The sequence below is a fragment of the Bufo bufo genome, chromosome 7, assembly GCF_905171765.1.
Source record: "Bufo bufo chromosome 7, aBufBuf1.1, whole genome shotgun sequence".
Classification (NCBI taxonomy): domain Eukaryota; kingdom Metazoa; phylum Chordata; class Amphibia; order Anura; family Bufonidae; genus Bufo; species Bufo bufo.
Window position 1 is genome coordinate 233,570,199 of NC_053395.1, and position 144,179 is coordinate 233,714,377.

General features: G+C 48.4%; 1 protein-coding gene across 2 annotated transcripts; it reads right to left on the reverse strand.

Moving 5' to 3' along the window:
- Positions 1-5,107: 5,107 nt before the first annotated feature.
- On the reverse strand, positions 5,108-77,663 carry LOC121007719 (protein mono-ADP-ribosyltransferase PARP14-like). Of its 2 annotated transcripts, none has more exons than XM_040439860.1 (17): positions 77,414-77,663; positions 51,954-52,051; positions 50,566-50,626; positions 49,998-50,192; positions 49,450-49,686; positions 42,686-44,949; positions 41,590-41,826; positions 41,275-41,496; positions 25,796-25,871; positions 22,378-22,527; positions 18,028-18,075; positions 17,375-17,554; positions 16,920-17,126; positions 15,024-15,641; positions 12,752-12,894; positions 11,685-11,859; positions 5,108-6,155 (listed from the first exon to the last, which is right to left on the reverse strand). In XM_040439860.1, exons 1-17 carry the CDS (start codon positions 77,652-77,654, stop codon positions 5,872-5,874), a joined length of 5,436 nt encoding a protein of 1,811 aa, XP_040295794.1. In that variant the 5' UTR covers positions 77,655-77,663; the 3' UTR covers positions 5,108-5,871. The 2 variants fall into 2 exon arrangements, with proteins under 2 accessions (XP_040295794.1, XP_040295795.1); XM_040439861.1 differs by lacking the exon at positions 77,414-77,663 and adding an exon at positions 77,312-77,341.
- Between the last annotated feature and the right edge of the window lie 66,516 nt (positions 77,664-144,179).

Consider the following 144,179-nt stretch of genomic DNA (forward strand, 5'->3'; position numbering starts at 1 on the left):
TACTGTCTGTAGTATATATACAGTATACTGTCCTCTGTAGTATATATATACACAGTATACTGTCCTCTGTAGTATATATATACAGTATACTGTCATCTGTAATATATATACAGTATACTGTATACTGTCCTCTGTAGTATATATATACAGTATACTGTCCTCTGTAGTATATATATATATACTGTATACTGTCCTCTGTAGTATATATATATACAGTATACTGTCCTCTGTAGTATATATACAGTATACTGTCCTCTGTAGTATATATATATACAGTATACTGTCCTCTGTAGTATTTATACAGTATGCTGTCCTCTGTAGTATATATACAGTATACTGTCCTCTGTAGTATATATACAGTATACTGTCCTCTGTAGTATATATATATACTGTATACTGTCCTCTGTAGTATATATATATATACAGTATACTGTCCTCTGTAGTATATATACAGTATACTGTCCTCTGTAGTATATATATACAGTATACTGTCCTCTGTAGTATTTATACAGTATGCTGTCCTCTGTAGTATATATACAGTATACTGTCCTCTGTAGTATATATACAGTATACTGTCCTCTGTAGTATATATACTGTATACTGTCCTCTGTAGTATATATATATATACAGTATACTGTCCTCTGTAGTATATATACAGTATACTGTCCTCTTCCATGTCAATTACTTTACACAGTTTAGTGTCATCTGCAAAAATTGATATTTTACTATGCAAGCCTTCTACAAGATCATTAATAAATATATTGAAGAGAATAGGGCCCAATACTGACCCCTGATGTACCCCACTAGTGACAGTGACCCCTCCAGTACTGACCCCTGATGTACCCCACTAGTGACAGTGACCCCTCCAGTACTGACCCCTGAGGTACTCCACTAGTGACAGTGACCCCTCCAGTACTGACCCCTGAGGTACTCCACTAGTGACAGTGACCCCTCCAGTACTGACCCCTGAGGTACCCCACTAGTGACAGTGACCCCTCCAGTACTGACCCCTGAGGTACCCCACTAGTGACAGTGACCCCTCCAGTACTGACCCCTGAGGTACCCCACTAGTGACAGTGACCCCTGAGGTACCCCACTAGTGACAGTGACCCCTCCAGTACTGACCCCTGAGGTACCCCACTAGTGACAGTGACCCCTCCAGTACTGACCCCTGAGGTACTCCACTAGTGACAGTGACCCCTCTAGTACTGACCCCTGAGGTACCCCACTAGTAACAGTTACCCCTCCAGTACTGACCCATGAGGTACCCCACTAGTGACAGTGACCCCTCCAGTACTGACCCCTGAGGTACTCCACTAGTGACAGTGACCCCTCCAGTACTGACCCCTGAGGTACTCCACTAGTGACAGTGACCCCTCCAGTACTGACCCCTGAGGTACCCCACTAGTAACAGTTACCCCTCCAGTACTGACCCCTGAGGTACCCCACTAGTGACAGTGACCCAATCTGAGTGTGTTCCATTAATAACCACCCTCGGTTTTCTATCCCTCAGCCAGTTACTTACCCACTTACAGACGTTTTCTCCCAGTCCGAGCATTCACATTTTATATACTAACCTTTTATGCGGTACAGCGTCAGATGCTTTGGAGAAGTCCAGATATACGACATCTATTGATTCGCCGCTGTCAAGTCTAGAACTTACCTCCTCATAGAAACTGATTAAATTAGTTTGACATGACCGATCCCTCATGAAGGTGGAGGTGAAAGTTGCAAGACAAAGGACTATAAAGACTTTCATCAGACTTATCATGGAACTTATTCTGCTCTTGCCCTTTGGAGAATAACTTGCTTGCATATGCTGCTGGTTCCTACCTGTGACTTCAAGAAGGAAGTGTCTTGAATTTAAATTGATACAACTTAAAGCCTTACATTACAGTTGTTGCATTATACGCATGTTCTCTTTTATGTCTTTCAGGTTTCCAGACATCAAGCACATTGCACTGTTTATTTACATTTGTATAACTACCGTTATGGTATAAATAGTGACAGTTTCAATGCCAGACGGGGAGTATGCGGTTACACAGTTAATATTTACATTAACGTACATGGGAATTTATATTGTTTATTCTTTGAACCATTTCCTATGGATATTTCTATAGTTAGTTATATGCTGCCATCTAGTGGCCTTTTTTTTGGTAATGCACTAGTTTTTCCATGTTCCCTCCCTGAGGTCCATGACACACTTCCTTTGCAATGCTCCACCCTTCTTCTGGAGTACAGCACTTCCTGTGTCATGGATGCCGCTCTAAAGCCTCATGTAACAGGGACACATGTATTCTGCATGGTACGCTAAAGAAAGTGTCATCTTTGACCACATAATACTGAGATCCATTCATTCTGCTGTATCCTGTTGTCTGATGTACAGAATGAAGCAACTTGTGGATGAACACGGTGTTGGTGAGTTCAGCTATCTGATGAGGATTGTCCGCAGTGATTATATCCGCTCATACAGGCCGGGCATAGAGGTCTTACTAGGGGTAGATCGCTATCACAACAATTGGAGTCAGAATATGTGCACTGTGCAACGCCAGCAGTGGCGAGGTCCACATAACTAGCAATACGTAGACCAGTAAGCATGGGCAGGGATGTTATATCTCCATAACTGCCCACTGGGTAAATGTTGCGGTGGCTGGGCCTGAGGAGGACAGCGGTTTGATGCACGTCTTGCCACCACCGAGGATTGCTGAAAGTTTCTCGGTACCTCCTCCTCCTCGACCGCCTCTTCATCCGGTCAGCGCAACACCTTCACCACCAACTTCAGCACAGCCAGGGGGAAACGACAGCAGGCTGTTCTGAAACTCATATGTTTGGGGGAAAGACCCAACAACGTGCAGGAGCTGTGGACGGGCATGGAACAACAGACCGATGAGTGGTTGGTGCTGCTGAGCCTCAAGCCTGGCCTGGTGGTGTGCGATAATGGGCGAAATCTCGTAGCAGCTCTGGGACTAGCCGGTTTGCCGCACATCCATTGCCTGGCACATGTGCTGAATTTGGTGGTGCAGAGGCTCCTAAAAAATTACTCCGATATATCAGAGCTGCTGCAGAAAGTGCGGGCCGTCTGTTTGCGCTTTTGGCGTTCTCACCCTGCTGCTGCTCGCCTGTCTGCGCTACAGCGTAACTTCGGCCTTCCCGCTCACCGCCTCATATGCGACGTGCCCACCAGGTGGAACTCCACCTCGCACATGCTGGACAGACTGTGCGAGCAGCAGCAGGCCATAGTGGAGTTTCAGCTGCAGCACGCATGGGTCAGTCGCTCTGCGGAACAGCAACACTTCACCACCAATGACTGGGCCTCCATGCGAGACCTGTGTGCCCTGTTGCGCTGTTTCGAGTACTCCACCAACATGGCCAGTGCCGATGACGCCGTTATCAGCGTTACAATACCACTTCTATGCCTCCTTGAGAAAACACTTAGGGCGATGATGGAAGAGGATGTGGCCCAGGAGGAGGAGGAGGAAGAGGGATCATTCCCACGGTTATCTGGCCAGTCATTCACAAGTGGCTCCGAGGGTGGGTTCCTGCACCAACAGTGGCCAGGTACCCAACTGTCCAGCCAGGGAACAGTTTTGGAAGATGATGATGAGGAAGAACCATGTTCACAGCAGGGTGGCACCCAGACCAGCTCTTGGCCATCACTGGAGCGTGGATGGGGGGATACAGAGGACACAGATGATACGCCTCCCACAGAGGACAGCTTGTCCTTACCTCTGGGCAGCCTGGCACACATGAGCGACTACATGCTGCAGTGTCTCCACAACGACTGCCGAGTTGCCCACATTCTAACCAGTGCTGATTACTGGGTGGCGAACGCTGGTAGACACGCTGCTGATGGCGTTACCACCTGACAGCGGGGGCTCAGTGGAAGCACGAGGCGGAGACAGTGGAGGAGGAGGAAGTCGCAAACGCAGCTGGGTCACCGCCAGCACCTCAGAAGGCAGGGTTAGCATGGCCGGAATCTGGAAAAGCTTTGCCAGCACGCCACAACAACCAGCACCACCAGCTGATATGGAATGTCTTAGCAGGAGGCAGCATTTCACCAACATGGTGGAGGGGGGGGGGGGGGGGGGGATCACGGCCAGGTGCACCTGCCTCTCCACAGCCAACGTGGACAAGCTTACGTCCATTAAAATGAACCAGGCCTGGATCCCACAGGAGGTATACCAGGCGCACCCAGCCGTCGTTATACCCCAGCGCAGTTTGTGCGTTCTCTTTGCCATCTCCCATTTCCTCTCCCATCCAAATGGGAGAAGATGGGAGAGGAAATTCTTCTGTGGAGTGTCTGTGAAAGTCATGAATGAAAATAATAATTTAGGAGCACCCTTCATCCATCTAACTGATGTAGGAGAGTAAATTCCTCTGTGGAGTGCGTCTTTCGAACACCCCCTTCATCCGTCTTACTGTAGTAGGAGAAACCTTCTTGTAATATATAGTCCCCAGATAGCGGACGTGTGAGATCTAAAATCTAAATGTTTTACCCAGTTGTAACCCAGGACATACAAGCACCAAACGGTCACGCCGTGGCCCTTAGTGACCGGACACAGAATTAACAGACACATGGGGAAAAAAACAAACAGAAAGAGTGTTGGCTTCCTCCCCTGCCTCTTCCACCTACACCGCCACGTCCACCTACACCGCCTCTTCTACCTACACCGCCACGTCCACCGCCTCTTGGTTCAAGATTGTTATTTTTATGTATTTTATGTCGTCATTTCCCTATCCACTTTTGTTTGCAGGGTAATTGTCCTGCTTTTACACCCACTTTGGGGCCTTTTGCAGCCCTCCAGCCCTTTCTATGACTTTTTTTTACAGACATTTTAGTGCCCCAAAGTTCGGGTCCTCTGACTTTAATGCGGTTTGTTGTTCGGGGGTCAAGTTTGGAACCCGAATCATACTTTGAAACAAAGTTTGGCCGAACCGCTCGAACCCGGACTTCCAGCGGTCCGCTCATCCCTAGTTATTAGCTTATAACTTGCAGCTCCTGAGACCCCCAGTGGCGCCATCTGCAGCATTACTAGGGCACATCATGGGAGGTGTATTTTTAGGGGCCCTGCTAGGAGATGCTCTTCACCGAATGACCACACACAGATGGGATGCTGTTCAGAGTTTATTGAGGTATTGCACATATCGTGACAGTGTGTCAGCGCAGAACCGGCCCGGGCTTCTCTGTAAGGCACAAGGCGGCTTTGTCCAGTGTCAATGTAGGACCGGGGACAGTAACATCCTGAGAGGACTGGCATAGATGGTAAGCTCTGGGGACAGTTCTCCCTCCTGTGGGATCAGGGTCTGGCCATTTATATACCGCACCCTCTATGCCATCAGTTGCCCCGCTGTATAGACAATCCTGTCCCGCACTTCTCACAACAAGATCAGCAGCAGTTGCAAAAAACATGGGACCGTCTAGAAGCTGGTGTAGACAGATTTTGGATTCTGTTTATCTCCATACCCAGAATCCTCACAAGAGGGCATCTGGTGTGAACAGTGCGCCATGGCAAATACCACCACAACAGTGCCAGCTACGGAGCCCCCGGCGCAGCTGGCGAGAGCCTCCAGAAGATGGAGTGGTCTGTAAACGGCTCCTGCTGGGACAGTGGGGCTGTTCTACAATGGCAGCCTGTGAAGCCATATTAAGATCAGTCAACAGCAGCTTCTCAGCAGTTCCATGCCGCCGCAGGACAGGAGTAAATGTGGAGCTCACAGCGGGAAGCAGCGTCTAGTTCTTAAATGAAATGTGGTGAAGATCACGGCCAAAGCAACAAGAGACCTTTTGACTCGTGAGACCCCATAGAAATCGATGTGGCAGCGAGGATGGGGCCTCTCCATGATGCCAACCACTTGTATAATGGCCGCCAGTTACTGGAAGGTGATGTGATACTCGGGGTACGCCTGGATGTCATTGAATATGATGAACATGGAAGGGCTAGCCGGGTTGTCGGTGACGCTGTCGTACAGGTCGGTGGGGTTGGCTGGGTTCTTGGCCGGAGGAGCCTTCATATCCTTCTGTCCTGCACAGAAGACCCCAGTAAGGACTCGGGCCAGGTACAAATGCTTGTGACCGTTGGCATCAGGTGGAGAGAAATGGCGGGCAGAGTAAATCGCGTTTACAGCAAAGTACGTTCCATTCCCGTACATCGCGGCTGAGAGGAGGAAAAGCAAGAATTAGGAGGATGCTGCAAAACACGTCACAGACGTGACCGCAGGGGGTGTCCAGAAGCGGGCCAGACCTAGCTGGACACTGGGCTGGTGATCATAGCAGCTAAGCAGAGGGTCAGACCGGGGAGAGGGGGCTTCATAAGAAAGACAGACCTGGTCCCTAAGCCTGTGTGGCCCCTGGCCCCGTTACCTAATCATTCCCCTACTAATAATGCAGTGTGGAGATTCACATTGCCCATGAGAAAGAAGTGTTTGGCTTAAAGGGAGTGCATACCCCAGAGGCTGCCCAAGGGGCGTGCATACCCTAGAGGCTGCCCAAGGGGTGTGCATACCCTAGAGGCTCCCCCAAAGGGAGTACATACCCTAGAGGCTGCCCAAGGGGTGTGCATACCCTAGAGGCTCCCCCAAAGGGAGTACATACCCTAGAGGCTGCCCAAGGAGAGTGCATACCCTAGAGGCTGCCCAAGGGGTGTGCCTACCCTAGAGGATGCCCAAGGGGCGTGCATACCTTAGAGTCTGCCCAAAGGGTGTGCATACCCTAGAGCAGTGATGGTGAACCTTTTACAGACCGAGTGCCCAAACTGCAACTCAAAGCCCACTTATTTATCGCAAAGTGCCAACACGGTAATTTACCCTGAACACTACAGTCCAATATAGTATATCTTCCATGTACTTTATCATTTGGCTATAATAGCCTGCCTGCATACAGTGTGCTGCCTGTGCTGTTCATAGTGCGCCCTGCGCTGGTGAATGGCAGGAACAGTCTAAGGCAGATTGGTACTCCATAGACTTTTTCCAGGGTGTGGGTGCCCACAGAGAGGGCTCTGAGTGCCGCCTCTGGCACCCGTGCCATAGGTTCGCCACCACTGCCCTATAGGATGCCCAAGGGGCGTGCATACCTTAGAGGCTGCCCAAGGAGAGTGCATACCCTAGAGGCTGCCCAAGGGGTGTGCCTACCCTAGAGGCTGCCCAAGGAGAGTGCATACCCTAGAGGCTGCCCAAGGGGTTGCTATGGGATCCACGGAGAGGGGCTAACCTCCATTTATCTGTGTGGCCCCTGCTCACCTGACCTGAAAGGCATAAGGAAGGGGAAAACAAGTGCCTGGCCCCCGATGCCCCAGATGAGTGAGTACAGCCCTGACATTTTTGGAAATATTTTATTATCTCTTTTCATGGGACAACACTGAAGATCTGATCCTGTGATATGGTGTACAGTAGTCAGTGGACGGCTTGTATAACTGTGTAAATTTGGTGTGCCCTCAAAATAACTCAACACGCCGCCATCAATGTCTAAACCGCTTGCAACAAAAGTGAGGACACCCCTAAGTGACAATGGCCAAATTGTGCCCAGAGTGTCCGTATTCTTTGTGGCCCCATTATTTCCCAGCACGGCCTTAACTCTCTTGGACATGGAGGTCACTAGATCTTCACAGGTTCCACTGGGATCCTCTTCCTCCTCCATGACGACATCAAGGAGCTGGTGGATGTTACAGACACCTTCTGTTTGAGGAGGCCCCACAGATGCTCCATAGGGTCTATGTCTGGAGACATGCTTGGTCAGTCCAGCACCTTTACCCTCAGGTTCTTTAGAAAGGCAGTGGTTTTCTTGGAGGTGTTTGGCATCATTATGTTAGAATACTGTCCTGCGGCCCAGTTTCTGATGGTAGGAGATCATGCTCTGCTTCAGTATCTTACAGTAGATGTTGGCATTCATGGTTCCCTCAATGAATTGTAGCCCCCACAGCCAGCAGCACTCATACAGCCCCAAACTCTGACACCCCCACCACCATGCTGGACTGTAGACAGGACACACTGGTCTTTGTGCTCCTCACCTGGTTGCTGCCTCACACGCCTGACACCATCTGAAGTTTATCAGACCACAGGACATGGTTCCAATAATCCATGTCCTAAGTCTGCTTGTCTTCAGCAAACTGCGGCTTTCTTGTGCATCATCTTTAGAAGAGGTTTCCTTCTGGGACGACAGCCATGCAGACCAATGTGATGCAGTGTGCGGCGTATGGTCTGAGCACTGACAGGCGGACCCCCCACCCCTGTAACCTCTGCAGCAATGCTGGCAGCACTCATACAACCTCTGGATATGACGCTGAGCACTGACAGGCTGACCCCCCACCCCTGTAACCTCTGCAGCAATGCTGGCAGCACTCATACAACCTCTGGATATGACGCTGAGCACTGACAGGCTGACCCCCACCCCTGTAACCTCTGCAGCAATGCTGGCAGCACTCATACAACCTCTGGATAGGACGCTGAGCACTGACAGGCTGACCCCCCACCCCTGTAACCTCTGCAGCAATGCTGGCAGCACTCATACAACCTCTGGATATGACGCTGAGCACTGACAGGCTGACCCCCCACCCCTGTAACCTCTGCAGCAATGCTGGCAGCACTCGTACAACCTCTGGATATGACGCTGAGCACTGACAGGCTGACCCCCCACCCCTGTAACCTCTGCAGCAATGCTGGCAGCACTCATACAACCTCTGGATATGACACTGACAGGCTGACCCCCCACCCCTGTAACCTCTGCAGCAATGCTGGCAGCACTCATACAACCTCTGGATATGACGCTGAGCACTGACAGGCTGACCCCCCACCACTGTAACCTCTGCAGCAATGCTGGCAGCACTCATACAACCTCTGGATATGACGCTGAGCACTGACAGGCTGACCCCCCCACCCCTGTAACCTCTGCAGCAATGCTGGCAGCACTCATACAACCTCTGGATATGATGCTGAGCACTGACAGGCTGACCCCCCCCCCCCCCCTTCCACCCCTGTAACCTCTGCAGCAATGCTGGCAGCACTCATACAACCTCTGGATATGACGCTGAGCACTGGCAGGCTGACCCCCCACCACTGTAACCTCTGCAGCAATGCTGGCAGCACTCATACAACCTCTGGATAGGACGCTGAGCACTGACAGGCTGACCCCCCACCCCTGTAACCTCTGCAGCAATGCTGGCAGCACTCATACAACCTCTGGATATGACGCTGAGCACTGACAGGCTGACCCCCACCCCTGTAACCTCTGCAGCAATGCTGGCAGCACTCATACAACCTCTGGATAGGACGCTGAGCACTGACAGGCTGACCCCCCACCCCTGTAACCTCTGCAGCAATGCTGGCAGCACTCATACAACCTCTGGATATGACGCTGAGCACTGACAGGCTGACCCCCCACCCCTGTAACCTCTGCAGCAATGCTGGCAGCACTCGTACAACCTCTGGATATGACGCTGAGCACTGACAGGCTGACCCCCCACCCCTGTAACCTCTGCAGCAATGCTGGCAGCACTCATACAACCTCTGGATATGACACTGACAGGCTGACCCCCCACCCCTGTAACCTCTGCAGCAATGCTGGCAGCACTCATACAACCTCTGGATATGACGCTGAACACTGACAGGCTGACCCCCCACCAGTGTAACCTCTACAGCAATGCTGGCAGCACTCATACAACCTCTGGATATGACGCTGAGCACTGACAGGCTGACCCCCCACCCCTGTAACCTCTGCAGCAATGCTGGCAGCACTCATACAACCTCTGGATATGATGCTGAGCACTGACAGGCTGACGCCCCCACCCCTGTAACCTCTGCAGCAATGCTGGCAGCACTCATACAACCTCTGGATATAATGCTGAGCACTCACAGGCTGACCCCCACCCCTGTAACCTCTGCAGCAATGCTGGCAGCACTCGTACAACCTCTGGATATGACGCTGAGCACTGACAGGCTGACCCCCCACCACTGTAACCTCTGCAGCAATGCTGGCCGCACTCATACAACCTCTAGATATGACGCTGAGCACTGCCAGGCTGACCCCCCACCCCTGTAACCTCTGCAGCAATGCTGGCAGCACTCATACAACCTCTGGATATGACGCAGAGCACTGACAGGCTGACCCCCCACCCCTGTAACCTCTGCAGCAATGCTGGCAGCACTCATACAACCTCTGGATATGACGCTGAGCACTGACAGGCTGACCCCCCACCCCTGTAACCTCTGCAGCAATGCTGGCAGCACTCATACAACCTCTGGATAGGACGCTGAGCACTGACAGGCTGACCTCCCACCCCTGTAATCTCTGCAGCAATGCTGGCAGCACTCATACAGCCTCTGGATATGACGCTGAGCACTGACAGGCTGACCCCCCCACCCCTGTAACCTCTGCAGCAATGCTGGCAGCACTCATACAACCTCTGGATATGACGCTGAGCACTGACAGGCTGACCCCCCCACCCCTTTAACCTCTGCAGCAATGCTGGCAGCACTCATACAACCTCTGGATATGACGCTGAGCACTGACAGGCTGACCCCCCACCCCTGTAACCTCTGCAGCAATGCTGGCAGCACTCATACAACCTCTGGATATGACGCTGAGCACTGACAGGCTGACCCCCCACCCCTGTAACCTCTGCAGCAATGCTGGCAGCACTCATACAACCTCTGGATATGACGCTGAGCACTGACAGGCGGACCCCCCACCCCTGTAACCTCTGCAGCAATGCTGGCAGCACTCATACAACCTCTGGATATGACGCTGAGCACTGACAGGCTGACCCCCCACCCCTGTAACCTCTGCAGCAATGCTGGCAGCACTCATACAGCCTCTGGATATGACGCTGAGCACTGACAGGCTGACCCCCCACCCCTGTAACCTCTGCAGCAATGCTGGCAGCACTCATACAACCTCTGGATATGACGCTGAGCACTGACAGGCGGACCCCCCACCCCTGTAACCTCTGCAGCAATGCTGGCAGCACTCATACAACCTCTGGATATGACGCTGAGCACTGACAGGCTGACCCCCCACCCCTGTAACCTCTGCAGCAATGCTGGCAGCACTCATACAACCTCTGGATATGACGCTGAGCACTGACAGGCTGACCCCCACCCCTGTAACCTCTGCAGCAATGCTGGCAGCACTCATACAACCTCTGGATATGACGCTGAGCTCATGCACTCCGCTTCTCTGGTTGACCATGGTGAGGTCTGTTCTGATGAAACCTGTCTTGTTAAACTGCTGTACGGTCTTGGCCACCGCGCTGCAGCTCAGTGTCAGTGTGTCGGCCATCTTCTTATAGCCTGGGCCATCTTCATGTAGAGCAACAATTCTTTTTTTCAGATCCTCAGATTTCTTGGAGCTGAACTTCCAGTGACCAGTATGAGAGCGTGTGAGAGCGATAACACCAATTATAACCCACCTGCTCCCCATTTACACCTGACACCTCATAACACTAACGAGTCACATGACACCGGGGGGGGGGGGGGGACACCCAATTTACACTGTGATACAAGCCGTACACTGACTACGTTACATTGTATCAAAGGGTCTGATCTTCTGTGTTGACCCATGAGAATAAATGATAAAATATTTTAACAAAAATGTCAGGGGTGTACTTACTTTTGTGAGATACTGTATCTAGCACCTCTGGTAATGGGAGGGAGGGGGGGCTCCGTCGGTGTATTCGGGGGCGTTTGCTCCTCACCGTTTCTTCCTGCATAGCTCCGGTTGAATCCATTGTGATTGATATGTTGTATGGAGTTGATGTCGGTCCCGTGGAAGAGTCGCTTCTCATTGGTCGTAGTCCTGTTCTTGGTGTTTATGCTCCGTAGCCTTATCTGGTAATTCTGCCACAAATCCTTGTTCTGCACCCTCTGGATCTGAGGACGGAAAAAGAAGTAGTGAGACAACAGAAGAGACCGCAGCCGGGGTGACGGGAGCAGCAGCCGGGGCGCCAGGGGGTGACGGGAGCAGCCGGGGTGCCAGGAGCAGCACCCGGGGCGCCAGGGGGTGACGGGAGCAGCAGCCGGGGCGCCAGGAGCAGCACCCGGGGCGCCAGGGGGTGACGGGAGCAGCAGCCGGGGCGCCAGGAGCAGCAGCCGGGGCGCCAGGAGGTGACGGGAGCATCAGCCGGGGCACCAGGAGGTGACGGGAGCATCAGCCGGGGCACCAGGGGGTGACGGGAGCAGCAGCCGGGGCGCCAGGGGGTGACGGGAGCAGCAGCCGGGGCGCCAGGGGGTGACGGGAGCAGCCGGGGTGCCAGGAGCAGCACCCGGGGCGCCAGGGGGTGACGGGAGCAGCAGCCGGGGCGCCAGGAGCAGCACCCGGGGCGCCAGGGGGTGACGGGAGCAGCAGCCGGGGCGCCAGGAGCAGCACCCGGGGCGCCAGGGGGTGACGGGAGCAGCAGCCGGGGCGCCAGGGGGTGACGGGAGCAGCAGCCGGGGCGCCAGGGGGTGACGGGAGCAGCAGCCGGGGCGCCAGGGGGTGACGGGAGCAGCAGCCGGGGCGCCAGGGGGTGACGGGAGCAGCAGCCGGGGCGCCAGGGGGTGACGGGAGCAGCAGCCATGACGTGAAGGGGTGACAGGACAGCAGCAGAGACATGGTGGGGGGGGGGGGGGGGGTAATGATGAAAGCAGCAACATCAAGGGTTCAATAACTGCGTTATAGATGTGTTACTGGATCAGGCAAAGGCATCACAGACAGAGGGGGGGGGGGGTCATTACGAGAGGTCAAGGGGTCAGCGGTGGTCCGCAGCATCGAGCACCTCCTCACCTTCAGTATTATGTTTGAACATGTTTGTCTAAACAGCTGCATAATCTGAATATATTCGGGTGAGGAGGCGGCGAGGTCGACCTCCATCAGCTGGACATTATTCATGGGACACCAGCTGTCCGGTAACTTCACAGAGTGGTCTCCTGTAAGACAACATGTCTGATCACCGTGCATGTGATAACACCGCCACGCATGAACAGATCCCGCAAGGGAGTCCAGGGCGGCCATTAAGAACGTCAAATCTGCATGTTTCTAACAGTCTTTGCTTTTCCAATTCCTCACCATTTCCAGGATCTCTGCTTGATGTCACTGAATCAGTATATGATCAGTGAGTGTGGACCCAGTGCGCCAACCAGGGGCGGACTGGGAACTTAAACTGTCCCTGGAAAATAAAACTACAAGTGGCCCTATGACAGAAGGGGGTCAACACAAGCAGGCGAGGGCAGCACAAGCAGGCGGGGGCAGCACAAGCAGGCGGGGGCAGCACAAGCAGGCGGGGGCAGCACAAGCAGGCAGGGGCAGCACAAGTAGACGGGGGCAGCACAAGCAGGCGGGGGCAGCACAAGCAGGCGGGGGCAGCACAAGCAGGCGGGGGCAGCTCAAGCAGGCGGGGGCAGCTCAAGCAGGCGGGGGCAGCACAAGCAGGCGGGGGCAGCACAAGCAGGCGGGGGCAGCACAAGCAGGCGAGGGCAGCACAAGCAGGCGGGGGCAGCACAAGCAGGCGGGGGCAGCACAAGCAGGCGGGGGCAGCAATACCATAGCACACAATACGGTCCCAGCAGAACCATATAACACAGTGCCACACAGTATATTGCCCCAAAAGCTGTCCCTCTGTGGTGGCCATCAATAGCTGCTGTTTTCTGCCCTCCTCCTCTAGTCATCCTGGATTGATTTATGAAGGCGAGGTGCGGACACAGCAGTTGAATTCAGAGGACATGTGCGGTCGCTGACCTCATTCTCACAGTGTTAATTACCACTAAGTTCTCATTATGTACCCAACCGGTGGCAGAGAGAAGGGCTTGGGCAGCCCCCTGGGCATCGGCCCACCAGGAAATTTCCCTGTATGTTCTAGGGCCAATCCGCCCCTGGCGCCAACTAACCAGTTTAGAGTAGGGCTAACCATAGGGCCTTATTTCAGCGCTTTACAAGGATCTGGACTTCGCTGCAGGTTAGCAACTAGACCACCTCCTCCTGGGATTGTCCCGCTGTAGTTGGCAGCTGACCCACTGGGCTGAGGGACTCTGCATATAGAAAACGCAGGAAAACCGCAAGTAAATTCTAAACAGGCACCGAGGATGGAAGGCTGGGTTAGAGATCTAGGCAGCGCATCCTTAAAGAGTAACTAAACCTTTGCCTAAAATTTTGATAAGACGTCCCTAATGTCCTAATAAAGCTTTTTCTAATATACTTTACTAATGGATTGTGTATTTTTAAAGCCACCATTCCCTGTGCGCTTAAAACTGACATTTCCGTACACCACTGACAGCTCATCGGTGTACGGAGTACGGGCTGTACACACTTTATGAATGGGGCCGCACATTGCTGCTCCTGCCCGGGCCCCCCGCGGGGTACCAACTCCTGGCATAGAACATGGGTGCCCTGTAACAGTGTGCTATGCCCGGATTAGCTAAGCTAAGCGCTGACATGCAGGACTCTTAGCATCCGGCGGGCCCAGGCAGGAGCCGCTCCGCTGATCCTGGCATAATGTAGACACAGGAAAGACGTGCTGGACTGGAGCACAGACACTGGAGACAGACTGGGTTCATTTCAACTCCACATGAACTGAACGTGCAGGAGCAGACAGGAACACAGGCAGGAGATCGCAATAGCACCAGACTATCGAACCTAAAGCTCAGGCACCCTCTCACTGTAAATACCCTGGGACCTTCAGCCCTTGGCTGAGGAAGGATTTGAGAGCATGCAGTGGGCCCTTTAAGATGCATCCTAAAAGAGCATCAGGCAGGAGCATGGAGGCAGCAATATGGTGTGGATGCCGGCGACCAGGCAGTGTCCACGCCTGCAGGGGAGAGCAGGAGGACAACGGGCACGGACTGCAGACTTAACAGTTTATAAAGTAATGATCAAAACTGAGAATTTGTTACAATGTATCAGTGTATACAATCCTCTGGGAGCTATACACATAAGCAGCACAAATTTCCTGTACTGATACATTGTAACAAGACCATCATTTGGATGACTAGGAGAAAGTTCAGGAGAGGTTTCACCCTGCATATCATGTCAGAGAGGTTGTCACAGCCCCGCCCCTTGTTACCATGTTTGATCACTCGTTCAATCGCTATTTGGCTTCCATGTTTGTCCGTGGCCTTCAGGTTTTTCAGGTCTACAGTGATTTTCTGGTTTCGGCTTTGGACAGTGACTTGGGTTTTGTTTGCGCTCTTCGCCTCCTCCAGCTCCAGGTTCGCCATGGCATTGAAGGCGATCATTTTGGCGCCGTGCTGGTATCTCCACTCCACCAGGTTCCCAGTGAGCTCGGCCGCCCGCTCTCTGATTTTCCTCTCCTTTACGGAGCTCACTATCTTCTGGATCTCGTTGGCCACCTCCAGAACGTCCTGCCTGATGCCGGAGATCCGGATGGAAGGGTCGGGCGGTCTGTAGACCACGGAGACCTGGAACTTCCTCTGGAGGGTCAGTATTTTGTCACGGTCGCACTCCTTCAGCTCGGGTATGCAGTCGTCCGTCAGCGTGGTCTCCTTGTACTCTATTTGCTGCTGCAGCCATCGCTTGGTCTCCTCCACTTTCTTCTTATCATCCGAGCAGAGGCTGAAGACCACCGGCTCCGTGTTCTCCAAGAGCTGGAAGCCCGCCATCTTCTGCTCCGGCTTCTTCTGTATCTTTGGCATCAGGAAGGTCGGAACCGGAGGTAAAAGGGCTGAAGACAAGAGAGGAGAAGTCACCGTCTGAGCCACAAGGAACCGGCCGCAAGTGCCCTCCAGCCTTACAGGCTGGGTCCACTCTCTTATTGTAATATATATATATATATAACTCTGCTTGCTGACAGTGAATGGGAACATGCTTGTTTACAATAGAAGGCTGAAAACCTGCACACACCGAGTCCTGGGCTGAGGGTCTGTTACAGTATCCAGTCTGGACAATCCTCTGCGAGATAAGCAGCCTTTACTCCAGACTAATACATTGCAACAAACTCTCAGCACAGCAGAGATACTTGTGCAGCTGACATTCAGTTAACAGAAGACTATCTTCACTGATTTATTATAACAGACCCTTAGCTTCGGGAAGTATGTGGTCAGGGCAAGTTTTCCACCTCTGGATGCAATTAATGTTCTTATTCACTGACATCAAGCAGAAAAATGAAGCTATAAAACACAACGTCTACTAGAAAGTGGCAAACTTCAAGGATGATTAAGCCTCACACGCAGTAGACTGGACGCCGGCGCTTTAAGTCACAGCTGAGGCTCAGCATTGACCTCGTGTCTCCAGACTGTTCCCTATGACAACTCTGCAGGAGCTGCACCCAGTGCTCGGCCTGGAGTCATATCCTGTAGAAGGCACTGTGATATGTGCAAATGGCAGTGTGACCATGAAGTGCCCCCCTTATAGAATATGCCTCTGTACATCACCAATATAATCCCCCTTCCCAATGAACCAACACCACATACAAGTGCGGATTAGAATACCGGAGGCTCGGCTGCTCCCCAGGGCTGAGAAACAATTGCCTCAAACCATAGCATAAAATGTGCAGGACCCCCAGAAGGACCTGCACATGGTCACATGACCTCAGCAGGTCCTCAAGCTGGGGGTAGGCAAAGAGGTTGAGTAGGAAAGTGAGAGTTGCATACAGTAAGTGTGATTGGTTTGGGTTCTGAATTAGTTTAATGGGGTCTGGGTCTACATTAGTTTCGGAGTGCCTAGTCTAGGGACTGTATTGGGGGGTCGGTTCTGTGGTCTTTGTACAGGGAGCATGGTCTAGGACCTGTAACGGTTTAGGAGGTCTTTATTTATTCTGGAGGTCTGCATTTATAATGGAGGCCGGGGATGGCTGCACAGATGAGGGCCTATGGTCTACTTAATCTGCCACAGACCACCAACCTAGTTCCCTCTTTGCAGCACCTTGCTTTACTGCATCACCTGACCTATGCAGCCCCTGAATACTGGGGTCGCCTGGTTTCCACATCCCCCACGCTCTTACCAGTTAATTTATTCAGAAATGATTTGGGCCCAGACAGCGCCGTCCCCTCCTTCTTCTTCATGCTCGCATAGAAGTTGTTCAGCATATGCTGCTGGAACAAAACCACCTTCACGATCCGAATGGACTTCACTGACCCGGAGTTGAAGAAATCTATCACGCCGTCTAGCATGGCATCAGCCACATCACCAGCCGCTAGTCCACCAGCCCCTGGAGAGACAGAAGCAAAACCTCTGCTGTAACCCGAGTCTGTGGCCCCAGGCCCATACCAGAGTCCTATGGAGGCAGAGTACCCCCATAGAGTCTATGGCTCCATACAACCTGGAGGTTCTTGTAACTTTAGAGCTGTAATACCGCCATGTGCATGACACTCCGTTATATGAGGCTTATCCCTCCTCCAGCCTCGGAATGGCACAAGGGCACCTGAACCAAGCACACATCTGCCCTCCATGCCATACCTGTCCCCAGTGCCGGGAAGGCGATACAAGCCGCCTGCTGCTTCTCGCTCTCCTGCAGACAGTCCAAGACAATCTTCTTGATGTCTGCTGGTTGTGATGGCCCACAAACATGAAAGATCCAGCTGCTCCCAACAAGGTTCCCTGCGCTTGTGATGATGTAACCCTTGTGGGGCTGAGAACCTAAAAAACACAGAAAGCAGATTAAGGTGCACGAGTAATCCCTCCATGAGGCTCATTCACAGAAGATGCATGGAGCATCTCTACAGTCATGAGTGTGGTGCTCCTGCCCTATATGAAGTTGATAAGCAGATGTGAGGTCTCCTCCATATTGTAACTTCATCAAAGCCTACAGAAGAGTGTGTATATAGGGTTCTGACCCGTTCCTGCCACCCCCTGAAAACGTGCTTCTCAAAGTACTTGTGAAAAACCATGGTAGTATGCACTAGGAATAACACAATACTCACCGCCTGATCCCTGAAAGACATGAAAACCCATCTGCAGTGCCAATATATCACCTGGCTCTGCCACTGTGTCATGAGGAACCCCCAGCCCATGCAGGGCAGAGAGTGGCTATGCCACAGTGCTGTATGATAATCTGAAGGATAGGAAAGTTATTCTTAAAAGACAAGGTAAATAATATCTTAGAATTGTACCTAATTGAACAACCGGCCCAGCGGCTTCCAGAATGGCCTTCGAGACGCCTGAAAACAACAAGATTGCACAATTATATGCATCGCCAAATCAGGAAGCATCTAATAGAATTTGCTCTAATTATGTAATTTCTCCAGCAACAAAGCATACAGCAACAAAAGGCTTTGTGTGTCTAGTGTGGAGCTTACAGCAGCAGAGGGCTGTGTGTGTGCAGTGTGGAGCTTACAGCAGCAGAGGGCTGTGTGTGTGCAGTGTGGAGCTTACAGCAGCAGAGGGCTGTGTGTGTCCAGTGTGGAGCTTACAGCAGCAGAGGGCTGTGTGTGTCCAGTGTGGAGCTTACAGCAGCAGAGGGCTGTGTGTGTTCAGTGTGGAGCTTACAGCAGCAGAGGGCTGTGTGTGTCCAGTGTGGAGCTTATAGCAGCAGAGGGCTGTGTGTGTTCAGTGTGGAGCTTACAGCAGCAGAGGGCTGTGTGTGTCCAGTGTGGAGCTTATAGCAGCAGAGGGCTGTGTGTGTGCAGTGTGGAGCTTACAGCAGCAGAGGGCTGTGTGTGTTCAGTGTGGAGCTTACAGCAGCAGAGGGCTGTGTGTCCAGTGTGGAGCTTACAGCAGCAGAGGGCTTTATGTGTTCAGTTTGGAGCTTACAGCAATAGAGGCCTTTATGTGTTCGGTGTGGAGCTTACAGCAGCAGAGGGCTGTGTGTGTTCAGCTTACAGCAGCAGAAGGCTGTGTGTGTCCAGTGTGGAGCTTACAGCAGCAGAGGGCTGTGTGTCCAGTGTGGAGCTTACAGCAGCAGAGGGCTGTGTGTCCAGTGTGGAGCTTACAGCAGTAAATGGCTTTGTGTGTCCAGTGTGGAGCTTACAGCAGCAGAGGGGTGTGTGTGTCCAGTGTGGAGCTTACAGCAGTAAATGGCTTTATGTGTTCAGTTTGGAGCTTACAGCAATAGAGGCCTTTATGTGTTCGGTGTGGAGCTTACAGCAGCAGAGGGCTGGGTGTGTTCAGCTTACAGCAGCAGAAGGCTGTGTGTGTCCAGTGTGGAGCTTACAGCAGCAGAGGGCTGTGTGTCCAGTGTGGAGCTTACAGCAGCAGAGGGCTGTGTGTCCAGTGTGGAGCTTACAGCAGTAAAGGGCTTTGTGTCCAGTGTGGAGCTTACAGCAGCAGAGGGCTGTGTGTCCAGTGTGGAGCTTACAGCAGTAAATGGCTTTGTGTGTCCAGTGTGGAGCTTACAGCAGCAGAGGGCTGTGTATGTTCAGTGTGGAGCTTACAGCAGCAGAAGGCTGTGTGTGTGTGTTCAGTGTGGAGCTTACAGCAGCAGAGGGCTGTGTGTCCAGTGTGGAGCTTACAGCAGCAGAGGGCTGTGTGTCCAGTGTGGAGCTTACAGCAGTAAATGGCTTTGTGTGTCCAGTGTGGAGCTTACAGCAGCAGAGGGCTGTTTGTCCAGTGTGGAGCTTACAGCAGCAGAGGGCTGTGTATGTTCAGTGTGGAGCTTACAGCAGCAGAAGGCTGTGTGTGTGTGTTCAGTGTGGAGCTTACAGCAGAAGAGGGCTGTGTGTCCAGTGTGGAGCTTACAGCAGCAGAGGGCTGTGTGTCCAGTGTGGAGCTTACAGCAGCAGAGGGCTGTGTGTCCAGTGTGGAGCTTACAGCAGCAGAGGGCTGTGTGTCCAGTGTGGAGCTTACAGCAGCAGAGGGCTGTTTGTCCAGTGTGGAGCTTACAGCAGCAGAGGGCTTTGTATGTCCAGTGTGGAGCTTACAGCAGCAGAGGGCTGTGTGTGTTCAGTGTGGAGCTTACAGCAGCAGAGGGCTGTGTGTGTGTTCAGTGTGGAGCTTACAGCAGCAGAGGGCTGTGTGTCCAGTGTGGAGCTTACAGCAGCACAGGGCTGTGTGTTCATTGTGGAGCTTACAGCAGCAGAGGGCTGTGTGTGTCCAGTGTGGAGCTTACAGCAGCAGAGGGCTTTATGTGTTCAGTGTGGAGCTTATAGCAGCAGAGGGCTGTGTGTGTTCAGTGTGGAGCTTATAGCAGCAGAGGGCTGTGTGTGTTCAGTGTGGAGCTTACAGCAGCAGAGGGCTGTGTGTTCAGTGTGGAGCTTACAGCAGCAGAGGTCTGTGTGTGTTCAGTGTGGAGCTTACAGCAGCAGAGGGCTGTGTGTGTCAAGTGTGGAGCTTACAGCAGCAGAGGGCTGTGTGTGTCCAGTGTGGAGCTTATAGCAGCAGAGGGCTGTGTGTGTGCAGTGTGGAGCTTACAGCAGCAGAGGGCTGTGTGTGTCCAGTGTGGAGCTTATAGCAGCAGAGGGCTGTGTGTGTGCAGTGTGGAGCTTACAGCAGCAGAGGGCTGTGTGTGTCCAGTGTGGAGCTTACAGCAGCAGAGGGCTGTGTGTGTCCAGTGTGGAGCTTACAGCAGCAGAGGGCTGTGTGTTCAGTGTGGAGCTTACAGCAGCAGAGGGCTGTGTGTGTCAAGTGTGGAGCTTACAGCAGCAGAGGGCTGTGTGTGTCCAGTGTGGAGCTTATAGCAGCAGAGGGCTGTGTGTGTGCAGTGTGGAGCTTACAGCAGCAGAGGGCTGTGTGTGTCCAGTGTGGAGCTTACAGCAGCAGAGGGCTGTGTGTGTCCAGTGTGGAGCTTACAGCAGCAGAGGGCTGTGTGTGTGTTCAGTGTGGAGCTTACAGCAGCAGAGGGCTGTGTGTGTCAAGTGTGGAGCTTACAGCAGCAGAGGGCTGTGTGTGTTCAGTGTGGAGCTTACAGCAGCAGAGGGCTGTGTGTCCAGTGTGGAGCTTATAGCAGCAGAGGGCTGTGTGTGTTCAGTGTGGAGCTTACAGCAGCAGAGGGCTGTGTGTGTTCAGTGTGGAGCTTACAGCAGCAGAGGTCTGTGTGTGTTCAGTGTGGAGCTTACAGCAGCAGAGGGCTGTGTGTGTCAAGTGTGGAGCTTACAGCAGCAGAGGGCTGTGTGTGTCCAGTGTGGAGCTTATAGCAGCAGAGGGCTGTGTGTGTGCAGTGTGGAGCTTACAGCAGCAGAGGGCTGTGTGTGTCCAGTGTGGAGCTTACAGCAGCAGAGGGCTGTGTGTGTCCAGTGTGGAGCTTACAGCAGCAGAGGGCTGTGTGTGTTCAGTGTGGAGCTTACAGCAGCAGAGGGCTGTGTGTGTCCAGTGTGGAGCTTATAGCAGCAGAGGGCTGTGTGTGTGCAGTGTGGAGCTTACAGCAGCAGAGGGCTGTGTGTGTCCAGTGTGGAGCTTACAGCAGCAGAGGGCTGTGTGTGTCCAGTGTGGAGCTTACAGCAGCAGAGGGCTGTGTGTGTGTTCAGTGTGGAGCTTACAGCAGCAGAGGTCTGTGTGTGTTCAGTGTGGAGCTTACAGCAGCAGAGGGCTGTGTGTGTGTCAAGTGTGGAGCTTACAGCAGCAGAGGGCTGTGTGTGTTCAGTGTGGAGCTTACAGCAGCAGAGGGCTTTAGGTGTTCAAAGCTTCTGGATACCTTTACCAATCCTCTGACAGCAAATGTCAGGAAATAAATAGATTCAGGCGTATTCAACATGACTGGTCCACAGTGGTTTCCACAACATAATCTGCTCCCGTGTTTGTCAGCAGACTACTCTCCCCCCCCCCCCCCCACATTGTGTATGGGGGAGTCGGGGGTGGGCGTCTCCACAGCTTCAAGGTTTACGATGAAGGATCTTTCGAAAATCCAATCCACATGTTCTGTAGTTTTTACGCCATGGACAAATCTGTACCACATCTGCATGTTTTAACTAGGGATTTGAAGCAAATTTAGATGCAGATTTGAACACAGAATTACTAATCTGTGCGAAATGATACTACACCCTGAGCCGCCATAGACATTAAAGGGCGTCTGTCAGCAGATCTGTCCCTATGACACCAGCTGACCTGTTCCATGTGCACTTGGCAGATGACGGCATCTGTGTTGGTTCCATGTTCATATGTGCCTGCGTTGCTGAGAAACATGATGTGCTGATGTATGCAAATGTAGGAGCAATAGGGGCGTTTCCATTACACCTAGAGGCTCTGCTTGCCCATCTGTCATCTTCCCAACTCTACCATGAATGCACCCATTTGGGTTGGCAAAAAGCTCATGTCATTTCTATGGTGGGAAACAACAGGATCAAAATCCAACATATCCAATTACTGTGATGGTCACCAGTCACCAGTCACCATTGCATAGTTGGTATCTCCACTGACAGAAGTCTGATGTCTATGGGCAGCAGGTGTCTGGACCCAGAGATGGTTAGAAGGGATCTCTGTAATCCAGGATATCATCTGATGGTGGGAGAAAGACCGCTCTACCTTTTGCGGAGCAGATTTGGGGATATGTAGGTTTGTCATGATATCTTGGAAGCATTTTGGAGGGTCACCTGCGTTAAGAGTGAAATTTTTATTGGAGGAGTTGACGATGACTTCGGCCCTTTCCTTGGTAATGTCTCCGGTCTTGACTTGGAAGGACAGGGATCCGATCCTCATTTCATGGACCCCTGAAGATGGACGAGTAACTGTTCCACACAATACTGCAAGACAGAACAAGGTCAAGGAAGATCTGCCAAAAACATCACTATTTCCAGATATATCCCCACCACTGCGCCCCGAGATGTTAGTTAGAATGCAGAGAGTTTAAAGGGGAACTCCAGCAATTTCCTGACCCTTCTCATGTCTCCCTTTTTACTTGCTGTCTTTTATATTTGTATATCATCTACAGGGAGGAGGACTGCACAGCCACGACCATCCTCTATGGCTAAGCACAGCGGTGGTTGTCACCCTGACCTATGGGGTCCTGGCAGCACAGTATACAGGAGGACTGCACCGCCACGACCATCCTCTATGGCTGAGCACATCGGTGGTTGTCACCCTGACCTGTGGGGTCCTGGCGGCACAGTATGCAGATAGACTGCACAGCCATGACCATGCATTAAGGATGGGCACATCAGTGGTTGTCACCCTGACCTGTGGGGTCCTGGCGGCACAGTATGCAGATAGACTGCACAGCCATGACCATGCATTAAGGATGGGCACATCAGTGGTTGTCACCCTGACCTGTGGGGTCCTGGCGGCACAGTATACAGGAGGACTGCACCGCCACGACCATCCTCTATGGCTGAGCACATCGGTGGTTGTCACCCTGACCTGTGGGGTCCTGGCGGCACAGTATGCAGGAGGACTGCACAGCCACGACCATCCTCTATGGCTGAGCACATCGGTGGTTGTCACCCTGACCTGTGGGGTCCTGGCGGCACAGTATACAGGAGGACTGCACAGCAATGACCATGCACTAAGGATGGGCACATCGGTGGTTGTCACCCTGACCTGTGGGGTCCTGGCGGCACAGTATGCAGATAGACTGCACAGCCATGACCATGCACTAAGGATGGGCACAGCGGTGGTTGTCACCCTGACCTGTGGGGTCCTGGCGGCACAGTAGGCAGGAGGACTGCACCGCCACGACCATCCTCTATGGCTGAGCACATCGGTGGTTGTCACCCTGACCTGTGGGGTCCTGGCAGCACAGTATACAGGAGGACTGCACCGCCACGACCATCCTCTATGGCTGAGCACATCGGTGGTTGTCACCCTGACCTGTGGGGTCCTGGCGGCACAGTAGGCAGGAGGACTGCACAGCCACGATCATCCTCTATGGCTGAGCACAGCGGTGGTTGTCACCCTGACCTATGGGGTCCTGGCAGCACAGTATACAGGAGGACTGCACCGCCACGACCATCCTCTATGGCTGAGCACATCGGTGGTTGTCACCCTGACCTGTGGGGTCCTGGCGGCACAGTATGCAGATAGACTGCACAGCCATGACCATGCACTAAGGATGGGCACAGCGGTGGTTGTCACCCTGACCTGTGGGGTCCTGGCGGCACAGTAGGCAGGAGGACTGCACCGCCACGACCATCCTCTATGGCTGAGCACATCGGTGGTTGTCACCCTGACCTGTGGGGTCCTGGCGGCACAGTATGCAGATAGACTGCACAGCCATGACCATGCACTAAGGATGGGCACATCGGTGGTTGTCACCCTGACCTGTGGGGTCCTGACGGCACAGTATGCAGGAGGACTGCACAGCCACGACCATCCTCTATGGCTGAGCACATCGGTGGTTGTCACCCTGACCTGTGGGGTCCTGGCGGCACAGTATGCAGATAGACTGCACAGCCATGACCATGCATTAAGGATGGGCACATCAGTGGTTGTCACCCTGACCTGTGGGGTCCTGGCGGCACAGTATACAGGAGGACTGCACAGCCACGACCATCCTCTATGGCTGAGCACATCAGTGGTTGTCACCCTGACCTATGGGGTCCTGGCGGCACAGTATGCAGATAGACTGCACAGTCATGACCATGCACTAAGGATGGGCACATCGGTGGTTGTCACCCTGACCTGTGGGGTCCTGGCGGCACAGTATGCAGGAGGACTGCACATGTAACGCCCCGCTATGGGGCATTACCACTCTTTTTGCCCCATCAGTATCTTTAATGGTGCATCCTATTTATTCCCATACCCTGCATACTGTTTATATGTACTGTATGTCCTTGTAATTTACTGTTTAAGTGTAATGTGCCTGGTTCCCCAGCAGCTGGCGGCAATCTTGGCAGAGCTCGTGTCCCTGGAGTGCAACCTTCTGTCCATTCTCAGCCCTCTCTAAAGAGGGAGGTGCTAGTTAGTTAGGGTCAGTCTAACTTACCCCCTGTAAGGGGAAGGCTGTGTGCAAGCCAACAGAGCACCCTCTGCTCTGCTAGGCCAAAGAAGAGAAGTAAAGAGCTTCAAAGCCAGGAGGGAAGATTCCCTGGGGAAAGATAAAGCTAAAGATACAGATTCAGATGAAAACAGAGTCAGACTACAGAAAGCCAAGTTCAAGCAGAAGAGGAAAAGTTCCTATTTAATCCAGTCAGCATAGCAGAACTGAAAGAGCTAAATGTGTTTGCCTGCCAGAAAGTTATGCCAAAACCTGCTGTTGACCAAGACAAAGCTTGAAACTGTTGGAGAAACGTTTATTGAAAGTAAAGTTGTGTTCAAAGTTAATATAAGTCTGGACTCAAGTTATTTCATCCTAATCTTCATCACCTATCCATTTTAATTGCACCGCTGCGGACAACTACGCCTGGGGTTCCAGGATATCCAGGTAGGAGCACCGTGACAAGTGCAAAAGCCACACCTGAAGGACACTATAGGCAACCCTTACACCACTCTGGCATTCCTACACTGGGTTCCACCAATACCTTCTACTTAGGGTGACCTAGTACCTCGTTGCTGAAATGCAACTGGCGTCACAACAAACTTTTAACCCACATCTACAACATCTTAAAGGGTCCCCTGGTTGATGTCTCACCCAGTGGCGTGCTGCACACAGCCATGATCATCCACTAAGGATGGGCACATCGGTGGTTGTCACCCTGACCTGTGGGGTCCTGGCGGCACAGTATGCAGGAGGACTGCACAGCCACGATCATCCACCATCATTGAGCACATCGGCGGTTGTCACCCTGACCTGTGGGGTCCTGGCGGCACAGTATGCGGGAGGACTGCACAGCCACGATCATCCACCATCATTGAGCACATCGGTGGTTGTCACCCTGACCTGTGGGGTCCTGGCGGCACAGTATGCGGGAGGACTGCACAGCCACGATCATCCACCATCATTGAGCACATCGGTGGTTGTCACCCTGACCTGTGGGGTCCTGGCGGCACAGTATGCGGGAGGACTGCACACCCTCTTAGTCACTTCTGCACTAATTAGGTATCCCCAGGAAGCATGCGTCCTCATCAGGAACTCACCCGAGGTGGCACCGGAGCTCTGCTTCTTGCTTGCTGAGCCGTCGTCAGTGTAATTCACCAACTCATTGTTAAACGCCTGAAAACAAATCATAAAATTATAAAAAAATACAAAATCAAGAAGGATAGAGATAAAAAAAATTCACATGGACTGGAGGTTAAAGGTGGATTTACACTGCCTGATAATCGAGCAGATTATTGGGAGCGAACGCTCATTCCTGACAATCTGCCCATCTAAATGTGGCGCCGATATCCTGAAAACGCTCGATAATTGGGTGATCCTGAGATTTGTGCAGACACTCCAACTATTGTTTCTGAGCTGTGGATCGCCACCCAGAAATAGTACAGCTGTACGAGGGATCCCAAAAACAACTGCTCGTCCTCATACTGTGAAGGAGATCACTGCATGTGAATGGGTCTCCTCCACTGAACGAGCAGGTGACAGTCGGGAAGAAACGCTTCACTCCCAACAATCGTCTGTGACATCGGAACGTGTAAAACCGCCTTAAACATTCCTACCCAATGATGTCCTTTCGCTCACTGTCTGTGACCCATAGACGTTAATAAGCCGGAGTCTTCTACATCGGAGGGTAATCTCTAGCAGCAGGCACCTTCCCATCGAGACCTCCGTTAGTCTATGTACAATTACATCACGGGTGTTAAACAAGATAGAGACCCCGGCATAAGGCTCCACAGACATCGACCAAAAGGACGGACCAGACTGCCACTCTCGCTCTGCCTCTCGTATGAGACCTAAGGTGTTTAAGCGTGTCTCCTGCAAGAAAAACACATCGGCCTTGAGGTATCTCAGGTCTTCGTAGACTGCATATCTGGTCCTTCTTACTGATGATCGAGCATGGTGAATACCCCATGTGCTCGAGCGCCATGCCCCATGTGCTCGAGCGCCATGCTCGAGTCTCCACCCCGCACGTTTTTTGGCTGCTATGCAGCCAATAACCGTGCAGGTAAGTACTGCCCTCACTTTAATGCGTAGCCATGTTGCTGCTGGCATTACAGTGATTGGCTGGCCGGAACGCGTCATCATGTGCTATATAGCACCCGATGACACATGTTCGGCTCATTCTTAGTCACGTAGAGCTGTGTTGAGGAAGGGACAGATAGTGTAGGGAGTGATTTAAGATTATTATTACCACCAAAACTTTTCAGAGACCCAAAAGTCCTTTTAATGACTAATGTGTGAAGCAGCAATATTTATTTTTAGCGCATCCTGCGCTAAATAGCGTGCAATAGTTAGGCTGCTGCAGACAGCGACATTAGCTGCGCCACATCTCCAGTGTAAAGTGTGCGCATCCAAAAAATATCAGTATCATCCAGTGTCCTTTTTCCGTAGACGGTGTCCGCTGCACCACATCTCCAGTGTAAAGTGTGCGCATCCAAAAAATATCTGACATACAGTGCACTTTTTCAATAGACGGTGTCCACTTCTGACAGTGACATTACCAGGGCCACATCTGCAGTGTAACGTGTGCTAGAAAAATTTATCTGCGACATCCAGTGTGCTTTTTTGTGTAGACGCTGCGGACAGTGACATTACCGGTGGTACCTCTCCTGTATAACGTTTCCTCATCCCAAATACCTGTGACATTCCCTGTAATTTTTCATTAGCCGCTGGTGACAGCATTGACATTATCTGCGGTATATCTCCTGTGTGACGTTTCCACATCCCAAATACCTTTTTACATTTTTTTGCACATACACTAACAAATGCTACGCTACTGTACGTGTGACAGACTTTCAAGCATATATCATATTTAATATGAAGACGACAAGCAGTGATGCTGATGGTGCACGCAGAGGCTGTGGCCCTGGGCGCAGTGAAACTGTGCCTGCTGCCAGAGCACAAGAAACACTCATCCACGATACCTAGCTTCATGTCCCAGTTTGCAGGGCGGCGCAGGACACCACTCTTGAAGTCAGACCAGTGCGACCAGGTGGTCGGTTGGATTGCAGCAGATAGGGCTTCCAGTCGGTTAAGCACCACCCTGTCTCCCACCAGGTCCAGTCTCAGTAGCCAAGAGTCTTCTCAACCCAATCCTTATCCTGATCCTCCTTCCTCCCATCATGGAGAGTCTGGGCAAACAAGTTATCCCACACTCGGATATTCCGAGGAGCTCTTTTCAGCGCCATTCCTTGATTTGGCCCTCTCACCAAGCAGGCAATTAGTCTCAAGAGGTTGACGAAGAGGATAAGACACAGTTGTCAATCACTGAGGTAGTGGTTAGGTCAACAAGTCAGGAGGATGACCAGGGTGAGGAAGTGGAAGAGGAGGTAGTGGACAATGAAGTCACTGACACAACCTGGGAAGGTGGCAAGCCAAGCGAGGACAGCAGTACAGAGGGGGAGGGATCTGCAGCACCGCAAAAGTCTGGAAGAGGCAGTGGGGTGGCAAAAGGGAGAAGGCGGACCACACCAAACAGGCCCGCAACTGTTCCCCGGAGCACACCCTTGCGGAAATCTCCCTTGCCAAGGGGTAGGTGTTCCGCAGTATGGCGCTTTTTTGAGGAAAGTGCAGACGACAAAAGAATTTTAATTTGCAATCTATGCCATACCAAAATGAGCCGGGGCGTGAAGACTAGCAACCTCATCACCAGCAGCTTGATCCGCCACATGGCATCAAAGCACCGTAATAGGTTGGCCGAACGTCTGGGCCCACAATCAGTGTCTGCGGGTCACACCGCTGCCTCCTCTTCCCGTGTGTTATGTGCTGGCCAATCCCGTGTCGAAGGCGCAGGCCCGGATGCCTCCCGCCCTGCACCCAGACCTTCACAAGCACAATCAGCGACCACATCCAGTTCCGTGTTCCAGCGCAGCGTACAGATGTCCATACCCCAGGCCTTTCAACGAAAGCACAAATACCCAGCCACCCACCCACAGGCCATAGCACTAAATGTGCACCTTTCCAAATTGCTGCCCCTGGAAATGTTGCCATTCAGGCTTGTGGACACAGGCTTTCCGCAGCCTGATGGCGGCCACCATACCTCATTACTCACTCCCCAGCTGCCACTATTTTTTAAGGTGTGCTGTGCCAGCCTTACACCAACATGTGTCCCGTAACATCACCCGTGCCCTGACCAACGCAGTTACTGGGAAGGTCCACTTAACCACAGACACATGGACGAGTACATTCGGCCAGGGACGCTACATTTCCCTGATGGCACACTGGGTGAATGTGGTGGAGCCTGGGAGCGACTCGTACCATGGGATGGCACAGGTGCTACCGACGCCAAGGATTGCAGTCCCTACGTCAATCAGGTTTTCTGTCCAGCACCTACGTTAATGGCTCCAACCCCCACTTCTCCTCCTCCACTTCAACCTCCGAATTATCCACGTGCAGCACCAGTCAGCCATCAGTCGGTAGCTGGAAGCAGTGTAGCACTGCAGTGGGGAAGCGGCAACAGGCCGCGCTGAAGCTGATCTGCTTAGGTGACAAACAGCACACCGCCGCAGAGCTGTGTCAGGGGATAAGAGTCCAGACTGAGCTGTGGCTCTCGCCACTCAACCTACAACCAGGCATGGTTGTGTCTGATAATGGCTGTAACTTGGTGACGGCTTTGGAGCTTGGCAAGCTCACACACATCCCATGCCAAGCCTACATCTTAAACGTAGTCGTTCAGCGGTTTCTCAAAACCCTCCCAAATTTGTTTGAGCTACTGGTGAAGGTGCACCGCGTGTGTGTACATTTCCGCAACTCATTGACCGCTTCCGCCGGTCTGTCAACGATACAGCAGTGCTTGAAATTGCCAGCTCACCTGCTGTTGTGCGACGTGAGCACGCGCTGGAACTCCACGTTCCACATGTTGGCCAGGCTTTGTGAGCAGCAGAGGGCAGTAGTGGAATACCAGCTGCAACATGGTCGTCGCCTTTCCAGTCAGCTTCCGCTCTTCACAAGCGAGGAGTGGGCATGGATGTCTGACCTCTGTGAGGTTTAAAGAAACTTTGAGGAATCAACACAGATGGTGAGCGGCGATAACACTATTATCAGCGTCACCATCCCACTGCTGTGTCTACTCAAACGCTCACTGCTCACAATTAAGGACGAGGCTTTGCATGTGGAAGAGGTGGAAATGGGGGAAGAAGACATTACACAGGGTGATGATAGCCAGACCACCCTCAGTTCGTCTTCTCAGAGCGAATTGGACGATGAAGAGGAGGAGGAGGAGGAGCAGGAGACGGTTGCCTCTGCTACAGATGGTAGTACCCATGGAAGTTGAATTCGATCTGTTCAGCGTTGGTGGGCAGAAGAGGAGGAAGAAGAGGATGAGGAGATTGAGAGTAATCCTCTTGATGACAACAGTGAAGTCTTGTCTGTTGGGACTCTGGCACACATAACTGACTTCATGTTAGGCTGCCTTTCCCGCGACCCGCGCTTTATACGCATTTTAGACAACACGGATTACTGGTTGTTCACTCTTTTCGACCCCCGCTACATAGAGAACTTCTCATCTCTCATTCCTCTGGTGGAGAGAACGAGCAAAACGGTGCAATACCAGAAGATCCTTGTTGGAAAAGTGCTCCAAAAATTTCCACCTGACAACGCGGGCAGCAGAGTCTGTAGTTCCTTGGGCAACCGAGGAGGGGCGACAAGGGGAACACACAGCAGTTCCAACAGAGGCAGGGCAACACTCTCCAAAGCCTGGGACAGTTTCATGACACCCCGCCAGCACCCTCACCCTGATGCGCGGCCTAGTGTCACAAGGAGGGAAAAATTTTGGAAGATGGTGAAGGAGTACATAGCAGACTGTGTCAGCGTCCTCAGTGATACCTCAGTGCCTTACAACTACTGGGTGTCCAAGCTGGAAACGTGGCATGAACTGGCGCTCTACACCTTGGAGGTGCTGGCCTGCCCTGCCCTGCCTCCAGCGTTTTGTCTAAGCGGGTATTTAGTGCTGCTGGGGGGGATTATAACAGATAAGAGTATCCGCCTGTCAACTAAAAATGCTGACAGGTTGACTCTTAAAAAAAATTAACAAGGCCTGGATTGGCCCTGAATTCCTCTGCTCCACCAGAGGAAAGCGGCTGAACATAAAGGCACTTTAAATGTGTTGTTTATAATGTACTGAATACACTGTATTCCCTGCACCCTTTCCACCACAAACGGGGGTATATGGTTGAATGTTCCATTTCTCATTCTCCTTCTCCTCTTCCATCATATCAACATGCTTATTCATCACATATAATGCCCTCGCATATAATGTTTTACAGGGTCAGTTCAGCTGCAGGCCCTCGTATATAATTTTTTAGAGGGTCAGCTCACCAGCAGGCCTGCACCTAAAATCTGTTACAGGGTCAGCTCACCTGCAGGCCCGCGGCTAAAATCTTTTACAGGTGTTGCTGGCCAGCTAAGACCTGTCCTAGGTTGCTAATACAGCTTATATGTTTATACAGCAAAATCTGCCAATAACCTTAATACAGTTGCTATGTTTGTGTGTTAAAGACAAAAGCAGAGTTATTTACAGTGACTTCATATTTGGATGTCATAACTGTTATATATTGTGTTCACAGAAGCAGAAAAGATAATATGCTTTTAAGATTCATTATATAATGTAAGGTAAGCTCAATGACACAGCAGAAACAACAGGAAGCATAGTGTTAATCTGTTGTTGCTGGGATGGAGTCTTGACCAATCACAGCCAGCCTCACACACTGCCTGTGTGGGAAATTTCCCTAGCAGGAGCTGCTAGAATCATTATTCACCAGAGAGAGGAGCTGAACAGACATTCACTCCACTAAGAGCAGTGTTTTATGGAAGCAGAGAGGCCAAAATAGGTATTTAAAACAGTTATATAATGTTCCTACTGTTAATATAGTGATTGGAACTGTATACTGAACCAGTTATGTGTGTTTACTTACAGTACCACCAATTGCAACCTACAAAGTTCACAATCCAAATTAAAATTCCATATTGCAATCCAAATTGCATACAACCATACCAGATCATACTCAACCAATCTGCAAATTGTTACTGCTAACTGCATACTGCAAATTGCGACCAAATTCAGCCAGTGAACTATTAGACCTCAGATATACCTCTCAAAGAGATCATAAAGTGCTTAAATAATTTAAAGTGACAGTACAGATACTGAAGAGAGAAATATATCAACCATTTTATGTTGAATGACAAGATTGAACAGTTGAACCACCATCTTATGCATACCGCCATTTTGTGATATCTTTTCAACACGTGTTTTGTACATGGACTATCTGCTGCGGAGGCGGCAGTGTTATATATGAAGAAAAGTTTATAAGTTTATAAAGAAGTTATTTCAAGCATTTGGTTGCTCTTTAGACCTACTGTTTCCATAGAACAGCGCTAGAGGAATTACAGAGTAATAGACAGTCTGGTTAGACTAAAAAGTCAGAGATATCAAAATTCTTCTAATGCCACAGCGCAAAAGGCACTTCATAGCGCTGCGCCTGCCACAGCAGGGTCAGCTCACCTGCAGGCTCTCACCTAATTATACCTAATAAATAATTTGCGCGCATGCTGCCCTGCTTGGATGTGGTAGCCATAGCTGTTTTTCAGGCTCCCTCTCCGGAATCGAAGCACGATTCCCCCGTTACCCATGGTCACCAGGTTTTGTGCTGAAAATAACATCGAAAGTTGATAGGGCAGACCTCCGAATGGATCGTCGCTGTCACGAGGATGTGCAATCGCCCAGAGGTTATCTAGAGTCACCAAAGCGGCAGCAGGCCCTCACCCTTAATGTTTTAGATGGTCAGATCAGCAGGCCCCTGCTCCCAAATGTTTTTGAGGGTCACCAGCAGGCCATCAATCATAATTTTTCAAGGCTGTGTATGATGCCCTCCGTTATGTGTAATAAAGGGTGTATTGGAGCGCCGGTTCCTTGTAATTTTTGGCAGCCCTTTCCCTTAGTGCATAGGCTTTATGAGTGTAGGAGTCCCACTACCTGAACAATTGTACCACAATGTGAATGAGGCCCTCCTTTATGTGATATACAGGTTGTATCGGAGCGCCTCTTCCTTGTCATTTTTGGCTGAACTTGCACTTTATATACAAGTAAATATACAGGAAAGAATGTTTCCTAACAATTTTTCCTCTAAAATCGATTTTATCTTTTGTGCATATTATTGTCAGTCTGTAAAAGTGGCGTACTACTCGGACAACATGGTTCCCAGCAGTGACCTGGGAGTCCAAGATGAATCCAGACATCCTCCCCATGCTGTTCCTGAACCATTTCGGTGGTGTTTCCATTAATTTCTGACCTTTTTCCTATGAACCAGACGCCCTCCCCTCTTCAGAGCAGGGGGCGCCTGGTTTAATGCTCGGGGTCTCCCATTGACTTCCATTGTGCTCGGTAGACCACCCGAGCATCCCAATGTGTTCTGCCCGAGCACCAGAGCACTTTGGTGCTCGATCAACACTAGTCCTTCTAGCTCTAATGCTATTCACATTACTGGTGAACACTTTAAGATGGAAGTCTGCCATCAGGAAAAGAAGAAATATAACCCCCATCATCATAAATCAGAGTCAGAGTTGTCTTGCTGACTACCAGTATCCCATACAGACTGACTCGGCATGAAGAGGTCTCCTTTTTGTGGGAGTGTAGAGGTCAGAGGAGGAAGAGACCGCAAGGCAGGATTCAAGTACAGCACAGCAGACAAGGAGGCTGAAGGATACACCGGCTTTATTAAAAAACAAAATGTAACTGCCGGAAAATCGGATTAACAGTACAGTACCACCGCACCAGAGGCGCAATGGGTTAATGACAGAAATGGTATGAACAGGTTTACATAAATCAGCAACAATGGTAATGGAATTCTGCATAGAAAACGGAATGAGCTAAACAGCAAACAGACAGCTTACAAGCTACTCTCACTAATAATTATCTATCTAGCCCTGCTACTCAGGGGGGCGCTTCTACAGCGCGCTGACTAGATTCCCTTACTCTATAACCTATCGCAGATTAGCACCGGTGCCACTCACAGTTCTGCAGATTCTCCTTGGTCCAGTACGTGACGGAAGGTGCAGTCTGGCTCCAGGTCCGGTCGCTTGCTTGTCCCAGCATGGTCTCTTTTTCTCTGTGGTTGGATTGCAGCAGATGCAGGTCTTCACCTAGTGCAGCTCTGACAGGAAGAATCTGGCTGTTGTCACTGGTCTCTGAATGGCACAATCTCACTCCTCTGAGACACACTTTGCAGTCTCTGTATTCTGCTCCACAGCTGTCAGGAAGAAGTCACTTCTTACAGTCTCTTGCTGTTATATCTACCAGCAGCCAGTCTCCATCTGTTATATCTCTCAGCAGCCAGTCTCTCTCTCTCTCTCCAGAAAGACTCGGCAACTTCTAGCACAGCCCGGGAAAAAACGTTATCATCTTCTTTCAGCTTGTCCTTTCCCTTATTCCAAGCCACAGCAGCCTCTTGTGGCTGGAGGAGGGTATCACAGCCTGTGTGCAGCATTATCACCCGAGATGTCAGTGCAATGTAATTTGGTGAATATAAGGCTGACTCTTACGGGAGGATCCCCTCCTGGGTCATAATCACATTCCGCCATCATACACCTAAGCTCTCTCCATTTCTGCCTCTCCATCTGACTCGGACGGCACACTGTATCTGTTGGTTGTTCCTGTTACATCAGCCTGTCTGTCCACTCTGATTTTAGTGGGTTTTTGGACAGTGGTCCATGCACCGTCAGGCCTGCGGCTGGTCTTATCTTTTTTCCCCTTTCAAGGCTTTTATTTTCCCCTGTGGTGGGTGCTGGGGCAGGGCAAGTGACAGACACTGGATGCTCAACAGGCTGCTCCACAACCTCCATGTCCCCCTCAGTCTTACCTGCCTGCGGGTGGTCCGGCACAGTACCACTCATGTGTGGGGTCTCTGGTACTGTGTACAATGACCCCGACAATAACACTTCCGCCTCCTGCTCCTCATCTGGGACATCTGCCCCTTCCACCAAGTCCTCATCAGGGAGATCTCTACAGATGTTATGCCACGCTTCAGGACAGTCTCTATGGGGGTGACCGATCAGGTTACACCTTATGTTCTGGCAGGTGGCGCTCACATGGCCGATGTCCCCGCACAGGCTGCACTTCATCATGGTGCAAACACTCGCCACGTGACCCGATTTCCCACACTTAAAGCATAGCCTGGGCTGACCCGCATAGAAACAAACCCATTTCCCCAGCCAATGAAGAAGGAATTAGGAAGGTGATGGGTGATGTTCTGGAGCTGGTGTAATGTAACCAGGACCCCCACCCCCCGGTCCAGATTCCATCCCCATCCCTGGTCTTGGTCAGGTTTGAGTTGAGGTCACAATGCCTCCTGGGACTTGTGGTGTCTGCACTGCCACTTCACTGCTGTCATCAGGTAAGAGTCCACAGTTTTTATTTTGCGCAGTACTTACTGCTGGGACTTGTAGTACCTCACCGGGGGCTGATGCAGAACTTGGCTGTTGTTGCTCAGATGTTCTTTTCTTGCTGGGTGTAATATGGGTATTACGTGGGACCAGTGACGTACTAAGGGGGGGGGGGGGTCCGCCTCAGGTGCCGGCTCTCAGGGGGTGCCAAAATCAATGAGCACTTCTATCAATATAGATAGAAGCGCTCATTGCTGGAGCGCTGGGAGCTAGGTCCTGTCACTCACCACTCAGCTCCCCGCGCTCCTCCCCCTCCTTCAGGCCGGCGGCGTACAGAATGGTGAAGCAGGCAGACCTCCCCACTCCACCATTCAGCCTGCGGGCACAGATCGCACTGCCGACCTGTGTGGGCGGAGCCGGAAATCTGTCGGGCCAGAAATCTGCATAAGCTCTGCCCACACCGTGCTGCAGAGCGATCTGTCTCTGTAGGGAAGAGGACTGTGAGCTTCAGGAACGGGACAAGGTGAGTAGTTACTGCGTTTTATTTTTTATAGTTTTTTAATACAGAGGGCTTTATTACTATGGAGGGGGCACAGAGGGCATTACTAATGTGAAGGGGGCACAATGGGCATTTCTACTATTGAGGGGGCACAGAGGGCATTATTACTGTGAAGGGGCACAGTGGGCATTATTACTGTGAAGGGGGAACAGTGGGGATTTCTACTATGGAGGGGGCACAGAGGGCATTACTAGCACAGTGGGCATTACTACTATTAAGGGGGCACAATGGGCATTATTACTATAAAGGGGGCATAGTGGGCATTACTACTATAAAGGGGGCACAATGGGGATTACTACTGTGAAGGGGGCACAATGGGGATTACTACTGTGAAGGGGGCACAATGGGGATTACTACTGTGAAGGGGCACAATGGGGATTAATACTGTGAAGGGGGCACAATGTTTTTAAAGTATTGGCGGGGGGAATGCCAGAGAAAGGACCTGCCCCGGGTGCCAAACACCCTAGGCATGCCACTGAGTGGGACTGCAGGGTTTCAGACCTAGATGTTGATGTAGTCTCAGAGTTCTTGTCTTTCTCAAACCTCTGCTGGTTCCTGTATGTGTAACACCCCAGGGTTGGGTTACTACATGTCTCCACCCCGCTACTATCTTATAAGAGCCTTTACCTTGTCATCTGATATGATTTTGCTTATGTCTTCACAACTGTGCATTTAAAACTATGTTAAATGTAAATTTCCTTGTAATTTTCCATGTTCACCAGCAGATGGCAGCAATGCGTTGGTAAGGTATCCGTTACAGTTTACGTCTAGGCTGGAGGAATGGATTATTCCAGCTTAGCTCCCCCTCTGTGGAGGCGTGGACGGTTTCCACATCCTGCACTTGGGTGGCGAAGGAAGTTAGAGTCAGTGTGCCAGCCACCCCTGTTGGGGAAGGCTGTGTGATAGCCTTCAGGAGTCCCCATGCATAGGGAAGAAAGCCAGGATCTTGTCTCGGCTGAGACATTGATCACCTCCCCAGCCTGAGAACCCTCAGTCTCGGCTGGATGAAAAAAGCAGACAATCTCCAGAGTTCCAGGACGAAAGCATTCCCTGAGAGCCTATCTGTGAGTAAAGTCCAGATACCTAGGAGAAGCCATGTTCCTCCTCAGCTAGTCAGTCCCCACGAAGCAGAAGATAAAGAGAAGTGCAGAAGCTAAATTCCTGCCACAGTATAGAGCTACAAAGCAGACGTCTTGTCCTGCGAGCTCCTGATTTATAGTGAAGATTCATTCCTGCCAACCATTGCCAAAACCTGCTGGGACCAAAGACCAAAGCTGTATTCTGCTTGGATGAAAGTTATCTTCAGTAAAGCCAAGTTTGAATTTCACCTAAAGGTCTGGACATCAATTTCTGCAGCAAAATCCCTCTTTTACTCCTACTATCACTACACTCAATTTATTGCAAGTGAGCCAGGAGTCCAGCCGTACCCAGGTAGGAGACACAGTTATCACCACCATACAGAGACATTATAGGCAATCACACCACTCTGGCATTCCTAACCTGGGACGTGCGTTATAACACCTTGGGATGGCCCTGTGATAGTACCCTGCGATTGGCGTCACAAACAAATTATAAACTATTATCTACCCATATCCTGACCCACTTCATAAGTGGCGCCAGTGTACCCGTTCCTGGTCACTGCATATGTCTCTCCCACTGGTCCCATTTTCTCCAAGACAGAGTCAATCTCCTGCACGTTGTCAGCAAGTTCCTTGGCCGGCGAGTCCAGCTTCTTGTCCAGTAAGGCCAGCTTCCCTGGGTTTGCATCCTTCAGTTTGTCTGTTTTTGTAGGTACAGTTTATGTTTCTTCAGTGTCTCCATTCTTCTCACCAGTGCTGGGATCTGATCAGCCAGGTGGAGCTCAGGTGATTGCTCTGGAGGCCTCTGATTGCCGCTGGGGAGTTTTGCAGGCTGTTTGTTTGCAGTACAGGTTCCTGTAGGTACATTCTCTCTATTCTTTCCTGGCAGGAGACTCTGCATTTTTGGTACAGAACCTTGGGCTCCCTGGAGTGTTGTGGCTGCTGTCGCTGCTCTTGGGTCACAATCTCCTGATGGGTGACTGGGTCCCGGATGTGTAGCAGAGACGGCACTGGTAGCACCTTGAGGTCTTCCTCCATTACCGCTTTTGATCTCCTTCACAGCTTGCATGCCTCCAGACCTTCTGCGCTCAGATTCTATCACCACACGCTGCTGCAGATTCTCTTGGATGGTTTGCTTTTCCAGAGGTGTCCTCCTCTGCCTGCCTGGGGTGGAGGTGGATTGTCCACCTGAGGCCGGTGGTAATGGAGATTGTCTCACCTCCTGCACACTCTGCATGGTCCTTCCTTCTGGACTCTCCAACAGTCTGGTCTTGCACACAGGTGACCCTTCATTCACACTGGCAGGTGGTTTCACCGGGCACTTCTTGCTTCTTCTGGTCTTACACTAGAACCGGTACTGCTGACATACTTCCCATACGTAGAAACTTTGGGATTTACATCCCCTGACTGAGTTGTCTGGGAATTTTCCAAAGTTTTTTTTTTTAAGTACTAAAAACACAAAAAAAAAAAAAACTATAAATCACTGTAATCGTACTGACCCGAAGGGAACAGATCAGTTTTCTCTCATAGGGAACGCCTTAAAACTGACCAGAAGGGCTTGTTCACACGACCGTGCCAAATTGCGGATCCACAAAACACGGAAGCCGCCCGTGTGCCTTCCGCAATTTTCAGAACGGAACGGACGGCCCTTTATAGAAATGCCTATTCTTGTCCGCAAAACGGACAAGAATAGGACCAGACTCATAATTTTTGCGGGGCCACGGAACGGAGCAACAGATGTGGACAGCACACGGAGCGCTGTCTGCATCTTTTGCAGCTCGATTGAAGTGAATAGGTCCGCACCCGAGCCGCAAAAAATGCGTCTCAGATGCGGAACCAAACCACGGTTGTGTGAATGATCCCTAAAACAGTGCTATTCGGTGCAGTGAAGACGTGTTATGAAGGAATCAGGCAGACTTCCGTTATGTCTCTAACCCCAGATGGTGAGTTATGGTGGCTGCTTAGGTTGCAGTTGATGTCACTCAGAGGTTTACTAGCTGATGAAGTCTCTCTCCTAATTCCTTTTCACTAGGTGTCCATTATGTAATGCAGGCTTTCCTGTACTGTACAGGTGTCTTGACTGGTTATCCCCTCACCTTGCAGCAGTGTCCGTAAAGCTGTATTTTGCTGATCAATTTGCGGTCTTGACACACTGATGCTTTCTTGAAGCTGTGTTCTTAACCGCTTGTTCACACATTGCGGTCCGCAAAGCACAGGCACAGACGGTGGCCCAGCCGCCTGGGGATCGTGGACCCATTCACTTGAATAGGTCCGCGATCCCTCTGTTCCGCAAAAAGATAGAACATGCTCTATCTTTTCGCGGTGTGGAGGCATGGAACGGAACCCCAGAAAGCACTCCGTAGTGTTCTGTTCCGTGCTTCCGTTCCGCATCTCCGGATTTGTGGACCCATTGAAGTGAATGGGTCCGCATCCGTGATGCGGAATGCACATGGAGCGGTGCCTGTGCATTACGGATCCGCAAATGCGGTCCGCAATACGGCAACGGGCAGAACACGTTCGTGTGAATGAGCCCTAATTCTGAAGGTCTCTTCAGAGTGTTGGTCTCACAGGAGAATTGGATATGGTTCCTAGGAGAAGGAGCTCTGACATGTCCTTCGTCACTCTCTGCTGTCTGCACTAGAACACCCCCTTCTGGCGGGAAGCAGGACCAAACCACTCCTACTAAGAGGGGAGGAACAGGATGGTTAAGGCCCCTTTACACAGGCGTCATGTGTTTGGCCCGGATAAGATGCGGGTGCGTTGTGGAAAAATGCGCGATTTTTCTGCGCAAGTTCAAAACATTGTAATGCGTTTTGCACGCGCGTGAGAAAAATCAGCATGTTTGGTACCCAAACCCGAACTTCTTTACAGAAGTTCGGGTTTGGGATCGGTGTTCTGTAGATTCTATTATTTTCCCTTATAACATGGTTATAAGGAAAAACAATAGCATTCTTAATACAGAATGCATAGTACAATAGGGCCGGAGGGGTTAAATAAATAAATAAATAAATCTCACCTTAATCCACTTGTTCGCGCAGCCGGCTTCTCTTCTATCTTCTGCTTTGAGGAATAGGACCTTTGATGACATCACTGCGCTCATCACATGGTCCATCACATGATCTTTTACCACTGTGATGGATCATGTGACGGACCATGTGATGAGCGCAGTGATGTCATCAAAGGTCCTTTTCCTGTGCACAGCAAAGAAGAAGACAGAAGAGATGCCGGCTGCGTGATCAAGTGGATTAAAGGGCTTCTGTCACCCCACTAAACTCATATTTTTTTGGGGGGTACTTATAATCCCTATATTGCGATATATCTATACATTATGTTATTATCCATTTTCGTTCAGTAGATAATGCAAAAAACGTACTTTTATGATATGCAAATTACCTTTCTACCAGCAAGTAGGGCGTCTAACCCCCTCCTCCTGTTGATTGACAGGGCCAGCAGCGATCTCCTCCTCCGGCTGGCTATGTCTGCATTTCAAAAATCGCGCGCCTGTCTTGAATTCGGCGCAGGCGCTCTGAGAGAAGGAGGCTCGCCTCCTCAGCACTCCCTCAGTGCGCCTGCACCGATGATGTCTTCTCTTTCGGTGACGTCAGCGGCGCAGGCGCACTGAGGGAGTGCTGAGGAGGCGAACCTCCTTCTCTCAGCGCGCCTGCGCCGAATTCAAGACAGGTGCGCGATTTTTGAAATGCAGACATAGCCAGCCGGAGGAGGAGATCGCGGCCGGCCCTGTCAGTCAACAGGAGGAGGGGGCGGTTTTTTGCGGCTACTACCAGCAAGTAGACGCCCTACTTGCTGGTAGAAAGGTAATTTGCATATCATAAAAGTACGTTTTTTGCATCATCTACAGAACGAAAATGGATAATAACATAATGTATAGATATATCGCAATATAGGGATTATAAGTACCCCCCAAAAAAATATGAGTTTAGTGGGGTGACAGAAGCCCTTTAAGGGGAGTTTAAATATTTATTTTTTTTAACCCCTCCATCCCCATTGTACCTTGCATTCTGTATTCAGAATGCTATTATTTTCCCTTATAACCATGTTATAAGGGAAAATAATAATGATCGGGTCCCCATCCCGATCGTCTCCTAGCAACTGTGCGTGAAAATCGCACCGCATCCGCACTTGCTTTCGGATGCTTGCGATTTTCACGCAACCCCATTCACTTCTATGGGGCCTTTTCAACGTGAAAAACGCACAAAGATGAGCATGCTGCGATTTTCACGCAACGCACAAATGATGCGTGAAAATCACTGCTCATCTGCACAGCCCCATAGAAATGAATGGGTCAGGATTCATTGTGGGTGCAATGCGCCCGTGTGAAAGGGGCCTAAGCCCGCTCCTGCCAACCATACCTTCTCCAGGTTGCAATGCATGACCGATACATTAAGATACATATTATTCTCAGATCCCCGCAGGTGCGGGTACTACACAGCCACATCATCACACACTCCTCACCGCTGTACATCACTAGAGAAGGTTAAAGCATTATTACCTGGATGGAGTTTTTGTCACTCGGGTGAAGAACAATTTCCACTTCTTGAAGACTTTGAGGTTTATTTTTGGAGCTGAACTGGAAGATGGCGTCCAGCATCGCGGCTGCGACTAGAGGTTTGGGGAAGGCCAGGGTGCCGGTGCCTAGGGCTGGGATGGACAGGGACTTCATACTCTGCTGGTCTGTCCACATCAAGCAATGCTGGATAATGTCCTGCAATATCTGCTACCAGGATGAGAAGGTGATTAATAATAAGGACCAGTCCTCGGACAGATAAGATTAACTCTTTACTGCTCAGAGGAGAAGCAGAATTACCGTCTCTGAAGCTCCTTGTCCATTGTCCCATTGTGGAGCCACCACATGAAGGACATGCTGGCAGCCGAGATTGCAGCCATCTGTTGGAATCACTGTGCCAGGGGGCGCCTGAGCCCCCAGATTGTTATTTGTCAACAGCTGCTGTAGACCAGCGCCTGCGCGGTTGTATATGGCCTGGGAGACGTTACCCGTGGTAAGATCCAGATCACTCCCCACAGTGTTCACCATCACATCTGTCTGCAACATGGAGACACCCATCAGACATCTCTCATAGAAAGAGCTTGGAATCTTGAAAATGAAGAACTGACACAAATCTGTAAGGCCGCACTCCGACCAGCGAGTTCAATGTGAGAAACAGGCGGTGTGCGAGAGTCCTGACCGGACCCCTGCTCCTCTGACAGGACGGCATTAGGTCAGAACCATGGAGACTATCCGAGGTCTAGCAGAGACACACAGCATTACAAATCATTATAATGTCAGAGGAGCAGAGGTCGGGTGGGGAATTACTCTCCCAATGAGTCTGGCCTTAGAAGGTTGCAGAAGGTCTCATTGATGAAGACTGATTCACATGGACAAGGCGGGTGAACGCTGGCCATCTGACTGCTGTCTTTCCTGACCTGGCTTCATACACATGCATGTGTCCCCACTAGACGGTCACCTCCTCCAGACCCTTCTGTGGACAGATTATGTCACAAAGAACAAAAGGATTGGCCATGGTTAGATTCTGCTGCCCGATTCTTATGTCGTGGGAGAGTCAAGTGAGCCCCATTCACATTAGATGGTCAGCAGGTATTTGTGTATGGCCAGCTTTACGAGCTGTAGATTAGCTGCCATGAATGTATTTGTATGACGAGTCTTTCCCTGGAAGAGCCCAAAAAATTGCGTGTCCCCTGGGGCCCCAAATACTAATATAGTGTCACCTATTTCTGAAATCTTTGCTCTCCTGGATTTATAACCTGAAGCTCCTGGACCCACTACCGACTCTGTACCGGAGCCCACGCTGTATAACTCTTGTGGCGGGGTATTTGGCCCCGGTGTGGCCGCCACCTCTGCACCCCCTATACGTACACCCCTGTGTATAAGCTGCAGTACGTACTATGGCATCTTCTATTTTCTTCTGTACCAGCCGGATGATCAGCCCCTCCGTGGTCTGCACTTCCTTGTCTTCCTGGCTCATTGTAACTTGTGGCGTCTCACTTCCTTCTGATCTGATGGGAGTCTGGGGCCCTGTCATTGCAGGGGCCCCACTGGTCTTTTGGTCTCCAAATCTGGTTCTTAGCACCTCAGAAAAAATTTGAATAGTCTGGGCGTTCATATCCACAATATGTATTCGCCGCACACTGCTCGTGCTCCCATGCTTCTCCACATAATCTTCTATGGCGGCCAGTATATTTTTAGCGCATTTTTCTAGAGGGAATCCATATATTCCAGAGCTGATGGCGGGGATGGCGATGGAGCTGTGGCCATTTTCTGCAGCTAGCTCCAAACTTGTGGTTATTGCTCTCTGTAGAAGTTGCTCACATCCCTTATGGGGCTGAGAATCCCAGCGGGGCCCCGCTGTATGTATGACCTGTTTGCATTGCAGGTTTCCAGCATCAGTAATGACCGACTCCCCAATGGACAACCTTCCCTTCTTCCTGATTATAATCTTACAATCATCTTGAAGTTTAGGTCCTGCAGCTTTCAGCAAGGCCAGGCCCAGACCCCCGGAGAGCTGCAGATCGTCATTAGCAGCATTAACAATAACGTCCGCCTTGTGCCTACACAGGTCATCCTGATACAGTGCAAGGGCCACCCCGCGCTGCAGCTTCACTTCATATCGGGCATTATCTGGTTGTTTGTTGTCCTCACCCGTCTCCAGGAGGATGACACAGTTGAATTCCGTCTTTGCTGTAGAGGTGTGAGTCTTGTCATGTTTCTTACAGAAGTTCTTAGCGCCTGATTTATCGATGCGCAGAGAATCACAATATAATGAGGACAGAAGACTGCGGAGCTGAGCGGCTGCATCCTCAGCCTGGATCCTTGGGGCGAAGAAGGACACATTGTTCTCATTCATCTCAACCTTTGCCTTCGTCTTAATCTCTTGCCACTTCTGATGCTTTGTCTCCTCAATGAACTGCAGCATGACCCTGGAGCTGATGGGGACCCTCACTTCCATCACCGTCTTATTGTTCAGAAATTCATGGATTTCTTTGTAGCTCTTGTGTACACTGGAGGCCAATCCTGCGACCACCACATCGTTCTCTGCTCCGGGAGGGAACTCCTCGATTATGACCGTGCACATCTCAGAACAGTGGGACTGGAGAAGATGTGATTGGAGACTTTTCCATTCTGGACTTTGTAGAACATTTTTGTCCTCAATTAGAATTCGCTGACAAATTAATTCTCGGCCAATTTGCTCTTCTGCGTCGGTCAAGTCTTTCTTTGTGTGACCGGTCAGTTTGATTGAGTTTTCTTCCATCTCGATGACAGCATTGATGTTTTGACTTATAAAGAGGACACAAGAGATTTCATCGTTGTCAGCGAACTTCAAGAACTGGAGGACGTGTGGGTTCAGCTGGATGGATTTGGATTTCAGATTCTGTATAACACTGAGTATTTCACACTTGGTTTCAAGAACTTCATCCCGCAGCCCGGTGAGCCGGACGTTGTGTGTGGACGGGTCATACTCCATCTTCATCTCTGGGGCCTCTGCCAGTATCTTCTTCTCCAGACCGCTGCTACATATCACATGATAGAGAGCAGCAGACATCGGTTCTGTCTTTGTCGTTTGTTTACTTCTTCTCTCGGCTTTTCTGCTGTTTTCTTCCACCAGTTTCTTGAACGTCTGCTCAATCTTATTAACATCCCTAATCGCACCTGCCAGGAAGACCTTCTCAGCATCAGCGGTGGGTTTGACCAATACTCCATCATAAGCAGCAGTGGAGATCTGTACCTTGATGTCCTCCCATGCTGAAGGATGCATTTTACATTCTATGACTTTATACCTTGAGATAATAAGTGAGAACGCTGCAGAGACCTTCTCAGTCCACGTGTGGTTAACCTTCGCCATCGCCCTGGGATTCTTCGATAGGGTAGGAGGTATCTCTATTTTTATGATAGGATTCATGCAGTCAGGACTCGGCCATTTGATCTTGCAGTAATTGTTCTCCATCTTGGTGTCTATGCTGCTTTTTATCTGCTGATTGTTCAGGATGTGCTCCAGTATATATGGACTAATAGTGAATTCTATAGGGGTCGGTAAGACCATATGAGGCTCATTTGTTCCATAAAGATGAATATTCAATGACGGGTAGTAAGGGTACACATTTATGGGGGTCCTATTAAACACATGTGGACTCCTCAGTATTGTCTTCACAGCTGGTAATGAGATGAGAAGAACATCAACATCATAGTACAAATAAATCAGTCCATCTAGTAAAGACCCGACATATATATAAGTATGGATGAGGAGGGACACCGAGGGGGATGATGGATGATAGGAGATGGAGGAGATGGAGGAGCCTGAAGCAGTGGCGCCCGAGCTGGAAGCGCTCATCTCCAGTCATCTGTATTGCTGTCCTCAGGACAGCGATACAGATGCCTGTGCTGCGGCAGGGGAGGGAGAGGTGTGTCCCTTTCCCTTCCCCTGATGGGCTGCTGGCCTAGTGCCGGCAGCCTATCAGAGGCCAGAGCAGGCGGCGCGATGACGTCATCGCGCTGCCTGAGCCATACAGCGCAGGACACAGGCCGGAAGAGGCCTGCATCGCATCGCTGACATGGAGGTAGGTAAGTATAAGTGTTTTTTTTTATTTTTATATATATACAATGCTGTTATTACTGGCACAGGGGGGGGCTGTTATTGCTGGCACAGGGGGGGGCTGTTATTGCTGGCACAGGGGGGGGGCTGTTATTGCTGGCACAGGGGGGGGGGGCTGTTATTGCTGGCACAGGGGAGGGCTGTTATTGCTGGCACAGGGGGGGGGGCTGTTATTGCTGGCACAGGGGGGGGCTGTTATTGCTGGCACAGGGGGGGGGCTGTTATTGCTGGCACAGGGGGGGGCTGTTATTGCTGGCACAGGGGGGGCTGTTATTAATACTGGCACAGGGGGGGGGGGCTGTTATTAATACTGGCACATGGGGGGGGGCTGTTATTAATACTGGCACATGGGGGGCTGTTATTAATACTGGCACATGGGGGGCTGTTATTAATACTGGCACATGGGGGGCTGTTATTAATACTGGCACATGGGGGGCTGTTATTAATACTGGCACATGGGGGGCTGTTATTAATACTGGCACATGGGGGGCTGTTATTAATACTGGCACATGGGGGGCTGTTATTAATACTGGCACATGGGGGGCTGTTATTAATACTGGCACATGGGGGGCTGTTATTAATACTGGCACATGATTGGGGGCACTATAGGGGCATCTACTGAGGCCACAAAGAAGGGGTATTTTATATGGGGGGCTCTGTACAGTACAATTTTATACTGGGACACATTATGGTGGGTACTATGGGGAAGGGGGGAGAGGAGAACTATGGGATCATCTACGGGGGGCACTAAGAAGGGATATTTTATACTTGCAAATGATGGGGGACACTGAGGGCATCTACTGGAGCATTTTATACTGGTACATTATGGGGGACACTAGGAGGAAGGGGAGAGAGGAGCACTATGGGGCATTTACTGGGGCACTATATAGGGGTATTTTATACTGGGACATTATGGGGGCACTATGGGGACATTAGCTCAACTGGGGACATTACAAGGGGGTATTATAAAGGAGAATTATTTCTACTGGGGGGGCATTATGGTGGGCTTTATTACTCCCCCATGGTATGACCCCCTAGTGGCAGCACCAGCCTCTCCCTGCTCTGCTATCCCTCTGCCCCTTCTCCAAATCCTTATTATGAAATCTTTCTCATTAGGATAAAGCACAACATCAGCTCCGCCGGGCCCCCGGCCAAAGTGTGGAAGTGGCGTCCGAGATCCCCAAGGGCCAAGTAACTGTAAGTGTTCATGTGAAATATGTTTATGTTATACACATATAGCATCCACTGTGCCACACAATATACAGTATACCTCTACACTGTGCCCCACAATATACAGTATACCACTACACTGTGCCCCACAATATACAGTATACCTCTACACTGTGCCCCACAATATACAGTATACCTCTACACTGTGCCCCACAATATACAGTATACCGCTACACTGTGCCCCACAATATACAGTATACCGCTACACTGTGCCCAACAATATACAGTATACCTCTACACTGTGCCCCACAATATACAGTATACCTCTACACTGTGCCACACAATATACAGTATACCTCTACACTGTGCCCCACAATATACAGTATACCTCTACACTGTGCCCCACAATATACAGTATACCTCTACACTGTGCCACACAATATACAGTATACCTCTACACTGTGCCACACAATATACAGTATACCGCTACACTGTGCCCCACAATATACAGTATAGCTCTACACTGTGCCCCACAATATACAGTATACCGCTACACTGTGCCCCACAATATACAGTATACCTCTACACTGTGCCACACAATATACAGTATACATCTACACTGTGCCACACAATATACCTCTACACTGTGCCCCACAATATACCTCTACACTGTGCCCCACAATATACAGTATACCTCTACACTGTGCCCCACAATATACAGTATACCGCTACACTGTGCCCCACAATATACAGTATACCGCTACACTGTGCCCCACAATATACAATATACCTCTACACTGTGCCCCACAATATACAGTATACCTCTACACTGTGCCACACAATATACAGTATACCTCTACACTGTGCCACACAATATACAGTATACCTCTACACTGTGCACACAATATACAGTATACCTCTACACTGTGCCCCACAATATACAGTATACCTCTACACTGTGCCCCACAATATACAGTATACCTCTACACTGTGCCACAGAATATACAGTATACCGCTACACTGTGCCCCACAATATACGGTACACCGCTACACTGTGCCACACAATATACAGTATACCTCTACACTGTGCCACACAATATACAGTATACCGCTACACTGTGCCCCACAATATACAGTATACCTCTACACTGTGCCCCACAATATACAGTATACCGCTACACTGTGCCCCACAATATACAGTATACATCTACACTGTGCCACACAATATACCTCTACACTGTGCCCCACAATATACCTCTACACTGTGCCCCACAATATACAGTATACCTCTACACTGTGCCCCACAATATACAGTATACCGCTACACTGTGCCCCACAATATACAGTATACCGCTACACTGTGCCCCACAATATACAATATACCTCTACACTGTGCCCCACAATATACAGTATACCTCTACACTGTGCCACACAATATACAGTATACCTCTACACTGTGCCACACAATATACAGTATACCTCTACACTGTGCACACAATATACAGTATACCTCTACACTGTGCACACAATATACAGTATACCTCTACACTGTGCACACAATATACAGTATACCTCTACACTGTGCCACACAATATACAGTATACCTCTACACTGTGCCACACAATATACAGTATACCGCTACACTGTGCCACACAATATACAGTATACCGCTACACTGTGCCCCACAATATACAGTATACCTCTACACTGTGCCACACAATATACAGTATACCTCTACACTGTGCCCCACAATATACAGTATACCTCTACACTGTGCCACAGAATATACAGTATACCGCTACACTGTGCCCCACAATATACGGTATACCGCTACACTGTGCCACACAATATACAGTATACCTCTACACTGTGCCCCACAATATACAGTATACCGCTACACTGTGCCCCACAATATACAGTATACCACTACACTGTGCCACACAATATACAGTATACCTCTACACTGTGCCACACAATATACAGTATACCTCTACACTGTGCCCCACAATATACAGTATACCTCTACACTGTGCCACAGAATATACAGTATACCGCTACACTGTGCCCCACAATATACGGTATACCGCTACACTGTGCCACACAATATACAGTATACCTCTACACTGTGCCACACAATATACAGTATACCGCTACACTGTGCCCCACAATATACAGTATACCACTACACTGTGCCCCACAATATACAGTATACCTCTACACTGTGCCACACAATATACAGTATACCGCTACACTGTGCCCCACAATATACAGTATACCTCTACACTGTGCCCCACAATATACAGTATACCGCTACACTGTGCCACACAATATACAGTATACCGCTACACTGTGCCCCACAATATACAGTATACCTCTACACTGTGTAGTCTGTTCTATAAGCACCATTGTTTTGTGGCGGCGGACAGAAAAAAATCTGAAAGTGCCCCTCCCGAAACCAGGCTCTGGATCCGCCACTGGCCTGAAGGGGTACAAAGTTTGCCCTGAGGAGGAGGGGGGGGGGCAGAGGAAGCCTGAAGGAGGAGGAAGGGGGAAACAGAGCGAGCCTGGAAGGAGGACAGAGGGAGCCCATGACATTTTGTTTATATCATGTTGCTGCGCAAGTGAAAATGTCATTAAGAATCTGCCATAACTAAGATCAGATTGGGTGCATGTCACTATTGTTGTCACCTCATACTTAGACCAGAGTCAGATCAACCACTATTTCATCGTCCAAAATCACTGAGCGGTGGTTCGATCTACATAGACTATTCCTGTTGAAGCAAATGTCCCATCATCCAAAACAAAGAGAAGTGAGGAACTCCCTAGGGTATTCCATGAGGACCCTCTACCTTCCAACCTCTTATTGGCCATCCTGACACTTCCAGACATACCTTCTGTGTCATAAAATGTAACCAGCGCTGTCCCCTCCTCAGGTAATATCACTGTTTCTTGCACCCTTACTCCTCCATGTCTGGGGCTTTCAAAGTAAAATGTGAGGTGTTCATCAGAGGTGTTTGGGGGTAAGTTCTCCACCTGGACACTTGTGGTTTCCTCCAGAAGCTTCACCTTTAGTTGGAGGATTGTCACTCTGAGACTGGAGGAGAAACTCTGAATGAAGCGATGGATATCTGCAAATAAAGAAATGTCAGACGTCAGGAAGGACATACGGACACATCTCATGCCCTGTGACTGATGATGGTTCTCACTCCTCATGTCCCCGCTATCTCCTCATAGATTGTAAGCTTGTGATCAGGTCCTGACTCCTCATAGATTGTAAGCTCTTGTGATCAGGCCACTCATTGCTCTAATGTTTTTTCTCCTCTGGAGATGCTCCTCAGGATAGTACAGCGCTGCAGAGTACGTTTCCAGTTAATAAATATGTAGCTTTCTATGATCTGTGGGGTGGAGATGTCCTCACAGGTCCACGGCCCTTACTCACCTATGTCACAGGTGAAGGTGATGACGGCAGACTGCAGCTCAGGGACCATCTCCACATAGAAGTCCCTCACAGCTCTTCTCCCACTGATGTTCTCAACCAGCAGGTTTAGCATGTCTGGGGGGCACGAGTCCTGGACATTCTCTACCAGAACCATGGAGGAGGTGGCACCCCGCGTCCCGCCATCCTCATCAGTCCCTGTGGAAAAGTCAGAGCTGATTAATGTATGTTTCCCAGGCTGCCTCTATACATCATTCTAAAGCAGAGGAGCTGCGTACTCCTGTGAGGGGCTTGGACTCATGCATGGCGTGTAGATAACGGTCTGCAATTAACGCCATGCGAGATGTGAGGTTCTAGGCCTCATCTAGGCGGAAGAGCACTGGATTTTCAGTCTATAGGCAGACCTCCCTTCTGTTATGTTGGTCAGGCACCTCTGCTGTACCCATGACGGTCCCCCGACACAGATCACAAACTATGATATATTACATTATATGACAGGACTACAGGCAGCATCCTCTCCGTGTCTCTACATCACACACGTGACGATGCATTATACAACTGCAGCTATTACCGGGTGCAGACATCAACTCCGGTGTTCCACATCTCTCTGTGCGGGGGCTTATGGGGGGCTCCTGATGAGAAAAAGAAAGAAGACATCTGGATCGAATAAATAAACCTATAGTCAATGAGTGATGAGCGATCCTGGTGTATGTCCTTATAGTCAGTGATGAGTGATCCCGGTGTATGTCCTTATAGTCAGTGATGAGTGATCCCGGTGTATGTCCTTATAGTCAGTGATGAGTGATCCCGGTGTATGTCCTTATAGTCAGTGATATCTGATCCCGGTGTATGTCCTTATAGTCAGTGATGAGTGATCCCGGTGTATGTCCTTATAGTCAGTGATGTCTGATCCCGGTGTATGTCCTTATAGTCAGTGATGTGTGAGTGATCCCGGTGTATGTCCTTATAGTCAGTGATGTCTGATCCCAGTGTATGTCCTTATAGTCAGTGATGAGTGATCCCGGTGTATGTCCTTATAGTCAGTGATGTGTGATCCCGGTGTATGTCCTTATAGTCAGTGATGTGTGATCCCGGTGTATGTCCTTATAGTCAGTGATGTGTGATCCCGGTGTATGTCCTTATAGTCAGTGATCCCGGTGTATGTCCTTATAGTCAGTGATGTCTGATCCCGGTGTATGTCCTTATAGTCAGTGATGTCTGATCCCGGTGTATGTCCTTATAGTCAGTGATGTCTGATCCCGGTGTATGTCCTTATAGTCAGTGATGAGTGATCCCGGTGTATGTCCTTATAGTCAGTGATGAGTGATCCCTGTGTATGTCCTTATAGTCAGTGATGTCTGATCCTAGTGTATGTCCTTATAGTCAGTGATGAGTGATCCCGGTGTATGTCCTTATAGTCAGTGATGTCTGATCCCGGTGTATGTCCTTATAGTCAGTGATGAGTGATCCCGGTGTATGTCCTTATAGTCAGTGATGTCTGATCCCGGTGTATGTCCTTATAGTCAGTGATGTGTGAGTGATCCCGGTGTATGTCCTTATAGTCAGTGATGTCTGATCCCAGTGTATGTCCTTATAGTCAGTGATGAGTGATCCCGGTGTATGTCCTTATAGTCAGTGATGTGTGATCCCGGTGTATGTCCTTATAGTCAGTGATGTGTGATCCCGGTGTATGTCCTTATAGTCAGTGATGTGTGATCCCGGTGTATGTCCTTATAGTCAGTGATCCCGGTGTATGTCCTTATAGTCAGTGATGTCTGATCCCGGTGTATGTCCTTATAGTCAGTGATGTCTGATCCCGGTGTATGTCCTTATAGTCAGTGATGTCTGATCCCGGTGTATGTCCTTATAGTCAGTGATGAGTGATCCCTGTGTATGTCCTTATAGTCAGTGACCAATGACTGATTTGTGGCGTTTGGTCGGGGTGTTGTAGGTACTTACTTCTGGGGTAGATTTGGGGAGGGTTACTCTCAGGTTTAGCTTCTTTCCTTCTGTCAGGTTCAGCACGTGGTTGCTTTTTAGCAGAACTCGATCCCGGACTGTGGGAAACAGAACCGGAAGTCATCTCCCATTCTACATGATACCGGACTCATCACCGAACATGTATAACTTATACTAGTTGTACATATATCATTATATACAGGAGATGCCCAGGTTATACCAGCTGTACATATATAATTATATACAGGAGATACCCAGGTTATACCAGCTGTACATATATAATTATATACATGATATGCCCAGGTTATACCAGCTGTACATATATAATTACATACAGGAGATGCCCAGGTTATATCAGCATGCTCCATATAACTTATACCAGCTGTCAGGGGCGGACTGACCATTTGGGCACTTTGGCATGTGTAACATCCTGAAGTATGTCACTAAAACTTCTTATCCCTGCTACAATAATGTCAGGTGTATATGTGTATTGTCACCTTATGTAGTCTAACTGTGCATTTCCAATATATGTATTTCTATGCCTGTATTATATATTAGCTGTCATTTCAATGTACACCAGCAGGTGGCAGCAGTATGTAGCAGGTCATAGTTAGTATCTAGGCTGGAATAGATCATTCCAGGCTAGCTCCCCCCTTTCTGAGGAGGAGTGGAATGTTCCCACATCCTACTTCAGGGGGAGGAAGGAAAGTTCTAGAGAGTGTGAACCAGCCCCCCTGCTGGGGAAGGCTGTGTTAGTAGGAGCTCCCAGAAACAGGGATCCCAACCTAGGATCCAAGCCTCGGCTGAGGCCCAAGATCACTCTTCCCAGCCTGAGCCATCAGCCTCAGCTGGTTGACAAGAAAGCAGCCATCTACAGAACTATAGATCTCCAGGAAGAAGACACCATACCCTGCGAGCAGTCCTGTAAGTACAGATCCAAATACCAGGAGAAACCAAGTACCTCCTCAGCTAGTCAGGCCCCAATAAGCAGACTACAGACAGAGCAGAAGATAGATACCTGCCAGATCTCCTAGGCATATGTATAAGAAGCAGAATAGATATAAATTCCTGCCACATATTGCCAATACCTGCTGGGATCCAAGACTATTGCTGCAACTTGTATGGATCAAAGCTGCACTAAGTAAAGACAAGTTGGATCGTATTATCTGTTTGGATCTCAATTATTCCTCAATTACTCCTATTAACTCCTAATTTGTTGCATGTGAGCCAGGATTCAGGAGTCCAGCCGTACCAAGGTAGGAGACACCGTTGACATACACAGACACACTATCCCCCCTCTGGCATTCCTCACCTGGTACGTGAGCTATAACATCTTAAAGGGCCCTGCTACAGTACCTGCGCAAGCTGCAATTGGCGTCACGAACTACAAACCATTAATTTTGCGCCAGTGTGCATTAGTCACAATCCGGCTTACTGCACATGGACCGAGGGCCCGCGGCCACTAGGGGGCCCCGTCAGGCCCCGCTGGCCACTTCCTCCGCTCGTTCGGCTCAGTGTGTGTCCTGATGCCATCCTTCACTATGCAAGCTGATTAGTACCGGCGGACCGGGAAGCGGTGAAGGATGGGTACTCACCACTTCCTGGTCCTCGGCTGTGCAGGGACAGCAGGAGGAAGAAGATCGCAGTGCCGGTGAGGAGCGGAGGAGTCCAGGAGCAGGATAGGCAGGTGTTTTATTTATGTTTGCTGGGGGCATTGATGGCTGCTGCTGGGGGCTGAGAGGCATAAGGGCTGATAATGGGGGCTGATGAGAGGCATGGGGCTCTCATCTGAGGTCTGATTGGGGGTCATTTACATTGGGGTCTGAGCCGAGGTCTGATTGGTGGTCTGACCTGAGGTATAATGAAAAATATTATTTTTATTATTTTCCCCCTCTAAAACCTAGGTGCGTCTTATATGTCTCCTTCCTGCAGAGCGGTGCCCACTTCCAGCCTGAGCACTGATCCTGAGCCGCTGGAGTCTCCAGAACTGGAAGTATTTACAGTCACTCACTGTAAGCGGTATTATATATATTACATGTTTTATGTGAGTAAGGGTGCTGGGTGGTTGGAGAAGGGGGGAGGGAGGGGTACAGTACAATCTCGTTGTGCCTTTTCATAGGTATATACATTGATATCCAATTATTCTAGTCAAGATGGATGTTCATTACCTTTAACCCCTTAGGGACCCATGACGTACCGGTATGGCATGTATCCCGAGTCCTTAAGGACACATGACGTACCGGTACGTCATGTGTTGTTCTGATCACCGCCGCCCGGCGGGCAGTGATCAGAACAAGGTGCCTGCTCAAATCATTGAGCAAGCACCTCGACTAATTCAGACCTGCGGTTTGCGGCTTTTACATGGTGCGGCGGCGGTGCCATCGGGTCCCCATGGGGCTGTGGGGGGGGGGACGCGATGGCATGGAAGGCAGCGCGATGCCCCTGGATCCCCCTGGATCTCACAGGCCGGAGGCTGTATGAGTAATACACACAGTATTACTCATACAGCCAATGCAGAAGTATTGGAATGCATTGTAAAGGAATATACCCCCAAAAGTTCAAGTCCCAAAGTGGGACAAAAAATAAAGTGAAAAAAAAAAAGTTGAAAAAATAAAGTTTTCCCCCAAAAAAGTAAAAAAATAAAATAAATTGGTAAAAAATAGGGGGAAAAAAATGTATACATATTAGGTATCGCCACGTCCGTATCGACCAGCTCTATAAACATAACACAGGACCTAACCCCTCAGATGAACACCGTAAAAATTAAAAAATATAAACAATTTTTTGCCACCTTACATCACAAAAAGTACAACAGCAAGCGATCAAAAAGGCGTTTGCCCACCAAAATAGTACCAATCTACAGTCACCTCATCCCGCAAAAAATGAGCCTCTACCTGAGACAACCGCCCAAAAAAAAAAAAAAAACTATGGCTCAGAATATGGAGACATTAAAACATCAATTTTTTTTGGGAAAAAAAAGCTGTTATTGTGTAAAAATAAATAAAAATAAGTATACATATTAGGTATAATAAAATTTGCCCAAAAATTGAAATTCTGAAATTTCATCTCAATTTGCCAATAACTCTTGTGGAACACCTAAAGGGTTACTGACGTTTGTAAAATCTGTTTTGAATACCTTGAGGGGTGTAGTTTCTAAAATGGGGTCACTTTTTTGGAGTTTCTACTCTAGGGGTGCATCAGGGGGGCTTCAAATGGGACATGGTGTCAAAAAAAACCAGTCCAGCAAAACCTGCCTTCCAAAAACCACATGGCGCTCCTTTCCTTCTGTGCCCTGCCGTGTGCCCGTACAGCGGTTTACGACCACATATGGGGTGTTTCTGTAAACTACAGAATCAGGGCCATATGGCTGTTAACCCTTTCTTTGTAACCGGAAAAAAAATATTAAAATGGAAAATCTGCCAAAAAAGTGAAATTTAAAATTGTATCTCTATTTTCCATTAATTCTTGTGGAACACCTAAAGGGTTAACGACGTTTGTAAAATCAGTTTTGAATACCTTGAGGGGTGTAGTTTATAGAATGGGGTCATTTTGGGTGGTTTCTGTAACCCAGATGCCAGCGCTTCCGCTGGGGTAGCCTGTGGAAAGTCAGCCTCTGGAGAAGAGGATAGAGGAGGGCAGAGGCAACTGCGCTCTGCCCAGATGCCAGCTCTGCCGCTGGGGTAGCCTGTGGAAAGTCAGCCTCTGGAGAAGAGGAGGGCAGAGGCCGACTGCGCTCTGCCCAGATGCCAACTCTGCCGCTGGGGTAGCCTGTGGAAAGTCAGCCTCTGGAGAAGAGGATAGAGGAGGGCAGAGGCCGACTGCGCTCTGCCCAGATGCCAGCTCTTCCGCTGGGATGGGTCAGGGAATCCTATCCCCAGGACCTTGTTGCAGATCGGCTGTGGAGAGGAGGAATCGCTTACCTCCTCCTCCTGGCATTCCTGCGGGGTTGGTGGGGGGTCTGTACCGGCCGTCCAGTATCCCGGTAGGCCTGGTGCAGAGACTGCGGTCCCATCTGCACCATGGGAGTTAGGGGTTCTGTCCCCCTGTGGTTGGGGAGAGAGACCGGTTGTCTCCTGTCCCTTCAAAGTACACTGCCGCTGGGGCATGGAGACGATGCTCTCCTCTCCCTGCAAAACATACTGCCGCTGGGGAACAGGACCGACTGTCCCTACTCCCTGAAACTCCGGCTGCCGTTGGGGATCTGGGCCGACTGCCCAGCATCCCTGTAGGGTCGGTGGAGAGATCTCGGTTCCATCTCCACCTGCCATAAGGGGTTCCCCCAGGACCAGTCTATGAGGTCCCCTACCTCTGTAGCTGGTACTGAAGCAGGGATACTTCAGTCGGGTCCTCCCAATACACCTCCACAATATCCTCCAAGCTGAAGGGCTCTGGACCTGGGTCTGACACTCTGCTCTCTCGCTGAGCCCTCTCAATGGAGTGGAAGAGATCTCGGTAGTCCTTCTCCAGTCCCCACTCCAGGGTTGCTAGGTGAGCCAGGTCTTTCTCTACCTCGTGGGGGTCCTCCCAATCCAGCCTAGCCTCCCTCTCGTAGAAAATGTTCTGAAGTCTGGACTGTGCAGGGCTCCCGAAGTCAGGCTCTGCAAAGGACTCCATAACAAGCCAGGACCATAAAACTCCTCTCCCTCTGGCTTGTCGTGCTCATCTGCCCAGGGGGAAGGTTGAATGACATGCCACCTTAGGGCCTGGTAAGCGTCCTCTAGCCAAAGCTCCTTACATACCAGGTTCTGGAGCTCTGTTACCCAGTCATCCAGTGGCTTCTCTCCCAAGAGACCCATCCACTTCACCACACGCTTCTGTAGCTGCTGCTCATAACTGGGGAGACTCTCACCTCGCCACCGCTGGGCATTTTCCAGGGCATCATACCAGACTTCCTTTCTGTCTGCATCCCTGTAGTCTGCGGCTGCCTCCTCCTCCTCGTCATAGAACGCTGTCCGAAGACTAGTTGATTCCATCCTGCTGTATCCAGGGGCGCTGTACGGATACTAGCGTTGCCCTCAATATACTCCACGAATGGTGTCTCCGAGCTGCTTCTCCTCACACTAGGACGCCATCCTACTGCTTGCCACCAAATGTAACGGAACGCCTAGCACCCCGACCGGGTACCTCCGTTGATAGATGGTCCTAGTGCTTTCCGAGACTCGAAGCACTCCACTTGACACCGTACGCACTGCAGACCCAACGAACCGCCGAAGCTTGGTTGAGGTCTCACCGTCTCCTACCCACCCTGGACCTACGACAAGGCTCCAGGCTCCAGTGGGTGATCCTCTCCTAAAACCAGAGAGCAGGAACAGCTCTTACAAGAGCTAGTAGTAAAGCCAGGGGAGTATAGCAAATCTCCCAGCGTATAGCAATCCCCCAGTGTTGATCAGTTACCCAAACACCAGCCTCAACATGATAAAGGGTAAAACAGGAACACTTTGAGGGCTACCCGCCCGTATTTATGCAGGTCCCCATCTGGTGGACACGCCCCTAAGGGGACCAAAAGGAAGACTGTGACACAGGACAGATATGCAGCACTGTAGATGCACAGAGACAATACATCCCCACAATGCATCATGGTTTCCTCCTCTCTGCCCTGGAGACACCCGAGGAGCAATTCAATTATCTCTCAGGACAAAGGGAAATCATCAATACACATGTGGGGACAACAGGACAGAAATCACCATTTAAACATACAATGTCACACCCCCACAGCAAACACAGACATTTAACATATCCCCAGATAGCTCAAGTCTGAGTGCATATCATTAGGTGTGAATGGCACTCAGAATATACAAATACAATAACATTAGCTATCTGGGTACCCTCACATAACAAAATACAATTCCAAGGACAGATTTAAGCTGTGCGGCCGTCTGTCTTCTTCTTTAAAGTTAGTATGGGCCATAATCCTGAGGCAAGAGGCTGGTAAACAGGCCTCTCCAAAACCCAGTGGCGAGGTTGGTTTCGCCACAGTTTCTATTATGAAAGCCTCGCAAAGTGACTTCAGACCTGAACTGGTCCCTAAAAATTGGGGTTTTTGAAAATTTCTGAAAATGTCAAGATTTGCTTCTAAACTTCTAAGCCTTGTAACATCCCCAAAAAAATAAAATATATCATTCCCAAAATGATCCAAACATGAAGTAGACATATGGGGAATGTAAAGTAATAACTATGTTTGGAGGTATTACAATGTATTATAGAAGTAGAGAAATTGAAACATGGAAATTTGCAATTTTTTACAAATTTTTTGGTAATTTGGTATTTTTTTTTATAACTAAAAATGAATATATTTTTACTTCATTTTACCAGTGTCATGAAGTACAATATGTGACGAAAAAACAATCTCAGAACGGCCTGGATAAGTCAAAGCGTTTTAAAGTTATCAGCACTTAAAGTGACACTGGTCAGATTTGCAAAAAATGGCCGAGTCCTAAGGTGAAATAGGGCTGAATCCTTAAGGGGTTAAGGTAGGAGAGGAGGGACAGGTTATCACGTCTGAAAAACAGGGAGTTATTCTGGATTTACACATTCCAGACTTTGAGACCGGAAAGGTCTAAATGTAGATTTTGAAGGTGATATAATGGCGGGGGTCTTCCCCCTAACTCTGCAGGCAGCTCCAATTCTCTCCTGTGCCGGGGACGGACCTGTGTATTAATGGGATATTGTTTGTTTGTTTTTTTAGATTTACAATCAAGCTTTGACCTCACTCAAACATTACTCGCTGATGGCTATTGACTACGGACCATACGGACACACCTGGAATTTTGTGTTATATCTTAGGCCTCTTTCCACACGGGCGTTGCGGAACATGCGCAATTTTTTCGCGCGAGTGCAAAACATTGTAATGCGTTTTGCACTCACGTGAGAAAAATCGCGCATGTTTGGTACCCAAACCCGAACTTCTTCACAGAAAAGGACCTGTGGTGACGTCACTTCCGGTCATCACATAGTCCATCACATGATCATCACCATGGTAAAAGATCATGTGACGGACCATGTGATGACGAAGTGACATCACCACAGGTCCCTTTCCTGCAATCAGCAAAGGAGGAGACAGAAGAGATGCCGGCTGCGCGAGCAAGTGGATTAAGGTGAGTTAATTATTATTATTTATTTAACCCCTCCAGCCCTATTGTACTATCGTTCTGTATTCAGAATGCTATTATTTTCCCTTATAACCATGTTATAAGGGAAAATAATAATGAAGCGGGTCCCAAACCCGATAGTCCTCCTACAACCGTGCGTGAAAATCGCACCGCATCCGCACTTGCTTGCGGATGCTTGTGATTTTTCACGCAATCCCCATTCATTTCTATGGGGGCCTGCATTACGTGAAAAACGCACAAAGAGGAGCATGCTGCGATTTTACGCAACGCACAAGTGATGCGTGAAAATCACCGCTCGTGTGCACAGCCCCATAGAAAAGAATGGGTCTGGATTCAGTGCGGGTGCATGCGTTCACCTCACGCATCGCATCCGCGCGGAAATCTCGCCCGTGTGAAAGGGGCCTTAGTGTGCTATAATTATAATGGACACCATAAGCATTATTTGCCATTCCTTCCCCCACTGACAGAATACGGGTCTTTTTTTGGAGGTCCACATGTTCTGTACTCTACGGACACATTGAGACCCATAATACACCACCTAAAGAATTATTAGTGCCCCCATACTAATATGGTGTTGGACCCCCTTTTGCCTTCAGAACTGCCTTAATTCTACGTGGCATTGATTCCACAAGGTGCTGATAGCATTCTATAGAAATGTCGGCCCATATTGATAGGATAGCATCTTGCAGTTGATGGAGATTTGAGGGATGCACATCCGGGCCACGAAGCTCCCGTTCCACCACATCCCAAAGATGCTCTATTGGGTTGAGATCTGGTGACTGTGGGCCATTTTAGGACAGTGAACTCATTGTCATGTTCAAGAAACCAATGTGAGATGATTGGATGCTTTGTGACATGGAGCATTAACCTGCTGGAAGTAGCCATCAGAGGATGAGAGACATGTTCTCATTCTGTTTACCCCAAATTCGGACTCTACATTTGAATGTCTCAACAGAAATCGAGACTCATCAGACCAGGCAACATTTTCCAGTCTTCAACAGTCCAATTTTGGTGAGCTCGTGCAGATTGTAGCCTCTTTTTCCTATTTGTAGTGGAGATGAGTGGTACCCGGTGGGGTCTTCTGCTGTTGTAGCCCATCCGCCTCAAGGTTGTGTGCGTGTTGTGGCTTCACAAATGCTTTGCTGCAGACCTCGGATAGTAACGAGTGGGTATTTTCAGCCAACGTTGCTCTTCAATCAGCTTGAAACATTCGGCCCATTCTCTCCTCTGACCTCCAGCATCCACAAGGCATTGTCCGCCCACAGACGGCCGCATACTGGATGTTTTTCCCTTTTTCACACCATTCTTTGTAAACCCTAGAAATGGTTGTGCGTGAAAATCCAGTACCTGAGCAGATTGTGAAATACTCAGACCGGCCCGTCTGGCACCAACAACCATGCCACGCTCAAAATGGCTTAAATCCCCTTTCTTTCCCATTCTGACATTCAGTTTGGGGTTCAGGAGATTGTCCTTGTCCAGGAGCCCCCCCCCTAAAATGCATTGAAGCAACTGCCATGTGATTGGTTGACTAGATAATTGCATCAATGAGAAATAGAACAGGTGTTTCCTAATAATTCTTTAGGTGAGTGTGTGTAAATAATATATAAATATTATATATATATATATATATATATATATATATTGCCCTTTTGAAGGTACTTTTATTTTTAGTATTAAGTTGGTGCAATTTGGTGTTATATAACTATGTCCAGCGTTGGGATGGAGGCCATATGTCACTAACGGTGATGTGTGGTCCTCTGTCCTGATTGGGAGGGTGCTAATATTTGGGGTGACCCCTAGTGTTTCACCTTATCCCCTGGATTAATAGTTGGAACTTTAATTGGCCGATGATGGTTGTGATGGGCAACGACGGGGTTGTGTACCACAGTTAATGTGGAAGCGCCCTGTGGTGAACCGGACACAGTGGTGCCATTGTTGACGCACATCCTAGGCTGATGACAGGTTCACAGCAGTATTTAATTCTATTGTCGCACCGTCTTGGAATAAGAGTTTCTATATTATGTGACGCCTTTGGGTGGCGCTTATGAAATGGACAGGAGCATGCGCAGTGAGGGTGGTGGAGAATGGCTTACATCTTTCTTATGGTCTCTCAGTTGTGACACAAAAGTCAGTAAGGAGTTCAGTGCAGCGCATGATCGCGTCTCGCCTGAGATGCCAGTATTGCGTTTGGATCGAAATCACGCGCATGCGTATTTGCCCAGTGTGTACGCCGCGGCGGTCCTGTTGTCCATTGTACCATGTGAGAATGTTCTTTGATTTTTAATTATCCACATTATGTCCACCTGTATTTATTTATCAATCATGGGTCTTTAACGTTTTTATATTGGTAATATATGAAATACACATTTTTATAGTATGTGAACAGTATATGCTTGGATTACGCCACTTGTTCACGTATCACTATATATATATATATATATATATATATATATATATATATATATATATATATACACACACATACACACATACACATACACACACACTGCTCAAAAAAATAAAGGGAACACTTAAACAACACAATGTAACTCCAAGTCAATCGCACTTCTGTGAAATCAAACTGTCCACTTAGGAAGCAACACTGAGTGACAATCAATTTCACATGCTGTTGTGCAAATGAATAGACAACAGGTGGAAATTATAGGCAATTAGCAAGACACCCCCAATAAAGGAGTGGTTTCTGCGGGTGGTGACCACAGACCACTTCTCAGTTCCTATGCTTCCTGGCTGATGTTTTGGTCACTTTTGAATGCTGGCGGTGCGTGCTTTCACTCTAGTGGTAGCATGAGACGGAGTCTACAACCCACAGAAGTGGCTCAGGTAGTGCAGCTTATCCAGGATGGCACATCAATGCGAGCTGTGGCAAGAAGGTTTGCTGTGTCTGTCAATGTAGTGTCCAGAGCATGGAGGCGCTACCAGGAGACAGGCCAGTACATCAGGAGAGGTGGAGGAGGCCGTAGGAGGGCAACAACCCAGCAGCAGGACCGCTACCCTCCGCCATTGTGCAAGGAGGAACAGGAGGAGCACTGCCAGAGCCCTGCAAAATGACCTCCAGCAGGCCACAAATGTGCATGTGTCTGCTCAAACGATCAGAAACAGACTCCATGAGGGTGAATATGAGGGCCCGACGTCCACAGGTGGGGGTTTGTGCTTACAGCCCACACTGTGCATGACGTTTGGCATTTGCCAGAGAACACCAAGATTGGCAATTCGCCACTGCGCCCTGTGCTCTTCACAGATGAAAGCAGGTTCACACTGAGCACATGTGACAGTTGGTGACAGAGTCTGGAGACGCCGTGGAGAACGATTCTGCTGCCTGCAACATCCTCCAGCATGACCTGTTTGGGCCTTGGGTCAGTAATGGTGTGGGGTGGCATTATCTTTGGAGGTCCGCACAGCCCTCCATGTGCTCGCCAGAGGTAGCCTGACTGCCATTAGGTACCGAGATGAGATCCTCAGACCCCTTGTGAGACCATATGCTGGTGCGGTTGGCCCTGGGTTCCTCCTAATGCAAGACAATGCTAGACCTCATGTGGCTGGAGTGTGCCAGCAGTTCCTGCAAGACAAAGGCATTGATGCTATGGACCGGCCCGCCCGTTCCCCAGACCTGAATCCAATTGAGCACATCTGGGACAATCATGTCTCGCTCTATCCACCAACGTGACGTACCACCACAGACTGTCCAGGAGTTGGCAGATGCTTTAGTCCAGGTCTGGGAGGAGATCCCTCAGGAGACCGTCCGCCACCTCATCAGGAGCATGCACAGGCATTGTAGGGAGGTCATACAGGCACGTGGAGGCCACACACTCTACTGAGCCTCATTTTGACTTGTTTTATAGACATTACATCAAAGTTGGATCAGCCTTGTAGTGTGTTTTTCCACTTTCATTTTGAGTGTGACTCCAAATCTAGACCTCCATGGGTTGAAAAATTTGATTTCCATTTTTTTATTTTTGTGTGATTTTGTTGTCAGCACATTCAGCTATGTAAAGAACAAAGTATTTCAGAAGACTATTTAATTAACTCAGATCTAGGATGTGTTATTTTTGTGTTCCCTTTATTTTTTTTGAGCAGTGTATATATACAGTACAGACCAAAAGTTTGGACACACCTTCTTATTCAAAGAGTTTTCTTTATTTTCATGACTATGAAGGCATCAAAACTATGAATTAACACATGTGGAATTATATACATAACAAACAAGTGTGAAACAACTGAAAATATGTCATATTCTAGGTTCTTCAAAGTAGCCACCTTTTGCTTTGATTACTGCTTTGCACACACTTGGCATTCTCTTGATGAGCTTCAAGAGGTAGTCCCCTGAAATGGTCTTCCAACAGTCTTGAAGGAGTTCCCAGAGATGCTTAGCACTTGTTGGCCCTTTTGCCTTCACTCTGGCGGTCCAGCTCACCCCAAACCATCTCGATTGGTTCAGGTCCGGTGACTGTGGAGGCCAGGTCATCTGCGCAGCACCCCATCACTCTCCTTCATGGTCAAATAGCCCTTACTTTCAAAGATTTCTTTTCCCCAATTTTTCAGCTGACTGACTGACCTTCATTCTTAAAGTAATGATGGCCACTCGTTTTTTCTTACTTAGCTGCTTTTTTCTTGCCATAATACACATTCTAACAGTCTATTCAGTAGGACTATCAGCTGTGTATCCACCTGACTTCTCCTCACGCCACTGATGGCCCCAACCCCCATTATAAGGCAAGAAATCCCACTTATTAAACCTGACAGGGCACACCTGTGAAGTGAAGACCATTTCAGGGGACTACCTCTTGGAGCTCATCAAGAAAATGCCAAGAGTGTGCAAAAGCAGTAATCAAAGCAAAAGGTGGCTACTTTGAAGAACCTAGAATTGACATATTTTCAGTTGTTTCACACTTGTTTGTTATGATATAATTCCACATGTGTTAATTCATAGTTTTGATGCCTTCATAGTCCATGAAAATAAAGAAAACTCTTTGAATGAGAAGGTGTGTCCAAACTTTTGGTCTGTACTGTGTGTATAATATATATATATATATATATATATATATAATTATATATATAAATATATAATACACACACACACACACACACACACATATACACCACACACACATACTGTCCTCTTGTCAGATCAGTTGGGGGGGGGGGGGGGAAACTCCACACTAAACACAGGAGGGGAACAGTACCTGGCCTGAAACTAGGGACGGAACAGGTCACCTCCTAGACAACCTTAATCGGGGCCCTGACTACCTATCAATATGAATAGACCGTGAAGGTAGGAGTAGTCAAATGCTGGATACCTAGGCCCTTATATCCCTATAAGTCCCTGGAATGAGGTTAGGACCAGAGACAACCCCTTCCTCCCCAGATGGACGAATGGAAGACTCTGTCTCAGGCCCAGATACAAACCACAGGGAATATAAAACACAAACAAACCGACACTTCTGTAGAGATGGAAAAACAAGGAACACCAGAGAGGCTCTCACACCAGCTCAGCCAAAGCCAAATGAAGTTTTCTACCACATAGTCAGAAGGGGGGGGGGGGGGGGGTCAGACTATAAAGGGTAGAAGTGATGACCACTGAGCAACAGCTGAGAAAAGGGAAGTGGTCATTAACCCTATCAACACTGAATCAACAGAAATCAAGGAGGCTGTTAGATTCCTCCACCCTCAGCTAATCTCCTTGATTCACCTGAGGGACCGTGACACCTCTGTAGTGTGTGTGTGTGTGTGTGTGTGTGTGTGTGTGTGTGTGTGTGTGTGTGTAATATATATATACACACACACACAGAGTATACTGTTCTCTGTAGTATATATATATATAGTACTGTAGTATCTGTAGTTTAACACTGACAAATGTAAAGTTATGCACATGGGAAGGAATAATGCAAGTCACCCGTACATACTACATGGTAAAACACTGGGTAACACTGACATGGAAAAGGATCTAGGAATTTTAATAAACAGCAAACTAAGCTGCAAAAACCAGTGTCAGGCAGCTGCTGCCAAGGCCAGTAAGATAATGGGGGCATCAGAAGGGGCACAGATGCCCGTGATAAGAACATAGTCCTACCACTTTACACATCACTAGTCAGACCACACATGGAGGACTGTGTACAGTTCTGGGCTCCTGTGAACAAGGCAGACATAGCAGAGCTGGAGAGGGTCCAGAGGAGGGCAACTAAAGTAATAACTGGAATGGGGCAACTACAGTACCCTGAAAGATTATCAACATTAGGGTTATTCACTTTAGAAAAAAGACGACTGAGGGGAGATCTAATTACTATGTATAAATATATCAGGGATCAGTACAGAGATCACTCCCATCATCTATTTATCCCCAGGACTGTGACTGTGACGAGGGGACATCCTCTGTGTCTGGAGGAAAGAAGGTTTGTACACAGACATAGAAGAGGATTCTTTACTGTAAGAGCAGTGAGACTATGGACTCTTTACTGTAAGAGCAGTGAGACTATGGACTCTTTACTGTAAGATCAGTGAGACTATGGACTCTTTACTGTAAGAGCAGTGAGACTATGGACTCTTTACTGTAAGAGCAGTGAGACTATGGACTCTTTACTGTAAGAGCAGTGAGACTATGGACTCTGTACTGTAAGAGCAGTGAGACTATGGACTCTGTACTGTAAGAGCAGTGAGACTATGGACTCTTTACTGTAAGAGCGGTGAGACTATGGACTCTTTACTGTAAGAGCGGTGAGACTATGGACTCTTTACTGTAAGAGCGGTGAGACTATGGACTCTTTACTGTAAGAGCGGTGAGACTATGGACTCTTTACTGTAAGAGCAGTGAGACTATGGACTCTTTACTGTAAGAGTCAGTGAGACTATGGACTCTTTACTGTAAGAGCAGTGAGACTATGGACTCTTTACTGTAAGAGCAGTGAGACTATGGACTCTTTACTGTAAGAGCAGTGAGACTATGGACTCTTTACTGTAAGAGCAGTGAGACTATGGACTCTTTACTGTAAGAGCAGTGAGACTATGGACTCTTTACTGTAAGAGCAGTGAGACTATGGACTCTTTACTGTAAGAGCAGTGAGACTATGGACTCTTTACTGTAAGAGCAGTGAGACTATGGACTCTTTACTGTAAGAGCAGTGAGACTATGGACTCTTTACTGTAAGAGCAGTGAGACTATGGACTCTTTACTGTAAGAGCAGTGAGACTATGGACTCTTTACGTAAGAGCAGTGAGACTATGGACTCTTTACGGTAAGAGCGTGAGACTATGGACTCTTTACTGTAAGAGCGGTGAGACTATGGACTCTATACTGTAAGAGCAGTGAGACTATGGACTCTTTACTGTAAGAGCAGTGAGACTATGGACTCTTTACTGTAAGAGCAGTGAGACTATGGACTCTTTACGTAAGAGCAGTGAGACTATGGACTCTTTACGGTAAGAGCGTGAGACTATGGACTCTTTACTGTAAGAGCGTGAGACTATGGACTCTATACTGTAAGAGCAGTGAGACTATGGACTCTATACTGTAAGAGCGTGAGACTATGGACTCTTTACTGTAAGAGCAGTGAGACTATGGACTCTTTACTGTAAGAGCAGTGAGACTATGGACTCTTTACGGTAAGAGTGCGGTGAGACTATGGACTCTTTACTGTAGTAGCGGTGAGACTATGGACTCTATACTGTAAGAGCAGTGAGACTAATGACTCTATACTGTAAGAGCAGTGAGACTATGGACTCTATAACTGTAAGAGCATGGACTATGGACTCTTTTAACGGTAAGAGGCGGTGAGACTATTGACTCTTTACTGTAAGAGCGGTGAGACATGGACTCTATACTGTAAGAGCAGTGAGACTATGGACTCTATACTGAAAGAGCAGTGAGACTATGGACTCTATACTGTAAGAGCATGAGACTAGGGACTCTTAAACGGTAATAGCAGTGAGACTATGGACTCTATACTGTAAGAGCAGTGAGACTATGGACCCTTTACTGTAAGATCAGTGAGACTATGGTACTCTATACTGTAAGAGCAGTGAGACTATGACTCTATAACTGTAAGAGCAGTGAGACTATGGACACTATACTGTAAGAGCAGTGAGACTATGGACTCTTTACTGTAAGAGCAGTGAGACTATAGACTCTATACTGTAATAGCAGTGAGACTAATGGACTCTATAACTGTAAGAGCAAGCGAGGCTATGGACTCTATACTCAGGGCTGGCGCCACCCATAGGCAGAGTAGGCCACCGCGTAGAGGCGCACTCTGCCTGGTGGCGCCGGCACTCTGAGTCTACTAGTAGTATCTAACCCCCCCACACACAGTCTACTGTAGTATCTACCCCCACACACACAGTCTACTGTAGTATCTACCCCCACACACACAGTCTACTGTATATCTACCCCCACACCACAGTCTACTGTAGTATCTACCCCCACACACAGTCTACTGTATTATATTCCCCCCACACACACACAGTCTACTGTAGTATCTACCCCCACACACACAGTCTACTGTAGTATCTACCCCCACACACAGTCTACTGTATTATATTCCCCCCCCACACACAGTCTACTGTAGTATCTACCCCCACACACAGTCTACTGTAGTATCTACCCCCCCACACACAGTCTACTGTAGTATCTACCCCCCCCCCCACACAGTCTACTGTAGTATCTACCCCCCCCACACAGTCTACTGTAGTATCTACCCCCCCACACACACAGTCTACTGTAGTATCTACCCCACACACACAGTCTACTGTAGTATCTACCCCCCACACACACACAGTCTACTGTAGTATCTACCCCCCACACACACACAGTCTACTGTAGTATCTACCCCCCACACACACACAGTCTAACTGTAGTATCTACCCCCACACACAGTCTACTGTAGTATCTACCCCCACACACAGTCTACTGTAGTATCTACCCCCACACACAGAGTCTACTGTAGTATCTACCCCCACACACACAGTCTACTGTAGTATCTACCCCCACACACAGTCTATTGTAGTATCTCCCCCCCACACACAGTCTACTGTAGTATCTACCCCCACACACACAGTCTACTGTAGTATCTACCCCCACACACACAGTCTACTGTAGTATCTACCCCCCCCCCACACAGTCTACTGTAGTATCTACCCCCCCCCACACAGTCTACTGTAGTATCTACCCCCACACACAGTCTACTGTAGTATCTACCCCCCCCCCACACACACAGTCTACTGTAGTATCTACCCCCCCCCCACACACACACACAGTCTACTGTAGTATCTACCCCCACACACACAGTCTACTGTAGTATCTACCCCCACACACAGTCTATTGTAGTATCTACCCCCACACACACAGTCTACTGTAGTATCTACCCCCACACACACAGTCTACTGTAGTATCTACCCCCACACACACAGTCTACTGTAGTATCTACCCCCCCCACACAGTCTACTGTAGTATCTACCCCCACACACAGTCTACTGTAGTATCTACCCCCACACACACACAGTCTACTGTAGTATCTACCCCCACACACAGTCTACTGTAGTATCTCCCCCCCCACACACACACAGTCTACTGTAGTATCTACCCCCACACACACAGTCTACTGTAGTATCTACCCCCACACACACACACTCCTACTGTAGTATCTACCCCCCCCCACACACAGTCTACTGTAGTATCTACCCCCCCACACACAGTCTACTGTAGTATCTACCCCCCCCCACACACACACAGTCTACTGTAGTATCTACCCCCCCACACACAGTCTACTGTAGTATCTACCCCCCCACACACAGTCTACTGTAGTATCTACCCCCCACACACAGTCTACTGTAGTATCTACCCCCCACACAGTCTACTGTAGTATCTCCCCCCCCCCCACAGTCTACTGTAGTATCTACCCCCCCCACACACAGTCTACTGTAGTATCTCCCCCCCCACACACAGTCTACTGTAGTATCTACCCCCCACACACACACACACAGTCTACTGTAGTATCTACCCCCCACACACACAGTCTACTGTAGTATCTACCCCCCCCCCCACACACAGTCTACTGTAGTATCTACCCCCCCACACACACACAGTCTACTGAAGTATCTACCCCCCCCACACACACACAGTCTACTGTAGTATCTACCCCCCCCACACACAGTCTACTGTAGTATCTACCCCCCCACACACAGTCTACTGTAGTATCTACCCCCCCACACACACAGTCTACTGTAGTATCTACCCCCCCCCCACACACAGTCTACTGTAGTATCTACCCCCCCCCCCCACACACACAGTCTACTGTAGTAATCTACTCCCCCACCACACACACAGTCTACTGTAGTATCTACCCCCCCACACACACAGTCCTACTGTAGTATCTACCCCCACACACACAGTCTACTGTATATCTACCCCCACACACAGTCTACTGTAGTATCTACCCCCACACACACAGTCTACTGTAGTATCTACCCCCACACACACACACACAGTCTACTGTAGTATCTACACACACAGTCTACTGTAGTATCTACACACACAGTCTACTGTAGTATCTACACACACACACACAGTCTACTGTAGTATCTACCCCCCACACAGTCTACTGTAATATAATATTATATACACACACAGTCTACTGTAGTATCTACCCCCCCCCACACACACAGTCTACTGTAGTATCTACCCCCCCACACACAGTCTACTGTAGTATCTACCCCCCACACACACAGTCTACTGTAGTATCTACCCCCCCACACACACACACAGTCTACTGTAGTATCTACCCCCACACACACACAGTCTACTGTAGTATCTACCCCCACACACAGTCTACTGTATCTACCCCCCCACACACAGTCTACTGTAGTATCTACCCCCACACACACAGTCTACTGTAGTATCTACCCCCCCCCCACACAGTCTACTGTAGTATCTACCCCCCCCCACACAGTCTACTGTAGTATCTACCCCCCCCCACACAGTCTACTGTAGTATCTACCCCCACACACACACACAGTCTACTGTAGTATCTACCCCCACACACACACACAGTCTACTGTAGTATCTACCCCCCCACACACACAGTCTACTGTAGTATCTACCCCCCCCCCCCCACACACAGTCTACTGTAGTATCTCCCCCACACACACAGTCTACTGTAGTATCTACCCCACACACACACACAGTCTACTGTAGTATCTACCCCCACACACAGTCTACTGTAGTATCTACCCCCACACACAGAGTCTACTGTAGTATCTACCCCCACACACACAGTCTACTGTAGTATCTACCCCCACACACAGTCTATTGTAGTATCTACCCCCACACACACAGTCTACTGTAGTATCTACCCCCACACACACAGTCTACTGTAGTATCTACCCCCACACACACAGTCTACTGTAGTATCTACCCCCCCCCACACACAGTCTACTGTAGTATCTACCCCCCCCCACACAGTCTACTGTAGTATCTACCCCCACACACAGTCTACTGTAGTATCTACCCCCCCCCCCCCCACACACAGTCTACTGTAGTATCTACCCCCCCCCCACACACAGTCTACTGTAGTATCTACCCCCACACACACAGTCTACTGTAGTATCTCCCCCCCCCACACAGTCTACTGTAGTATCTACCCCCACACACAGTCTACTGTAGTATCTACCCCCACACACACACAGTCTACTGTAGTATCTACCCCCCCACACACACACAGTCTACTGTAGTATCTACCCCCACACACACACACAGTCTACTGTAGTATCTACCCCCCCCCCACACACAGTCTACTGTAGTATCTACCCCCCCCCCCCACAACAGTCTACTGTAGTATCTACCCCCACACACACAGTCTACTGTAGTATCTACCCCCACACACACACACAGTCTACTGTAGTATCTACCCCCACACACAGTCTACTGTAGTATCTCCCCCCACACACAGAGTCTACTGTAGTATCTACCCCCACACACACAGTCTACTGTAGTATCTACCCCCACACACAGTCTATTGTAGTATCTACCCCCACACACACAGTCTACTGTAGTATCTACCCCCACACACAGTCTACTGTTATCTCCCCCCACACACACAGTCTACTGTAGTATCTCCCCCCACACACACAGTCTACTGTAGTATCTACCCCCACACACACAGTCTACTGTAGTATCTACCCCCCCCCCACACAGTCTACTGTAGTATCTCCCCCCCCCCACACAGTCTACTGTAGTATCTACCCCCACACACAGTCTACTGTAGTATCTACCCCCACACACACACAGTCTACTGTAGTATCTACCCCCACACACAGTCTACTGTAGTATCTACCCCCACACACACACACAGTCTACTGTAGTATCTACCCCCCCCACACACACAGTCTACTGTAGTATCTACCCCCCCCCCACACAGTCTACTGTAGTATCTACCCCCACACACACAGTCTACTGTAGTATCTACCCCCACACACACACAGTCTACTGTAGTATCTACCCCCACACACAGTCTACTGTAGTATCTACCCCCACACACAGAGTCTACTGTAGTATCTACCCCCACACACACAGTCTACTGTAGTATCTACCCCCACACACAGTCTATTGTAGTATCTACCCCCACACACACACAGTCTACTGTAGTATCTACCCCACACACACAGTCTACTGTAGTATCTACCCCCCCACACAGTCTACTGTAGTATCTACCCCCCACACAGTCTACTGTAGTATCTACCCCCCCCCCCCCACACACAGTCTACTGTAGTATCTACCCCCCCCCACACACACAGTCTACTGTAGTATCTACCCCCACACACAGTCTACTGTAGTATCTACCCCCACACACAGTCTATTGTAGTATCTACCCCACACACACAGTCTACTGTAGTATCTACCCCCACACACACAGTCTACTGTAGTATCTACCCCCACACACACAGTCTACTGTAGTATCTACCCCCCCCCCACACAGTCTACTGTAGTATCTACCCCCCCCCACACAGTCTACTGTAGTATCTACCCCCACACACAGTCTACTGTAGTATCTACCCCCACACACACGTCTACTGTAGTATCTACCCCCACACACAGTCTACTGTAGTATCTCCCCCCCACACACACACAGTCTACTGTAGTATCTACCCCACACACACAGTCTACTGTAGTATCTACCCCCCACACACACAGTCTACTGTAGTATCTACCCCCCCCACACACAGTCTACTGTAGTATCTACCCCCCCACACACAGTCTACTGTAGTATCTACCCCCCCACACACACACACAGTCTACTGTAGTATCTACCCCCCCACACAGTCTACTGTAGTATCTACCCCCCCACACACAGTCTACTGTAGTATCTACCCCCCCACACACAGTCTACTGTAGTATCTACCCCCACACAGTCTACTGTAGTATCTACCCCCCCCCCACAGTCTACTGTAGTATCTACCCCCCCCACACAGTCTACTGTAGTATCTACCCCCCCCCACACACAGTCTACTGTAGTATCTACCCCCACACACACACACACACAGTCTACTGTAGTATCTACCCCCCCACACACACAGTCTACTGTAGTATCTACCCCCCCCCCCACACACACACAGTCTACTGTAGTATCTACCCCCCCCACACACACACAGTCTACTGAAGTATCTACCCCCCCACACACACACAGTCTACTGTAGTATCTACCCCCCCACACACAGTCTACTGTAGTATCTACCCCCCCACACACAGTCTACTGTAGTATCTACCCCCCCACACACACAGTCTACTGTAGTATCTCCCCCCCCCCCACACACAGTCTACTGTAGTATCTACCCCCCCCCCCCCCCACACACACAGTCTACTGTAGTATCTACTCCCCCCCCCCACACACAGTCTACTGTAGTATCTACCCCCCCCACACACAGTCTACTGTAGTATCTACCCCCACACACACACAGTCTACTGTAGTATCTACCCCCCACACACAGTCTACTGTAGTATCTACCCCCCACACACAGTCTACTGTAGTATCTACCCCCACACCACACACACAGTCTACTGTAGTATCTACACACACAGTCTACTGTAGTATCTACACACACAGTCTACTGTAGTATCTACACACACACACACACTCTACTGTAGTATCTACCCCCACACAGTCTACTGTAGTATCTACCCCCCCACACACAGTCTACTGTAGTATCTACCCCCACACACACAGTCTACTGTAGTATCTACCCCCACACACACAGTCTACTGTAGTATCTACCCCACACACAGTCTACTGTAGTATCTACCCCCACACACAGTCTACTGTAGTATCTACCCCCCCCCACACACACAGTCTACTGTAGTATCTACACACACAGTCTACTGTAGTATCTACCCCCACACACACACAGTCTACTGTAGTATCTACCCCCACACACACAGTCTACTGTAGTATCTACCCCCCCCACACACACACAGTCTACTGTAGTATCTACCCCCCCCCCCCACACACACACAGTCTACTGTAGTATCTACACACACACAGTCTACTGTAGTATCTACCCCCACACACACAGTCTACTGTAGTATCTACCCCCCCCACACACACAGTCTACTGTAGTATCTACCCCCCCACACACACACAGTCTACTGTAGTATCTACACACACAGTCTACTGTAGTATCTACTCCCACACACACAGTCTACTGTAGTATCTACCCCCCCACACACAGTCTACTGTAGTATCTACCCCCCCCCACACAGTCTACTGTAGTATCTACCCCCACACACACACACAGTCTACTGTAGTATCTACCCCCACACACACACAGTCTGCTGTAGTATCTACCCCACACACACAGTCTACTGTAGTATCTACCCCCACACACACAGTCTACTGTAGTATCTACCCCACACACACAGTCTACTGTAGTATCTACCCCCACACACAGTCTACTGTAGTATCTACCCCCACACACAGTCTACTGTAGTATCTACCCCCACACACAGTCTACTGTAGTATCTACCCCCCCCACACACACAGTTACTGTAGTATCTACCCCCCCCACACACACAGTCTACTGTAGTATCTACCCCCACACACACAGTCTACTGTAGTATCTACCCCCACACACACACACAGTCTACTGTAGTATCTACCCCCACACACACACAGTCTACTGTAGTATCTACCCCCCCCACAACACAGTCTACTGTAGTATCTACCCCCCCCCACACAGTCTACTGTAGTATCTACCCCCACACACACAGTCTACTGTAGTATCTACCCCCACACACACACACAGTCTACTGTAGTATCTACCCCCACACACACAGTCTGCTGTAGTATCTACCCCCCCCCCCCCCACACACAGTCTACTGTAGTATCTACCCCCACACACACACAGTCTGCTGTAGTATCTACCCCCCCCCCCCACACACAGTCTACTGTAGTATCTACCCCCACACACACACAGTCTACTGTAGTATCTACCCCCACACACACAGTCTACTGTAGTATCTACCCCCACACACACAGTCTACTGTAGTATCTACCCCCACACACACACAGTCTACTGTAGTATCTACCCCCACACACACACAGTCTACTGTAGTATCTACCCCCACACACACACAGTCTGCTGTAGTATCTACCCCCACACACAGTCTACTGTAGTATCCCCCCCCCACACACACAGTCTACTGTAGTATCTACCCCCACACACACACAGTCTGCTGTAGTATCTACCCCAACACACAGTCTACTGTAGTATCTACCCCACACACACAGTCTACTGTAGTATCCCCCCCCACACACACACAGTCTACTGTAGTATCTACCCCACACACACACAGTCTGCTGTAGTATCTACCCCCACACACACAGTCTACTGTAGTATCTACCCCCACACACACAGTCTACTGTAGTATCCCCCCCCCACACACACAGTCTACTGTAGTATCTACCCCCACACACACACAGTCTGCTGTAGTATCTACCCCACACACACACAGTCTGCTGTAGTATCTACCCCCACACACACACAGTCTACTGTAGTATCTACCCCCACACACACAGTCTACTGTAGTATCCCCCCCCACACACACAGTCTACTGTAGTATCTACCCCCACACACACAGTCTACTGTAGTATCTACCCCAACACACAGTCTACTGTAGTATCTACCCCCACACACAGTCTACCGTAGTATCCCCCCCCACACACACACAGTCTACTGTAGTATCTACCTCACACACACAGTCTACTGTAGTATCTACCCCCACACACACAGTCTACTGTAGTATCTACCCCCACACACACACAGTCTGCTGTAGTATCTACCCCACACACAGTCTACTGTAGTATCTACCCCCACACACACAGTCTACTGTAGTATCCCCCCCCCCACACACACAGTCTACTGTAGTATCTACCCCCCCCACACACACAGTCTGCTGTAGTATCTACCCCCACACACACAGTCTACTGTAGTATCTACCCCCACACACACACAGTCTGCTGTAGTATCTACCCCAACACACAGTCTACTGTAGTATCTACCCCCACACACACACAGTCTACTGTAGTATATATATTATATACACACACACACACATAGGGGCCCCTATGGGGGACATTATTACTGCTTGCGACATCCTGCTCCTACAAACTACTAGAGCTGTCAGTGTAACGGGCGACTTCCCCTAGGGCCCTGTATGTAATTCAGGACCCAGGCGTAGGAATGCAGAGCGGTAAAGTGCGGCCTAAAATGTCCCTTTATATGTCACGGTGCTCCTACCTGGATACAGCTGGACCCCAGGCTTGGCTCCAAAGCAATAAATAGGGGGGATAATTTAGGGATTTGAAGGAAATAATTTGAGTCCAGCTTTTTTTTTTTTTTAGAAATGTTTATCAGAAACAATCTTCAAGCGTTATCTTGGTCCCAGCAGGCTTTAGCATCAAAACTGGCAGGCAAACTCGTCTCTGCTACATCCGTTTTTCTCTGGCCCTTCTGTACTGACTGTATGACTTTACTTCTTCTGTCTGCTGCACTACTTTCTTTGTAGTATGGTCTGTCTCTAGATTAGGCCAGGGAACATTCCTTCTGGCTCCTGACTAACTAGAACTGATCCCCACCCTTCCTGCAGGAAGTAGGACTCGCCCACTCCCCCACAGAGGGGGGTTAGAATGGAATGGAAAGCTCCATTCTATGTACCTGTAGCTCTGCCATGTTTACTGCCACCTGCTGGTGAACCAGGCACATTACATGTGAACATAACAGTTGCAAACATTAGAAATGCACAGTGTTTAGGACCTGAACAAACATACATAAGATGACGCTTTGTTAGCCCATTAGAGACAGTAGCAGGGTGCAGAAGTGGTAGCGCCACTCTGGGGCGTGACATCAGCAGTTTAGCATCATTAGAACTGCTGAAGGCCTCCATAGAATACAGGACAATAAAAAACATACGGTACAAAGAGAACCGCCATACAACATCTGATCACCGCCGCAGGGGTACCTACCCCCCTCATCTCTGCGGTATATCAGGAGGTGCCCCTCCCCCAGTACATGAGGAGGTGCCCCTCCCCTGGTACTTACCCCCCTCATCTCTGACGTATATCAGGAGGTGCCCCTCCCCCGGTACTTACCCCCCTCATCTCTGAAGTAGATCAGGAGGTGCCCCTCCCGGTACTTACCCCCCTCATCTCTGAAGTAGATCAGGAGGTGCCCCCCTCCCCCGGTACTTACCCCCCTCATCTCTGAAGTAGATCAGGAGGTGCCCCTCCGGTCTACTTACCCCCCTCATCTCTGAAGTAGATCAGGAGGTGCCCCTCCCCCGGTACTTACCCCCCTCATCTCTAAAGTATATGAGGAGGTGCCCCTCCCCGGGACTTACCCCCCTCATCTCTGCAGTAGATCAGGAGGTGCCCCTCCCCTGGTACTTACCCCCCTCATCTCTGAAGTAGATCAGGAGGTGCCCCTCCCCGGTACTTACCCCCCTCATCTCTGAAGTAGATCAGGAGGTGCCCCTCCCCAGGTACTTACCCCCCTCATCTCTGAAGTAGATCAGGAGGTGCCCCCCTCCCCAGGTACTTACCCCCCTCATCTCTGAAGTAGATCAGGAGGTGCCCCCCTCCCCAGGTAATTACCCCCCTCATCTCTGAAGTAGATCAGGAGGTGCCCCTCCCCCCGGTACTTACCCCCCTCATCTCTGAAGTAGATCAGGAGGTGCCCCCCTCCCCAGGTACTTACCCCCCTCATCTCTGAAGTATATCAGGAGGTGCCCCCCTCCCCAGGTACTCACCCCCCTCATCTCTGAAGTAGATCAGGAGGTGCCCCTCCCCAGGTACTTACCCCCCTCATCTCTGAAGTAGATCAGGAGGTGCCCCCGGCTGCAGTCCAGATCTCGGATCTCACATTCTCCTCCATTAGACAGTTTCCTTTTCTGGAAATACAGCAGCAGTTTGTTTTTCACTTGTTTCAGGGCTTCGGGGCCCTCATCCCACCTCAGGGCCACAGGGTATAGGTAGCGGCTGTCCCCCATGGTTTGGAGGGGCCCGGACGGTCTGCGCTGGGCGTCTGACACTTCACCCATGAATTTCACTTTCACTTAGTCGGGAAATCCCAGCAGCTGAGCCACAAGAGCTGACACCCGCCTTCGGGGGAGGGGGAAGCAGAGCGATCAGTTAACCCCCTCACTCCCAGGCTGCAGCACACAGGCGATCACTCTACCTCTGAGGTCACGGCAGAATAGTACGTTACAAGGGGAACTCGAATGAACGCACAACAGCCTGTGCCGTCGCCTACAACCGCCGCCATCTTCCCCGAGTGACACCCGCAACACCCCGATCCCAGACATTTAGGCTAGGTCTACACCACGACATTTTGTCGCACCAATGTCACGCGACTATTTTTATAATGTAGTCTATGGTGTCGCACTGACAGTGATACACGGGGCGATGCATGTGAAGTCTCCATATATGTAGAAGCACATACATGTGTAAGACACGCCTGTATCTATGGTGTAAAGGACTTCTTAGGCCCCTTTCACACGGGTGAGTTTTCTGCGCGGGTGCAATGTGTGACGTGAACGCAAAGCACCCGCACTAAATCCTGGCCCATTCAATTCAATGGGTCTGGATTTTTCACGCATCAGTTCTGCGTTGAGTGAGAATCGCAGCGTGTTCTATAGGCCTCATGCACATGACCGTTCCGGTTTTTTGCAGTCCGCAAAACGCGGATCCGCAAAAAACGGAAGCCGCCTGTGTGCCTTCCGCAACTTACGGAACGGACGGCCCATTATAGAAATGCCTATTCTTGTCCGCAAAACGGACAAGAATAGGACATGTTCTATTTTTTTTGCGGGGCCACGGAACGGAGCAACGGATGCGGACAGCACACAGAGTGCTGTCCGCATCTTTTGCGGCCCCATTGAAGTGAATGGGTCCACATCCGAAACGCAAAAACGGTAGAACTTGCTGGCAAAATGGTGCGAGTCATGAACGCACCCTGAACGCATCCGGAGCCGATCCGCCACGCTCGTGTGAAAGACTTTTCCTAAACTATTTTTGTAAGTAATCAACTTTGATGAAGACCAATAATAAATCACATTATTCATTTTTTATAGAACTCTTGCGGAATCCTGGTGATGAGTCCTCCGCGTGTCACATGACACTTACACCAGACGTGGAGAGGGCGACCGCACCCGTTCTTATATTTTATATATACATATTTATTACAAGCGATTACCATGTTAGAAAGAGGAGGGGCTTCCACTCGCATCCAAACAACCCTCCTGAGATGAAATAACCATGGCAACCTGAAGCCTAGCAATGGCCTCCAGACCTGTCATGTAGAGATGTCTATAAGGCCTAGCAATGGCCCCCGGCCAGACCGACCATGTACAGATGTCTATAAGGCCTAATAATGTCCCCCAGACCGACCATGTACAGATGTCTATGAGGCCTAATAATGTCCCCCAGACCGACCATGTACAGATGTCTATGAGGCCTAATAATGTCCCCCAGACCGACCATGTACAGACGTCTATGAGGCCTAATAATGTCCCCCAGACCTGCCATGTACAGATGTCTATAAGGCCTAGCAATGACCCACAGACCGACCATGTACAGACGTCTATGAGGCCTAATAATGTCCCCCAGACCTGCCATGTACAGACGTCTATAAGGCCTAGCAATGACCCACAGACCGACCATGTACAGACGTCTATGAGGCCTAATAATGACCCCCAGACCTGCCATGTACAGATGTCTATAAGGCCTAGCAATGACCCCCGGCCAGACCGACCATGTACAGATGTCTATGAGGCCTAATAATGTCCCCCAGACCGACCATGTACAGATGTCTGCAGCGTACTCAAGTTGTGTGTAGTAGGTGTTTCTGGGTGATGTAGTGCAATATACACTAACCTGGTACAGCTGACTCTCTGCAAGGGCAGGTATAGGTAGGAATAGTTCGTGACGCCAGTGCCAAGTAAACGGTGGCACGCCGTTTGCGGATGCAGGAATAATTTGAGGAAACGTAGGATTAAAACAGAACTAAAACTTTAGTAGGTTTTCCAAGCAGAGACAATAAAGGAAATGCAGTTCCTCAGCATACAGTCGATTTTGCAATTCGGTCGATGCAGGCAATTCAGTACAGCAGGGTAATTACAGAGTGTTGAACACAGGACTTGCAGCAAAGGAGCTTGCACTCTAACTCTGTCTGATCCTGGAATGTAGCAATTCTTCACCAAGGCCCAATAACCTATTTCTGGCTTTATATCCTTGGCTATAGCTTTATAAAAGTACCTCCTCTGTCTTTCTGAGTACCTCTGGCTTTCCTGATCTTTGCCTCTGTCTCTCTCAGCTTCCGAATGGTTCCTCAGGCTCTTAGTCTAAGATGTTCCTGCTTCTGCATATGGGAATTCAGGAGGGAATCTTCTCCTGGACAGCAGGCTTCAGGCCTGGACTTGTCTCAGACACTGTCTAATCTCCAACCGTAGATTACAGACACTAGACTCCGTCTCCCCTGCACTTCCCTGACTGGGCTTTATATAAACTAGGGCTCCCTAGCTCCCTCTATGGACTAGAGACTGGAATGCCACCCCCTAGCAAGGCCTGCACGTGCAAGTTTCAGTGACAGGGAAATACACATATTACATTACATTTTATAAAACTGGCATACAACAAATTCCCCATAATTAGGAGGGACGACAGCACACCAAGTGACACTTTGGTAGTGACGGGTATTACAGTTCCCGTACACTACATACCCCACTGCTTTAAGCTGAGTACGACCTCGTACTCCATCATGGGTCGCCCAACTGGAATCTCTACCTGAAATAGAAATAGAGACATGCAGGCATACATACATGTAATTCATCTGCATTTACAATTACATCAGGTCCAATTGGCAAAGGTAAAGGGTAGTGACAAGGGGCGTCGTTCTCTTCTCTCAGGATAGTGAATGGGAACCGGGGGCGTGACCTGGCACAGCGTAACATTAGAAACCAGGATAGTCCATGACCAATGAATAAGTCCCATGATAAAACAGTAGAAAACGGTATAAAGTTCTTGGAGGCTCAAATAACAAACAACATGAGTCCGTACCCAGGTTATTTCTCTATTAAATCACAGAGGCTCTCATGCGGTGGAGTCCATCTCTGGGCACATACTTTAAAAGAATAAGAATCTCAGAGGCTCAGGTACTTTTGAGTCTGTCTCCGGGCACGGTTCCTTAGTATGAAGTTGCACAACAAACGGACAGCAAAGACAAGTGCTGTAATACCCCTGATCAAACCTGAAAAGGGGATGAAGGGTAAAAGGTGCAACAAAGGAACAGGCACAACTTGGCGTGGGGTAGCAAAAGCCGGCAGGAGGTCCTGGAAACAAGCCTGGCCTTGCTGACTTTGTGATTTCAGTGGTCAACACCTACCACTGAGCCGTGGACAAACTGGCAGCCGCAACAAAGGACCCAGGAAACGTAGGACTCTGTCCTGGAAGGGTTTAACATGAAACTTCAGAAGAAATAAATCAAAGGCCTAGCAGGCTGATCACAGTGGCATATTGTAATCACTTGACTCCGCTGGCAAGTACCGTTCTGTAGTAGTCCTCTACAGGAGGATGGGGCCCACATAACAGTGTCAGGGGGCAGCTGTAGAGTAAGGGGCCCCCTAATAGGTATTGGCCCCATTAGGCCTAGGGGTGAACCCTCTGATGGACCGTGCCGGCCCTGGCATGATCACTGCAGGGTGTGACGGGTTTGGCACCGCCGCAGCAAGCGGTCCGGTGCTCTGGGTGCAGCAGTTTACGGCAATCGCGGGTCCGGTCTGGGGCACTGACGGAGCGGTGGCAACAGAAGGCGGTCTACGGGTGGTGACAGGCCCCTTACCTCATCCTTCCTCGGCGGTGTCCTGAGATCTGGCGGTGTATGTCTTTGCGCAACTCCGCAACTTCTCCTCCAGCCGGACGATCTGCTCACAGATGCTGTCTGTGTCAGAGTCGCTGTCCTCTACTGGCGCCGCCGGCGCAGGTTACAGTCACCGATGACGCGGACCTCGGCCTCTGCAGGTTCTGGTCTCCGTCCATCCGGATGTTCTGGAAGGTAGCACTAAGTCCTTTCAACTGCTCCAGCTCAGATATTGTCTTCTCCCGACGAGGCAGCTCGGGGGAAGGATAGGGGCTCACCCATTTCTCAAACACGGTGGCTGCCAGAAGACGTTTGGCCCAATGAAGGAGCTCCGCTCCTGAAAGGCGTGATGGGCCGGCTCTGGAGAGCGTCTCCGGTTCTCGCTCGCAGCCAGAGTAGTCTTCTCTTTCTTCTGCCTCCCAGTCCTCAGGGTTTCGCATTGGGACGGGTCACAGCAGTCGCATAAGGGCCTCGCAGGCTCTCGGCAGGGTGTACTCCACTTCCTCTCCATCACGGAGGCTGTGCTGGTACGAAGGGAGGTAGTCTCTTTTGACAGACCTTCGATTGACATAGAGGTCTCTGCCAGTTAGATAGTCCTGAATAAACCCGTAGCCACGGGGTTTGTCAAATGAAAGCACCACTCCCTTTCTCCTTTCAGGCGGGGTTGGGTGTGCGTATGCTTCTTCATGTATGGTCTTGGTCAGCTCCTCATAGACGATTTTAGTCTTTGTGTTCCGCTTGATAGCGGCCTCTCGGATCTCCGCCATCAGGGAGGACCATTTAAAAGAAGGTTGGAAAAAAGTCCCCTCCACGAGCCATAGCAGGGCTCGGGTCCTCTCTCCCTTGGCGGCAGGCGGGTTGCTCCGGTCCCGGAGCGTAGGCCGGTGGAGCCTCCTCTGGCTCTACAAAACCAACATTAGACATCTGTGTGATTTCAGGTGCGGACATTGCAGCAACGCTCTGTTCACAATCCAACATGCTCGATCCTTCTGAGGAGAGCATAGGGTCGCGTTCAATTAGAGTAGCCAGCTCCTCCTACTGCACTGGGAGGCCGCCCCCAGGTATTCCAGTATATGGAAGGCGGTGTCCATGCTGGCAGACATGCAAATGTCCAGATAAGCCGTGGCGCCTGCCCTTGACCTTCTTCCGCTTTTTCCTCAGAATGGCGCCAATTTTTCCCGCCTTTTCGGGATGAAGGTGACGCAGCAGTAAATTCAGCAAGCTCAGCGGCCATCTTTAGGTACAAACGCTGTCTATTCACTGACAGTAAGCAGGATTGTAAAAAGTCCACAAAACCACACTCCAATGCGGCGATTTTCTTCCTCTGGGTAGCGCAACACTGCACAGCGCTTTTTAGAGGTTTTTGGTACACTTTGGGTACGATTTTCAGTCCACAAAGTCCACTTGAATAAAACAGGCAAATTGTCACTTTGGTCACAGGGCAACTGTATAAGGCACAAAGTTCACGCTTCTTGCACTAGAAAGCGTGCGTATCCTGTTCGTGACGCCAAAAGAGAGGTGCAGCGTACTCAAGTTGTGTGTAGTAGGTGTTTCTGGGTGATGTAGTGCAATATACACTAACCTGGTACAGCTGACTCTCTGCAAGGGCAGGTATAGGTAGGAATAGTTCGTGACGCCAGTGCCAAGTAAACGGTGGCACGCCGTTTGCGGATGCAGGAATAATTTGAGGAAACGTAGGATTAAAACAGAACTAAAACTTTAGTAGGTTTTCCAAGCAGAGACAATAAAGGAAATGCAGTTCCTCAGCATACAGTCGATTTTGCAATTCGGTCGATGCAGGCAATTCAGTACAGCAGGGTAATTACAGAGTGTTGAACACAGGACTTGCAGCAAAGGAGCTTGCACTCTAACTCTGTCTGATCCTGGAATGTAGCAATTCTTCACCAAGGCCCATTAACCTAGTTCTGGCTTCATATCCTTGGATATAGCTTTATAAGTACCTCCTCTGTCTTTCTGAGTACCTCTGGCTTTCCTGATCTTTGCCTCTGTCTCTCTCAGCTTCCGAATGGTTCCTCAGGCTCTTAAGTCTTAGATACTCCTGCTTCTGCATATGGGAATTCAGGAGGGAATCTTCTCCTGAACAGCAGGCTTCAGGCCTGGACTTGTCTCAGACATTGTCTAATCTCCAACTGTAGATTACAGACACTAGACTCCGTCTCCCCTGCACTTCCTGACTGGGCTTATATAAACTAGGGCTCCCTAGCTCCCACGCTATGGACTAGAAGTAGGAATGACACCCCTAGCAGGCCTGCACGTGCAAGTTTTCAGTGACAGGGAAAATACCATATTACATTACATTTTATAAAACTGGCATACAACAATTTCCCCATAATTAGGAGGGACGACAGCACACCAAGTGAACAACTTGGTAGTGACGGGTATTACAACTCCCGTACACTACATGTCTATGAGGCCTAATAATGTCCCCCAGACCGACCATGTACAGATGTCTATGAGGCCTAAGAATGTCCCCAGACCGACCATGTACAGATGTCTATGAGGCCTAATAATGTCCCCCAGACCGACCATGTACTGATGTCTATAAGGCCTAGCAATGACCCACAGACCGACCATGTACAGATGTCTATGAGGCCTAATAATGACCCCAGAACTATCATGTACAGATGTCTATAAGGCCTAGCAATGACCCCACCGGCCAGACCGACCAATGTACAGATGTCTATGAGACCTAATAATGACCCCCAGACCTGCCATGTACGAGTCTATAAGGCCTAGCAATGACCCCCGGCCAGACCGACCATGTACAGATGTCTATGAGACCTAATAATGTCCCCCAGACCTGCCATGTACAGATGGTCTATGAGGCCTAGCAATGACCCCAGACATGTCATGTACAGATGTCTATAAGGCCTAGTAATGGCCCCGGCCAGACCGACCATGTACAGATGTCTATGAGGCCTAGTAATGACTCCCAGACCTATCATGTACAGAATGTCTATGAGGCCTAGCAATGACCCCCAGACCTGCCATGTACAGATGTCTATGAGGCTAGCAATGACCCCCAGACATGTCAGTACAGATGTCTATAAGGTCCTAATAATGATCCCCAGACCGACTAATATAGAAATATTAATAGTTGTAATCTGCTCTCAATGTCTTTGTGTAAGGAAAGGTAAAAATCTCAACCGCAGGTCAGCCAAAGGTGTTCTCATGTTTGAATTCTTGCTGAGCAAACCGGCCCCCGCCCTGCTCAGTCTGTTTCTTTTATTTACTAACAAAGGTGTAAAAGGGACCGGCCCAAAACAAGGATACAGGAAGTGATGACATACAGGAAAGTGAGACATACAGGAAGTGATGACATACAGGAAGTGATGGACATAGGAAGATGAGAACATAGCCAGCTCACAAACACATGTACCCTATAACCACTGGAGCGAACCCCCATCCATCCTTGCTCAGTGATCAATGCCAGATAAAGTTAACTATGATCCTCATGCATGTTTATTTACAGGACAAGGTCACTTATCTCCGGAGGCTGATCAGGCGCACTAGAGACAACAAACACAAGTTCCTTTCATTTATTGTCTCCTCACAAATGCATCCACGCCAAGCCAATAAATCCGCGTCTTGCGCGGGGGCCCTAGCCGGCGTCCATACATCAGCCAACAAACCCTGCTCTGGCTGAACACATCAGTCTCCCCGGCCCACATCCCAGCGCTTAGCACATGGACCATTCGCCGACGGAGACCTCTGCGCCCGGCAGCTGTGAAGGACATACACGGGGAGATATCCGGCAAACACACGATGAATAGGTACCCACATAAATTTTATAGGCTTAAAAATATACACACTACAATATTACATATAAACATCTATAAAAACAATTAAAAATACCGCTCAAAAATCAATAGCACCATAAAACCTAGAGTTCAGTGGCGTTGAAATCCCTGAGAGGGGCCTTTTTTCAATAGCACTAGCCCTTTTGGAAAGGCTGTTTGGCCGTTAGCTATTGTCAAGTAGCTCCAAGTGCTATAGTCCAGAGACAGTTGTAGTTATAATTTCCACAATTGTTAAAAAGTCATTAATATATCCGCATTATAACAATGTTTGGAATTGTATTATACAGGGTACTTTACCGCTCCTGTGATCGGTCCGCTTGTACACCAAGGTTTTCAAGTGTAGTGCTCTGATGTGAGCTGCAAGGACCTGTGAGTAGAGTTTGTATATGAAACTCCCACGCTCCTGGATATTCGTTGTAGCGGTGCCGCTTGGTATCACCGCTCTGACCTTCCAGGACCTGTGTGGCGTCCCACGTGGTTTGCTGGGCGGTCAGGTGAGCTGTAGTTCCAGGCGGGGTTTTCTTTAGCGTAGAAGATTTATTCAATAATCGCTTTAAATCCAAGTGTGGATATAAACTGCTCAAAAAAATAAAGGGAACACTTAAACAACACAATGTAACTCCAAGTCAATCGCACTTCTGTGAAATCAAACTGTCCACTTAGGAAGCAACACTGAGTGACAATCAATTCACATGGGATAGACAACAGGTGGAAATTATAGGCAATTAGCAAGACACCCCCAATAAAGGAGTGGTTCTGCAGGTGGTAACCACAGACCACTTCTCAGTTCCTATGCTTCCTGGCTGATGTTTTGGTCACTTTTGAATGCTGGCGGTGCTTCACTCTAGTGGTAGCATGAGACGGAGTCTACAACCCACACAAGTGGGCTCAGGTAGTGAGCTTTCCAGGATTGAAAGACAGAAACATGCAATGCGACAATTAACTGCAATATAGAGTACAAAATTGCATAATAATAACAAGTGCTACACTATAAGTGCGAGATACTTGGCAAATCGTTTTGTACAAAATTATTTGAGCCTGCCTGCCGAACGTCAAGGCGATCTCTGTTAGACGGGTTCCTACGCTAAATTCTACCTGTTAGGTGCCATGACGGCTACCATACACTTCAGGGAGTGAGGTTCCACATACCTACGATAATTTTACCTGTTAGGTGCCATGACGGCTACCATACACTTCAGGGAGTGAGGTTACACAGCAGGCCCACTCCACGACATCACCGGCGCCAAATGGCTACCAAGGACTGCAGTGAGAGTCCACAAACTATCCCACTCCTGGTGCCATGGCTTCAGTGAGTGAAGGGGAGCAGGCCTGACTATGTACTAACACTAATTAAAATCAGCCTATAGGGCAGACAGGGTGGTCAGGAGTGCATGACTGAGGAGGCAGCCACACCTCCAGTACAAACTGCAAAGAAAACCAAAAAAGGGGGTCAGTCAGCACATACCAAACCGCAGAAGCACGTTGCTAAGGCAGGGAACAACAGGAAAAGACAGAAACATGCAATGCGACAATTAACTGCAATATAGAGTACAAAATTGCATAATAATACCAAGTGCTACACTATAAGTGCGAGATACTTGGCAAATCGTTTTGTACAAAATTATTTGAGCCCGCCTGCCGAGCGTCAAGGCGATCTCTGTTAGACGGGTTCCTACGCTAAATTCTACCTGTTAGATGCCATGACGGCTACCATACACTTCAGGGAGTGAGGTTGGCGCCGGTGATGTCGTTGAGTGGGCCTGCTGTGTAACCTACACTCCCTGAAGTGTATGGTAGCTGTCATGGCACCTAACAGGTAAAATTATCGTAGGTATGTGGAACCTCACTCCCTGAAGTGTATGGTAGCCGTCATGGCACCTAACAGGTAGAATTTAGCGTAGGAACCCGTCTAACAGAGATCGCCTTGACGCTCGGAAGGCGGGCTCAAATAATTTTGTACAAAACGATTTGCCAAGTATCTCGCACTTATAGTGTAGCACTTGTTATTATTATGCAATTTTGTACTCTATATTGCAGTTAATTGTCGCATTGCATGTTTCTGTCTTTCAATGTTGTTCCCTGCCTTAGCAATGTGCTTCTGCGGTTTGGTATGTGCTGACTGACCCCCTTTTTTGGTTTTTCTTTGCAGTTTGTACTGGAGGTGTGGCTGCCTCCTCAGTCATGCACTCCTGACCACCCTGTCTGCCCTATAGGCTGATTTTAATTAGTGTTAGTACATAGTCAGGCCTGCTCCCCTTCACTCACTGAAGCCATGGCACCAGGAGTGGGATAGTTTGTGGACTCTCACTGCAGTCCTTGGTGGCCATTTGGCGCCGGTGATGTCGTGGAGTGGGCCTGCTGTGTAACCTACACTCCCTGAAGTGTATGGTAGCCATCATGGCACCTAACAGGTAAAATTATCGTAGGTATGTGGAACCTCACTCCCTGAAGTGTATGGTAGCCGTCATGGCACCTAACAGGTGAAATTATCGTAGGTATGTGGAACCTCACTCCCTGAAGTGTATGGTAGCCGTCATGGCACCTAACAGGTAGAATTTAGCGTAGGAACCCGTCTAACAGAGATCGCCTTGACGCTCGGCAGGCGGGCTCAAATAATTTTGTACAAAACGATTTATAGTGTAGCACTTGTTATTATTATGCAATTTTGTACTCTATATTGCAGTTAATTGTCGCATTGCATGTTTCTGTCTTTCAATGTTGTTCCCTGCCTTAGCAATGTGCTTCTGCGGTTTGGTATGTGCTGACTGACCCCCTTTTTTGGTTTTTCTTAGCTTATCCAGGATGGCACATCAATGCGAGCTGTGGCAAGAAGGTTTGCTGTGTCTGTCAGCGTAGTGTTCAGAGCATGGAGGCGCTACCAGGAGACAGGCCAGTACATCAGGAGATGTGGAGGAGGCCGTAGGAGGGCAACAACCCAGCAGCAGGACCGCTACCTCCGCCTTTGTGCAAGGAGGAACAGGAGGAGCACTGCCAGAGCCCTGCAAAATGACCTCCAGCAGGCCACAAATGTGCATGTGTCTGCTCAAACGGTCAGAAACAGACTCCATGAGGGTGATATGGGGCCGACGTCCACAGGTGGGGGTTGTGCTTACAGCCCAACACCGTGCAGGACGTTGGCATTTGCCAGAGAACACCAAGATTGGCAAATTCGCCCACTGGCGCCCTGTGCTCTTCACAGATGAAAGCAGGTTCACACTGAGCACATGTGACAGACGTGACAGAGTCTGGAGACGCCGTGGAGAACGTTCTGCTGCCTGCAACATCCTCCAGCATGACCGGTTTGGCATTGGGTCAGTAATGGTGTGGGGTGGCATTTCTTTGGAGGGCCGCACAGCCCTCCATGTGCTCGCCAGAGGTAGCCTGACTGCCATTAGGTACCGAGATGAGATCCTCAGACCCCTTGTGAGACCATATGCTGGTGCGGTTGGCCCTGGGTTCCTCCTAATGCAAGACAATGCTAGACCTCATGTGGCTGGAGTGTGTCAGCAGTTCCTGCAAGACGAAGGCATTGATGCTATGGACTGGCCCGCCCGTTCCCCAGACCTGAATCCAATTGAGCACATCTGGGACATCATGTCTCTCTCTATCTACCAACGTCACGTTGCACCACAGACTGTCCAGGAGTTGGCAGATGCTTTAGTCCAGGTCTAGGAGGAGATCCCTCAGGAGACCGTCCGCCACCTCATCAGGAGCATGCACAGGCGTTGTAGGGAGGTCATACAGGCACGTGGAGGCCACACACACTACTGAGCCTCATTTTGACTTGTTTTAAGGACATTACATCAAAGTTGGATCAGCCTGTAGTGTGTTTTTCCACTTTAATTTTGAGTGTGACTCCAAATCCAGACCTCCATGGGTTGAAAAATTTGATTTCCATTTTTTTATTTTTGTGGGATTTTGTTGTCAGCACATTCAACTATGTAAAGAACAAAGTATTTCAGAAGAATATATTAATTAACTCAGATCTAGGATGTGTTATTTTTGTGTTCCCTTTATTTTTTTGAGCAGTGTATAATTGTAGATGCTTCTTCTTAGTAATCCCTCACTGTCATCACCAAACGCGTTTCGGGGTAAAGAGACCCCTTCCTCAGTGGACTATAGCACTTGGAGCTACTTGACAATAGCTACGGCCAAACAGCCTTTCCAAAAGTGCTAGTGCTATTGAATAAAGGCCCCTCTCAGGGATTTCAACGCCACTGAACTCTAGGTTTTATGGTGCTATTGATTTTTGAGCGGTATTTTTAATTGTTTTTATGAGATGTTTTATATGTAATATTGTAGTGTGTATATTTTTAAGCCTATAAAATTTATGTGGATACCTATTCATCGTGTGTTTGCCTAATATTGAGTGACCCCCTATCCAAATTTTATACCCATTCTTATACACCAGCATTTGGGAGTGCTGAGGGGTAGTGCACCATTCCAGAAGTGGTACAGTGAGAGAGCCACCATTTCTTTTTCACAGGAAGATATCCACTCCAATGGTTTACCCTGACACTGAGAGACATGGTGACAATATATTAAATACACATCCTAATAAAATTTCCACAACAGTCCCTCCTCTTTGTCATATGCTCCCCAGTGTCCCTCGATGAATCTCGATCTTCTTCTTTGAAAAAAACTGTCTTGTCTACGAAAAGTCCTGACTCCATAAAACAAAACATGATGGAAAACAGAAAGTCAATCTTGACACGTAGCTTAAAACAAATCTTGACTCGGAGATTCTTTTATTCGGGAGCTGACTCAGGAGGTGGCGTTTCGTGCTGGTCGCCGGCTGGTTTGGAATCCTCTGCATCTGGTCCATGGTGTGGTCTTTAGGGCATCTTGCCTGTTCGGGCTTCGGTAACTCGGTCGATTAGACATCAGGAACATCTCACTCCGGCTTATAGAAGGAATGAAAACAAAAAACATAAGTACATGTGCTATTTCCTTTCGCCCGGATCCAATGGAAAACCAGTGAGCCCCAAAACCTCCCAAAGCTTTAAAAAGGATTCTGACTGTAACGGAACGCCTAGCACCCCGACCGGGTACCTCCGTTGATAGATGCTCCTAGTGCTTCCAGAGGACTCCAAGCACTCCACTTGACACCGTCAGCGCTGCAGACCCGACGAACCGCCGAAGCTTGGTGGAGGTCTCGCCGTCTCCTACCCACCCTGGACCTACGACAAGGCTCCAGTGGGTGAACCTCTCCTAAATGCAGAGAGCAGGAACCATGAACAAGCTCTTACAAGAGCTTATACTCAGGGGAGTATTGTGATATAGCAATCCCCAAGAGTGTAGTTATCCCATGAGCCAAACATGAGCCAAGACTTCATGAAGGTATAAAAACAGGAACTCTCTTTATTTGAACACACAAGCATTGATTTATACACATCTTCCAACAAGGTTACCACCCACAGGGTTTTGTAAAAACAGCCAATCACATGCATTTACAGTATTCAAACCTTCCCAGCAATTGTACACAAAATCCCCTTCCCTCTGTCTGTAACGCAATCAACAAAATACAATGAGCATTGTCTGAGACGCAATTAACTAACACACTGGCATTGTCAGAGACGCAATCAACAAAATACAATTACCAAACGTAATGGGCTAACTTAATCACTCACAGACAGAAAACACACATTTTTCCCTAAAACACAGAAAACACCTCAAAACCCCACATATCCCCATAATGTATACATCCATGGATAGCTCTGATCTGGGTGAACAACATATTCAAAAATCACCCAGATCAGAGCAGGGGTTCCCAAATTCCATGGAAGTCACATTTAGCCGGCCGCAAGCATGGCTTTCCTGCCCAAAACAGTTCCACAGATTTAAGCTGTGCGGCCGGTCTGTCTTCTCCTTCAAAGATAGTATGGGCCATAATCCTGGGGCAAGAGGCTGGTAGCCAGGCCCCTCCAAAACCCAGTGGCGAGGTTGCTTTCGCCACACTGACCCTCACTAGTCATAGCTCCACCTCTGCCCTGCTCCTGTCAGTATGGGCCTGACCCTTGTCAATGGTGTCTGCTAGCCAGGCATAGCCGTTATGTAATTCACAGAAACCCTCCTCTGGACGCTCTACTGATGTTTCTCGGTGATGTCCCTCACTGCCTCAACGGTTTCATTGAACATCTCATCCACTATGGACGAGAAATTGTTCAATCGCTTCATAAGTTCAACTCCCCATCCCATCCAGCCAGAAAACAAATCCCTTCCAGCTCTCCCTGCCCTTCTTACCTCCTTCCACACCATCAGTTTCTCCCAATCGGCTGCAAGGTAATTAGGGGGAATTACCTTATAAGCGGCTAACCCGCATAGGTAATAGTACGGACCTGTCAACTCCACACAAGAACTTCTGACGGTCACGGGCCTCCAGTAATAACTGAATAGACTGAGGGATCGCTCCCTGAGTCTGAACGTCACACCCTTCTTTCCAGCAGATATAATCTGGTCTATGGGTGTTATTAAAAAGATCGGGGGTTTCATTAGTAAGGTTGACCTTCCTCACAACTGGAGGATCCCACAAACTTATGACCTTTACCACATCTACGGGCTGCCTAGCTGCCCGGACACCCATACAGGATTAACAAGCGAGGAGCCCGAGCCAGAGCTATTATTAAACCTATAGCTGATATTACCCTCTAGAAATGGAAAATCAGTGCTATCAACAAATGTCTCCTTGTGGCCCTGGCTAGTTTGAGGTGCATTTTCCTCCCTAAACATTAAACTAAACAAATAAACAAAAGTGATACTCTTCATTCTTTGACTTAGTTGAGCTGCTTCTTGCAGTGACCGGTGTGGATCCAGTTGTCTCGTCCCTTGAACTTCAGAGAGGTTGGAGTCATCAGCAGCACCTGGAATGGCCCAAGATATCTCGGCTCTAGTCCCGTCCTCGGGTGTTTCTTTAGCACGACCCAATCACCTGGTTGACTAGAATGAACACTGGTTATTGAGTCTGGGTCCGGGAGAGACTCCCGAACCCGGTGGTGGACATTGGTGATAACCCGTGGGGCTGCCTGGGGGCATACCTGATGGAATAAAGGGTTACAGCGGAACATTCAGGCCATGGATCGGCCGTGATTTTTACCTTCTTTGCAAAAATCTGACCCAAGTACCAGCAAAGAAAAGGCAGTCGTGATGGTTCTCGACGTAATTCTCTACTAGGTTAGAAAACTGATTGACATTTGAGAGGTTAGAATGGTTAGTAAAAAGTTTGAAGATCGTTGTTTTCGGCACCACTTTCCCCCCTTCTCATTGTCCTTAAAACCAGGACGAAGAGAAGCTGGATTCAACATGGTGCATCGTCTCAAGGTTAGATGGAGAGATGAGGGAGGGATGAGAGAGAAGAGAGAGAGAGATGAGGGAGGGATGAGAGATAGAGAGAGAGAGAAGCGACCCTGTCAGTAGTGGAGGTGGAAGTGACAGTTGGGGACTCACTTACCTCGGGTACTGGTTGTTTCAGTAGGCCCGGGTTTAGTGGATCCGGCCTGTTTCAGCAAAGTCAGCCCAGATAGAGCCTCCTCTGCTTCCTGCATCGGATCCCTAAACTCAGTTTACCCCTCAGGCCAGGCCGTACATTACTCGGTTCTTCCGGATTGAAACTGCCTTCTGTACGTCCTGCTTAATTACCATGATTGACTTTTGCAGCCACAATTGCGCTACCTACCTTCCAGAGGGATACTCCAATTAGTTCCCTTGGACCACCTACTCCATTCTTTAAGGGGCTTTGTGGCCTTCACCCCATAACTAGATCTCATGTACTGAACAACCGTCTGACCCCACGAGGGGAACTATGTTTTCCCCCCTGAAAATGGATCTGCCACAACCCATCCTTGGTTAACCAAGCCTTACCAGTGTTGCCTGCGTCCAGGGACACGCTTTTGACCGTACACGGAGGGTACCGCCCGGCTCATTCTTACGGTACGTCTGTCCAACCCCGACTTTTACACAGCCTATCGATCCAAGGAAGATACAGGCGGCACTCCGCTGTCTGCGATGCGGTGCGCGTGTCCAGGGAAGATCTACAGATACTGGTATAGAGAGGACCGCCACTCGCTTTAGTTATGATTTTCAAGTAATTTTAATGGTCACATACAAGTGGTAAGTGACGCGTTTCGGCTACTATGAGCCTTTGTCAAACATAATCATTACAAGCAACAAACAAGTTTAAATAGCCCGCGATGGAGCCGGAAATGACGTAGGTAACCATGGCAACGTCGTAAACAAAGGGCACAACAATACAGAAATAAGATTTTTTGCAAAGGAATGTCATTAGTTGTCAGGGCACCATGTTATGTAGTGCTGAATTTCGCTAAACATTGTTATAGTGATGTATAATGCTAGAGGCTGCATGCTGCAAAAAATTCGCTAGAAAAAATGTGTCATAAATTCACAAGGCACCATGCTTTACACTGCTGTAACATGCTAAGCATTATATTGTAGGTACTGAATGTTACATAATAATAAATATTAAATACTCCATGCTGGATAGTAAGCTTGCGTAATGCTATATTATACTTTACAGTGCTAAACACCATGCTTTACAGTGCTAAACACCATGCTTTACAGTGCTATATTTTGCTGCACATTGTTATAATGGTGTAAAATGCTAAAAGCTACATACTGCAATGAATGCGCAGGTACAGAGGTCATAAATACACAGGACACCATGCTTTACAGTGCTGCAGCATACAAAGCATTATTATGATGGTACAAAATATTGGATATTAAATACTATATACTAAACGGAGAACTTACGCCCTGATCAGACACTAAGTGACACAGATTTTGGAATGCATCAAGTTCTCTGTGGAAGAAAGAAAAAGGGAACATGTTGAAAGGGTAACCACAGACTATACCTTAAAGGAAACTGTTCAGATCATAGTCACGATTTAACCCCTTAGGTTCCAGGGTTTGCAGGCGATGAATCCAGTAGGCCTCTCGTTTTTTAAGTATTTTAACCCTGTCCCCTCTTCTCCGGGGTAGCGACACGTGCTCTATTATCTGGAAGCGCAATTGGGAAATGGCATGTCGGTGTTTCTCGAAATGATACGGAATGGGAAGTAATAGGTTTTTCTTTCTAATTGTAGATTTGTGCTTACAGAAGCGATCTTTCATCCTCATGGAGGTCTCACCGAGATACACAGGTCCACAGGGGCACTTCAAGAGATAAGCCACAAAGTTACTATTACAGGTAAAGAAACCATTTATTTTACATGTTTCCCCTGTGTACGGGTGAGTGAAGTGTTCTCCTCTGATGGCCCTGGAGCCATGTATGCACTGAAGGCATGGGCACGTCCCATTTTTAGGTGTGGAGAGAGTGGCTTGTCGGAGATTTGGTCTGTCACTGCCCCCATCAGCTCTAACTAAGATGTCACAGATATTTTTGGACCTTTTGTAGCACAACATAGGGGGGGACTGGAATTCTGAAACATTCGGGTGAGCTCTGCTGATGATGTTCCAATGTTTATTGATGATGGTCCTTCCTAGGACCATCATCCCAGGACCATCATCCCAGGACCATCATCCTAGGACCATCATCCTAGGACCATCATCCTAGGACCATCATCCTAGGACCATCATCCCAGGACCATCATCCTAGGACCATCATCCTAGGACCATCATCCCAGGACCATCATCCTAGGACCATCATCCTAGGACCATCATCCTAGGACCATCATCCCAGGACCATCATCCTAGGACCATCATCCCAGGACCATCATCCTAGGACCATCATCCTAGGACCATCATCAATAAACATTGGAACATCATCAGCAGAGCTCACCCGAATGTTGCGGAATTCCAGTCCCCCCCTATGTTGTGCTACAAAAGGTCCAAAAATATCTGTGACATCTTAGTTAGAGCTGATGGGGGCAGTGACAGACTAAATCTCCGACAGGCCACTCTCTCCACACCTAAAATGGGACGTGCCCATGCCTTCAGTGCATACATGGCTCCAGGGCCATCAGAGGAGAACACTTCACTCACCCGTACACAGGGGAAACATGTAAAATAAATGGTTTCTTTACCTGTAATAGTAACTTTGTTGTTTATCTCTTGAAGTGCCCCTGTGGACCTGTGTATCTCGGTGAGACCTCCATGAGGATGAAAGATCGCTTCTGTAAGCACAAATCTACAATTAGAAAGAAAAGCCTATTACTTCCCATTCCGTATCATTTCGAGAAACACCGACATGCCATTTCCCAATTGCGCTTCCAGATAATAGAGCACGTGTCGCTACCCCGGAGAGGAGGGGACAGGGTTAAAATACTTAAAAAACGAGAGGCCTACTGGATTCATCGCCTGCAAACCCTGGAACCTAAGGGGTTAAATCGTGACTATGATTTGAGCAGTTTCCTTTAAGATATAGTCTGTGGTTACCCTTTCAACATGTTCCCTTTTTCTTTCTTCCACAGAGAACTTGATGCATTCCAAAATCTGTGTCACTTAGTGTCTGATCAGGGCGTAAGTTCTCCGTTTAGTATATAGTATTTAATATCCAATATTTTGTACCATCATAATAATGCTTTGTATGCTGCAGCACTGTAAAGCATGGTGTCCTGTGTATTTATGACCTCTGTACCTGCGCATTCATTGCAGTATGTAGCTTTTAGCATTTTACACCATTATAACAATGTGCAGCAAAATATAGCACTGTAAAGCATGGTGTTTAGCACTGTAAAGTATAATATAGCATGACGCAAGCTTACCATCCAGCATGGAGTATTTAATATTTATTATTATGTAACATTCAGTACCTACAATATAATGCTTAGCATGTTACAGCAGTGTAAAGCATGGTGCCTTGTGAATTTATGACACATTTTTTCTAGCGAATTTTTTGCAGCATGCAGCCTCTAGCATTATACATCACTATAACAATGTTTAGTGAAATTCAGCACTACATAACATGGTGCCCTGACAACTAATGACATTCCTTTGCAAAAAATCTTATTTCTGTATTGTTGTGCCCTTTGTTTACGACGTTGCCATGGTTACCTACGTCATTTCCGGCTCCATCGCGGGCTATTTAAACTTGTTTGTTGCTTGTAATGATTATGTTTGACAAAGGCTCATAGTAGCCGAAACGCATCACTTACCACTTGTATATGACCATTAAAATTACTTGAAAATCATAACTAAAGCGAGTGCCGGTCCTCTCTATACCATTTACACAGCTTATGTCGGACAGCTAGAAATCTCGTGCACTGAGGGCGGCCTATTGCTATTTCCTCTCCCACAGGGCCTTTAGGCCAGAGCTCCTTTTGCTGGATTCCCAGTATGCCTCCTAAAGGGCTATACACACAGCTGAGCTACGCCTGCGTTTGGTCAGCAACGGCTAGCCAATAATTGAGACCCGCTTTTCTCCAGCTCAATGTGGCTCCTCCAGTAAATCTCCTGCTGATAAAGTAAAAATAAATACGGGGTTAACCTCTGGTTGTTAAAGAGAGAAGAGTTCTGGAGTGTAGAACCGTCACTTGGAAAAGAGAAATAGAAGGAAAAAAGTATGTTAAGATTGAGTATAGAACTGCAGAAAAATGTCTATATAAATTAATCAAAGACAAAAATAACTGAAAATAAAACCGAAGAAGATGACCTGTAAAAAGGAAAGAAAAAAACAACATAGAAAACTTCAGTTACAGAAAGTCTTGCTACATACATTAAGATTCAGTAAAAAGTAAATTTTAACTTAAAACCCAAAACTCAAATACAAAAACTAAAACCTTAGGAACACATACAATTGTATAGGACTGAATTAACAAATCAATGTCCTGGAGGGTTCCCCTGGAACCGTAAACATTGACAGGGGAATTTCTACCCACCCAGTCATTGAAATGTTAATTTGCCCAGCCCCAAACCAAGAAGCAGGATTTAACATTACAAGGTCCCAAAACCGTTTTTTTTCTAGGGGAAGGGAAAAATCTATTTAAATTAGGTCTTAGATAAAGACCTTAATTTCAAATTTTCACATTTTAACCGTTCATATTGTGATTTAAAATCTGCTTCAATGATCAATGACCTTGGCTGTCCCTGGGTTCTCTGCCTTTGCAAAGAACCATGTCTGGGACCATTACCCCACCTTGCTGAATAAACCACTTCACTTCTAGGTGTGGTTCTGGGGAACTTAACATGCCTGTGTCTGTTGCCATTAGCAACATCACAATATTGTGCAATGTGCCCGTATTCCCTGCATGCAAAACAACGAATAGCTCGCCTCCCTGCACAATATCTTCTCTGGGCACATGGCGATTTGACTTGGCGCACAACATTAACCATCCCAGCATGACTAGATCCCACACTACCATCTGTATTGAGTCCACTTACCACGGACTCGTCTGAGGAATCTTCTGGCATTGTGTTAATACTTCCAACTCCAGGGTCAGACACATTGTCCATCTCCATCCCTGAGTCGGTTCCACTATGTGACCCACAGTCATCAGACCTCTCCATACTTACAGCCCATACATTTCCTCTAATCCCAGACACATTACTCTCTAACGGTTGCTTCAATGACCTGGCTGCGCTAAGCACCGAGAATGCTCATCCTCTGTCCTCCTGCAGAGAGCAGACAATTCCCTTACAGCACCCTGTGCGTGCGTCAGGCTTTCAGACAACCATTCATTCTCTCTGCGCAGCTCAGTATTACACCTCACAGTACATTCATACTCAGGGCTAGCTTCAGCTGCCTGCTGGACAAGAGTTCTCAATTTAACAATTTCCACTTTTAAATCTTCCACTTCTCCTTCCAAACTCAGCTTCAGCCTACAAGACTCCTGATATTTATCCGCTATCCACCCAGCAGCAAAAATTAGAGCATACTTGCCTTTCCTTTTGCGCCATTTTTTTGTACCGATCAGGTTTGCTACACAATTCTGGGCCTGCAGCCATGGATCAGTAGATCCCTGCATAGCTTGAAGAATGGCCGCCGTGTCCTTCAACTTTGCAACTTATTTAAAAATACTTTCCATTGCACAGGAATACAAACACCACAATGGTTGCTACAAAAAATACACTGCTATCGATCTCTAGGAGTTGTCCCAATACTTTTGGCACAAAACCTTTCTACACTGTAGTACCCGTATTAATTATGTTAAACAATTCTACAATTCAGCCACAGATATACAAACATTAAGCAGAATCATCTAAACTGACACTAATGCTCACACAATGATTCCCCTCTCAGACTGGTCACTGCGCTATACCATAACCGAACACTCAACTAATATCCAGCACAAAACTTATCAAAACAAAATCAAACTGTACATAGAAAGGTTACAAAAAGACAAGATAACTATTCTGGACAAAACTAACATTTCAGGCAAAAACAACAAAATCGCTTTCCATAGCAAACTAACCAAGATGGCCGACAAACCACATGTCTTAAAGATGGCCGACAAAGCACATGGCCTTCACACAAAGGAAATCAAGATAGTGTCTACAAAATCCAGCAATAGGAACAGTTTCTATATTCCCTACCCCTGAAATCAGAGCAAAACCTCCACTCTGTGGGTGATTTACAGGTTAACAATATAAAAATACTCTATAAATGCTGTCTCTAATGTGCAAACACTAAAACCAATACCCTGTACTGCTCAGCACACACATCACAATCTCTGTACAATCAACTCAGATCCACCAAAAACCACACAACGGAAAAACTCTTACCTTATCCTTACACAAATAGAGCGAAAAATGTACTTTTAACAAGCAGAAATTTTCTCTGACGCAGCAGACAAAACTACAGTTTACTATTCCCTCCCTTTTACCTGCTGTGCAGAGAAAAAAATCTGTTGAATCCTTCCAAGCTCGCCATCTGATATAGAAATATTATTAGAAATCTGCTCTCCAATGTCTTTGTGTAAGGAAAGGTAAAAATCTCAACCGCAGTCAGCCAAAGGTGTTCTCATGTTGAATTCTTGCTGAGCAACCGCCCCGCCCTGCTCAGTCTGTTTCTTTTATTTACTAACAAAAGGTGTAAAAGGGGCTGGCCCAAAACAAGGATACAGGAAGTGATGACATACAGGAAGTGATGACATACAGGAAGTGATGACATACAGGAAGTGATGACATACAGGAAGTGAGAACATAGCCAGCTCACAAACACATGTACCCTATAACCACTGGAGCAAACCCCATCCATCCTTGCTCAGTGATCAATGCCAGATAAAGTTACTATGATGCATGTTAATTTACAGGACAGCGTCATTATCTCCAGCGGCTGATCAGGCGCACTAGAGACAACAAACGCACGTTCCTTTCATTTATTGTTCTCCTAACAAATGCATCCACGCCAAGCCAATAAATCCGCGTCTTGCGCGGGGGCCCTAGCCGGCGTCCATACATCAGCCAACAAAACACTGCTCTGCTGAACAAATCAGTCTCCCCCGGCCCACAGCCCAGCGCTTAGCACATGGACCATTCGCCGACGGAGACCTCTGCGCCCGGCAGCTGTGACAGGACATACACGGGGAGATATCCACTCCAATGGTTTACCCTGACACTGAGAGACATGATGACAATACACAATATATTAAATACACATCCTAATAAAATTTCCACAACACGGCCATGTACAGATGTCTATAAGGCCTAATAATGACCCCCAGACCGACCATGTACAGATGTCTATGAGGCCTAATAATGTCCCCCAGACCGACCATGTACAGATGTCTATGAGGCCTAATAATGTCCCCCAGACCGAGCATGTACAGATGTCTATAAGGCCTAATAATGACCCACAGACCGACCATGTACAGATGTCTATAAGGCTTAATAATGACCCCCAGACCTGCCATGTACAGATGTCTATGAGGCCTAATAATGACCCCCAGACCGACCATGTACAGATGTCTATAAGGCCTAATAATGACCCCCAGACCGACCATGTACAGATGTCTATGAGACCTAATAATATCCCCCAGACCTTCCAGGTATAGATGTCTATGAGGCCCAGCAATGACCCCCAGACCTGTCATGTACAGATGTCCATGAGGCCTAGCATTGGCCTCCAGACCTGTCATGTACAGATTTTTATGAATCCTAAGACCTGCCATGTACATATATCTTTAAAGGCTAGCAATGGTCCCCAGCCCTCCCATGTACAGATGTCTATGATGCCTAGCAATGGCCCCTTGACCTACTATGTGCAAATGTCTATGAGGCCTAGCAGTGGCCCCCAGCTGTCCCATGTACAGAAGTCTATAAGGCCCAGCAAAGACCCCCAGACCTGCCATGTACAAATGTCTATGAGGCCTAGCAATGACCCCCAGACCTGCCATGTACAAATGTCTATGAGGACTAGCAATGGCCCCCATACCTGTCATGTGCAGATGTCTTTGAGGCCTAGCATTGGCCTCCAAACCTGTTATGTACAGATGTTTATGAGGCCTAGCAATTGTCCCCAGACCTGCCATGTACAAATGTCCATGAGGCCTAGTAATGACCCTCAGATCTGCCATGTACAGATGTATATGAGGCCTAGTAATGGCTCCCAGCCCTACCATGTACAGATATCTATGAGGCCTAGCAATGACCCCCAGACCTGTCATGTACAGATGTATATGAGGCCTAGTAATGGCTCCCAGACCTGCCATGTACAGATATCTATGAGGCCAAGCAATGGCCCCCAGACATGCCATGTACAGATGTCTATGAGGCCTAATAATAATCCCCAGACCTGCCAGGTACAGACATCTATGAGGCCTAGCAATAACCCCCAGACCTGTCATTTACAGATATCTATGAGGCCTAGCAATGGCCACCAGACCAACCATGCACAGATGTCTATAAGGCCTAACAATAAACCCCAGACTTCCCATGTACAGATATCTTTGAGGCCTAGAAAAAGCCCCCAGACCTACCATGTACAGATGTCTTTGAGGCCCAGGAAAGAACCCCAGACCTGCCATGTACAGATGTCTATGAGGCCGAGCAATGACCCCCAGACCTGCCATGTACAAATGTCTATGAGGCCTACCAATAGTTCCCAGACCTGCCATGTACAGATGTGTATAATGCCTAGAATTGGCCCCCAGACTTGCCATGTATAGATGTCGATGAGGCCTAGCAATGACCCTAAGACCTGCCATGTACAGATGCCTATGAGGCCTAGTAATGGCTTCCAGACCTGCCATGAACTGATATCTATAAGGCCTAGTAATAACCCCCAGACCTGCCATGTACAGATATCTATGAGGGCTAGCAATAACCCCAAGTCCTGCTATGTACAGATGTCTATAAGGCCTGACATTGGCCTCCAGACCTGCCATGTACAGATGTCTATGAGGCCCAGGAAAGAACCCCAGACCTGCCATGTACAGATGTGTATAATTCCTAGAATTGGCCCCCAGACCTGCCATGTACAAATGTATATGAGGCTTACCAATAGTTCCCAGACCAGACCTGCCATGTACAGATGTTTATGAGGCCTATCAATGACCCCAAGACCTGCCATGTGCAGATGTCTATAATGTCTTGCAATGGCCCCCAGACCTGCCAAGTACAGATGTCCATGAGGCCTAGCATTTGCCTCTAGAGCTGTCACGTACAGATGTCTATGAGGCCTAGCAATGGCCTGCTCACCTGCCATGTACAGATGTCTATGAGACCTAGCAATGGCCCCCAGACCTGTCATGTGCAGATATCTATGAGGCCTAGCGTTGGCCTCCAGACCTGCTATGTGCAGATGTTTATGAGGTCTAGCAATGGTCACTAGACCTGCCATGTACAGATGTCCATGAAGCCTAGCAATGACCCTAAGACCTGCCATGTACAGATGCCTATGAGTCCTAGTAAAGGGTTTCCAGACCTCCCATGAACTGATATCTATAAGGCCTAGTAATAACCCCCAGACCTGCCATGTATAGATATCTATGAGGGCTAGCAATAACCCCAAGTCCTGCTATGTACAGATGTCTATGAGGCCTAGCAATGACTCCCAGACCTGCCATGTGCAGATATCTATGAGGCCTAGCATTGGCCTCCAGACCTGCCATGTAAGTCTTACAGATGTCTATGAGGCCTAGTAATGGCTTCCAGACCTGCCATGTACAGATGTCTATGAGGCCTAGCATTGGCCTCCAGACCTGCCATGTACAGATGTCTATGAGGCATCGCAATGGCCCCCAGACCTGCCATGTACAGATGTCTATGAGGCATCGCAATGGCCCCCAGACCTGCCATGTACAGATGTCTATGAGGCCTATCAATGACTCCCAGACCTGTCATGTACAGATGTCTATGAGGCCTAGTAATGACCCCCAGACCTGTCATGTACAGATGTCTATGAGGCCTAGTAATGACTCCCAGACCTGCCATGTGCAGATGTCTATGAGGCCTAGCAATGACTCCCAGACCTGCCATGTACAGATGTCTATGAGGCCTATCAATGACTCCCAGACCTGTCATGTACAGATGTCTATGAGGCCTAGTAATGACCCCCAGACCTATCATGTACAGATGTCTATGAGGCCTAGCAATGACCCCCAGACCTGCCATGTACAGATGTCTATGAGGCCTAGTAATGACTCCCAGACCTGCCATGTACAGATGTCTATGAGGCCTAGTAATGACCCCCAGACCTGCCATGTACAGATGTCTATGAGGCCTAACAATATCCCCCAGACCTGACATGTGCAAATGTCTATGAGGCCTAGCAATGGCCCCCAGACCTATCATGTACAGATGTCTATGAGGCCTATCAATGACTCCCAGACCTGTCATGTACAGATGTCTATGAGGCCTAGTAATGACCCCCAGACCTGCCATGTACAGATGTCTATGAGGCCTAGCAATGGCTCCCAGACCTGTCATGTACAGATGTCTATGAGGCCTAGTAATGACCCCCAGACCTGCCATGTACAGATGTCTATGAGGCCTATCAATGACTCCCAGACCTGTCATGTACAGATGTCTATGAGGCCTAGTAATGACCCCCAGACCTGCCATGTACAGATGTCTATGAGGCCTAGCAATGGCTCCCAGACCTGTCATGTACAGATGTCTATGAGGCCTAGTAATGACCCCCAGACCTGCCATGTACAGATGTCTATGAGGCCTATCAATGACTCCCAGACCTGCCATGTACAGATGTCTATGAGGCCTAGTAATGACCCCCAGACCTGCCATGTACAGATGTCTATGAGGCCTAACAATATCCCCCAGACCTGACATGTGCAAATGTCTATGAGGCCTAGCAATGGCCCCCAGACCTATCATGTACAGATGTCTATGAGGCCTATCAATGACCCCCAGACCTGCCATGTACAGATGTCTATGAGGCCTAGCAATGGCTCCCAGACCTGTCATGTACAGATGTCTATGAGGCCTAGCAATGGCTCCCAGACCTGTCATGTACAGATGTCTATGAGGCCTAGTAATGACCCCCAGACCTGCCATGTACAGATGTCTATGAGGCCTAGCAATGGCCCCCAGACCTATCATGTACAGATGTCTATGAGGCCTAGTAATGACCCCCAGACCTATCATGTACAGATGTCTATGAGGCCTAGTAATGACCCCCAGACCTGCCATGTACAGATGTCTATGAGGCCTAGTAATGACCCCCAGACCTGCCATGTACAGATGTCTATGAGGCCTAGCAATGGCCCCCAGACCTATCATGTACAGATGTCTATGAGGCCTAGCAATTACTCCCAGACCTGCCATGTACAGATGTCTATGAGGCCTATCAATGACCCCCAGACCTGCCATGTACAGATGTCTATGAGGCCTAGTAATGACTCCCAGACCTGCCATGTACAGATGTCTATGAGGCCTAGCAATTACTCCCAGACCTGCCATGTACAGATGCAGACATCCCAACCTGCAAAGACTCATTTCAGGGAGGTGCACTTCTCATTTCAGGGAGGTTTTCTTTTTTTTTTCTTTCACAAACTTTTTATTACATTTCCCAGCCATCTGCAGTATCCGCACACTGTGCTCTATGGTGTGGAGGACGGGGCTCATTACCCTGCCCCAAATTATCATATTTATGTATATATGGGGATAGAGAACATATGGATTCCTCTTCGCCCGCTCTTCCTCACCTCTTTTCTCATCATTATTTTTCTATGTGGTGGTCAGGGCACAGTATATTATACAAGCACTTTGCACTTTAATTATTGGTGTCAGTGGAACACGCTCTGAGCTTCTGCTCACTTTGTGCTCCACATGAACACCCTTTGCACGCACATAATTGATTATACCTCAGACATTATTTGGAATTTCTGATAATACTTTAGGTGATACATTTCCGCCTACACTAACTAATTATCTATTTGATATTTTATTTATAGATATTCAATATGTAGATTTGTGTATGTTGGCCCTCTGTTTATCTTTGCGCTTGCTTGGTCGGCCTCTCTCCTACTCAGTGGTTCGCGTATACCCTCCTTCTTTATTGGTATGGATTGTCTAATGTTGGAATGTTGGACATATATATTATTCTTTTATTATCAACTTAACCACTTAAGGACCACAGGTTTATACCCCCCTAAAGACCAGGCCCTTTTTTACAAATCGGCACTCCACAACTTTAGCGGTTTATTGCTCGGTCATGTAACTTACCACCCAAATGAATTTTACCTCCTTTTCTTCTCACTAATAGAGCTTTCATTTGGTGGTATTTCATTGCTGCTGACATTTTTACTTTTTTTGTTATTAATCAAAATTTAACGATTTTTTTTGCAAAAAAATGACATTTTTCACTTTCAGTTGTAAAATTTTGCAAAAAAACGACATCCATATATAAATTTTGCTCTAAATTTATTGTTCTACATGTCTTTGATAAAAAAAAAAATGGTTTGGGTAAAAGTTATAGCGTTTACAAACTATGGTACAAAAATGTGAATTTCCGCTTTTTGAAGCAGCTCTGACTTTCTGAGCACCTGTCATGTTTCCTGAGGTTCTACAATGGCCAGACAGTACAAACACCCCACAAATGACCCCTAAGGTATTCGCTGATGGGCATAGTGAGTTCATAGAACTTTTTATTTTTTGTCACAAGTTAGCGGAAAATGATGATTTATTTATTTTTTTTCTTACAAAGTCTCATATTCCACTAAATTGTGACAAAAAATAAAAAGTTCTATGAACTCACTATGCCCATCAGCGAATACCTTTGGGTGTCTTCTTTCCAAAATGGGGTCACTTGTGGGGTAGTTATACTGCCCTGGCATTCTAGGGGCCCAAATGTGTGGTAAAGAGTATGAAATCAAATTCTGTAAAAAATGACCTGTGAAATCCGAAAGGTGCTCTTTGGAATTTGGGCCCCTTTGCCCACCTAGGCTGCAAAAAAGTGTCACACATCTGGTATCTCTGTATTCAGGAGAAGTTGGGGAATGTGTTTTGGGGTGTCATTTTACATATACCCATGCTGGGTGAGATAAATATCTTGGTCAAATGCCAACTTTGTATAAAAAAATGGGAAAAGTTGTCTTTTGCCAAGATATTTCTCTCACCCAGCATGGGAATATGTAAAATGACACCCCAAAACACATTCCCCAACTTCTCCTGAATACAGAGATACCACATGTGCCCACCTAGGCTGCAAAAAAGTGTCACACATGTGGTATCGCCGTGCTCAGGAGAAGTTGGGCAATGTGTTTTGGGGTGTCATTTTACATATACCCATGCTGGGTGAGAGAAATATCTCGGCAAAAGACAACTTTTCCCATTTTATTTATACAAAGTTGGCATTTGACCAAGATATTTCTCTCACCCAGCATGGGTATATGTAAAATGACACCCCAAAACACATTCCCCAACTTCTCCTGAGAATGGAGATACCCCATGTGTGACACTATTTTGCAGCCTAGATGCGCAAAGGGGCCCACATTCCTTTTAGGAGGGCATTTTTAGACATTTGGATCCCAGACTTCTTCGCACGCTTTAGGGCCCCTAAAATGCCAGGGCAGTGGGCAATACCCCACATGTGACCCCATTTTGGAAAGAAGACACCCCAAGGTATTCAATGAGGGGCATGGCGAGTTCAAAGAAATATTTTTTTTTTTGGCACAAGTTAGCGGAAATTGATTTTTTTTGTTTTTTCTCACAAAGTCTCCCTTTCCGCTAACTTGGGACAAAAATTTCAATCTTTCCTGGACTCAATATGCCCCTCAGCGAATACCTTGGGGTGTCTTCTTTCCAAAATGGGGTCATTTGTGGGGTGTTTGTACTGCCCTGGCATTTGAAGGTCTCCACAATCATTACATGTATGCCCAGCATTAGGAGTTTCTGCTATTCTCCTTATATTGAGCATACGGGTAATGAGATTTTTTTTTTCCGTTCAGCCTCTGGGCTGAAAGAAAAAATGAACGGCACAGATTTCTTCATTCGCATCGATCAATGTGGATGAAAAAATCTCTGCCCAAAAAAAAAAGGAGGGGAAAGGCGTCTGCCAGGACATAGGAGCTCCGCCCAACATCCATACCCACTTAGCTCGTATGCCCTGGCAAACCAGATTTCTCCATTCACATCAATCGATGTGGATGAATAAATCATTGCCGGGATTTTTAAATTTTTTTTATATATACAAAGTGTTTGCCAAAGCATATGAACACCGCCGCCTCCTCAGCTCATATGCCTCGGCAAACGTATCTTTTACTGCAGAGGAGAAATCTCGTCTTGCAGCGCCGCATACACCGACTTGCGTGTAATCTGACAGCAGCGCAATGCTTCTGTCAGAATGCACATCAGTGCTGCAGCTAGTCGATCGGTTGGTCCACCTGGAAGGTAAAAAAAAAAAACCAGGCCGCAACGCAATAAATTTATTAACATTAACTTTAGAGAACATTAACTATTATAAACTTTTGAAACAGAACAATAACTTTTTTGCTTACCGGTGATTTTTTTTTTTTTGTTTAGTTTTTTTTACCTTTATAGGACAAACCTCTCCTTCCCCATGGGACAATGTGCAAAGCGCAAATCGCCCAGAGATGTGGCGAAGTACATTATGCACTTTGTCCCAGGTGAAAGGAGAGGTTTGTGGCAGCTCTGTGTGAAATGGCCCTAATAGCCCTGTGTGCCTGTCCTGTGTCACGCGATCCCTACACTAATAGTGTACCTGAGTGTGGAACTTGCGGAAACACTCCCCTATGCATAGGGCAGGGTGGTCAGGACAGTCAGGACAAAAAAAGGTGGTGTCACGCCTTATTCCACCACTGCTGCAGACACAACATCTTTTTCTTGGGGAACGTTGAGTTGGGGTACCAGGATAGACAGACGGGAAGTGTCTGCCATGTAGCCGGCTCACTACATCAGGGCCTTGGGGCACGGACCCTCCTGGATACAGGAGTTCCGAAATGATCTCTTCCTGGAATTTTAGGAAGGATCCCGTTCTCCCAGCCTTACTGTAGAGAACAAAACTATTATACATCGCCAATTGAATTAAATATACAGACACCTTTTTATACCAGCGTCTGGTGCGGCAGGACACTAAATAGGGAGCCAACATCTGGTCATTGAAGTCCACCCCTCCCATGTGAAGGTTATAGTCATGGACAGAGAGGGGTTTCACAATGACTCCAGTCGTGTCTGCGTGAATGGTGGACAGAAGGTAAACGTCCCTCTTGTCCCTCCACTTCACCGCGAGCAGTTCTTGGTCACACAAGGCAGCCCTCTCCCCCCGTGCAAATCGGGTACTAACGAGCCGTTGGGGAAAGCCCCGGCGACTAGGTCGCGCGGTGCCACAGCATTGAATTCCGACTAGATGTAAGTGCCGAAAGAGGGCCACGCTTGAGTAAAAATTGTCGACGTATAAGTGGTACCCCTTGTGGAGTAAGGGTGACACCAAGTCCCAGACAATCTTGCCACTGCTCCCCAGGTAGTCAGGACATCCGACTGGCTCCAGTTTTGAGTCTTTTCCCTCATAGACCCTAAAACGATATGTATAGCCTGTGGCCCTTTCACAGAGCTTATACAGTTTGACCCCATAACGGGCGCGCTTGCTGGGGATGTACTGTTTTATGCCAAGGCGCCCGGTAAAATGTACAAGGGACTCGTTTATGCAGATGTTCTGATTGGGGGTATACGCATCTGCAAATCTGGATGACAAATGGTCTATGAGGGGCCAAATTTTGTGGAGCCGGTCATAAGCAGGGTGGCCTCTTGGATGACAGGTGCTATTGTCCGTAAAATGCATAAAGCACATGATGACCTCAAAACGTGCCCTGGACATTGCAGCAGAGAACATGGGCATGTAATGTATTGGGTCTTTAGACCAATATGACCGCAATACATTTTTTTTTGTTAGACCCATGCTGAGGAGAAGGCCCAAAAAAAAATTTAACTCGGAAACTGTGACTGGTTTCCACCGGAAAGGCTGGGCATAGAAGCTTTCCGGATTGGCGGTAATAAACTGTGTGGCATAGCGGTTGGTTTCTGCCACAACTAGGTCATAGAGATCCGCGGTGAAGAACAGCTCAAAAAACTAAAGGGCCGATCCTAAATGAGCCGTCTCCACGCGAACTCCAGACTGGGCGGTGAAAGGGGGCAATATGGGTGCGGCGGAATCAGGGGAGTGCCAATTAGGATTTGCCAGCACCTCTGGGAGACTAAGGGTTCTACGGGCCTGTGAATGTGGTGGCTGCGACGGGGGAGTTACTGCACGTGCCACCGTACCAGCTGGAACTGCCCTTCTGGTGCTCGCCACTTCACCAGGGAATACGGCAGTGCTGGTAGAAGGTCCAGGATCTGCTGCACTGCTGGTGTATGCCGCACCATAAACAAGATCAGCGCTAGCACCACTCTGCTGCAAATGAGGCTCATCACGCAGGGTAGGCAGAACCCTGACATGGGATCGGGTACGCCTGACCGTAGCAGGGACCTCTACCTCGTCATCCTCACTAGCGGTTAGAGTGCCACTGCTGTCTACAGGTTCATATTCTGAACCACTGGATTCAGCGGGTGAGGCGTCCCCATCGCTTTCATCCATCAGGGCCAGAATCCTGTAGGCCTCTTCAGCGGAATACCCCTGGTTTGACATTTTGGGTTCACTAAATTTAGGGGGTATTCCTCTGAGACTACCCAGGAAAAAGAGCAAACCGGCCTAGTAAAAAGGAGTGCTTGCGAAGTAAAGCTGCGACCGCTAATAAAGATCCAAGAAGCTCAAAAGTGATCTTTATAGCGGCGCAGCGATTTTACCGTGTTTTTGCAGTGATCAGAAAAAAAATATTCTGTCACTGCGGCGGGGCGGACTGAACGCAAGTGTGCGCACAAGATCAGGCCTGATCGGGCGAACACTGCGTTTTGTAGAGCCTAAGGTGACCCTAATGTACTTATATAGATCTGATTGCCATCAGTATTGGTCACTTACAGATACTATATAGTACTAGTGCTGATTAGCGACAGCGATGACGCTAATCAGCGACTAAAAAGTGACTGCGGTGCGGTGGGCGCTAAACTACCTAGCAAGTGGCTAACTAACTGGCGGTGATAAGGGACCCTTACAGGGGGGGTGATCAGTGACAGGGGGTGGACAAGGGGGTGATCAGGGAGTCTAATATGGGCGATCAGGTGCTAAATAAGGGGTTAATAAATGACAGGGTAATGTCTAATGTGTAGTGTGGTGTTTGGTGCTACTTACTGAGCTGCCTGTGTCCTCTGGTGGTCGATCCAAGCGAAAGGGACCAGAGGACCAGGCAGCAGTTATATCAGACGCTATTTACAAAATAGCGTCTGATATAAGCATTTCATTCGTCCATTCAAAAATCTACAGCCTGCCAGCCAATGATCGCGGCCGGCAGGCTGCAGAAGAACTTGTGCACTATGCGCGCCTGTGTGCGCGCGTTCACAGGAAATCTCGGCTCACGCGAGATGACGCCAATCGGCGTTGGCGTAGCCTGGGGGAGCCGCCGCAATGGCGCCTTTCGGCGTTAGCTTAGCGGTAAGTGGTTAAGGTCAACAGTCCATAGGGCACGGGATAGAATTTGGCTTAATGATTTTGTCTGGGAATCTTATCACGAATATTGTTTTTTGGATACCACGTGTTTATGAATTTGGTTACACTATTTTTCATTTATATAATGTATCATGATATCAGATGTTTGTTTTCTTATCAATCACTATATTTTGTGGATTCATCATGGTTTAAATTATTGGTGTAAATTATTTAAATAATCATGTGGCGATTTTATAAAATGATATTGCCCCTTTCTTTATGTAGTCCACTATATTGCCAGATGCTTGCGTTCTCTTACAAATGACTGTACTGTGCGGGCCTATCATGGTCCTAATTACCTGTATAATGTATCTAATCTATCATGTGGTGACTCTATAAAACGATATTGATTTTCGTTATATGTATTTAATTATAACCTCACTGTATGATTGCCGGTTTTTACTATAATTAATCTGCATGTACAACCGTGTAATAGACTTTGAATAGCCTTATTGCGGCAGTTTTGGATTGATGCAATTATCTGGCTGTAAATATGCATATGATGTCAGTTTGATTTTATAATGTATTTATAATTTAATATATTTGATTATTCACTTTTTGTCTGTTGTATCCCATTGCGCCTGTCCGTGCTCCATGTCTGTTTGTTTGCGTTCCACTGGGTGCCTTGGCGCGGGCTGGCGGCCGGTTGTGACGTCGATGCTGGGCTGCGTATCCGGTTTCTGGAACGCATCGCGGCGCCGACTTCCGGATTGGGCGCCATCTTTCGCATGCGCACTTGCTTTGCCGGCACACCAGTTTGTTCCGGCATATGCATCTGCGCGCGATCATGCACCGGGGAGGATCCAGGTAACATATACACTCCGTTACCCTCTCCCCTTCTCCTCCTCTTCCATCTTGATTGGCTGTGTCACAGACTTACTCAATTATGATTTAATTCTATTGATTATAAATGTTGAAACAATCATGTGAACATTCATGGACCTCTGAGGAAGCTAGCATTTGCACTAGCGATACGCTCTCCTCACTGATGGACTTTGGTTATTCTATGTGCTACCACTGTGTTCCACGATAAGTATTCTCTTCAGGTCTTGCAGATATTTCACTGTTGTCCTGTTGTGGTATCATTATTGCTTGGTGGTTTCATTTATGCACTGTAGCACTTTACTTCTTCATCTGTGAGGTGGACCTTGTTCATCCATGTTTTTAAACTATCTGTCTTAATAAAATCATGTTTTATGTCTTGGAGGTGCGGCTGAGTTCTGGTATCTCTTTCTCTAGTGTTGCTCATGGATTCTGTCCCCACCTAGAAGTCCTGTGAGCTCAACATCTGCTCATGTCCAGGGCAGCATTCTGATTTCTAAGGCGGTCTTATAAAAGCTATTTGTGGCTTTATTCTGCGGAAAAACAGGTTTTACTAACCTGTCAATCACTGAATTAAGGTGCCCAAGCAGGGGAGGTCTGTGGATGCATGGTGCCCGGCCGCACGCAGCGCCGCCTTCTACTCCTCAGTGCCGCCTCTCCCTCCCCCCCTCCTCCTGCTTTGAGATCCTGCGCGTGCGCACAGACTCAGCCTGATGCGGCGTTGCGGACTGCTGGCATCGGCTTCTTCTTGCACTGTGCGCACGCGCCGAGAAGGGGACACTGCTACAGGTTGCCGGAAAGGTTTACTGCGAGTAAACCTTTCCGGGAATCGGGATATATTGTTTCACATGCGGGCGTCAGGGAGCCGCTATCTAATAGCGGGAGACTCCCTGAACGTCTGGGAGACTTGAGATCCCTGCAGATGTCAATGAGGCCTAACAATATCCCCCAGATCTGCCATGTGCAAATGTCTATGAGGCCTAGCAATGACTCCCAGACCTGCCACGTACTGATGTCTATAATGACAAGCAATGACCCCCAGACCTTCCATGTACAGTTTTCTTTCAGGCCTAGCAATGGCCCCCAGACCTGCCTTGTGCAGACATCTATGAGCCCTAGCAATGAGGCCGGGGCCTGCCATGTACAGATGTCTATGAGGACTAGCAAAGCCCCCAAGACCTGCCATGTACAGATGTCTATGAGGCCTCACAATGGCCCTCAGAGGCCTAGCAAAGGTCCCCAGACCTGCCATGCACAGATGTGTATGAGGCCTAGTAATGGCTTCCAGACCTGCCATGTACAGAAATCTATGAGGCCTAGCAATGACCCCCAGACCTGCCATGTACAGATATCTTTGAGGCCTAGCAAAGGTCCCCAGCCCTACCATGTCCAGATGTCTATGAGGCCTAGTAATGGCTCCCAGACCTGCCATGTACAGATGTCTATGAGGCCTAGTAATGGCCACCAGACCTGCCATGTACAAATGTCTATGAGGCCTAGTAATGGCTCCCAGACCTGCCATGTACAGATGTCTATAAGGCCTAGCAATGGCCCTCAGACCTGTCATGTACTGATGTCTATAAGGCCTAGCAATGACCCCCAGACCTGCCTTGTACTGATGTCTATAAGGCCTAGCAATGGCCTCCAGACTTGCTATGTACAGATGTCTATGAGGCCTAGCAATGACCCCAACACCTACCATGTACAGATGTGTCTATGAGGCGTAGCAATGACCCCCAGACCTGTCATGTACAGATGTCTATGAGGCCTAGCAATGACCCCAAGACCTGCCATGTGCAGATGTCTAAGAGGCCTAATAATGACCACTAGACCTTTCATGTACAGATGTCTATGAGGCCTAATAATGACCCCTAGACTTTCCATGTACAGATATCTATGAGGTCTGCCTAGCAATGGCCCCCAGTAGCGGGGTGCAGAAGTGGTAGTACCACTCTGGGGCGTTATATTACCCCTTACTTAAAACCAGGCTGTCCTCGGCTTGTGCTTAGGAGTTGCTCTAAGGGTACCAAAGAAAAGTTAAATTGCTGCATGAGAATATACATACATAGACTGACAATATAAAGACAGCTACCAATAGGTTCCTGCCCGTATGAGTAGGGTGTTTATTCACAGTTTGCCCTCTCGGTAATAACCAGTGAACCAAACGGTCTGCACAAAGCGCTTAAATACTCCCGTTGTGGATATCGGAAGCATGGGGGTGTCATGTACTGTAATCCCTCCACGATGCTATGATACGCCTGCAAATAAAAGGGTGGCTTTATCCTGTATTCCCTTCCAAGCACCAAGGTCTATAAATAGCTTTTTGCATGGTCACCTTGATGTCTGAACTGCTAGCTACAAAATTTTCCTTGGCAATGCACAAGGCCTTAGAACATACACAAATTAGGAGGAGCAGGCGGTGTTCTCCCATCTCTCCAGGAGGACTATTCCCTCCAAACACATATTAGCAGCGGGTTACCCTTGACAATGTTAGATCTGCTTGTGACTTATCAGTTGGTTCCCCTTGTGGCTAACTGTATAAAATGCAAAAACCAATTAAAGTGCATAAAATCACATTGCGGCACCTGCTAAAGAATACACACAATGGGGCAATATATTTAAACGTTGCTGAAACTTGAAAAGGTTAGTGCAGAAATAGTGCAACAATTAAATAGTGCAATAAAATCACATGAGAGTCTCTTCTAACATGTTGGCGGATAAAATGCACCAAAGGAGAATCAAATAGTGCAAAAAGTTCCTTTGTAATCCACGGGAAATAGTCATTATTTGTAATCCACATAGGTAGAAGAATAGCAAAGGTACTGAAAACCCTTTTAAGAAAAGGGGGCTCCCAATTAACATGAGAAAAGGGGAAAAAAAGAAATTGTGCGTAACCATATGCAACTTGGAGGTTGTTCCAGAGAATGGGGAGGAGCTGACGGTTGGGGGGAGTCCTAACAGACATGTCTATCTAGGTGAGGACAATCAGGGCCAACCAAAACGAATAAAATGCCATCAAGTCCTCACCCGTCAGGAGTAGTGTCACGGAACCATGAACCAGACGTACAACAAGAGATAAGTGAAAATAAGAAGGCTTTATTGAAAATAAAGCTGTAAAGCAAAAGTCCAAACGAATGGTGAAACCGAGCCGAGTCTTTGCGAAGCCAGAGGTCAGGAACCAGAAGGGTAGTCAGACGAAGCCAGGATCAGGAACCAGCAGGGTAGTCAGATGAAGCCAGGATCAGGAACCAGCAGGGTAGTCAGACGAAGCCAGGATCAGGAACCAGCAGGGTAGTCAGACGAAGCCAGGATCAGGAACCAGAAGCAGCAGCAGTCTTAGAAGCATGTGAACACAAGAGGACCAAGCAAGGAACTGAAGCCACAGACCTCCTATATATATGAGCTAGGCATCCAGCTCCTCCCAGGGGAAGGAGGAGCCGCAGGGTGGAAGGCTACAAGAAACCCAGAAACCAAGATGGCCGCCAGCACATGTCAAACGAAGGAGAGCAGCAAGCAGGTAAGACCATGACAGTACCTCCCCCTCAAGGGCCCCTCCTCCGCGGAGCACAAAACGGTTTCTGAGGGAAGCGTGCGTGGAAGGCTCGGAGCAAGGCAGGAGCATGGACATCTGCGGAGGGAACCCAGGAATGCTCCTCTGGACCATAACCACGCCAATGGACCAAAAACTGCAACCGACCGCGGACCAGGCGTGAGTCCAGGATATTGCTCACCTCATATTCCTCACGATTGCCCACTTGGACCGGACGAGGCCGAGGAACCGAGGAAGTGAAACGATTACACACCAGTGGCTTCAACAGGGAGACATGAAACACGTTGGAGATCCGCATGCCAGGAGGAAGCGCAAGGGCATAGGCTACCGGGTTTACCCTGCGAAGCACTCGGAAGGGACCAACAAAGCGAGGCGCCAGCTTGGGAGTGGGCACTCGAAGGTTGAGGTTGCGGGTGGACAACCATACACGGTCTCCGACCTGGTAGGAAGGAGCAGGCGCTCGTCTGCGATCAGCCTGGAGTCTCTGGCGCTGCGCAGAGACCTCAAGGGACTTCTGGATCTGTACCCAAGAAGCACGTAGGACGGAAAGGTGATCCTCCACAGCCGGAATATCCTGGGGAGAGAATACCTCCGGTAACACGGCAGGTTGGAACCCATAATTGGCCATGAAGGGAGACGTCCCAGAGGAAGAGTTCACCGCCGTGTTCCTGGCAAACTCAGCCCAAGGCAGGAGGTCAACCCAATTGTCTTGGTGATCGGAGACATAGCAACGAAGGAATTGCTCCAAGGCCTGATTGGATCGTTCTGCGGCCCCATTGGACTGAGGGTGGTAGGCCGAGGAGAAGGAGAGATGAATCCCCAACTGGGAGCAAAAGGCGCGCCAGAACCTGGACACAAACTGACTCCCCCGATCCGACACAATCTCCTTAGGCAAACCGTGCAACCGGAAGACCTCCCAGGCAAAAATCGTGGCCAACTCTTGTGCAGAGGGTAACTTCTTGAGAGGAACACAGTGGCACATTTTGGAAAACCGATCCACAATCATGAGAATGACCGTATGGCCTCGGGATGCAGGGAGGTCCACAATGAAATCCATCCCCAGGTGTGACCATGGGCGCTCCCCGGTGGCTATGGGTTGCAGAAGGCCCAACGGAAGGTGCCGAGGGGACTTACTCTGGGCACAAACGGAGCATGCCGCTACATATGCGGCGATGTCGGAACGTAGGGAAGGCCACCAGAACAGACGTGAAACAGCCCAGGACAGCTGATTCTTTCCAGGATGCCCCGCGGTCTTGGAGTTATGGTAGGTTCGCAACAACCGAGTGCGCAACTCCTCAGGCACAAAACATCTGCCGTTGGGTCTCCCAGAGGGAGCACCAGATTGAGCCGGCAAAATCTGCTCACCCAGGGGAGAGGTCAGGCTGGTGCGAATGGCGGCCAGGATCTGATTCGGAGGTATGACCGAAGTCGGAATCGACTCCTCCCTGGACAGCTCGGAGTACTGCCGTGATAAGGCATCCGCCCTGATGTTCTTGGAACCGGGTAGGTAGGAGACCACGTAATTAAAACGTGACAAGAACAGAGCCCATCTGGCCTGACGTGGTGTCAATCTCTTGGCCTCAGAAAGGTAGGTCAGATTCTTGTGGTCCGTCAGGATGAGAACCGGAACCACCGAACCCTCGAGCAAGTGCCTCCATTCTTTAAGGGCCTGCACGATGGCCAATAACTCCCTGTCACCAATCTGATAGTTGCACTCCGCGGAAGACAGTTTCCGGGAGTAAAACCCACAAGGAAGCAGAGGACCCTCTGGTGTTCTACGCTGAGACAGAAGGGCGCCTACTCCCGTCTCAGACGCGTCCACCTCGAGGACAAAGGGCAACCCAGGGTTGGGATGCGACAGAATCGGAGCCGACACAAAGGCGGACTTTAGGGCCTCAAAAGCTCGGATGGCCTCGAGCGGCCAGACCTGGGAATTACTGCCCTTCCTGGTCAGATCCGTGAGAGGCTTGGCCAGCATGGAAAAGTCCCTGATGAACTTCCGATAATAATTGGCGAAGCCCAAAAAGCGCTGCAGGGAACGAAGACCACTGGGCTGGGGCCACTGTAAGACAGCTGAAACCTTCTCAGGATCCATGGAGAACCCCTCAGCGGAAATGATGTAACCTAAGAAGGTTACCTGGGATCGGTGAAATTCGCATTTCTCAAGCTTACCGAACAGCTTGTTCTCTCGTAACCGTTGCAACACTCGTCTGACATCCAGAATGTGGGCCTCCATGGATTCAGAATATACCAAGATGTCATCCAAATAGACTACCACACACTGCTGCAACAGGTCACGGAAAACATCGTTGATGAATTCCTGAAAGACTGCGGGCGCATTGCACAACCCAAAGGGCATAACCAAGGATTCGTAATGACCGGTCCTGGTGTTAAACGCGGTCTTCCACTCATCGCCCGCCTTGATCCTTACCAGGTTATATGCCGCCCTCAGGTCGAGTTTGGTAAAGACCGTGGCCCCTTTAAGGCGATCGAACAGCTCGGAAATCAAGGGTATCGGGTAAGCGTTCTTGATCGTGATGCGATTGAGACCCCTGTAATCGATGCAAGGCCTCAACTCACCGCCCTTCTTTTTCACAAAGAAAAATCCAGCCCCTGCCGGGGACGAAGATTTGCGAATGTGTCCGCGTGAAAGCGCCTCCCTCACGTACTCCTCCATGGCCTCATTCTCCGCTACCGACAGTGGATAGACTTTGCCACGAGGAGGAACGGCACCAGATTGTAACTCTATGGCACAATCGTATGGGCGGTGCGGAGGTAGGGCAACCGCACGCACCTTATCGAATACATCCCGGTACTCCTCGTATTCAGGAGGCAACAGAGAGTCCGAGGAAGTACACAGCAACTTGACAGACCCATGGATGCAACTAGCCCCACACTGCGGTGACCACGAGAGGATCTCGACCGATCTCCAATCGAAAGTCGGATTATGCTTCTGGAGCCAGGGGTACCCCAAGACCACCGAGTAGTGTGGAGACGAAATAACCTGGAGGCAGACCGACTCTCTGTGAACGGCACCAATGGCTATCCCCACTGGAAGGGTCTCATGAGTCACGTGTGGTGGCAGAAGGGGTCTGCCGTCTATCGCCTCAAGAGCCAGTGGGGAACCTCGAGCCTGCAGAGGAATGGAATTGGCGGCAGCGAACACACTATCAATGAACAAACCACCAGCACCAGAGTCCACCAACGCCTGGGTCGTCACCGAGCCCCCGACCCAGGAGAGGACAACAGTGATCAGTGGTTTGTCAACACGGGAAACCGGGGACGAGGAGACTCCACCCAAGATCTGCCCCCGACAGGATCTCAGGGTACGAGCGTTTCCCGGACGGTTCGGACATGCCAACCGAAAATGCCCACCGAGACCACAGTACATGCATCGGCCCTCGCGTCTCCGGAGTGCCCTCTCCCCCTCGGACAGGCGAGCAAACCCCAGCTGCATGGGTTCACCCCCAGACAAGTCATCCCCAGGAGGCGTGGGAGGAGAGGGAGGCACGGGTGGGACAGCAAACATAGGCACCAATCTGTTAGAAGACCTCCGCAGGTTCTCCTTAAAGGAAGGTCTCTCCCTGAGTCTGGTGTCAATCAAAATCAGGAAAGAAATAAGAGACTCGAGCTCAACTGGTAGGTCCTTAGCTGCAACCTCATCCTTCAAGGCATCCGAGAGACCATGAGAGAAAGCAGCGACCAGAGCCTCATTATTCCAGCCCACCTCTGCTGCCAGGGTACGAAACTCAATGGCGTATTCAGCTACGGATCGTGAACCCTGTCTGATGGACATAAGGAGCTTCGCAGCAGAGGCAGCACGAGCCGGCACATCGAATACCTTCCGAAGAGAAGCAACAAAACCGGAAAACTCGGCAACCACCGGATTGTTGTTCTCCCATAAAGGGCTGGCCCAGGCCAAGGCCTTGTCCGAGAGCAGCGAGATCAAGAAGCCCACCTTTGATCTCTCAGTAGGAAAGGCATGTGGCAGCAACTCGAAATAAATGCCCACCTGGTTAAGGAAACCTCGGCACTGAGTTGGCTCTCCCCCAAAGCGCTGTGGAAGAGGGGCAGAACCGGTCATACCCCGAAACACCGCAGGCGCAACAACAGGTGTCGGGGTAGACTCTGGCGCAACAACCGGAGCGGCAGTAGGAGCGAGCCCAGGAGCGACAACCGACCCATCGGCAACAGGAGCGAAATGAGCCGTGCGTTCAAGCAGGGTTTGCAACGCCACAGCGAACCGACCCAACAGGTGATCCTGCTGATCAAGTCTGGCAACCAGCGTGGGTAGCGAGGATGGCCCTGTACCGTCAGAATTCATGGCTTGGTCCTAATGTCACGGAACCATGAACCAGACGTACAACAAGAGATAAGTGAAAATAAGAAGGCTTTATTGAAAATAAAGCTGTAAAGCAAAAGTCCAAACGAATGGTGAAACCGAGCCGAGTCTTTGCGAAGCCAGAGGTCAGGAACCAGAAGGGTAGTCAGACGAAGCCAGGATCAGGAACCAGCAGGGTAGTCAGACGAAGCCAGGATCAGGAACCAGCAGGGTAGTCAGACGAAGCCAGGATCAGGAACCAGCAGGGTAGTCAGACGAAGCCAGGATCAGGAACCAGAAGCAGCAGCAGTCTTAGAAGCATGTGAACACAAGAGGACCAAGCAAGGAACTGAAGCCACAGACCTCCTATATATATGAGCTAGGCATCCAGCTCCTCCCAGGGGAAGGAGGAGCCGCAGGGTGGAAGGCTACAAGAAACCCAGAAACCAAGATGGCCGCCAGCACATGTCAAACGAAGGAGAGCAGCAAGCAGGTAAGACCATGACAAGTAGTTCATGCCGTGGCTTCATTAGTTCTTGGTATTTTTCCTGAATGCTGGTGGAAAATGAAGAGGAGCTTTTCAGAGGAAGGACCTTAGATCCTCCTCGCTGCTGTTGCTGAAACCTATGAGAGGTCATTCCTGCCTCTTGTAATCCAGTCGCGCTGCTGTAGTGGAGCTCCACTGGCCTCTTGTGGATGATCTAGGAAGTGACTGGGTGGTCACACTTGTCATGGTAGTCGCGACTTTCTGCTTGAGTGGGCCGGATCCTCCTGCCATAAGAAGTGGGTTCAGGACCTCCAGCTGCAAGGGAGCTGGTAGGTGATCCTCCTGTCTTGGTGGCTCCAGGGCAACTGGTAGGTTACCACATTCGGTCTGTATGTAAAGGTAGTGCTGGACACACATCCCAATTGGCAGATCGGTGGTGGTGGCAATCAAGGGATGAGAACCTCCCGCTCTGGCTGAGGCCTTTCTTGAAAGCGCTGCACTCCGTCTGCAGATTCTTGTAGGCAGCGCACCCGTCCCACCGTGGCTGGGTCTTCCTGCCAGCACTCCGGTGTCGGCAGCGAGACCAGGGGTTTATCAAGGAGCGTCAGGGCTGTGGCGAAGGGCCCCTGGAGGGACTCCATAGGGGTGTACTCTACGTTATCGTTAAAGGTGACGGGTCTGGGGGAGATAAGGGCGCTTCACGGATCGACATCCCACAAAGAGCTCCTGCCCTGTCTCGTCATCCCATAGGAAACCACTTCCCCGATGGACGGAAAACCACACCACGGACCCTCTTCTCCGCTCCAGGATAGGATCTCTGGGCTGCGGTCGGTCCCACACGCGGATTGCCCAGTCCTCTAGGGCCCGCTTGTACTCCCACATATCTTGTGTGTGGACCATCACCTCCTTGGGCACCATTGGGTTGAGGCCTTCGAATGTGCCTCTCTTTTTGGGCGGCGGAGTAGATACTCCTGCCGCCTCCGCCGCACCATTCAGCACAGGGAATGCTCTGGGCCCCTTCTCGGGTCTCCGTACGAGCTGCGACACCAGAATCTTATGCATGTCATCGCTGTATAGCATTTTGCTCCAGTTTCGTTTCGGTGCCGCTATCTGACTTCCTCTCCGGTCAACACAAACTGGTGACGAAGAAGGAGCTTTAGGGGAGGAGTCCTCACTTCCTTTCTTTACACTGAGCTGTTCCCTGTGGGCAGGGCTGTATTTATCTCTAGAGCTGGGCGTTCCCTGATTTTCCCACTCTTGAGGTGCAAGAAGAAGGTACACCATCACAGTCAAAGTTGGCTGATTAACCCTTCGGATGCTGGCACGCACATTTCTGCGCCTGACGCTCTGCAGTAAACGTAATAAAGTCATTTTTAATGGGTTTTCCTTTCAAATTTATTTTTATTAAGCAGTAAAAAACATTTTACAAGCATCATCTTCAATGATAGCAGACATGTGCTCGATGGAACATGGATGGTATCTAATAGGAATAGTACATTTCCGGGTCATTCAGTTTACAAGGTACAAATTACATACAAATAACAAGCAAGAGATTCTCTTGCATACATTAAACTAAGCGAATGTGAACGAGGTAAGTATATTAAGAAGGGTGGTCAGGAAAGGGTGTATGGAACTGGGGAGGAAGGGGGAGGTTGGGGAGGGGTAGTGACTGATTCTTCACCCCTCCACCAGCACACACACACAACTATCAGATGTCATCATGTGGAATCTGTTTTCCCTCTGGGTCTAATAAATAGGTTGTGGCGGTCATTGAAAACTAGTTGTTGTCTGCAGCGATTCCCAGGCATTGCCTCGCTGTTTTGTTCTTCCTCCGCTGGTATGTGACTATACCTGTACTGCACCACTTTGGTAGAGCTTAAATCTGTAGGACATCCATGGGCTCCATAATTTTTGGAAATTCTCATGTCTTCTGTCCTCCCAGCCTACCAGCTCCTCTAGTCGGCACATCTAGTCCACCTTATCCCACCACTGTTGAACAGTAGGTGGTTCCTCACTCATCCATTTTAGTGGGATTAGGAGCCTTGTTGCTTGTATTAGGTGGGTGGTTAGGTTCCTCTTGGAGGGCTGCCAAGTCTCGGTGGGAAGCCAAAGAAGAGCCATCTCTGGAATTAGAGTAATAGGGGTGACTCTTAGACTATTAATTACATTTGTGATGTTGTCCCAAAATGACCTCAACTTTGGGCAGAACCAAAATATGTGGCTCAGTGAGCCCTCTCCAAGTTTACATCTCCAACATTTGTCAGAATCCTGCAGGCCCCTTAAAGGGAGTCTGTCACCACAATTTGCCCTTATAGATCACTTACATAGCACTGTAGCATAACTATACAGGGTGGGCCATTTATATGGATACACCTTAATAAAATGGGAATGATTGGTGATATTAACTTCCTGTTTGTGGCACATTAGTATATGTGAGGGGGGAAACTTTTCGAGATGGGTGGTGACCATGGTGGCCATTTTGAAGTCGGCCATTTTGAATCCAACTTTTGTTTTTTCAATAGGAAGAGGGTCATGTGACACATCAAACTTATTGGGAATTTCACACGAAAAACAATGGTGTGCTTGGTTTTAACGTAACTTTATTCTTTCATGAGTTATTTACAAGTTTCTGACCACTTATAAAATGTGTTCAATGTGCTGCCCATTGTGTTGGATTGTCATTCTTGTGAAATTCCCAATAAGTTTGATGTGTCACATGACCCTCTTCCTATTGAAAAAACAAAAGTTGGATTCATAATGGCCGACTTCAAAATGGCCGCCATGGTCACCACCCATCTTGAAAAGTTTCCCCCCTCACATATACTAATGCCACAAACAGGAAGTTAATATCACCAACCATTCCCATTTTATTAAGGTGTATCCATATAAATGGCCCACCCTGTAGATCAGTCAAATGGTACCTTTGTCTTTTTGTTTGGATGTTCACCAGGGGCAAAAGCGGAGTTTTATTCATATGTAAATGAGGGCTCGCAAGTGCGCAGGGGCGGCGTTTGGGCTGTAAGTGCCCAGGCCGCTCTGCCTTCTTCTCACATAACCCCTCCCCAGCCTGTTGCTTGGCCTGCCCTGTAAGTCTCTTACGTCATCCAGTGTACTGGCCGATATCCCGCCGGCGCATGCGCACTGCATTGAATGATGCTGCTGCCCACAATGGTCATCACAGTGCGCATGCGCCGGTGGGATATCGGCCAGTACACTGGATGGCGTAAGAGGCTTACAGGGCGGCCAAGCAACAGGCTGGGGAGGGGTTATGTGAGAAAAAGGCAGAGCAGCCTGGGCACTTACAGCCCGAACGCCGCCCCTGGGCACTTACAGCCCGAACGCCGCCCCTGGGCACTTACAGCCCGAACGCCGCCCCTGGGCACTTACAGCCCGAACGCCGCCCCTGGGCACTTGCGAGCCCTCATTTACATATGAATAAAACTCCACTTTTGCCCCTGGTGAACATCCAAACAAAAAGACAAAGGTACCATTTGACTGATCTCTAGTTATGCTACAGTGCTATGTAAGTGGTCTATAAGGGCAAATTGTGGTGACAGATTCCCTTTAAGAACAACTGTTTAGGTGTTCTGTACCATTGTGTCAAGACCTTGTAGGAATGTTCCTGTACCTTGACACATCTTGAGAAACCTTGAGAGTGTGCATGCATCTGGGAAATCTCTACCTAGTTCAGAGGCCCATGTATGTATGTATGTATGTATGTATGTATGTATGTATGTGGGACAACTTTATTCCCTGGTGTCAATAAGGAAAGATACAGTTGTGAGATCAATTTCCTTGGGGTATGCTCCATGTACATCAGTTTTTCAAACCACGTTCTAGTTCTGTCTTCCCCTATCTTTTTGTCAGCAATGTTACCATGTTATCTATTTCTGCTGCTTCTAAGAAATTGTTGCTCTTAAGTGTAAGGTATATAGGGTGCGACTCTCCTATTGTTTTAGTTATTCCTCCTATGAATTCCTCAACTGTAAAGTTCTTGAATTTGTCCCAAACTGGGGCAATATCTTTTACGTTAGCCCTTCTCAGGAAAGGGACAAGATTAGCCAGCATTTTCAGTGATGGGTTGCTTAGCAGGTCATGGTCTTTGTTTAAGTTCTTTAGGACCGAGGTCGTTCCCTTCAAAAAGAGGTTATTGTACCGGCCAGCTAAGACCTGTCCTAGGTTGCTAGTATAGCTTAGATGTGTATACAGCTAGACCTGCCAATAGCCTTAATACAGTTCCTATGTTTATGTGCTAAAGACAAAAGCAGAGTTATTTACAGTGGCATCATGTTTTGGATGTCATATAACTGTTATATATTGTGTTCACAGAAGCAGAAAAAGATAATATGCCTTTAAGATTCATTTTGCAATGTAAGGTAAGCTCAGTGACACAGCAGAAACAACAGAAAGCATAGTGTTAATCTGTTGTTGCTGGGCAGAAGTCTTGACCAATCACAGCCAGCCTCACACACAGCTCAGGAGTCTTGACCAATCACAGCCAGCCTCACAGACAGCCTGTGTGGGGAATTCCCCTAGCAGGAGCTGCTAGAATCATTATTCACCGGAGACAGGCGCTGAAGAGACACAGATCCAGCCAGAGTTCAGTTTTATGGAAGCAAAGAGGCCAAAATAGGTATTTAATACAGTTATGATGTGTTCCTATTGTTAATATAGTGATTAGAACTGTATACTGAACCAGTTATATGTGTGTTTACTTACAGTTCCACCAAGTGCAAACTACAAATAGCATACAAATAGCAATCCATACAAATTGCATACAGATCAGTAGAACTATCAGTCAAATCTTAGATATACCTCACAGAGAGATCATAAAATGCTTAAATAACTTAAAGTGAGAGTACGACTTCCGGTTCCGGCGCCAACATGGCCGGCCACGCTGCTTAGAGCTCCGCAGTGCTCAGCTCAATTATCATCTTGCCTCCCTGTCTTACTGACCCTGTAATCACCCAGAGATTGGGACCACCGTACGACATTTACCGCACCGTGTCCTATGGACTGATATATTGTTCCGATGGGGGGCAAGACAAGGCAGCAGAGCCAGCACAGGGCGAACAGAACAGCTCCGATCGCAAGCAACATGGCGGATCTTGCCTCCTCCAATGCGCAGGGCGACAAGCCTCCGCTACCACCAAAGTAAGACTCTATGGACAGCGCTACACCACAGGAGGAGATAAAAGTCAACTATAAAAAGCTAGCGCTTGAGGTGGCAGGAAGAATTCTCCCAGACTTACAAGATCCGCTCTCATCCACGGTGTCCGAATCGCTATCTAACTTGCACCAGGCTATAGCAGAGCACAGCAGACAGCTAAACGCGGCGGAGGAGCGAATCTCTTCCTTGGAAAGTCATTACACCCGCTTACAAGCTGCTCATGTACAAGCGCTCCAAATGACCAAGATGATTGATAGATGATTTAGAGAACCACTCCAGGCGAAATAACCTGAGGTTAGTGGGATTCCCTGAATCTATAAGAGTGCAAGATCTTATTGTGCTCTGCGAAAAAGAGCTGTCAGAGGCGCTCAATTTACCTAATATCTGCAAAGTTGAGAGGGCACATAGGGTGGGCCCGCCATCTTTTCACCACAAGACCAGGTCTCTCCGGATGACACCACCTGCCCGGCATTGGCTCATAGGCCTAGACAAGTAATAGCGAGATTCCTTGACTTCTCGGACAAAAACACTATACTGCGGGCCTACAAACGGCGAAAAACACCCTTAGTTATCCAGGGTCAGAGAATATTGCTCTTTGAGGATTTTTCCGCGGAAGTTACTAGAAAGAGGAGAGAATTCTCAAATCTGTGCTCTGAGCTATATAGGCAGCAGATCAAATTTGCTTTATTTTACCCGGTTATTTTACGGATCTATAACAAAGATGGCTCAATTCATACGTGCCACGACTTGCCAGAGGCGAAGAGGTTTCTACAGGATGGTGCCACGGGCTTCAGGGAGAGGCCGATGAGAGATAACGGGAGGCGCAGATCCAACACGGGAGGCGAACCTACATTTGCAGCAAAATTAAGTGAATTGGAACTGGTTCCTGAAAAATCTACAGAAAGCGAGAAGAGGTCCATGACTCAGGCGGTTACGTGAACTGATGATTACAACATCTGGTGGAGTATGACATGCGTGCTTTAAGTTCATTTAGAACTGTTTTCTATGAGACGGGGGAGCCATGCTCATTGTATCTGCTAAGGGATCATAAAGCTTGAACAAAATCGGGGGGAGGGGGGCAAGATGTTAAGAACCAATCTCAAACTAAATTGCAACTAGCCTAACGTATACTGTTGACAATTGCGAAATAGGAAAGGATAGAAGAAAAAGGAAAAAAAATATAAATATTTTTTACAACACAAAGGGTATATATGTTGGTATATATACACTGCTCAAAAAAATAAAGGTAACACTTAAACAACACAATGTAACTCCAAGTCAATCACTTCTGTGAAATCAAACTGTCCACTTAGGAAGCAACACTGAGTGACAATCAATTTCACATGCTGTTGTGCAAATGGGATAGACAACAGGTGGAAATTATAGGCAATTAGCAAGACACCCCCAATAAAGGAGTGGTTCTGCAGGTGGTGAACACAGACCACTTCTCAGTTCCTTTGCTTCCTGGCTGATGTTTTGGTCACTTTTGAATGCTGGCGGTGCTTTCACTCTAGTGGTAGCATGAGACAGAGTCTACAACCCACACAAGTGGCTCAGGTAGTGCAGCTTATCCAGGATGGCACATCAATGCGAGCTGTGGCAAGAAAGTTTGCTGTGTCTGTCAGCGTAGTGTCCAGAGCATGGAGGCGCTACCAGGAGACAGGCCAGTACATCAGGAGACGTGGAGGAGGCCGTAGGAGGGCAACAACCCAGCAGCAGGACCGCTACCTCCGCCTTTGTGCAAGGAGGAACAGGAGGAGCACTGCCAGAGCCCTGCAAAATGACCTCCAGCAGGCCACAAATGTGCATGTGTCTGCTCAAACGGTCAGAAACAGACTCCATGAGGGGGATATGAGGACCCGACGTCCACAGGTGGGGGTTGTGCTTACAGCCCAACACCGTGCAGGACGTTTGGCATTTGCCAGAGAACACCAAGATTGGCAAATTTGCCACTGGCGCCCTGTGCTCTTCACAGATGAAAGCAGGTTCACACTGAGCACATGTGACAGACGTGACAGAGTCTGGAGACGCTGTGGAGAACGTTCTGCTGCCTGCAACATCCTCCAGCATGACTGGTTTGGCATTGGGTCAGTAATGGTGTGGGGTGGCATTTCTTTGGCGGGCCGCACAGCCCTCCATGTGCTCGCCAGAGGTAGCCTGACTGCCATTAGGTACCGAGATGAGATCCTCAGACCCCTTGTGAGACCATATGCTGGTGTGGTTGGCCCTGGGTTCCTCCTAATGCAAGACAATGCTAGACCTCATGTGGCTGGAGTGTGCCAGCAGTTCCTGCAAGACGAAGGCATTGATGTTATGGACTGGCCCGCCCGTTCCCCAGACCTGAATCCAATTGAGCACATCTGGGACATCATGTCTCGCTCTATCCACCAACGTCACATTGCACCACAGACTGTCCAGGAGTTGGCAGATGCTTTAGTCCAGGTCTGGGAGGAGATCCCTCAGGAGACCGTCCGCCACCTCATCAGGAGCATGCACAGGCGTTGTAGGGAGGTCATACAGGCACGTGGAGGCCACACACACTACTGAGCCTCATTCTGACTTGTTTTAAGGACATTACATCAAAGTTGGATCCGCCTGTAGTGTGTTTTTCCACTTTAATTTTGAGTGTGACTCCAAATCCAGACCTCCATGGGTTAAAAATTTTGATTTCCATTTTTTATTTTTGTGGGATTTTGTTGTCAGCACATTCAACTATGTAAAGAACAAAGTATTTCAGAAGAATATTTTATTAACTCAGATCTAGGATGTGTTATTTTTGTGTTCCCTTTATTTTTTTGAGCAGTGTAGTTTGCCCTGGGCTGTGCCTTCAGCTAATCATTAGCTAATTCCGGATATAGGGCTGGGTGCAATATAGAGTGTGCGCCTTTAGTATTTTTGGGAGGAGGAGGAGTGTTCATGTTGGGAAGAAGGGAGGTCAGAGTTCTTTGTTCCAGGTGGGACCAATACATGACATTGATAGAGTTCAGTATTGCTCAAAAGTTTAGTTTGTGGGGTTATGGGGGGGGAAATTAGCTCATCTCAGTGGTCATATTTTGAATTAACGCATGGCGAATTTGTCTACACCGCATTTACTCATTCATGTCTTTCAAAATGACGATAATAATTACATGGAACGTCAAGGGTCTGAGGTCTCCGTGTAAACGTTCAATGGTGTTGAGGCATCTTAGTCGGTTAAAAGCGGAGATGGCTTTAATTCAGGAATCACATCTTACAGAGGGGGACTACTTTCACATGCAAAAGATGTGGGTGGGAAAGGTGTTGGGAGCCAAGGGTGGAGTATTGATCCTACTTCGCAAAAAACTAATCCACACGGTTTCCTCTATCACACACGATCAAGAGGGTAGACTTATACATATTATTCTTAGCTCACCATCAGAAACCCTGAGCATGTATAATGAATATGCTCCAAATGATACTAACTAACTTTTATGGAGAATTGAGGAAAGCAATGCTTAGCGATTTATCACCCATGTAGATAATAGCTGGAGACATGAATGCGGTAATGAATCCACATGAGTCAATTACTCCTAGTTCAAGGGATAAAAACGTATTGAGAATGGTTAGAGATACGGTATTAAAAGATGCATGGCGCAAGATGGATCCAGAAGGTAGGGATTTTACTTATTTCTTGATGGTACATGATAACTGGGCGCGCCTAGATTACTTTTTTGTGTCGGAACACCTGCTACAAAAAGCAACACAAGTTGAAATAGGTGATCTGTTCATATCGGACCATGCCCCAGTAATTTTGGACATTACAACCTCCATCCCACGAGGGTCAGACTACATATGCCGATTTCCATCAGACTTAGCACACAATGAAAGCTTTGCAGAAATGCTACACCACTGGTGGGGGGAATATTGGGAGACCAACTCAAATACGCACGATCAGTTATTGCTGTGGCCAGCTGGTAAGGCAGGACTTAGGGGTAATATAATGGCATATATTAAAAGGTTACAGACCAAAACTCTCAAAAAACAAAACAAACTCACGGAATCCCTGAGAAACTACTACACCCAGTTTCAAAAATGTCCCTCACCATGTCACAAAGCGAAGTGGATAGAAACGAAAACAGAGTATGATACATGGCAACGACAAAAAGAAGAATTAAAGGGAACTCGGAGAGAGGCACACTTGTTCAAATATGGAAACAAGTCGGGGAAATTATTGGTGTCCTTGGCCAAAGGACGCACCAACACTTCTCCTAATATCGGCCTTAAAAAATTATCAGGGAAAAATATGTCACCATCCGAAAGAGATAGTGGAGATAATGCAGGATTTCTATAAAAAACGATACTCCTCCCAACCTGAACAGTCAGAGACAGGGGGAAAATGGTTAGATAGCTTAAAAATGTCAAAAGTGTCACAGGAGAACCTAGCAACAGTAAATAAACCCATTACTGAGGAGGAAGTTCAGAAAGTGATAAGCCAGTCCAAAGGTGGTAAAGCACCGGGCCCAGATGGATATACAAATGAATTTTACTAAATATTAAGCCTTAAAATGACAGCCATACTTACGACTTTGTTCAACCGTTCCTTGCAAGGCCAGCCGTTTCCTGCGGATATGAATATGGTATATATTAAGGTCCTCCCCAAACCGGGCAAAGATAATACCTTGGCAGCCTCATATAGACCAATATCTCTCACAGATAATGATCCTAAATATCTCTCAAAGATTCTGACAGACAGATTGCCTTCCTTTTTACCAAAACTAATATCCTCTCACCAAACAGGCTTCGTGCAGGGTAGGTCAGCGCTTGTGAGTAATGTCCGGAAGGTGTTAGCAGCATTAGATGATATCAAAATCAATCCACATTTACACCCAACTCCAGCACTTTTGGCTGTCGACGCGGAAAAAGCTTTCGACAATGTAACCTGGAGATGGTTGAATGAAGTTCTGGATCATATGGGCTTTGAGGGATGTTTCAGGCCTTATTGCACACCAAATATTCTTCACTACCGAAAAACGTAAAATATAGTATAGTGTTACGGGATACCATAGCCACCTGGAAAGCAGTGCGTAAAATGTTCATTCGTCCAATGATACTTTCCAAAATAATGTGGTTATGGAATCACCCAGAATTCCAGATATATAAACTGAACAAACAATTCCTCGATTGGCGGGGAAAGGAATAACGGAAACTAGACTTTTGTTGAACCAATCTGAAAACAGATTTTACACATTCCAAGAATTACAAAACCCTCATTTCTCACTTCTACTCGTTTTCTAGCATATCAGCAAATGATGAGTTTTGTACGTCCTAGGGTAAAAGATCTAGATGTAGAATTCGCTACAAACCCCTTTGATTGCTTCCTGAAGTCTGAAGGAAATAGGCACTCGGGGACCTCGATATATAGCGCCATTAGAGATTGGCATTCTCAGAGGGGGGATTCACACATATTAAAATCTTGGCTTCAGGAGTTCCAGTCTCTGACAGACTTAGACCAGCTGTTGCATGGGTGGAATGTGATTCGTAAATATGTATGCAATGAGACCTGGAGGGAGACGCAATTTAAAATGATGCACAGAGCCATTTACAGGTTTTATACTCCCAGAAATCCGGACCGGTTACAAGCAGACAGGATAACACACTGCCCAAAGGGTCAATTAGCCAACACTGACGTTGCTCATGGTTTATGGTCCTGCACGAAAGTGAGGGAGTTTTGGCAGAGTCTTCTAAATATGATGCAATATTAAAATTCCTTTAGATCTGAGGATTCTCTTATTTCACGCAGGTGAGGAGGGTAACAGAGGGAACGTTCCACCGGGGATCCACATACTAATATTGGCAGCGAGAAGATGCCTTCTTAGACACTGGCTAGAAGCAGATGACCCATCACAAAGTGAAGTCTTACAACATACTTCCAGATGCCTGACATTGGAACGCTTTGAGGTAGAATGGAACAAAAACAAGCTGACAGCTTCCCTTTTTTAAGAAATGGGATCTATACATGTCCTCCTTTCTTAACTCGGACGACATACCATCTAACATACTGCCTTTTGTACAGACAGAATGGTTCCTAACATTGAGAACCTCGGACCCTCGGTACGTCCTATATAGTAAACACTCCACACTCTGGAAGGACAACAGAATAGATACAAATTAAATGGCGGATGTAGACAGAATAGGATGCTCTTTATTTTCTTTCACCTGAGATGGGGCTGGGTGGGGGGGGGGGAGGGGTGAGCAGGGTATTAAGATTATTAAGATGTTCATTACAATTTGTGCACTAGGAACTGTATTCTTATTACATGTGATAATTGTATACGATCTGCACAGGCACTGCGTTGTAATCTCTCTGTTTTCTGCGCGTTTGTACTTACTGACGAACTCAGAAAACTCAAATAAAGATTATTGTTGAAAAAAAAAAGTGAACGTACTGAAGAGAGAAATATATCCACCATTTTATGTTGAACGACCATCTTATGCATACCGCCATTTTTTCAACACGTGTTTTGTACATGGACTATCTGCTGCGGAGGCGGCAGTGTTATATATGAAGAAAAGTTGAAGGTAATAAGGAAGTTATTTCAAGCATTTGGTTGCTCTTTAAACCTACTGTTTCCATAGAACGGCGCTAGAGGAATTACAGAGTAACAGACAGTCTGGTTAGACTAAAAGTCAGAGATATCAGAATTCTTCTAATGCCACAGCGCAAAAGGCACTTTATAGTGCTGCGCCTGCCACAGGGGAACTATTACCCTCAGAGGGCGAAGTGATAGCGCTCCTCAACTTGCACAGTAAAGAGCGCATTAGCAGTGGAGCGCCGGCATATACCGCCGCGCAGCAACTGTTCCCTGAGTGAGCAAGCAAAGACACCTCAGCGGAGCTACCATGGAGGCCATAGAACGTGTGCATTAGTCAAACTGCAGCCGACTCTTAAAGGGACACTGACAGGCCAAATCAGCATATATAGTTAGATATATGACATTACAGGTCTTATAGAGTCTTTTAAAAGCATATAACTATCCCCCCTGTCCACCTTATAAAGAGCGAAATATAAAGTTTTATAACCTGCTTGTCCGGTCAGCAATCTGCCCAAGGGGCGGCGTTTCATGTGAAAATGCGCCCAGCCAGCCTTCCCAACTGCCGTTCTTAAGCCCCGCCCAGCTCATTATTATTCACTTCGCTGGGCGGCGGCTAGAACTCTCCCCAGTCCCGATCCTGCGCATGGGCAATTCAATCCTCTGGGACGCACTATTAACCCCTTTGACGATGTGAGTGAGCAGCGCTCTGAAGCGCTGCTCTGAACAGTGCATGGCTGAGGCTGCAGCTGCCTTCAAGACGCAGGCAGGCTGTGTGTGTACGCATGCGCGATCTAACCACGGCGGGGCGCAGGCGCAGAAGATTGGGCATGAACGATGCCCAGAGGATTGAATTGCCCATGCGCAGGATCGGGACTGGGGAGAGTTCTAGCCGCCGCCCAGCGAAGTGAATAATAATGAGCTGGGCGGGGCTTAAGAACGGCAGTTGGGAAGGCTGGCTGGGCGCATTTTCACATGAAACGCCGCCCCTTGGGCAGATTGCTGACCGAAGAAGCAGGTTATAAAACTTTATATTTCGCTCTTTATAAGGTGGACAGGGGGGATAGTTATATGCTTTTAAAAGACTCTATAAGACCTCTAATGTCATATATCTAACTATATATGCTGATTTGGCCTGTCAGTGTCCCTTTAAAGTGGCAGAACGGCAAAGGCAAAATAGTCAGAGAAAGAGCGCGAACTCTCCTGCGATCCCTAGCGAGAGAAAGAGATGCATGGTGAGAGGCCAAATTCCAGAGCTAGAGTGCCTGCACCGCTATCCACGGAGAGACCACGTACTGCAGCCAGCTAGTTTCCCGCCACTAGGCCCAAAGCCTGCAGCAGCGTATCCAAGCCAGCGCATTGCGAGTCAGTACAAAGCATCGCAAGTCTGCACAGAGCATCGCAAGTCTGCACAGAGCACCGCATTGCATCAAGAAAAGACAAGTCTTCTATAAAACAGACATTTGTTCCAGCAACCTTCAGATCGCAGTATCCTGCTCTTCGGAATAAGGTCAGAGCTTTCCTTTTATTACTTATCATTGCACATAGGCTTTGGCATAAAGAGACATTTTTTGTGTTCAGAAAAGGACAGTTTGTATTACACAGACTCTAAGCATTTAAAGTGAAAGTCATTTATTGCCTGCATTTATCGCTGTTGTATTTAAAGTGACAGTCATTTATTTCTGCATTTGTCAGTATTGCATTTAAAGTGAAAGGACTCTTAATATTCGTATAGATTGTCTGAGCCTAGTATTACCATGCCACTGTTAGAGGATACAAAGATAGAGTAGAAGTTGAAGAGCAAGGGAACCTGTCTGAGGTAGAAGAGTCTGATGCAGCATTAGTCTTGCCTCAAACAAATATAGCCCAAACAGATGAACTAAGACGTTCATCACGTGCCAGAAAACCGACCTCAAAGATGCTGGAAAATTCGGAGCAAGAAGCAGCATAAAAGGAGAAAAAGTTTGCCCGGATGTACGATAGGTGGAAATCATACATTAAAGACATTCGTAGAAAGCTAAAGCAAGAAAGTATAAAAAGGAACTTGAGTGATATGGTAGAGACGGTAGAAGAATCTGAATCAGAGCTTATGGCAGCAAATCTCAACCTGCGGTCACTTATGACACCTTCCCAGGATATTGTAAGGAACATGGACACACGTACTGCGGTCACTAAAGATTTGGTAAAGCTCATGAGAGAACTATCATCTGCAGAAAACTATGATGAAGTTAAAGCAAGAAGTAGAATGAACTAGCTTTGTATGAGAGACTATGCTAGGAGGAACCACAATCCCAAGTGGGACTTCCTTCACTAGCAGAAGTGCCATCCACATATCAGAGTCCAAAAGAAAGGAATTAGCTGAACAACTTGCTGTCAAGAAAGCAGAAATTGAGATGGAAGCTGCCATTGAGGCACAGCGCCAACTGATGGCTGAAAAGGAAGCTGAAAAGGAGGCACAGCGCCATCAAATGGAAGCTGAAATGGAGGCACAGCAGGGTTTTGTCAAAAAAAAGGGGGAGGGGGGTTATGTATATATACAGATGTACATATATTTGTGGTCCAGCAATAGTCTCTATTGGAACTAATATTATTGCAGGATTCAAAAATGCTTCTATCGATATCTAGCACCACTCCTCAAACTGAATAATAAGTACATAGATATGTGAGCGCTTAGTTGTCCATTACGTGACTTTTTTTGGTTAAAATAAGAGTAAAAGGGGTAGGGAGTAAGAATTAATCACATCAGCTATATCACATAGGTCATATATAATATTTAAGATGCAGCTAAATAAAATGGACAAAAGGATTAAAATAGGATTCAAATAGTATGGTGTTACAGATGGTAACAACTACTAGTAAACAGCATTCCACTCACTGCACTAGGGGGCTGTCCACAGGTTAAGCTCAAGACACCTGCGACGGTACCCCCGGCCAGGATCGCTGAATAGATGTAGGAGATAGAAGTCAGCAGATAACTCAAGGCTTTGTTTCAATCTCTTTATTGATGATACAGGCTCAACGCGTTTCGGGGTTCTAGTAAAAATAACCCCTTCCTCAGGAGCAGATAAACAATATTGTACATACAAACACTCACATCTTTATAATGATTCAAATCGGTGTTCCCGCGTGCGTGGCTGCGGGTGTAAGGAGTGTCGCCAGAGTATGACGACTTCCGGTCTTCGTGGAGCGCATGGAGCCAGATGTATGGAGCGCAAGAAGTCGGCACCAGAAATGAGGTCACTGGTGACGACTTCTGATTACAATGGCACGCATACAACCTGGCGTCATGCGCCGCGCGTAAGGCGCCCGGGACCGTCCCCACCAGTGAGGTCACTGGATGAGTTGCCTCATGAAGTCATTCATGGGGGAAGGGGGGGAGAGGGGGGTTGTATGCGTTCCAACATGGAACGCACACCCGGAAGTGATGGTGCTACACAGTGTAGGGTTACGGCAAACTTAAGCGTTCCCCCGTGGAATGCAAATATGAACCAGCAAAGCTCTAAGATGTAACGCCGGTACCACAAGAACCTGTGATTACATCTCTTCTCTACTTTATCATTCAATTGATATAATGGATATACAAAAATAAATTCATAAAACAGTCAAGGTAAATGGTTATATATAAAATGTGCTATATTTACTTTGTGGCCAGAAAAGGGAAAGGGGGATGGGGGAGGTTTTATACTGACATTAGGTATCCTGATATAATGATAATTTGATAAAATAATAATTTAGCGGGATTTCCTCTATGTTACAAAATGTAAGAGATTCCCATAAAAACCTAATGGCTGACGAGATGAGATGGTATAAAAATTCAGGAAAAAAAATACTATAGATAGTATGAATAATAGAAATTATATGTCCTTGCTCTGTTTGAATTTTTTTTTTAATTGGGTGTCATAGAGGGGTTATTAAAAATATCACAATATCTTAAAGACCGTTCCTTCCCTCCCCCCTTTTTTCCCTTCCCCCCGTTCCCCTTGATTGTTATGGTCTTTTGTTGTAGACCTTAATATACTGTGTTCATACTACACTAACCATATATATATTACGCTTTAGGAGCAAGTCTATTGTATAAGCGTGTACAAATGCTATTTTGATCGAGAATTTTCAGATGTATGACTTTATCGTTATGCTTTTCTAAAATGCCAATAAAAATGATTTACTCTAAAAATATCACAATATAATATCACAGCGCCAACTGATGGCTGAAAAGGAGGCACAGCGCCATCAGATGGAAGCTGAAATGAAGGCACAGAGCCAACAGATAAAAAGTCTGGAAAGGCAGAAAGAAGTTAAGATCATAGAAGCCAGACTCAGAGTACACGAGGAAGATATGAGTCAGAGTAGTCATAGGGTCAAATCTGTACTAAGTGAAGAAAAAGACTCCTACTTTCCCACTTACGCCGATGAGAATGGAAGGAAATCTCCAGCATTTAGTGAGAGAATAAGTTATTGTCCTTCCATCCCTGCTCAGAAAAACAAAGAGAGGCCTAGTCCAGTGTTAGGAAAAAGGTGTGTGAATTTACCCTCTACCGGAAAAGATAAAGAAAAGGACTCATCTAATTCAGAACTAAGTGAGAAAATAGAACCGGATGATTCTATTTCTAGATGTCACGGCAATGCTCAGGAGAATGTTACAACTATTGTCCCAACAGGACAACAGAGAACAGTCCTCGCTAGATTTCCCGGAACCCACTGTATTTTCAGGAGACGTACTGAAGTTCATAGAGTGGAAGGCAAGTTTTGAAATGATCATTGAGCATCATTGCTTCAGTCCAAATGACAAGTTATTCTACCTTCAGAGATATGTTGGTGGGGAAGCAAAAAAAGTTCTTGAAGGTAACTTCTATAGAAAAGACAAAGAAGCCTACAAGCAAGCTTGGGAAAAATTGAATGCAAGATATGGTCATCATTTCAAAGGGCTTTTAGAGAGAAATTCAATAACTGGCCTAAAATAAGTCCTAAAGAACACTTCAGACTCCAAGAGTATGGTGACTTCCTGCAATCATGCAGCAATGCCATCCCACATGTTCAAGGACTGAAAGTACTGAACGACTATCTAGAAAACCACAGGATGCTAACTAAGCTACCTGAAGAAGTGGCTTCTAGATGGAATAGCTATGTGACTGAACAGTTAGATCTAGGCAAGAACTTCCCAAGTTTTAAAGAGTTCTCTGAGTTCATCAATAAAGATGCACGGATAGCATGTAATCCAGTAACATCATCTGTCACGGCTGAGGATGGGGGAAATCCTCAGCCGTGTGGAGCCAGGTAATGTTATGGCTGCTTGACCAAGAAGACAGGATTAGGGAGCAGGTCACCTCCTAAACGCATCCCTAACCTGACCCTGACTCCTAGCTACATGAGCCAACCTTGATGGTAGGAGGGCTCATGCTCCGGAACCTAGAAGTGTCACGGATGGTGTACAGGAAACAAGACAATAATATAAACAATGACTCACTGGATCCACAACTAAGGAACAAAAGGGAAGACCCCTGCAAGAGACCTGCCGCTCTCCCTTATTGCTCAGCCTATGCGACCACCCCAAAGGTGGATGGGCGCATATCCACGTACCTCGACTATCTTACACCTGAAGACCCTACAATAGTGAGGGGACATGACCACCGGCTCCCTACACAGACACGGAGGGAGTCAGGGTCACCTGGATCCAGAAAACAGAAAATCATAAATACATAAACAGAACTTATCTTGCAGACGACTGGGGACTGTGGACTGGGAACTGGGAACAAGGAACAGCATGCATGCACACACACTCCAGGAAGTTGTATAAGCCGCACACTACTGCATTCTGGGGAGGAACTTAAAGGGCAGCAATCAGTCCAACAGCATGACAGCTGAGATAGACTAACGAGATGAGAAACTAAACCAAAACAAAGAAATTCAAGGAGGAGGATCTGAAAGGCTCCTGTCAGAGCTTCTCAACTGTCTGGCTGTGACAGTACCCCTCCCTCTACGAGTGGACTCCGGACACTCAGAGCCCACCTTCTCAGGATGGGACCTATGGAAAGCCCTGATGAGACGAGAGGCCTTAATGTCCGTCACTGGGACCCACATCCTCTCCTCAGGACCATAACCCTCCCAATGAACGAGGTACTGGAGGGAACCGCGGACAAGACGAGAATCCACAATCCTAGAGACCTGAAATTCAAGATTTCCATCAACCACAATCGGAGGAGGAGGCAAAGGCGAGGGCACAATAGGTTGAACATAAGGTTTCAATAAGGACTTATGAAAAACATTATGGATCTTCCAAGTCTGAGGAAGATCAAGACGGTAGGCAACAGGATTAATGACAGACAGGATCTTGTAAGGCCCAATAAACCTAGGACCCAACTTCCAGGAGGGAACCTTCAATTTGATATTCTTGGTAGACAACCACACCAGATCACCAACATTCAGGTCCGGACCAGGCACACGTCTCTTATCTGCCACACGCTTATATCTCTCACTCATGCTCTTTAGATTATCCTGAATCTTTTGCCAAATAGATGACAAAGACGAGGAGAATCTGTCCTCATCAGGTAAACCAGAAGACCCCTCTCCCGAGAAAGTCCCAAACTGCGGATGAAACCCATATGCACCAAAAAATGGTGACTTATCAGAGGACTCCTGACGACGGTTATTTAAAGCAAACTCAGCAAGGGACAAAAAAGAACACCAATCCTCCTGATTCTCCGCCACAAAACAGCGCAGATATGTCTCCAGATTCTGATTGACGCGCTCTGTCTGGCCATTCGACTGCGGGTGGAAAGCAGAAGAGAATGACAACCGAACCCCCAAGCGAGAACAGAAAGCCTTCCAGAATCTGGAAACAAACTGCGTGCCCCTATCAGAGACTATGTCTGAAGGAATACCATGCAATTTGACAATGTGGTCAATAAATGCCTGCGCCAGCGTCTTAGCATTGGGCAAACCAGGAAAAGGGATGAAATGCACCATTTTGCTAAAACGGTCCACCACCACCAGAATCACAGTCTTCCCCGAGGAACGAGGCAAGTCCGTTATGAAGTCCATGGACAGATGTGTCCAAGGACGGGAAGGAATGGGTAAGGGAAGGAGAGGACCTGATGGCCGTGAATGAGGGACTTTGGCACGAGCGCAAGTCTCGCAAGCTGCCACAAAACCCTCAACCGACTTACGAAGCGCAGGCCACCAGAATCTCCGAGCGATGAGATCCAGTGTGGCTCTTGCCCCCGGGTGCCCAGCAAGGACCGTATCGTGGTGTTCCTTAAAAATCTTGTGTCTCAAAGCGAGAGGCACAAACAACCTCCCAGGAGGACAAAGATCAGGAGCCTCTGACTGGGCTGCCTGCACCTCTGCCTCCAATTCAGGAAAAAGAGCAGAGACCACCACACCTTCAGCCAAAATGGGACCCGGGTCTTCAAAATTCCCACCACCCGGAAAACAACGTGACAGGGCATCTGCCTTCACATTCTTAACCCCAGGGCGGAACGTAACAACAAAATCAAACCTTGAAAAGAACAAAGACCATCTGGCCTGTCTCGGGTTCAGACGCTGGGCTGACTCCAAGTAGGCCAGATTTTTATGGTCAGTAAACACAGTAATAGGGTGTCTGGCTCCCTCTAGCCAATGGCGCCATTCTTCAAAAGCCAACTTGATGGCCAACAATTCCCTATCTCCCACATCATAATTTCTCTCTGCGGAGGAGAGTTTCTTTGAGAAAAAGGCACACGGTTGCCATTTGGCAGGAGAGGAACCCTGAGACAAGACCGCACCCACCCCTACCTCAGAAGCATCAACCTCAACTATGAAGGGTAACGAAATATCAGGTTGTACCAGGATGGGAGCGGAAGCAAAACTCTCCTTGATATTAGAAAAGGCCTTACGCGCCTCTACCGACCAGGAAGAAAAATCTACCCCCTTTCTGGTCATATCAGTGAGTGGTTTAACAACAGAGGAATAATTCAAAATAAATTTCCTGTAATAATTGGCAAAGCCCAAAAAACGCATCAGCGCCTTCTGATTCTCAGGAAGCTCCCACTCAAGCACAGCGCAACCTTCTCGGGGTCCATGCGAAAACCAGAAGCGGAGAGAAGAAACCCCAGAAATTGAATTTCTGGAACCGCAAACACACATTTTTCCAGTTTCGCGTATAATTTATTCTCCCGCAGAATGAGCAAGACCTGACGTAAGTGTTCCTTATGAGTCTTGAAATCAGGAGAAAAAATCAAAATGTCATCCAAATACACTAATACAAATTTTCCCATTAAATGATAAAAAATGCTGTTCACGAAATGCTGAAAAACGTCTGGGGCATTCATCAAACCAAAAGGCATAACCAAATTCTCAAAATGGCCTTCAGGGGTATTGAAAGCCGTCTTCCATTCGTCTCCTTCTCTGACCCTGACCAGGTTGTATGCCCCTCTTAGGTCTAATTTGGAAAAGACTTTAGCCCCAACAACCTGGTTAAACAGGTCCGGGATCAGAGGAAGCGGATAAGGGTCACGAATAGTGATACTGTTCAGCTCCCTGAAATCCAGACAAGGTCTTAAAGAACCATCTTTTTTCTTAACAAAGAAAAAACCAGCGGCAACAGGTGACTTCGAGGGTCGTATGTGTCCTTTTCTCAAACTCTCAGAGATATAAGCCCGCATAGCGACCCTCTCAGGTTGGGAAAGATTGTATAAACGAGATTTAGGCAGCTTGGCGCCTGGGATGAGATTAATAGGGCAATCATACTCCCTGTGCGGAGGCAAACCCTGAACTCCACTCTCAGAGAAGACATCCGAAAATTCAGAGAGGAAAGGTGGTACAGTCTTAGTAGAAACCTCAGAAACAGATGTCATGAGGCAATTCTCTCTGCAAAAGTTACTCCAACCATTTATTTGCCTCGCTTGCCAATCAATGGTGGGGTTATGTTTAGTGAGCCAGGGTAGCCCCAACACTAGAGGAGTAGGCAAACCGCTAAGGACGAAACATGACACATCCTCAACATGAGCATCACTCACAATTAAACGGATATTGTGAACTATGCCCTTTAATGATTTCTGAGAAAGTGGAGCTGAATCAATAGCAAAAACAGGAATATCCTTTCCCAAAGTGCATACCTGGAAACCATTAATTATTGCAAATTGATTATCAATGAGATTGACAGCTGCTCCACTATCCACAAAAATCTCACAAAAAATGCTCTTGCTCTCTAGCGCCACCCTAGCAGGCAGGACAAAACGGGAACTACAAGCAAACGGAAAACCTTCAATTTCCGCCTCAACCCTGCCAATAGTAACAGACGGAACATTTTTAAAAGATTTTTTCCTTTTTGTTTCTTTATTACTCCCAGAAAACTGCCTGAATCTCTTAGAGGGACAAACATTTTCCAGATGATTTATACCTCCACAACAAAAACAAACCCTCCCCTGCGGGCTGAATCTTCTATTGTCAGAGGCAATCAACCCCAGCTGCATGGGCTCCTGCTCAGAAGGGACTGACAGTGACTGAGACCCCTGCGCACAGAAAGAGACCGCTGCACTGTCCCGGGACTGAGTATGACAGGAAGGAGAGATCTCTCCTCTCTCTCTAAGACGCCTGTCAATACGAACGGCCTGAGACATAGCAGAATCCAAGGAGGTAGGTCTCTCATGAAAGGCAAATGCATCTTTCAATCTCTCTAAAAGACCATGGCAAAATTGACTTCGGAGTGCAGCATCATTCCAACCAGTATCAGCTGCCCATCTCCGAAATTCTGAGCAGTATATCTCTGCGGATTGTTTACCCTGGCATAACAGACGTAGTCTAGACTCAGCCAGAGCAATACGATCCGGATCATCATATATCTGACCCAGGGCTAAAAAGAATTCATCCACTGAACGGAGGGGCCGTGCCCCCTCCGGCAGCGAAAAGGCCCAGGATTGAGCGTTACCCCTGAGCAGCGATATAATGATCCCCACCCTCCGTTCTTCATCACCAGAGGAATGGGGAAGAAGGCAAAAATGGAGTTTGCAAGCCTCTCTAAAACGCACAAAATACTCACTACCCCCGGAGAACGTATCCGGGAGCGAGACCTTGGGCTCAGCACAAACTCCATGAACGCAAGCTGAACCGGTCACTTGAAAGTGAGAAAAAGTCTTACGGAGATCAGCTACCTCCAATGAAAGACCCTGGAAGCGCTCAGCCAAAAGTGAAACCGGATCCATGCTTGAGACGGTTTTGGCGGCTGATAATGTCAGGGATGGTGTACAGGAAACAAGACAATAATATAAACAATGACTCACTGGATCCACAACTAAGGAACAAAAGGGAAGACCCCTGCAAGAGACCTGCCGCTCTCCCTTATTGCTCAGCCTATGCGACCACCCCAAAGGTGGATGGGCGCATATCCACGTACCTCGACTATCTTATACCTGAAGACCCTACAATAGTGAGGGGACACGACCACCGGCTCCCTACACAGACACGGAGGGAGTCAGGGTCACCTGGATCCAGAAAACAGAAAATCATAAATACATAAACAGAACTTATCTTGCAGACGACTGGGGACTGTGGACTGGGAACTGGGAACAAGGAACAGCATGCACACACACTCCAGGAAGTTGTATAAGCCGCACACTACTGCATTCTGGGGAGGAATTTAAAGGGCAGCAATGCAGCAATCAGTCCAACAGCATGACAGCTGAGATAGACTAACGAGATGAGAAACTAAACCAAAACAAAGAAATTCAAGGAGGAGGATCTGAAAGGCTCCTGTCAGAGCTTCTCAACTGTCTGGCTGTGACAAGAAGTCCCTGCTAGCCCTCAAGATGGCCCTAAGCTAGGAGCTGAGTAAGACAACCCACTCCTCCTAAGCACGGAGGAGCAGGAGTCTCAACGGCCAAGCTGCTGGAAAAGGGGAAACATAAACAGCCTATGTATATGGCAGGTGCTGCACTAGTTCCAGCCACCTGCCACAGCCCTGCTGACTGGATCCGTGTGCAGGAAAGCTGAAGACCACAAATAGCAGACAGACGTCAGCACAAACACATCCACACACCGGAACCCAGATACATGGCAGAACTAAATAGTACAGGAAAACATAAAGATAAACTATGACCACAGTGGTGGCTCTCACAGGCGGATGGAAAACACAGGAGGCTGCCTCAGCTAGCAAGACTGAAACAACCTACTGAGCCCTGCTAGAGAGAGGGTCTATATAGGCCCAAGTGGCCACACCCAAGGGTTGGACACACCCAGTGACATCACACACACACTGGGAAGGAAGTTAACCCTTCCAGTACCACAGAAGGGAAAGACACATAAATGGGAAGTGCACACAATACATACAACGTGCATAACATACACACACCTAACATAAAGGTAGCTAGGTGTGACCGCATGCCAGGGCAGCAAGCTGCCTAGCGACGCTCAGGCTGCTCTGCTGCAAAATACAACACTGGTTGCCCGCGGCAACCACAAGTGAGGCCACAGACAAGCAGCCCTCACCCGTGGTTGAACACCCATACAAAACCGCAGGCAACTGCATGCGGTAAAGAAGTCACGGTCATGGGCATGGCCGTGACACTCCCACCCCTCAAAGCCCCCCCACCAAAAAAAAAAAGAAACTGGTGAGGAACTCACACAAGGGGATGGGAGAAGGAGACGTCCACTCTCAGGACATGGTTCCCAGGAGGTCACTGTCAGCTGCATCCTCTCCCAGCTCACACTAGCCAGTCCGACGAGGCCTGCAGCCCGCACCAGCTACAAGGGAATGGAACCACAGAGAGTGGACGAGGGGACTCTCCACTCACGTCCCCACTCTAGTCGCTGCCAGCAGACACTCCTAACCAGCATACAGCCGGACCACTTACGGAGTGCTGCCAGCAGACGACCAGAGATGGGAACATGGAGAGGGACGAGGGATCACTAACACAGACACGGAAGGTAAGGTGGCGGGGAATAAGCCACCAACCGTGCTGTTAACGGTGATCCCCCCGGGACGCTCTCCCTCCGGAGAACGCGCATGCAGGCCACAAGGGGATGGCACTGCATGCTGCACCCTCTTCCGAAGGCGTGCAACCCTACACCAAAAAACACCAAGGTGAGGGGATAAAAATATCAGGGGACGCCAAACGAACACGGTGAGAAAGTGGCGGGGAATAAGCCACTCACCGTGCCGTCAGCGGCGAAACCCCGAGAACGCTCTTCCTCTGAAGAGCGCGCATGCACCCCATCAACAGACGGCAGTACATGCTACACCCTCTTTCGAGGGAGCATACTCCCACCCCTCAAAGCCCCTCCCAACAACAAAAGGGGAAAGTTGGTGAGGCATAAGAAACAATGGGAGGGGGGGAGGAGAAAGACAAACAAAAGGGGACACCAACACGGACAACGGTGAGCAAGGAATGGCGGGAAATGCCACTCACCGCGCCGTAAATGGTGAAAGCCCCATAACGCTCTCCCTCCGGAGAACGCGCATGCACCCCATCCGCAGATAGCGGTGCGTGCTTTACCCTCTTTCGAGGGAACGCCACGCGAGAAGCCTCTGTGGTCATACTGTCACGGCTGAGGATGGGGGAAATCCTCAGCCGTGTGGAGCCAGGTGATGTTATGGCTGCTTGACCAAGAAGACAGGATTAGGGAGCAGGTCACCTCCTAAACGCATCCCTAACCTGACCCTGACTCCTAGCTACATGAGCCAACCTTGATGGTAGGAGGGCTCATGCTACGGAACCTTGAAGTCCCTGCTAGCCCTCAAGATGGCCCTAAGCTAGGAGCTGAGTAAGACAACCCACTCCTCCAAAGCACGGAGGAGCAGGAGTCTCAACGGCCAAGCTGCTGGAAAAGGGGAAACATAAACAGCCTATGTATATGGCAGGTGCTGCACTAGTTCCAGCCACCTGCCACAGCCCTGCTGACTGGATCCCTGTGCAGGAAAGCTGAAGACCACAAATAGCAGACAGACGTCAGCACAAACTCATCCACACACCGGAACCCAGATACATGGCAGCACTAAATAGTACAGGAAAACATAAACTATGACAACAGTGGTGGCTCTCACAGGCGGATGGAAAACACAGGAGGCTGCCTCAGC

What these genes read in the sequence shown, in the direction of transcription:
- LOC121007719 (XM_040439860.1), bottom strand. Translation starts at nt 77,654, where the DNA reads ATGGGTGAAGTGTCAGACGCCCAGCGCAGACCGTCCGGGCCCCTCCAA. An exon ending in CTTCCCGGCACTGGGGACAG is followed by an intron (nt 17,127 to 17,374) that starts GTATGGCATGGA and finishes CTGTCTCTCCAG; the next exon opens with GGGCTGGTGGACTAGCGGCT. An exon ending in TGAACGAGTGATCAAACATG is followed by an intron (nt 12,895 to 15,023) that starts GTAACAAGGGGC and finishes GTTGTCTTACAG; the next exon opens with GAGACCACTCTGTGAAGTTA.